The sequence below is a fragment of the Ylistrum balloti genome, unplaced genomic scaffold, assembly GCF_031769215.1.
Source record: "Ylistrum balloti isolate Yb309-2 unplaced genomic scaffold, AGI_CSIRO_Ybal_v1 Utg370448, whole genome shotgun sequence".
Lineage (NCBI taxonomy): Eukaryota > Metazoa > Mollusca > Bivalvia > Pectinida > Pectinidae > Ylistrum > Ylistrum balloti.
The window spans coordinates 1,784,705-1,914,016 of NW_026782298.1; the positions used below are offsets into that span (position 1 = coordinate 1,784,705).

Here is a 129,312-nt window from a genome sequence, read left to right on the forward strand (position 1 = left end):
ACAAAAAAATTCCAGGTGATTCCGGTTCTATCTTTAAACAGTTACACGAATCTATAGATTGTAGACAACTCAGCTCAGATGACTGGGATAATACAATCGGTCCTTATATAAAAGTGTCAATGATTTAAAACTATCGAACCTCTGTTACGTAATATTTGGTGAATATTTCAAATAGCTTGCTTACATAATTTCCAGTAAGACAAATTTTTCCGCTCTCTATTTCATTGAAAATACTTTCTTTCTGGACCCTAAACTTTCATTGTAGCGCATGCATTTTTTAAGTTTGATTTTTATATATTAAATGTTTCTGTATGTACAGTGCTTTGCTTGTTCAGAAAACAATACTATAACAATGTTTTGTTTCATTATTAAGAAAATAATTTTCTAACAATGCTGTTTTTTTTATTCAGAAAACAATGTTATAACAATGTTTTGTATTGATATGATAGTGGTAGCAGTTTTTTTTCGGGGATGTTGGACGGTTTTTAACAACACTTACAGATCTATTTTTGCCGCATTTTAATAAGATTTACACAAATAATAAACTTCCTATATGGTGTTAAATGATTATCTGGCCTGACTGACCACGAAAATAAGGTGAGATCATCCCAGGGCTGTTATTGTTGAGGACTTAATCCCCATAAAGATGTATGTGTTGACTAAGACCAATTGCTTCATTTTATAAATGTATTTAACAAATTAGTCAAACACTCTGTCATGTTTGTATAGGTGATAACTAATACGGGTTACCCCCACTTAAATGACGTCACATACAATCACCAAGGCAACGCAAACATGTGTCCTTCAGTGATTGAATTATGAAGTGATGAAGTTTTTCATTCAATTATCCGTATTGTGTAAAATATGTGTTTTGTTTAAATAGGGGTGCAAACAGGAAAAAAAATGGTGGTAACCGTTCTGTGTTGAAGCATCTTCCTTTATCCATGGGCAAATATAATTTAATCGCCCTCATCATACAACCGCGCCAACGTTTACTTTTTAAAATCATAGTTCAGATACCATTAAAACATTCGAGCGCGGGCTGGTGGTGAAAATGAGTTTGGGGCATCAGTTTCACAAGCTGTCAGAACAATATTTGTTAAATTCACTACGAGTGTTGAAGGTCTTAAATCTGAGTCGCAGTGGTAGTGAAGGGATGTGTGAGGGAAATTAGAAAATCTCGCTATAAACATAAACTTTATTTATTTTACAACAATTGTCAAACAAGTTATATCAACTTATATTAATCACTCTTGTTGACCCGGATGTAAGCGCGTGAGGGGTCTTATTGTGGGAGGAAAGCCGTGGAAAACCCACGTGGTCGGGCAGGTGACCCCTTACCTTTTCACGTCCGTTCCGGTCGGCTAGGTGAAAGGCGAGTGCGTTACCACTGCGCCACCCGACCACCTCGCAATCTCGCTAGTTGCCGTATACTCCGTAAAACATTCTATTGTCCCAATTTTGAAATATTCTATCACCTGATTTCATTTTATTTGCCGTTTTAGAATTTAACAGGAAAACCAATCCGTCCCCTGAAGTATAATCACGTGACAAAGAAGTCGATTAATCACGACCGAGGTTTTATAAGACATGTGTTACAGAATCAGACAAGATATTTCACTCCACTTTGTCGTTCTTGTCCAACAGAAGTTGAATAAGTGTACCGCCGGGTACAAGGATCCTTTTTTTCATTATTACACATACATATAAGAATACTAGAGTTGTCGCCCTTGGTACCATGACAAGAGACACAACTCTAGCATATAAAATAGTTTTCTGTCTGACTTTCCTATAACTATGATCGTTGACGTCAATTTGTTGTGATCTACCATGTAAACTATTAAGACTTTGTTGTGGTCTACCGTGTAAACTATTAAGACTTTGTTGTGATTTAACGTGTAAACTATTAAGACTTTGTTGTAGTCTACCCTGTAAACTATTAAGACTTTGTTGTGGTCTACCGTGTAAACTATTAAGACTTTGTTGTGATCTACCATGTAAACTATTAAGACTTTGTTGTGATCTACTGTGTAAACTATTAAGACTTTGTTGTGGTCTACCGTGTAAACTATTAAGACTTTGTTGTGGTTTACCATGTAAAGTATTTAGACTTTGTTGTGATCTACCGTGTAAACTATTAAGACTTTGTTGTGGTCTACCATGTAAACTATTAAGACTTTGCTGTGGTCTACCGTGTAAACTATTAAGACTTTGTTGTGGTCTACCGTGTAAACTATTAAGACTTTGTTGTGATTTACCGTGTAAACTATTAAGACTTTGTTGTGATTTACCGTGTAAACTATTAAGACTTTGTTGTGGTCTACCGTGTAAACTATTAAGACTTTGTTGTGATTTGACGTGTAAACTATTAAGACTTTGTTGTGATTTACCATGTAAACTATTAAGACTTTGTTGTTATTTGACGTGTAAACTATTAAGACTTTGTTGTGATTTACCATGTAAACTATTAAGACTTTGTTGTGATTTAACGTGTAAACTATTAAGACTTTTAATGTATTTATAATCTTTATCCGGTCTGTAATTTTGAGCATTTAATCTATAACAATATAAGTGTACAGTGGCTACATGCTGACTGGCAATAGTGTTCTCTGCAGGCAATTACAGCCAGATTCTGCATCCTGGTATTAAAAGCTCACTTGACCCAACAGGCCAAGTTGGCTTCAGGGATAGCATGGCCTTGTCTGTCATCTGTAAACTTTTCCTATCAATTGAAACTTGTCGTTAACAATTGAGAGGATTCTAATCAAATTTGATCTGAAGCATTCTTCGGGAAGGTGGAGCAAATTTTCTATAAACAGTAGGTCTGGGCCCCCTGGGACGAAATAGTGGGAAATCTATCAATTTCTTTAAAACCTATCTTGTTGTTTACGAATTTCATGATATTGTCCAAATTTGGTCTGAAGCATGCTTGGGTGAAGGGAAATCAGTTTTGTATAAACGGTGGGTCTTGACCCCTGGGGACAAACTTCCTAAAATTCTTCTCCTCCTGAAAAAATGATTAGAATCTGCATATAGTTGGTCTGATTGGTCCTTTGATGAGGAGGAATTAGTTTTATATAAACTTAATTACAAAATGGACAGGGAACAATAGGGGAAACAGAGCCAATTGTTTAAAATCTTTCTTCTGTAGGAATATTGGATGTTGTCACAATTTGGCGTGAAGCATACTTTGGTAGAGTGGAATCAGTTTTGTATAAACAGTAGATCTCAGCCTCATAGGGCAGGAGGATTTGGGTCCAATTGTGTAAATTCTTCCATATCATTTTTCTTTTGTAGGAATGCCTGGATTCTGTCTCAATTTTTTCTAAGACATGTTTGGATCATAACGATCGATTTTGTATGATCAGTGGGTTCAGGCCCCCTGAGCCAAGAGTGATGACCCAAAAAACTGAAATTGAGCAAATTCTTTTTAAATTTCTTCATTAGTTGAAACTGAAGACACCTTAGTATTTTATAAACAGTGAATCTGAGGGCCTATAATGGGGAAAAAGACACAAGTGTTTTAAATACTTTTCCCTATGTTAAAATATATAAATTTCAGCAAAATAAAAAGATGAGTGATACAGGACCTATGGGCCTCTTGTTTATTTACCTCTATGTATCTATATTATCATCCAGTTATATATATATCTCCACACTTCATTGTTGGCTTTTCATTAAATGGTGTTCAGGAAATTTTCTTGTTTTTCCTATCGCTCGATCATGAAATGGGTTTTAGAGGGAAAAAATCTGCTCTTTTTCGTTGAATATTTTCCGCTATGATTCATCTTATTGAGCTATACATACAAAAGTGTTAAGAAGTGTTAAGCGTGGAAATAACAAAACTTGGGCAATTTTTAACAACATTTGATGTTGAGATGATAGAAAACTTGCTTATATATGGACCCTTGCAGCAACAATAAGGAAACAGAATCCCTACTATATGTAACATGGGAGAAGTATTTCTCAAGAACCAGACTTCAAGAAATTATCCTGAAAACTTTTCAGAACAAATTTAAAGATGTAATACGTAAAGACGATAGAGACAAATACACCTGGGGCTGTGTGTTGTAGTAGATAGTTTATTTACCAAAATATACAGACCCTGTTGGTCTATCACAGTCTCTATTACATACGTAGCTACTCCATAAAATCACATACCAAAATATTTAATGTTCTGATTCCAAAACAGTGATTAAGGCAGGCTATAGGCAAATTTGATAACCAGATTTTTATACCTTAACAATGCTGGTTCAGAAATAGTAAGTAAAACGTCAGTGCAAATACTACAACCTAGAGACAACATCAGACAGAATTATACAAAATTAGGATATATATCGTAATTGATCAAGTTCCACAACGAGTTTCACTTAATCATCATTTCATCCTTAAGACCATCAAATTTAATTTAATTACATCCTCTATATGGCTGATGTTTATAGACAAGCCTGGGTATGAACAGAATAAACGACACAACAAATTCTGTTGTAGATTTCCAGGTTGTCTCCATGGTAACCATCCCAAAGATTCTTGGTTATTTAATCAAAGGCATGATGGAGTTTTAAAATACAAAATAGGTATCTTTGTTTTCAGATATAGCACTTTAAAACAGATAAATAATCAGTGAATGATGACTTTAAAAGATTTGTTAGAGTTATTGCCCTTGTCAGATTTTTGTGATAGATTAAGAAATGTGTCTTTTACAAACTAAAATCAAACTAATGATTTTTGTTAAAATCTGTGTAAGTCATTAATCTGATTAACAAATAGATCAAAAATACCTGTAATTAACACCAGGTAGGCCTCCATATAATCACAAAATTTTCCACTAAAATATCCTTGGAAATTAAGATATCATCTGAGCGTACAGCATTCCTTACATCAATGACAATTTAATAACACTTCGTTTGATAAAACTATACCCTAGTGCAAATAATAACTTAAGAAAAATACAAACCGAAAGCTTCCAAGGGAGACGACTCAAATACATTGTACATGATTATGTCCCTTGAATGTGACTTGAAAATTAAGGGTATATGCCAAAAATAAATAACAACTGTAAATTTAACTCAACATATTGTGAGTAATTAAGTCCTAATGTTATCTTTAAACACAGCAGATATCTCAGTAAGTTATAATACCTATGGCAAACACATATACTGATACACATTACCAACAGTACATATAGGACAGCTTTGTTACACTATTTAGGTCACATAGAACAAATAGCAGATTATTTCGATGTTTTCACCAACATGAATATGGCTGGTGCGCTAAAATTAGAATATGTCTCATCAACAAACAAATCATGTTACATTGGTTTTTTTAAATAAATGTTTCAGATTTTTATCCTCGCTGGTCTTACAATATATAAACACCTCCAGCATCTTGGTAACTAAAGGTTGATTGTTACACCATTACGACAGATAAACTGATCGTTCACCATGGTAACAGATAAACTGATCATTCACCATGACGACAGATAAACTGATCATTCATCATGACGACAGATAAACTGATCGTTCAACTTGGTAACAGATAAACTGATCGTTCACCATGACGACAGATAAACTGATTATTTACCATGGTAACAGATAAACTGATCATTCACCATGATGACAGATAAACTGACCATTTACCAAGATCGACAGATAAACTGATCATTCACCATGACGACAGATAAACTGATCATTCACCATGACGACAGATAAACTGATCATTCATCATGACGACAGATAAACTGATCGTTCACCATGGTAACAGATAAACTGATCGTTCACCATGACGACAGATAAACTGATTATTTACCATGGTAACAGATAAACTGATCATTCACCATGATGACATAAATGACCATTTACCATGACGACAGATAAACTGATCATTCACCATGACAACAGATAAACTGATCATTCACCATGACGACAGATAAACTGATCGTTTACCATGGTAACAGATAAACTGATCGTTCACCAAGACGACAGATAAACTGATTATTTACCATGGTAACAGATAAACTGATCATTTACCATGGTAACAGATATACTGATCATTCACCATGACGACAGATAAACTGATCATTCACCATGATGACAGATAAACTGATCATTCACTACATTGTCTGTTGGTCATTCCTATATATAAAGTTGTCACCAAAATACTCAAACTGACTCAAGAGTTACATACATATACAGGTGTAATACACCTGTATATAAATAATTCCATATCTTCAGATTATCACTGACGACGGTAAGGAAATATTCACTCTAGCTGATTCAGAAACAATTGAGTGTTGTTCCCTGTATATGTATACGTACATTTTGTCATATGACAAGTTTTTCAGCAAAATAAAGGCAATAAATTAGGATTAACAATTTCTATATAAATGTATTAAGAGTGTGAATTTCTGATAAACAGTTAATAGTCCACTGCTGGTAAACCTCCTTAACACTGAGGTACAGATACCAGGTCGGAAGGGAGGTAACTCTGTATATCTGCTGAAAGATTGATTTGTCTCCCGTTGACAGTGCACCCCTGGTGAGTACCATCCCCAGAATATCTGTGTCCTGTATATATGTGTCGATCTCATCAATGTTGGGAGATAGACGTCAATAATGTGACCTATATCAGATTGAGAATCACTATTGGAAGAGCGTGGAACATCCCTTTATTACTTCAAAGGCGATATCACTTCCTGTACATGGGGAGGTGACTGACGCATGGAAGAGCCTGGAGGACTGCGAGGGGGTTCTGAAAGTAGACAAAAATCTCATAATTGCACGTACTATAGGCTGGATTATAAATTTGCCTGTCAGCTTTAAATAATAAAAGTTAAATGGTCTACATAATCGGCAACAAATCTGAATACAGTGAGCCTCTAATATAACTTCAGAATAAGACACTCTAAAATACAAAATACCTGTACGCAAAATTTTGCAATCCAAGTAAAATGGTAACAAGATATGCTGAAAATGGACTAAGCGACAGATAAACTGACAAACAAATCAACAGACAGATGAACAGACAGATGAACGGTCAAATAAACTCACAGACAGATGGACTAACAAACAGATGGACTGAAAAATGAACTTATAGACATGGATTGATAGACAGATGGACAGATGTATGCACAGACTGATAGACAGATGGACAGATGTATGCACAGACTGATAGACAGATGGTCATGTCATTGGTAACTTAATTACCACCAGGTATATCATGGTTATTAGCATTATCTATAGACAGTATAGAGGTGGGGATGTGGGGGTGTGGGGTGGGGGGGTACGTAACTAACCACCAGGTATATCATGGTTATTAGCATTATCTATAGACAGTATAGAGGTGGGGATGTGGGGGTGTGGGAGGTGTGGGGTGGGGGGGTACGTAACTAACCACCAGGTATATCATGGTTATTAGCATTATCTACAGACAGTATAGAGGTGGGGGTGAGGGTGTGGGGGGGGGGCATACGTAACTAACCACCAGGTATATCATGGTAATTAGCATTATCTATAGACAGTAAAGAGGTGGGGGGAGGGCGGGATGGGCGTACGTAACTTACCACCAGGTATATCACGGGTACTAACACTACCAATAGGTGGTATAGGGTTGGTGGGTGGGTAGTGGGGTGTTGGTAACTTACCACCGGGTATATCACGGGTACTAACACTACCTATAGGTGGTACAGGGTGGGTGGGTGGTGGGGTGTTGGTAACTTACCGCCGGGAATATCACGGGTACTGGCACTACCAATAGGTGGTAGAGGAGGCGTGTTAGTCATATTTCGTGACATGTCTCCATCTGACAACCGCACACGCTTTGTATTCTGACTTACAGGTGATGATGGAGGGACAAATTCCTTGGTGGCTGAGCCTAAAATTAAGGTTCAACAAAGTTATACATACAATGTATGGGGTGACAGTTCAAATGTTTATACTATATGTAGTAGTACACAAACACTTTATTCCAAATTTATTTCTGTTAGTCCTGTCATCAAGTGAAACCCGTCTGCCAACCCCGACATCTTGAAAATACCAGTTATTATTTTTTTGTTTTTCCTAAATGTCATCAGCGTTTGATGCTATCATCAAAATAATTGAGTTATCTCCCTTGCCAATATTTTTGATATCATGGGCTTACTTGCAAAGGAGCGAGGTCGAGCATTTCCTGGTAGCGCTGTCGGCCTGTTAACAGTGATGTACGATCGTAAATTGTTCTGTGAGGCGTTCACAAGACGATCTTCTGTCATTCCTGGCTGTGTCATCTTAGAACTGCACATCAAACCAGATTACATCTTAACGGTTGTCTTAACTAACATTTATTTGATAGTTTTAAACCTTAATTTCACGATAGTTAAAACACTTATTTAACTTCACTCAATACAAAAGAGTTAATATTACAAGCAAATAAACTTAAAAATATGCATTTTGTATAAAAAAAAACCCAATCCGATAAAGTGTTACAAACCTGATAGTGTTTTGGCCAATCAGCATCCTGTTTATATCCAGCTCTAAGATACGGGGAGTGTTCATTGCATTTGGATTTTGTGAGCTCAGAAAATTTTCTGGGTCTCCTCTCACTACAGAAGAGTTCATCTGGAAGGGAAGAAACTCAAGATATCATATCATTCATACAATAATATACAAATTCCAAACATTTGAATTATTAAAAATTTCATGTTAAAGAACAAGAAACTGATCTATAATTTTTCAACAACATCACGGCTGTACACGGCTGAGATTTAGTATTAAGACAAGAATACTGAAATGCGTCGTGGTGGTTTCCATATTGCTGACTGAGACAACAGGACTGAGTGATAGTAAGGTACATTGATGTCTAGAATGTCTTATACAGCAACATGAAAATGCATAGGTAAGGTATAGTGGTGTAACTTACACTCCAAGTTTGTTTTTGGGTGGTCCCAACCCAATTAAGTGATGCCCCAGATATACCGCCCTCATCTCCCTCAAGGGGGCGTGGTACTTCTTGTTTAGGTACTGTCGTTTCATGTGTCATAGACTGAAAACAAAATTTGTTTTAAATATCAGGCTACACATATCAGCAGAGGACAGATTGGGCAAAAAAAAAAAAAAATTCTGCTGATATCACACAGCAAGCTCAAGATCTAACAGGTAACAATGTTTAAAGAACAATGTTTGAGTCTCCAGGTCCTACTTTTTTGTAAAAGAACAAATTTACTACCTTTGAGAAAAAAATCTTTTCAATGAATATGAACCACTATACACCACAATCCAGATCTTCAGCTACTTAAGCTGTATTTGAAATTACAGTCACACATGTGTGATGTTTTCTTCTACCTCATTCTTCACTGTGAGATTTTTGTGAAGACCTACCTGCGTTGTTGGAACAGGCTGTCCTCTGATCATGCGCATATTCGACGCAGGGGTAGGCGCAGGTGCAAAGGAAGTGAGATTCTCTCGGTTTGGTGATAAATTTCGCTGAGGCCTGATTGGTCGCGTTAGTTTACCCCCATAACGAGCATCTTTTATATCTCTGTAAACCAAATATATTAGGCTTTGATTAAAGTACGTAAGTGTGTATACCTATGTGATGTTGCGGTATCACTAATTAACCCTTTCGGCATCATAGGCGACTAACGTTGACATGCAGACAGGCCGTCATAGGCGACTAAAGTCGACATGCAGACAGGCCACCATAGGCGACTAAGTCGACATGCTGACAGGCCACCATAGGTGACTAAAGTCGACATGCAGACAGGCCGCCATAGGTGACTTTAGTCGACAATTTTTGCCATTGTTTTCGGATATTTTCAGGAAAATATTTGGCGCTGAGCTGTACATTGTGAGAAATATTTGGTGCTGAGCTGTACATTGTGAGAAATATTTGGCTCGAAAGGGTTAAGATAATTATAAGATACATATGCCAGTATAAGTACTTTTTCAGTGTCATAACTGTGGGTCACATATAAAATATGAAACAACAACAAATTATTTACACGATTCAGAAAGTCAAACTTGAAAACTGTTCCATGGTGTAAGCATTTTACTTACAAGTTTTTACATTGACACTGTAACACCCCTGTAATTAACTTAAACACTACTCGTTCAGAGAGGTGAGTATTGTGATGAAAAACAACCCCACAGATCTGTGAATGGCAGTGAAATATGACGTGCTGCACTGTTAAATTTGATATAGATTATGAAATATTGGAGAATATCAGTATAGTGTCAGCTGTGATGGTGGTTACCTTCCATCAAAACATTTACCACTGCATGTCAATTTCACACCAATAAACTATCAAATCAGTTAAAATTGTATTTTACTTTCAGCCAATTCAAATAGATTTCCTGATTTTTCGAGTACATTTAATTAGCTGTGGATTCGTAACTTACAGGCTAACCTATATTGTGGGGTTACAGATACAAAGGAAAAACACCAGTGTATTATCATCACACCAATAAATCATACATCCTATTATCATGTGCTTTATGATAAAGGTTATCCTGTGTATTGAGGTTAAAATGAAGGACAGTTAAGGTTCACATTTCAAAATGTTTAACAAAAAACTCAATCAGATATGTGACAACATATAGCTTTGTCTCACCGAATAGTCAAAGGAGCATTCAAGTATTTGAACCTAATAAAATAAACAAAAATAACTTCGAGGCTGTTCTCCTGGTACATATGTAGATAACATACTCATTAACAAACAAACATTGATTCTCTACCTGTTTAATAACCCCTTTATACCAGGTATATATGCATAGATTATCTATCTGTAATATACATTATGTACCTTACCTGTAATATAGATAATCTACCTGTAATACAGATAATCTACCTGTAATAACCTACCTGTAATAACCTACCTGTAATACAGATAATCTACCTGTAATACAGATACAGATAATCTACCTGTAATACAGATAATCTACCTGTAATATAGATAATCTACCTGTAATAACCTACCTGTAATAACCTACCTGTAATACAGATAATCTACCTGTAATACAGATAATCTACCTGTAATACAGATAATCTACCTGTAATAACCCACCTGTAATAACCTACCTGTAATACAGATAATCTACCTGTAATACAGATAATCTACCTGTAATATAGATTATCTACCTGTAATACAGATAATCTACCTGTTATATGGATTATCTACCTGTAATACAGATAATCTACCTGTAATACAGATAATCTACCTGTAATACAGATAATCTACCTGTAATAACCTACCTGTAATAACCTACCTGTAATAACCTACCTGTAATAACCTACCTGTAATACAGATAATCTACCTGTAATACAGATAATCTACCTGTAATACAGATAATCTACCTGTAATATAGATTATCTACCTGTAATAACCCACCTGTAATAACCTACCTGTAATACAGATAATCTACCTGTAATATGGATTATCTACCTGTAATCTACAGATAATCTACCTGTAATATAGATTATCTACCTGTAATAATCTACCTGTAATATAGATAATCTACCTGTAATATAGATTATCTACCTGTAATATAGATTATCTACCTGTAATACAGATAATCTACCTGTAATATAGATTATCTACCTGTAATATAGATTATCTACCTGTAATATATATTATCTACCTGTAATATAGATTATCTACCTGTAATACAGATAATCTACCTGTAATACAGATAATCTACCTGATTATCTACCTGTAACATAATAATCTACCTGTAATATTGATTATCTACCTGTAATACAGATATTATCTACCTGTAATATAGATTATCTACCTGTAATACAGATTATCTACCTGTAATATAGATTATCTACCTGTAATATATATTATCTACCTGTAATATGGATTATCTACCTGTATAACAGATTATCTACCTGTAATATATATTATCTACCTGTATTATTGATTATCTACCTGTGATATAGAAAACTACCTATCATGTTATTAAATTCTCAATATAAATATTTGTAAACAAACCATCATCACACCAGTAAACAAACCTTGAGAAGTCTCCTGTAGTCTCAGATCTGTCAACAAACGTGTTTGAATATCTTAGGTCACGTTGGTCTTAATCAAATCTTAATGCTGGAATGTAATGTGTGTAGCCTGCCGTGTAAAACAATGGCTGCCACACTGGACTGATAGCTATCTATTAAATATTCCTAATTCTAAAACCCTACGATAGACAAAGACCTGTGTATGTCAAAGTATTGTGAGTTTTAGTCAAAAGGAAATATGTATGTTGTGTCAGAAATATTTTTCATAGAGTTCAAAATCATCACAAGATCAACATCACATTTTGAAGGTTGTGTTTCTATTCAATAAAATAATTGAAACTTCAAGATACTTTCGTATTGAAATATATATATATGTAAAGTTTAAAGAATTTGCAGACAGAGCATTATCAATATAGCAGATATAGACAATGATCATTATAATGATCTGAAATCATTAAGTTCTCTAATCAACTTATAGAACAGAATTTAATATTGAGAAACTACCTGTCTATTATATTTTAAATTGTAATGTAACGAAAAATTAATTTTTTGATTAAAATTTAAATGTATTACTTAATCAGAATACAAGCTGACTATTCCACTTTTCAGTGTATGATGTCATCAGTACCACATTTATTATGTATAATATATGTCTTACAGAAGATATATTTAAAATACCATACAAGTCTGTTAACATCGAAATCTTTTATTTAACATGATCCAGCTTTATATAAATCTAAAGTGACCAATACATTCAGTAACACTAACACATGATACTGTATCTGTTACCTGTTACCTGGTAATATGATACTCGTTAGGGAGGTAGATAGTGACTAGCTATTTTAAATAGTCTTAATATATTGTATCTTGTTTTTTCTACCTGTAACAATACCTGTAATATTGATTATCTATCTGTAACATATATTATCTACCAGTCATATTGTTATCTACCTGTAATATTGGTTATCTACCTGTAATATAGATTATGTACCTGTAATATATATTATCTACCTGTAATATAGATTATGTACCTGTATAACAGATTATCTACCTGTAATATATATTATCTACCTGTAATATAGATTATCTACCTGTATAACAGATTATCTACCTGTAATATAGATTATGTACCTGTAATATATATTATCTACCTGTAATATGGATTATCTACCTGTATAACAGATTATCTACCTGTAATATATATTATCTACCTGTATTATTGATTATCTACCTGTGATATAGAAAACTACCTATCATGTTATTAAATTCTCAATATAAATATTTGTAAACAAACCATCATCACACCAGTAAACAAACCTTGAGAAGTCTCCTAGTCAGTCTCAGATCTCGTCAACAAACGTGTTTGAATATCTTAGGTCACGTTGGTCTTAATCAAATCTTAATGCTGGAATGTAATGTGTGTAGCCTGCCGTGTAAAACAATGGCTGCCACACTGGACTGATAGCTATCTATTAAATATTCCCAATTCTAAAACCCTACGATAGACAAAGACCTGTGTATGTCAAAGTATTGTGAGTTTTAGTCAAAAGGAAATATGTATGTTGTGTCAGAAATATTTTTCATAGAGTTCAAAATCATCACAAGATCAACATCACATTTTGAAGGTTGTGTTTCTATTCAATAAAATAATTGAAACTTCAAGATACTTTCCGTATTGAAATATATATATATGTAAAGTTTAAAGAATTTGCAGACAGAGCATTATCAATATAGCAGATATAGACAATGATCATTATAATGATCTGAAATCATTAAGTTCTCTAATCAACTTATAGAACAGAATTTAATATTGAGAAACTACCTGTCTATTATATTTTAAATTGTAATGCAACGAAAAATTAATTTTTTGATTAAAATTTAAATGTATTACTTAAGTCAGAATACAAGCTGACTATTCCACTATTCAGTGTATGATGTCATCAGTACCACATTTATTATGTATAATATATGTCTTACAGAAGATATATTTAAAATATCATACAAGTCTATTAACATTGAAATCTTTTATTTAACATGATCCAGCTTTATATAAATCTAAAGTGACCAATACATTCAGTAATACTAACACATCATACTGTATCTGTTACCTGTAACCTGGTAATATGATACTCGTTAGGGAGGTAGATAGTGACTAGCTATTTTAAATAGTCTTTGCTATTGTAGTTTTTTTCCCCTAACAATGCCTGATGAGTGTGGAGGTAGAAAAACAAACACATTTGTCCCACAAACGCACATGTAGGAATATATGTACACAGTCTGTATGGTAACTAACTTGCCCCTGTAGAAGTACATGGTCTGTATGGTAACTTACTTGCCCCTGTAGAAGTACATGGTCTGTATGGTAACTTACTTGCCCCTGTAGAAGTACATGGTCTGTATGGTAACTTACTTGCCCCTGTAGAAGTACATGGTCTGTATGGTAACTTACTTGCCCCTGTAGAAGTACATGGTCTGTATGGTAACTTACTTGCCGCTGTAGAAGTACATGGTTTGTATGGTAACTAACTTGCCCATGTATAAGTACATGGTCTGTATGGTAACTTACTTGCCCCTGTAGAAGTACATGGTTTGTATGGTAACTTACTTGCCCCTGTAGAAGTACATGGTCTGTATGGTAACTTACTTGCCCCTGTAGAAGTACATGGTCTGTATGGTAACTCACTTGCCCCTGTAGAAATACACAGTTTCTATGGTAACTTACCTTCCTCTGTAGAAGTACATAATTTGTATGATAACTTACTTGCCCCTGTAGTAAAACATGGTTTCTATGGTAACTCACCTGCCCCGGTAGGAGTACATGGGTTTGATGAGGAAGATTCCAGACTCCTGTTCTATTGAGTCTAAAGTCTCCATCAGAAGGTTTGCCAATCGTATTCTCTCTGATCCCATCTGGTCCATTTTGTCCGCCCAAGTCTTAGCGCGCTGTAGTATAAAGTAAGAATTGTTACAGTAGACTTATCAAAAGGGTCAACAGGCTAAATATAGACATGTATATGTATATATTTTGATAAAAATTGTAGCAAAAACAGCTTTTTCTGATAGCAGAATTAATCTATTTCTAATCTTCTTATTAAGTGTTTCTGGGTTACACAGATCAATAAGACTTTGGGTTCGTCCTCAGTTACGGGAATCTCTATGTATTTAGATGTAAAAATCGTTCCTTATTAACTTGCCTCATTCTGAAGTGCCTCCATCTTGTCCAGAATTTCAAACACATTCTCATTTAGGCTTTTGCTCTTTTTGACGTTTTCTGAAAAAAAGTGCCAAAGTCTTATTTCACATCTATGTGGAGAATGTGTTCCGTTTAGACAGAACACCTGCATCATTACCGTATTTTACCGCAAATAATTACACCTGGCGATTAAATGTAAGTACTGCTCTATCGTCACACATGTTGTTTGTTTTTTTTTTTTTTTTCAAAAAAATTGTGGGGGGGGGGGCTTAATTGCGAATACCCCCCTATTCCTGGCAAATTGGATAAATTGGTAGGGGGGCTTTTTTGCGGGAGGGGGCTTATTTGCTGTGAAATACGGTATGTATCCACTGCCAGAATTACTGACAGCAGAGGTAGGTGTTACAGTGTTTTGAAAAAAGTGATGTTGATTTAATTTAAAATATGAGATTTTCTTATTTGATAACTACAAAATTTAAGACATTTAAATCCACTTCAGTCAATTTCAAAAATTAATTATTTAATAATTCACAAAACGAAACTAATGTTCTCACCTTCTATTTCCTTCATGCGGCTATGATGGACATATTTACGAACAAGGTGAGCAAACCTCTGGGCTGGTAGTCCCACGTAATCCTCCATCTTTACCAAGGCATCCTGGGAAATATAGATTAGAATCTCCACAAACAGTCAAAAGGAAATAACTACATGAATGAAACCAAGCTTTTCCACACCAGAAATTGACCTATTTTTTCAGTGCTCTCTACTAATATATCATGTGATGTTTTAAGTACACAACATGGAGGAAGGAGTCTCTATTGAACTTCACATAAAATTTGAAAAAAAAACTTCTGCTATGAACTTTTTGTTATTTGCACTTTAGGTTATTTGTTTTCAATTGATACTAATATATGTTATATGAATACCTGATATGTTATTATTCCTAGTCTAGGTAAGATGAGTTGTCTCCCCTTACCTTGTATTTTTCTGTGTTCATTTTCTGATCATTAACGGCCCTCTTCATAATTTTGGCATTCCTCTCGGAGTCAAGCCTTGTAAACATGATGGCAGAATCAGTTGTGCCCTGAAATATACCATACAAACAGGTGTGATATTCATGAAAAGTCAGAAAAATATCATCACAGTAATCAAATTCTTTTTGGTCAGAGTTTCTCTGTGAAAAAGTTTAATGTAGTTTAATGTATCAGAGAAATCTCCATCAATGTCTGTCAAACATTCTTTCTTAACAGATATTATAAATTTCCTCACTAATACGAACTGACCATGTACTGCTATTTCACAAATCTCTCTCAGAATTTTATTTAACCTTATAAGTATTTCATTTGTATGTAAATCCCAGAGACAGCCTGAACAACATTTACAACTCACACTTCTAATTGTTTCTGTATGTCTGTCATACAATTATACTAACATGGGGTGAAGTGGTGTCAGATTGGGGTCGGAGGCGACTGGACGATCGTCCGAGGTTTGACAATTCACGTTGTAAATCATTAATGGTGTCCTGCATCTCCATCATCACCACAGTATTGTGTCTGAAACCATCGTAAAATAGATATATTACTGATTTAATAAAAATATAAAAATAGTCTAGATGTAGCACGGTCAAATAGATATTTACATCACAGTCTCGATAAAAATATAAAAATAGTCTAGATGTAGCACGGTCAAATAGATATTTACATCACAGTCTCGATAAAAATATAAAAATTATTAAGATATAAACAATGTTGAAGTATCAATAACAACATTCTAACAAGAGGCCCATGGGCCTTAACGGTCATCTAACAAAAAGCAAGCCAAACCTAGAAAGTGGGTTGAGGTCATTGAACAAACTTGGTAGCCTCTCCTCCAAGCATCTTACAGGCCCAATATCAGCACTCATGGACTTTTGCTTGTTGAGAAGAAGTAGTTTGTATAACATATTTGACCCCTGTGACCTTGAAAGTGGGTTGATGTAGCTTGGTACGCATGTCATCGGCAATAGATATTGAGATGAAGTCCTTTGTATATTTTCACACCCCTGTGACCTTGAAAGTGGGCCAAGGTCATTCATTTGAATATAAAATGCTATGGGCCAAGTATTAGCCCCCTAGGCCTTCTAGTATTTGAGAAGAAGTTATTTAGCACTTGAAAGTTGTTCAAGGTCATTAGATAAATTGGTAACCTTTCCTCCCAGCATGCTACAGACCCAATATCGGCACTCATAGACTTTTGCTTATTGAGATGAAGTCCTTTGTATATTTTAACATATTTGACCCCTGTGACCTTGAAAGTGGGCCAAGGTCATTCATTTGAACAAACTTTGTAGGGCTCCATGCCAGCATGCTATGGGCCAAGTATTAGCCCCCTAGGCCTTCTAGTATTTGAGAAGTTATTTAAAGATTTTGACATATTTGACCCCTGTGACCTTGAAAGTTGTTCAAGGTCATTCATTTAAACAAACTTGATAGCCCTTCATCCCAGCATGCCACAGGCACAATATCAGCAATCTGAGCCTTTTGGTTATTGAGAAGAAGTTGTTTAAAGATTTTAACATAATTGACCCCTGTGACCTTTAAAGTGGGTCAAGGTCATTCATTTGAACAAACTTGGTAGTCCTTCATCCCAGCATGTCACAGGCCCAATATCTACACTCTGAGCCTTTTGGTTAATGAGAAGAAGTTGTTTAAAGATTTTAACATATTTGACCCCTGTGACCTTTAAAGTGGGTCAAGGTCATTCATTTGAACAAACTTGGTAGAGCTCCATGCCAGTATCCTCTGTGCCAAGTATTAGCCCCCTAGACCTTCTAGTATTTGAGAAGAAGTCGTTTGAATGAAAAGTTTACGGACGGCGCACGGCGCACGGCGGACTGGCGCACGGCGGACGACGACGGACGAAGCATGATGACTATAGGTCATCGGACCCTTCGGGTCCAGATGACCTAAAAATAGAATAGAACCCTTGAAAAGCAAGCTTGATTAAGGAAGTATTGTAATAGATTTTCACTGTTTCGCTCCGTTTTGTGTGGCTCCGTTGTTAAGACACAACATCCAATGTTTTAACAAGATAAACATGAAGAGTTTCCTCGGAAACAGATTACTACAAAGTTAGAATTTTACCTGAGTTGTTCCTCGTGTTTTCTTGTGTCACTTGACAGCTGATGTTGTCTGTAACAACAAAATACCTGGTTATATTTTATATAGTAACATGTTCTACCTTAGATAGTTATCAGACAACAGGACAGTAATCTATATCGTGGTCTGGAAAAAATAGTGAATTTACTACAGTCTTAATGGTCGGAGATAGTAACATGTTTTAACTCTGGTCTTTTCCAGTACAATCTCTGTTTACTCGATCACTTAAAATCTCATCCATTTAAACATTACGGCTGAGACAGAGAAAACCATCAAAAAGTTTGTCAAATAATATCAAATGTAACAGATCCTTATGTATAAAATGTTAAATGTCAGTTAAGTCAGATGCTAGCTTATCTAGGTGTCAGTTAAGTCAGGTGTCATTTAACTTAGGTGTCAGTTAAGTGTCATTTAAGGTGTCTTAGGTGTCAGTTTATTAAGGTGTCAGTTTATTTAGGTGCCAGGTGTTATATTTAGGTGTCAGTTAAGTCAGATGTCAGTTTATTTAGGTGTCAGTATATTTAGGTGTCAGTGGAGTCAGGTGTCAGTTTATTTAGGTGTCAGTGGAGTCAGGTGTCAGTATATTTAGGTGTCAGTTAAGTCAGATGTCAGTTTATTTAGGTGTCAGTATATTTAGGTGTCAGTGGAGTCAGGTGTCAGTTTATTTAGGTGTCAGTGGAGTCAGGTGTCAATATATTTAGGTGTCAGTTAAGTCAGATGTCAGTTTATTTAGGTGTCAGTATATTTAGGTGTCGGTAAAGTCAGGTGTCAGTTTATTAAAGTGTCAGTTAAGTCAGGTGTAATTTTATTCAAGTATAAAATTTGAGTAACCCTTATATACGTACAGTCGGTCATACTGTTCCTGAAGTTCTCGAAGTGCAATGCGATCTGAAACATCACTTTTGGCAGAGAATTGTGAGTGGTGACTGGCACGTGTAACAGTGGGACCCCGCCCAGACTCAGCAGACTTGGGACCAACCACAGCCTGCGTAGTATCTCTGGACATCATCATACCTCCCCCAGTAAGGGACGATACCATTGGCTCCTGAAATAGGTTAAAATATCACATTGAATGTTCTCCATCAAGGAAAGATATACAGGCATACTTCTCATTGATAAGCTGGGTGTATCGGACACAAAGGCCTAGGGGTAGTGCTTAGGTCTCAAAGAGTGGTGGTTAGGCCCTCAGGGTGGTGGCTAGGTCTCCAGGAGTGGTGGTTAATCTCCAGGGTGGTGGCTAGGTCTCCAGGAGTGGTTGTTAAGTCCCCAGGGTGGTGGCTAGGTCTCCAAGGATAATGGTTAGGTCCCCAGGAGTGGTGGTTAAGTCCCCAAGGTGGTGGTTAAGTCCCCAGGGTGGAGGCTAGGTCTCCAAGGGTGGTGGCTAGGTCTCCAGGAGTGGTGGTTAATCTCCAGGGTGGTGGTTAATTCCCCAGGGTGGTGGCTAGATCTCCAAGGGTGATGGTTAGGTCCCCAGGAGTGGTGGTTAGTCCCCAGGAATGGTGGTTAGGTCCCCAGGAGTGGTGGTTAGATCTCCAGGAGTGGTGGTTAGGTCTCCAGGAGTGATGGGTAGGTCCCAAGGAGTGGGTCTCCAGGAGTGGTGGTTAGATCCCCAGGAGTGGTGGTTAGGTCTCCAGGAGTGATGGGTAGGTCCCAAGGAGTGGGTCTCCAGGAGTGGTGGGTAGGTCCCCAGGAGTGGTTGGTAGGCCCACAGGGATAGTGGTTAGGTCCCCAGGAGTGGTCATTTGGTCTCCAGGAAAGGTGGGTAGGTCCCCAGAGATGGTTGGTAGGCCCACAGGGATGGTTGGTAGGCCCACAGGGATGGTGGTTAGGTCCCCAGGAGTGGTCATTTGGTCTCCAGAGATGGTTGGTAGGCCCACAGGGATGGTGGGTAGGCCCACAGGGATGGTGAGTAGGTCTTTGATTTGATATAATCTGAACATTATAACAACAATGTTCAACAATAAGGACAATCACAGTGTACAGCATGTTATTAACCCTGCAGGTTGGAGACTATGGAAAGAAAATGACCATTTGGGTTAGGGCATAACAGAAACCATAAGGACCTGGGAAAGAGAGACCCCTTCAGTAGGGGTAGGGGAAGAGGTACAGAGAGCTTAAGGACAAAGGGGAGAGAGAGACTCCTAGGGTAGGGGTAGGGGAAGAGGTACAGAGAGCTTAAGGACAAAGGGGAGAGAGAGACTCCTAGGGTAGAGGTAGGGGAAGAAGGACAGAGAGCTTAAGGACCAGGGAGAGGGAGAGACTCCTAGGGTAGGGGTAGGGGTAGGGGAAGAAGGACAGAGAGCTTAAGGACCATGGAGAGAGAGATCCCTAGGGTAGAGGTAGGGGACAGTGACACCCCAACAAGCAGGGAGATGGGGAAGAGAAACTAAATTGTCTTTCTCCAAGGTTAGAAAATGAGAAAGACCCTTAATGGTAGGGTCAAGAGAATGATGGTACACATACCCGGTCAGCCAGGAGTATGTTAGATAATACTGCAAGAATCTCCTCGAACACTGAAATATAAAAAAATAATCAACATTATTTAATAGGCTCTTACACGACCTCTAAAATCTGTAAACCAAATCTTACTTTGATAACAAAAACAAACTCCTAAAATCCAATTTTACCACTAAAGAAAAGTAAACACAATTCTATCTTAAAAAAAAACCAAAATCGTCTCGTTTGTAATATGTATCAGATATTTACATACAAGACTGCTTACTAGTAGGGAATACTTCCACAAAAATGACCTAGTACAGTTTTTATTTCACAGGAAAGTAATATTAGTCAACAAGTATTCTTTATACACAGGTAGGTTAACATTGCTGAACGTTTTATCCAGGTTGATGATGACATCAGAATACGACGAGATTTAAGTGTGATGTTTTGAGGATCTTCATCAGAAGAAATCAGTGTGAAGCATACTATCATTGATCATTTGTCGGACAAAGGTGACGGACTTAGTCAATGGACTTAGTCATTACCACATCACATGCTACGTGTTGTGTTGTAAGAACTTCTATAGGTAGGTAATACTTACCATGATAAACATTGTGTGTCATGCCCTCAATCTGAGGCTCCAACTTACTGGAGCTGATGAATTTTTTGGTATCAATATCCTCCAGAATCTGACTAGGCTGGAGCATATCTGAAAAATATAGATCTGTAACTTTATAACCTGATACCCTGTGGATTAACCTGTCTCATCTAACGCCCTTTAGTATATAACATATTGGTCAGATTAACCTGTCTAATCTGACACCCTGTGGTACACTACATATTAGTCTGATTAACCTGTCTAATCTGACACCCTGTGGTACACTACATATTGGTCAGATTAACCTGTCTAATCTGACACCCTGTAGTACACAACATATTGGTCAGATTAACCTGTCTGATCTGACACCCTGTAGTACACTACATATTGGTCGGATTAACCTGTCTAATCTGACACCCTGTGGTACACAACATATTGGTCAGATTAACCTGTCTAATCTGACACCCTATGGTACACTACATATTAGTCAGATTAACCTGTCTAATCGGACACCCTGTGGTACACTACATATTGGTCGGATTAACCTGCCTAATCTGACACCTTGTGGTACACAACATACTGGTCGGATTAACCTGTCTAATTTGACACCCTATGGTACACTACATATTGGTCGGATTAACCTGTCTAATCTGACACCCTATGGTACACTACATATTAGTCGGATTAACCTGTCTAATCTGACACCCTGTGGTACACTACATATTGGTCAGATTAACCTGTCTAATCTGACACCCTGTTGTACACTACATACTGGTCAGATTAACCTGTCTAATCTGACACCCTGTGGTACACTACATATTAGTCGGATTAACCTGTCTTTGTTAACACCTCAATGGAAACACCACTTTGGAAGACTTAAGACACAAGACATTATACAGAGATCATGGCTTACAAACCAAATTATAAAATTATATTTAGCTAAAAAGGCTAGGAAGAAAGTGATGAAAATACAAAACATCTTTAATGTGTTGACAAAAAAAGACCAAAAAAAAATAACCTCTGTCGACCATAAGTTTGCTGAGGGCATTCCTAAATTGGACCACACCCTCGTACAGGCGCAGGTATTCAGTCACGATAGGATGGTCCGCATTTACTGGTGATAGTCTGAAACAAATTTGATAGGAACATAATTTTTATTTCAAGTTTGATTTTTTAGACTGAAACTGAACAATCTTTTACATAAGAAGTTTTTCTCAATTAGATTTATCAAATTTTTTACATGGATAAAAAATGATCCTTGTCACAAATGACATTATACTTACTGCCAGGTAGAGGTTCACAGCAGACCTAAGTTCAGTTTCCTTCAGTTGAATTTTACTGTGTATTTCCTGAACTTTATCATTTGATCCTGACTGACCTTAGTGAACTTTATGATTTGATCTGACTGACCTTAGTGAACTTTTGATTTGATCTGACTGACCTTAGTGAACTTTTAATTTGATCTGACTGACCTTAGTGAACTTTATGATTTGATCTGACTGACCTTAGTGAACTTTTTGATTTGATCTGACTGGCCTTAGTGAACTTTTGATTTGATCTGACTGACCTTAGTGAACTTTATGATTTGATCCTGACTGACCTTAGTGAACTTTTGATTTGATCTGACTGACCTTAGTGAACTTTATGATTTGATCCTGACTGACCTTAGTGAACTTTTGATTTGATGCTGACTGACCTTAGTGAACTTTACAATTTGATCCTGACCTTAGTGAACTTTATGATTTGATCCTGACTGACCTTAGTGAACTTTTGATTTGATGCTGACTGACCTTAGTGAACTTTGACAATTAGTGAACTTGATCCTGACCTTAGTGAACTTTATGATTTGATCCTGACTGACCTTAGTGAACTTTATGATTTAACCCTGACTGACCTTAGTGAACTTTTCATTTGATCCTGACTGACCTTAGTGAACTTTATGATTTCATCCTGACTGACCTTAGTGAACTTTATGATTTGATCCTGACTGACCTTAGTGAACTTTATGATTTGATCCTGACTGACCTTAGTGAACTTTATGATTTGATCCTGACTGACCTTAGTGAACTTTATCATTTGATCCAGACTGACCTTAGTGAACTTTATGATTTGATCCTGACTGACCTTAGTGAACTTTTGATTTGATCTGACTGACCTTAGTGAACTTTATGATTTGATCCTGACTGACCTTAGTGAACTTTTAATTTGATGATTTTTTTTTTGTTCTGACTGACCTTAGTGAACTTTTTATTTGATGCTGACTGACCTTAGTGAACTTTATGATTTCATCCTGACTGACCTAAGTGAACTTTTGATTTGATCCTGACTGACCTTAGTGAACTTTTGATTTGATCCTGACTGACCTTAGTGAACTTTTTATTTGATCCTGACTGACCTTAGTGAACTTTTGATTTGATCTGACTGACCTTAGTGAACTTTATGATTTGATCCTGACTGACCTTAGTGAACTTTATGATTTAACCCTGACTGACCTTAGTGAACTTTTGATTTGATCCTGACTGACCTTAGTGAACTTTATGATTTCATCCTGACTGACCTTAGTGAACTTAATCATTTGATCTGACTGACCTTAGTGAACTTTTAATTTGATTTGACTGACCTTAGTGAACTTTTAATTTGATTTGACTGACCTTAGTGAACTTTATCATTTGATCCTGACTGACCTTAGTGAACTTTATGATTTGATCCTGACTGACCTTAGTGAACTTTATCATTTGATCCAGACTGACCTTAGTGAACTTTATGATTTGATCTGACTGACCTTAGTGAACTTTTAATTTGATTTGACTGACCTTAGTGAACTTTTGATTTGATCCTGACTGACCTTAGTGAACTTTTGATTTGATCCTGACTGACCTTAGTGAACTTTTTATTTGATCCTGCCTGACCTTAGTGAACTTTTGGTTTGATCTGACTGACCTTAGTGAACTTTTGATTTGATCCTGACTGACCTTAGTGAACTTTTTATTTGATCCTGCCTGACCTTAGTGAACTTTTGGTTTGATCTGACTGACCTTAGTGAACTTTTGATTTGATCCTGACTGACCTTAGTGAACTTTATGATTTGATCCTGACTGACCTTAGTGAACTTCCAGAAGTGACTTAGATATCACCGCCATCACTGACATATGTTTTACTTGAGACCTTTACTTACTTTGATGAACTTTTCTGTCCCGGGGGTGGGGATGTTCCCATCTCCATTGTCTGTTCTCTCTTCAGATCTAAAACAAAAACACTGCTGTAAAAACATTTTACAATGACTGTTGATCTCACTAATTATCATCAAATCACCCTGTTACTGAGCCTGGTAGGAACTAACGTCTCTGATCATGTCACAGTAAACGACAATCTAATCAGAATTGAAAATGCTTTATGATAAGATGTTTGCTATTTTTATTTTTTTTTAAGATATATTTCACATTTTCATCACTTGACAACTAACCCAAACCAGAATGTTAACCTGACCTTGTCTATATCACACCTTACTAACCTTCAATGTCATTGTACGGTATCTCATCATCGTCATCTTCATCAATTAGCTGGTCTTCCTCCAATGATCGCTGTGAAGGGATGGATATTGCTGGCGACTTTGTACGACGATCTTCGACTGCTGCACGTACCTCCCCCAACTTGTTACGATATTCCTTCCTTAATGAAGCTCGACTAAGTGCAGACGTTGCTCGAATCTCTTCTTCTGTTTTAGGCACAATCTGGGTCTGGGTCTGTCAAATGTTAGAAATGCAGTGTCAAATAAAGGTAATATTTGAATTTGGGAGTAGTCAGCAAAATGTTTGAAACATTATTCTTAAATACCTAGCATGTTTTGTCAGTCATTTGTTTAAAAACCTCATATTCAACATTTGAATTCAAGATATTTTAATTGCAGATATTTAATATATAACATTTTAATTAGTTACAATAAAAGATTTTAATCCCAATATTCAGAAGCACAAATGTTGTTTAAAATTGAAATAATTTTTTGCATTTAGAAAACTTAAGAAAACCTGCTAGAAAAAACAAAACAATATTATGCTCAAAACAAACACATGTGAATGATTGTTTACAAAACATCATTTTAGATAAGATAATGAAAAGTAAATAATGATGAATGAAATTACTTTTTTCTTGTTTCGTCTTGTAAATTAACAGTGAAACCCTAATAAGCTAATTAACATACACTTTTCTCATAGATCTCATTTTTCTGTGTACACATTCAGACAATCTCTTCATGATCATTAAATAAAATGTTGCTTTCATTTAAAATTGCTCCCTGAAGTAAATTCAGAAATGTGTAAACACCTAAAAACAAGTCTTATGTTACAAATATGCCAAAATTAAAAACTTAAATTCCACTATAAGAAAGGTGTAGATGATATAACAGAAAAATCACTCAAGTCTACAAATATATACATGTATCACTGAGAACAGTCCTATTGATAAACTGACTCTGGTACAGAAATATTTTGATACATGGTCAGATGTTTATTGAATACAACTAGTAAAATTATGGACGCTGAAAGAAGACATGCTACAGGTTTCTTGGTCAGGTGTATGATGTTTGTAATACACAAACCACACCCTACAAATCAATACAGAACTTATTGCCAAATGGAATATTTTTGTTCATGAATATTAAATTAATTCTGAAATACAAATTAATTAAAAATGTTAGGATTTAATGCTTAGTAAAGACAAATTGTTATTCTCTAAAATGTTTTGAACAGAAGCACTAATTTACATTAAACAATTACTTTACTGTTTGACTTAAGTAAATAACTGACTCAGTTACAGTCAATAAAACATCAGAAAACACAATGTAGACTAAGAATGTGATTCAGAATCATATCATTCCAGCTATTCATAAAGTGAATTTCATTTTTAAACCTAAGAAAAAAGAAAGTAAAAAATATTCTGTGAATTAAATTTGATCTTTAACAGGAGTCAAACGTACTAAATCTTTCAAAACCCTTTAACACTTTCTTATAAGTTGAGTTCACGATTCTGGAAGAAATTTTATATCGAAATTTGAAAATAGATTTCTGAAGTAGGATTCAGTAAAAGGAAAGGTGGTACAGTATATGAAGAACTAGCTGATAATTCTGATCTGCGAGAACTGGTAAGAATTTCCGATAAATAAATAAGTTTGTGTGTTTGTGCTCCATCTCAGCCAGAAGACTGAAAGGAATGAGATATACATCATGATATATACAATGCTTAAAGACAGTGCATTTTCTGATATTTCTTAGATGACAGACAGAGGTACAGATAAGGGAAGATAACCATGAATAAGCGCACAAACTCTTCATTACAGTAATAGATTTACTTCTTATGTAGAACTAAAATAGATTATCAACATAAATATAAAATATCTTATATTATGTCAGTGACTTAGAAATAACATTACTTATCAATTTAGAAATAAGTCTGTGCATAGATTATCTCCCCTTGTAATGGAACATATGTCTTTTTTCTTTTTATCTCGTCACCTCTGGGGGAGTGACAAAATCTCCCATGATGCCTTGCATCGTTGTATCAATGTTAAGTATGCTGTTCTCATCTATAGATTCTCTAAGCCACTGTACTGGACGAAACTTCTGAACATTGTCAGTTTTAATTAAATTATCAGAGTTATCTCCCCTTGTTTTTAGATCAGTCATTTGTCTTGTATGTGATTTCAAACTTGTAACTCTATTTACTATTGGATGAACGTCTGTTTTCTTGAAGTGAACTGGATCACTCTCCAGTTTGCTTGGTTCTGGGATAGTGACAAGTTTCTCTGTGACAGGTAAATCTGAACTCTCTGACAACCTAGCTTTCAATGGTTCTCTGCTGGAGAGTCGGCTATCATCACCAAGATCTGTGGAATCATTTTTTTTTAAAGGCAGACCAGTGACCTTTAACTTCTCAAGATCATACAATGAATAGTCAAACTGCTGTGTCATGACCTCTGAAACTTTGACCTTTGACCTTATGACCTTTCTTTGACTTTTAACATCTGGATCATATCTTTCAACTTTCAATCCAATTCTAAGTGCATCATTCCCAATATCTTCAGACGGATTATTTTTAATTTCATTGACAAGAAATGATACTGAGCCTTTGTGCTGAGAGCCATCATCTGACTCCTGACCTTTGACCTCCACTACATCTCCATGGCCCCTATTTGAATTTTTTTCATCATCAATTTCACCAACAAGCTCATCTTTTGGGTAAGAAATATCAACCTTCTTGATAAATTTCGAGTCATTGACCTCTGACCTTGATGTTGCTGATGAACCTTTACTCTCGACCTTTGTGCTAACATCAGAGACTGGTAAAGACACCTTTAGGCCTGACTGACTGATTTTCTCTTCACAGTCTCCACTCTTAGTGTGGTTCACATTTTCAAAATCTACATCATTCTGGTAGAATATACATGCATCATTGATAGCCTGACCTGGTTGGTTGGGGCTCGATGATTCAAATACATCCTTAGACTGGTTTTCATTGGTCCCCTGTGATTGATCAAAATCATCAACAACCTCTGGTGATTGGTCAAAATCATCAACAACCCCTCGTGATTGGTCAAAATCATCTACAACCCCTTGTGATTGGTCAAAATCATCAACAACCTCTGGTGATTGGTCAAAATTATCAACAACCCCTCGTGATTGGTCAAAATCATCAACAACCCCTTGTAATTGTTTAAAATCATCGACAATTTGAATATTTCTTAAATCCTCTACTGTGTGCGAATCCCCTTGCTTTGGCACAACAGCTGTCAGAGTTTCTGGGATTCGTATGTTTTCCAAATCAATGTCATTTCCTTCACTGTCAGACTGATTATTTTCAATAGTTTTAAACATTTCTAAATTTTCTGTTTTGTCAGAATCTTCCAACGGAACAGTTCCAATAGTTGAAAAACAGTCAGAATTGTCTTCATTTTCAAAAATTTCAGAATCATCAGAATTTTTTCCATTTTCAGACTGAGTCGAAACATTGATGTTAGATTGATTAGAATGTTCAGAATTTTCGACAGTTTCAGGTGGAAGAGAAACTACAGCGAAACCAGAAGCCAGTATGCTGCCCTCAGTTCCATCGCTGATCTGAAAACAACATCAATCACAAACAATAGGTCAACCATTTAGAAACATAAATCTTATCAGAATTCCTCAAAACTGACTTTAGCATGGGCAACATCATGTATCGGCTGATCAGGTCATTATATATTTATTTTTGTTGAAATGTTTATTGTTGAATTAGTTGAAAACTCATAACAATTGATGTAAACACAGTCCTAAACCTCCTGAAGTATCTCTAGGTGTAACTTTTTCAACTTTCCTAAAATCTGCAGGTTTATATTTATACATATATTTTTCAGGCCTCAGCAAAATCTATTTATAGATTTCTTTTACACAACCAGAAACAAAAGGATGCATTTTGGCTCTTAATTTCAACAGACTTGATAAATTCATTAATAACAAAGAAATTATTCTGATAAGGTTGTGCATAAATTATACAGTAAAAATTGCAGAATTTTGGAATTTTAGCCCTTGTTAACTAGTCATGTCTGCATGCCCCTGACAATAGCCTGTCATTATGTTTAGTATATAATCTCCTACAGATGGTAATGTAGAACTACATATAAGTCTAGTTCTGATGTGTTACACACATTATATGATACCATAACAGGTAAAAGTGGAGAATTCTGGATTAATTTCACTTATCTACAATAAACTATATGTAAACATTATTTGAATTTTTAAGAGCCTTATTTTTTCTGATTTTTTAAAATAAATTTTTATCTCACAAAATTAGATATAGTTATATTAGAATAATGATGTATAAACAGTGTCACCTACACCATCAAGGTCCAGGGTGACAACAGTCTGACAATATACACCCATAACATGATTCAGAGTGAGTGATCATGAATGTAGGAAGTCAATTATGATTAATTTTGACAAACATTGATGATAACGATCATAAATACTTAATTAACCTTACAAATAATTACCATTATGACCTGATCACACCTGTAAACCTACTGGAACCATACCTGTCAACTTTCCTGATTCAGTCTGGAGTTCCCCAATGTTCATTGAACAGTATAAGGGTATTAATTACCCGGTGATTATCAGTTAATTAATACCTTAACAGTCGTCCACACCGATACATCCCAAACCTGACATATTGTTGACAGTGTTATGTCCAGTCTATGATTTCAGTACTGAGTGAGGCTATGAAAACATGAATGTTTTTAGTAAGTCTATTTTGATTTTAGCTGGGCTGTAGGGCCCTTGTGGTCAGTTCTATTGTTATCACCAGTGGATTAGGGCGTCTGTCCAGTCTGATGAATGGGTCAACACAATGACCTGTTGGTTAACATTGAATAAGTGAATACAGTTAATCATTATATATTGCCGTCCTTATAGAATTAAAAGGTAGGCCAAGTATTAAAAAATATCAGGTGTATATCATATAATGAATACATATCTGTTGTTAGGTAGAACTATTTAAAGTAAAAGGCCAAGCAAAAAAATGTTTTAGATATATATTAATCTAAAAACAAACAATTCTTGAAACAATAAATGAACAGTTGATAGTTAATATATACATACATGTATATATATGTATACAGACCCTTTTTTATTAAAAATATTGATAACCTTGCATCAATTGACTTCAAAAAATGTTGTAAAATATATGATTATCAGTTATATAACTCCATACTAATGCTTGTATCTTACATCAGATTAAAATAATCACCAGAAACAAACATTTGTTTACTTGGCCTGGTTTGTGATAATTGGTTACAGTAGTGGTGGTCTGTTAATCCTTTCCCCATTGACCATCATAAATAAATTACTAATATCCTACCTTTGCTTTTGGGGGCAAAAGTCGTACCATCTGATCGCAGAAAAACATGATGTGTGACAAATATCTACAGTTAACTATACATAACCTACTGTCACCTTAAAATCTCTACCAGTCCCCATCACATCTTAGGTATGAAATAAAATATTGTCCATACAGCTAGATTTTCTAAAAAAAAGTCTGCGCCTGCAATAAAATCTTTATTTTCACGAAATTGTGAGAATGAGTCTGTGTGTATAACAATAAAAAAAAACATACTGTGAATTAGGTATCACCATAGTAACACAGAGGGTATTAGGTCATCACCATAGTAACACAGAGGGTATTAGGTCATCACCATAGTAACACAGAGGGTATTAGGTCATCACCATAGTAACACAGAGGGTATTGGGTCATCACCATAGTAACACAGAGGGTATTAGGAACATGTAAAACAATTTCTTTATCTCAGTGATTAACACTGGCTATGTTTGACAATGGAAATGGAAAACTGACTGATTAGTTGGGGTCAAATTAAAAAAAAATCAGGGAGGAATGAAGGTCAAGGTTGCAACAAAAGTCAAGGTCACCTGATACATTGGACTTGTTCCATTATCATACAAAATGAGTTGGAAAATCGGACTGGTTCCGTGGTCGCAAACTTTGATACCATGATACAGGTATCCCTCTTCATTTCCTGGATATTCAAAATACTCTGGTGACCCGAATGTCAGGCCCATATCCGTCTTCTTTGTCCGTGACAACTGGGACCTCGACAACATCTTTGTCACTGACTTTGGCCTCGGCGTTATAGGACTGCTTTTCCTCGTAGTTCCTCCAGTTGCCATGGTAGCAAAGGTCATGAGTGGACCTTGCAAAGTCATGTTTGAATCTGCACGAGGTCTGTCATGATATTTGGACATATTGTCTAAAGATGCAGAAGACATTTTAAGACTCCTCTGCCGACTTCCTGTCAAACGCCGAGATTGTGAGGAGAGAAGAAAGGACTCGAGAGGAGGGAGTTGTTTCAAACTGCCAGAAGATGTCTCTGTGATTGAAGGCTGATAAAGGTACGAAACAGGGCATTACAAACAAAACAATCCTTACATAAGTAGACCTTTGTTTTTAATTAAAAGTAATAACCATCAACCAGATATTTTTACAGAAATGGGAAATAAATGAATTCCAGAAATATTTCGAGTTAAAAATTGAATTGACAAATTAAAATATTTTAAAAAATTTGTTTGAAATGTCAGTAAGTAAAAGAAATCACAAGCTGTGAATTTAAATCTAAAAATGTTAAAAAAGTGAACCAAACAAGAAACAGGTGATGGTTATAAAGAAGATGCTGTATTACGGTCAGCAGATCAGTGAAGAAAACGGGAAAAGTGGAATGGTTTTTATTAATGTCTTCTAGAAAGTGAAGACACATCATTATGTGGATGTGAGAAGTTTTGTTATATCAAAAGTCATCATGTCGTACCAGATACTGGGAATAGCCGTGGAGTATTACAGGGATGACACATCATTCATTTTGTTCAATTAGGTGCATAAAATTCATCCAATCACAAACCTCTGTGAGGACAGAGCCCTGAGTCATTGGTCGAAGCAGTTCACCCCCTGGGGTATCGTCAATTAGAAATTCTTCTTCCCCATGGCTCATGTTTGACATTGCACGGGAGTTGATCTCGGCAAAAGCATCAAACACACTTTCAGGCAAAACACCGAGTTGGATTGACTCCTCCGTCAACTGACTTGCAAGGGAGATAAGCGTAATTGTTCGTTCCAACTGAAGGTCAGATAACTCTTGATCTTTCTCGTTAAGTGTTTTGAGAGCAGATCGCACCGATTCAAGAGTACGATGTTGCACGCTGGACATATTTTCTTCCTCCATCATACTTTTCATGTTATTTAGAGCCGATGACTGGCATTTAGGAAGATTATCCTCAACGATAAAGGCATCCATTATATCATGGCCGCTGACTGTGCTTCCCTGTCGTGACTGATAGCGGGGTGTGACATGTAGTATCCACTCTTTACAAGACCCTGACCCTGCAGACCGACTCCGACTTTTCCTTGTACATGCAGATCCCACCTCCGATAATTCCTCAATTGGAGTTGTTCCTGTCATTCCACGGGTGACGTACTGAGAAACAACACTCCCTCGCGATCTAGATAGAGGAGGTGAGCGTGGGGCGGACATACTGGACCGGGTCTAATAGCCACAGGGAAAAACAGCCATTACAGATCAATATGTTATTGATATGTTACAAATAATCCCATCATTACATTTAGAGATATATGACACAAGGTAATAAATGTCTATTGCTTCAAAGGACTCTTATTAGATGGTTTTTATCTAAAAATAGAACCTTAGTCATCACCACAAAAGAATTCAGTACAAGGGAAGTAACTCTAACAAACCCAAACCCATGACAGGATAAGTCCACCAGACCCTTGGGTAGAAACTATTTCTATATCTAGGGATGGTAATAAATGTTAAGTTAGGGAATCCTCTGTCTAAAACAGGAGACAAAATACATTAACGAGCTTTGATCCTGTCAATGTCTTTAACAATACACCATTTTTACTGACTGGCAACCATATCAAATCCTTTAGTTCTTTATCAATGCCCACTTGGGGCATTAAAAAGTGAGAATTCTATTGTACCTTCATAAGGAGGAAATAAAAAAATTTTGGGAGATTTTTCAGAGAAGAAAAACATTTGCTAAAAATTGATGTCTCTGTAATTCTCTAGTGTCCTAACACCATCCTACATGATGGGAGGACTTAACATATCAAACAAAACCAAATAACAAAATATAAAAAAAATGTCTCAAATTCAGCAAAAATTAATAAAATCCACAGCCACACAGTCAGAAAACACACAGATAAGAAACCAAACTCCTACAAGACACTCCATCAAATTAGTTTAATGATCAAATCCAGAAAATGTCAGATACAACCATTTGTTCTGTTAACCCTTTAAATCTTTATACATTTTTGTAATTTTTTTTTTCAAACTACGGGACCAGTGAACTCTTCATGGTAAGACTAAATGATATTTGGTTTCTGTTGTATTAAGACAATAGATATTAAAAATCATAGCAATCTTTAATAAATATATATGATAGATATCACCAAGGAGTTTATACAGCAAATGTTCAGGCAAATGGGTTCTGTTATATTGAAAGGGCCAAACCAATCATGTAGTGTTTTGCCGAGAGTAATCAGCCAAATAGGTTGTGTTTCACTGAGAGTGCTCAGCCAATCAGATTGTGTTTTACTGAGAGTGCTCAGCCAATCAGATTGTGTTTCACTGAAAGTACTCAGCCAATCAGATTGTGTTTCACTGAGAGTGCTCAGCCAATCAGATTGTGTTTAACTGAGATTGCTCGGCCAATTAGAGTTTGTTATTCTGTCTCTGACTACCTGGGCTTAAATATCTAATTATCTACACGTATAAGTAACAGTTACCAAGTAAATCTACATTTTGGTGGAGGGGGGAGGTAACATGTGACTAATAAAAGCATTTAAATAAAAGTATGGAAGCCAATAAGATCTCAAGCTTCACATCAACACTCTATAAATCTCTGTCAACCTACCGTTTTGTCGCACTGGGTGAGAAAAACAAAATCAATGTAATTTAGAGGTATCAAAATTGTGTCACGATACTCTTGAGAAAATAACAAAATAATTTGAAATTAAAATTAGAATATGAATTTACTTCACACCAAGCATTTTAAAATTTTAGACAAAAGCGTTTGGTTGTTGTTTGATATCTGTTATAGATACATAACTGGGAAGTAGAAAGAGACTGAGAACCAAAGAACTAAAGTTCAAACTTTCTTGAATTCAAATTTGGTCATTATCTGTTAATTTTAGGTATAACAGTTTCCTAATTGGATACCTGATCCCAGATTTAATTTCCCATCATTCATAGGAGCAAAGAGCTCAAAACAATGGTAACACCTGTATATTTTATTTTATAACACAAACCTTACGACAAACTACAAATGTTGAAGACATACATATTTCATTAAAAGCAATCACATGATGGCCACAAGTTGCCACAAGTTGCCACAATTTGCCACAATTAAGATGCAAGTTGCTAATTCCGACAACAGTATGGGAATATTTACATCAGAAGTGAGTGACAAATCACCTACCTTGTCTCTCGTCTCCGACTCAGGTTCTACCGCTGGAGGAGCTGAAAGCGCTCCAGACGACTTCCTGGCATTCATCACCTGGACCTGAAATGGACAGCATCAACTTGAAAACTGGTAGAGACCAAGGACAAGGAACGTTACAGTCCTGTTACAGTTCAGAATGGATGAACAGACAATATCTTAATAACCAAATTCTCGTCCAGACTTAAATGCAGCCATCTATTTTTAAAGTTAAGATTAAACACAATAATGTACATGCGTGAACCAAAATTATACTTTCATTGTAAGAATACTAACCAGTACTGTCTATATCAGTGGATTATCATTACCAGGTGATGTATAATGGTTAAAGGCAGTTATTTCACTCACATCGAGTCTACACTGAGGTTGTATGAATTTATCTATTCTTGATATCAGAACAAACAACTTATTTTTCTTCAATAAAAAACAGCTACATAAGTTTTTCATTTACTAATATTTAAAGAGTTGTGAAGTAACAAGTATTCTAAGAAACACAAACAACATTTAAAAACCACATACATTGTACAGTTAACCGACACATTGATATCACATGACAGGGGTCAAATGACATTGTAAATATATGCAAATAATCACATGACACAAAAACGTATGGTCACATGATTCCAAAAATCACATTGACAATCTACAAACACTAACATTACAACAGCAAAGTTTTTCATCAAAAATCAAAACGCATGCAAGAGTTAAGGAAACAATGACACTGAAATAGAGAGTTTTAGCACAGGTGGACATTTTGTAAATAATTGACAGGTGGACATTTTGTAAATAATTCACAGGTGGACATTTTGTAAATAATTGACAGGTGGACATTTTGTAAATAATTGACAGGTGGACATTTTGTAAATAATTCACAGGTGGACATTTTGTAAATAATTCACAGGTGGACATTTTGTAAATAATTGACAGGTGGACATTTTGTAAATAATTGACAGGTGGACATTTTGTAAATAATTGACAGGTGGACATTTTGTAAATAATTGACAGGTGGACATTTTGTAAATAATTGACAGGTGGACATTTTGTAAATAATTCACAGGTGGACATTTTGTAAATAATTCACAGGTGGACATTTTGTTAATAATTCCAGATTCTCCTGGTCGTCAATAACAACATCATGTTTTTATATACCGTTAAACAGAATAATATTTCATTCCATCTCTTCATAATATACAGATCTATGAAGGACCTCTTGGTTTTTTTCTGAACAACCTTTTCGAGTATGTGTTGAAACTTTTGTCCTTACAACAGTGAATGTACTGTATAATATTGAGAGCTGTATAAAATGGCTTTAGTCCATACTGACAGCTAACTCTATCACCTTATCTGAACACGATCTAAAATTCGTTGGAGGTCACACATAATTTCAAGATAATTTACAGCAAAAATGATCACATAAAAATATCCACTTGTACAAGAAAAAAAAAATTAAGTTGAAGACTCATAGAGATAACTATTTCTGTGGGACTTATTGAGATAGCTATTTCTGTGGGACTTCTTGAGATAGCTATTTCAGTGGGACTCACTGAGATAACTATTTCTGTGGAAAACTTATTGAGAGAACTATTTCTGTGGGACTCATTGAGATATCTATTTCTGTGGGAGACTTATTGAGATAACTATTTCTGTGGGACTCACTGAGATAAGTATTTCTGTGGGACTCACTGAGATAACTATTTCTGTGGGACTCACTGAGATAACTATTTCTGTGGGAGACTTATTGAGAGAACTATTTCTGTGGGACTCACTGAGATAACTATTTCTGTGGGACTCACTGAGATAACTATTTGTGGAGGACTTATTGAGACAACTATTTCTGTGGGACTCACTGAGATAAGTATTTCTGTGGGACTCACTGAGATAACTATTTCTGTGGAAAACTTATTGAGAGAACTATTTCTGTGGGACTCATTGAGATATCTATTTCTGTGGGAGACTTATTGAGATAACTATTTCTGTGGGACTCACTGAGATAAGTATTTCTGTGGGACTCACTGAGATAACTATTTCTGTGGGACTCACTGAGATAACTATTTCTGTGGGACTCACTGAGATAACTATTTGTGGAGGACTTATTGAGACAACTATTTCTGTGGGACTCACTGAGATAAGTATTTCTGTGGGACTCACTGAGATAACTATTTCTGTGGGACTCATTGAGATAACTATTTCTGTGGGACTCACTGAGATAACTATTTCTGTGGGAGATTTATTGATATTACTGTCTGTGGAAGACTTATTGAGACAACTATTTCTGTGGGACTCATTGAGATAAGTATTTCTGTGGGACTCACTGAGATAACTATTTCTGTGGGACTCACTGAGATAACTATTTCTGTGGGACTCACTGAGATAACTATTTCTGTGGGACTCACTGAGATAACTATTTCTGTGGGAGACTTATTGAGAGAACTATTTCTGTGGGACTCATTGAGATAACTATTTCTGTGGGAGATTTATTGATATTACTGTCTGTGGAGGACTTATTGAGACAACTATTTCTGTGGGACTCACTGAGATAACTATTTGTGGAGGACTTATTGAGATAACTATTTCTGTGGGACTCATTGAGATAACTATTTCTGTGGGAGATTTATTGATATTACTGTCTGTGGAGGACTTATTGAGACAACTATTTCTGTGGGACTCACTGAGATAAGTATTTCTGTGGGACTCACTGAGATAACTATTTCTGTGGGACTCACTGAGATAACTATTTCTGTGGGACTCACTGAGATAACTATTTCTGTGGGAGACTTATTGAGAGAACTATTTCTGTGGGACTCATTGAGATAACTATTTCTGTGGGAGATTTATTGATATTACTGTCTGTGGAAGACTTATTGAGACAACTATTTCTGTGGGACTCACTGAGATAAGTATTTCTGTGGGACTCACTGAGATAACTATTTCTGTGGGACTCACTGAGATAACTATTTCTGTGGGACTCACTGAGATAACTATTTCTGTGGGAGACTTATTGAGAGAACTATTTCTGTGGGACTTACTGAGATAAGTATTTCTGTGGGACTCACTGAGATAACTATTTCTGTGGGACTCACTGAGATAACTATTTCTGTGGGACTCACTGAGATAACTATTTCTGTGGGACTCACTGAGATAACTATTTCTGTGGGAGACTTATTGAGAGAACTATTTCTGTGGGACTCACTGAGATAACTATTTCTGTGGGAGACCTATTGATATTACTGTTTGTGGCAGACTTATGGAGATAACTGTTTGTGGGGGACTTATTGAGATAACTGTTTGTGGGGGACTTATTGAGATAACAGTTTTCAGGGACTTACTGCGATAAATATTGAGGTGGGACTTCTTGAGATAACTATTTCTAGGGGACTCATAGAGATTTCTAGGGGACACACTGAAATTGTTAAAATAGATTTTCTTGAATATTAACAAAACTATACAAAACAATTAAGAAAGTTCACAACAGAAAATTGCATCAAAGGTCAAGGTCAGACAAGTATAAAGTGAAAAAAGATCAGGGTGACAACATCAGAAGGTCGTTTTGTGACAACATCAAGGTCAAGGTGACAACATCTGTGATAACAAATATGTTTAAACCTGGGAGCTAGATCTTGGTGGAGAAGATGGGTCTGGCTGTGTTCCAGATCGAGACGAAGGTTCCAGTGAGTTGCTGACTGACATACGTTGCTGGGATGCTGTTCTCCTGGAATCAGATTTCTCCTGTGTGACCACCTGTACATCAAAGATAGGCTCATACTCTGTCTCCTCACTGTACAATTCAACATCACCGTGGCTACGCTCAGTGAGAACAGAATCTTCAGCAGCATGGCCAATTTCCTCTACAGTCAGGTGTTTGGAGAGTTGTGTGCTCCGCAGTGATAAAACATCACTATTACTTTTCCTGGATTCCAGTTTCCCATCTTCAACAACTGATTCTGTTTCTTCTTCCAGGTCTGAGTCACTTGTTCTCAGAGAATTGTGTACTTCTTCATGCTCGCTTTTCCTGGGAGTGCCTCCAGATTGTTCACTCTTTCGAGACACCACTCCAGATTCGTTACTTTTTCTGGAGGCAGCTCTAGACTGAGTGCTTTTTCTTGAGGTTGTTCCAGATTCAGAAATCTTACTTTTTTGCGATTCATTTCTCTCCAAACTCTTCTGGGATTCATTTCTCTCTATACTTTTCAATGAGCTTCTTCTTTTCATATTACTTCGAGTTTGGCTACGACTTTGACGGGACCCCCTGCGGGACCTGTTGTGGGACCCAGATTGCGACACTAACTCCTCCTCCAATTCTTCTGTCTCTTCTGCCTGCGATGGTGACCTTTGACTTTCCTCCTGTGTAGCAGACATTTTGGACTTTGACCTCTGTTTTTCTTGTGTAACCTTGGATGTTGACCTTTCACTTTCTTCTTGTGATGGAATCTTAGATGACCTTGACTCCTGACCGTCTTGATCAGACTCGACGTGAATATCTCCATCGGGAGTGACCTCCCTTGAATTAAGCACTTCCTGAGTTTCCTCTCTTGTTGTGTGGCGAGACAGAGTTTTCCTTGATCGCTTGGAGGCAACAGATCTTCGCTCCTGAGAACTGTTTTTAGACAAAACAGTGCCTTGTTTGTCTTCATCAGTAACTAACTTAGAATCTGTCTCATCATTCTCCTCATCTTCATCAGCTTCGTCAGGTTCCTCTAATTTTGACATCTCAGAGGCAATGTGTTCACTTTTCGTGCGGAAACTTGTTTTTGAGGCACTTGACCTTACAACTGTTTCTTCATCGTCCTCGTCGTCATTGTCTAATGATTTTTTCTCTGATGCTAATAACCATGGCGCCACATCAGAATTGATTGACGAGGATCGTCGGGATATAGCCTTGCTGTCTGATCTTTGTCGTTCATACTTTAAAACAAAATCACGGTTAGTTATAATATGTTAATATGGTATATTTTGTATAAATAAAAGAGTAAAAAGACTTTCTTAATGCCTGACATGATGTTTCAATACCCTTCCTACCTCTTCTACATCAACTGGATGGATCCTATCTCACACAGACAATAGTACTACTAAACGCTGAAATAAAATTATTTTAACAACTTTTTTGAAAAATATTTTACGGACTTCAAAGTTTTTCCTGGTACTGGTATTGTATTTCTCTGACTGTTTAAAACTGAAATAAAATAGGTTTATGACTTATGTGTAAGCTTCAAGCTATTTAACCTCTAAGGTCAAATATTGTGACCTTTCATTACCTTTGCATCATCTGTTTGTTGCATGAGATTGGTAAGTTCATGTTCTGACTCTTCACTCTGTACAAAGGTTGGAGGCGGTGCTCCTGTCTCTGCTCCAGGTTGTATGGGGGTCAAGGTCTTAGGTGAGCTAGAAGTCACGACCTCTGACTCATCATCATCATTTTGAGTAGGAATACTGACCATGACTGGTTTAGACACACCCTTCACAACTTCCTGTCTCTTCACTTCTTCTTCCTCCTCCTGAAAACAAAGTTCCGAATTTTTACCATCATTACTCATCTCACACAATCATTCTCCAAAGAATATAGTGTTGTAACTAACTTTGTGAGACAAATACACTGAGATACTGAAGCTTGTGAGGATGGACAGATGGATGAACAAACTACAAAGTTTAAGGGGATGGACAGATGGACAAACTACAAAGCTTAAGAGTATGGGCAGATGGTTGAACAAACTACAAAGTTTAAGGGGATGGACAGATGGACAAACTACAAAGTTTAAGGGAATGGACAGATGGACAAATTACAAAGCTTAATTGTGACGATGGACAGATTGACAGATAGACAGATGGACAGATGGACACTGATGGACTGATGGACAGATGGACAGATGGACTGATGGACATCTCTGTCAAACAAGTTTGTGTGGAAGAATTTTTACCAAGAAAGGACTTTTGAGGGGATGGACAGATGAACAACAGAAAAAAAAAATTGAAGGAAAACATATAAATTAAATTAATAAAATTGAATGATAGAGCAATGAGTAGACAGACAAAGTTACACAATGATTAACGTACCTGTCTAAAACTACTCCCAACAACAAGGAAATCCGGTGATTCCTCCATAATTCTCTCACGTTGTTATCAACACGTTTAAACACTAAATTTAACTAAAAATTTTCAGGCACTTCCTCACAACCTCAACACTGAAAAATCACTTTTCCAACTCAGAGCAGTAAACATCTTTAAGTTCTTTGTCTGTACTAATTCTAAATCTTCAGATTTAAAACTTAGTCTAATAAAACATCTAATCAATTGACCTGAAAATGAGGAATTCATTTCTACAAGAAAACTTAACATGTTCCTGTGATTTCAATGTGTGAGTATCCATAGCTCCTGTCCTCACAAGAATTACAGTTAATGTTTTAAGTTTTTCGTACCTGTCTGTCGTCATTGAATTGTTTACTAAATCTTATCTACATTTACCTGAACAGACAGGTCACGCCTCATTGGTGTCTGTATTTCAACACATTGTAACAAATGATTTAAATTTACCAAACCGTAACAGTGTGAAGTAGGTGTTTTATTGAATGTGACGCACTTATCTCCCTTGATCAGTAATACACCTGTATATAATGGAACTGCTTTAAAATCTGTCAACTTCATAAATCTGAACTCTGAACAGTGCATACAGGAGATACAGACATATCACTGTATACAGGAGATACAGACATCACTGTATACAGGAGATACAGACATATCACTGTATACAGGACATATCACAGGACATATCACTGTATACAGGAAATACAGACATCACTGTATACAGGAGATACAGACATCACTGTATACAGGAGATACAGACATATCACTGTATACAGGAGATACAGACATATCACTGTATACAGGAGATACAGACATCACTGTATACAGGAGATACAGACATATCACTCACTGGAGATATAGACATATCACTGTATACAGGAAATACAGACATCACTGTATACAGGAGATACAGACATCTCACTGTATACAGGAAATACAGACATCACTGTATACAGGAGATACAGACATCACTGTATACAGGAGATACAGACATATCACTGTATACAGGAGATACAGACATATCACTGTATACAGGAAATACAGACTTATCACTGTATACTGGAAATACAAACATCACTGTATACAGGAGATACAGACATCACTGTATACAGGAGATACAGACATATCACTGTATACAGGAGATACAGACATATCACTGTATACAGGAGATACAGACATCACTGTATACAGGAGATACAGACATATCACTCACTGTATACAGGAGATACAGACATATCACTATATACAGGAAATACAGACATCACTGTATACAGGAGATACAGACATCTCACTGTATACAGGAAATACAGACATCACTGTATACAGGAGATACAGACATCACTGTATACAGGAGATACAGACATATCAGTGTATACAGAAGATACAGACATCACTGTATACAGGAGATACAGACATATCACTGTATACAGGAGACACAGACATCACTGTATACAGGAGATACAGACATCACTGTATACAGGAGATACAGACATCACTGTATACAGGAGATACAGACATATCACTGTATACAGGAGACACAGACATCACTGTATACAGGAGATACAGACATCACTGTATACTGGAGATACAGACATATCACTGTATACAGGAGATACAGACATCACTGTATACAGGAGATACAGACATCACTGTATACAGGAGACACAGACATCACTGTATACAGGAGACACAGACATCACTGTATACAGGAGATACAGACATCACTGTATACAGGAGATACAGACATATCACTGTATACAGGAGATACAGACATCACTGTATACTGGAGATACAGACATCACTGTATACAGGAGATACAGACATATCACTGTATACAGGAGATACAGACATATCACTGTATACAGGAGATACAGACATATCACTGTATACAGGAGATACAGACATCACTGTATACAGACATATCACTGTATACAGGAGATACAGACATATCACTGTATACAGGAGATACAGACATATCACTGTATACAGGAGATACAGACATATCACTGTATACAGGAGATACAGACATATCACTGTATACAGGAGATACAGACATCACTGTATACAGGAGATACAGATATCACTGTATACAGGAGACATATCACTGTATACAGGAGATACAGACATATCACTGTATACAGGAGATACAGACATATCACTGTATACAGGAGATACAGACATATCACTGTATACAGGAGATACAGACATATCACTGTATACAGGAGATACAGACATATCACTGTATACAGGAGATACAGACATATCACTGTATACAGGAGATACAGACATCACTGTATACAGGAGTAACAGACATCACTGTATACAGACATATCACTGTATACAGGAGATACAGACATATCACTGTATACAGGAGATACAGACATATCACTGTATACAGGAGATACAGACATATCACTGTATACAGGAGATATAGACATATCACTGTATACAGGAAATACAGACACTGTATCACTGTATACAGGAGATACAGACATATCACTGTATACAGGAGATACAGACATATCACTGTATACAGGAGATACAGACATATCACTGTATACAGGAGATACAGACATATCATACAGACATATCACTGTATACAGGAGATACAGACATATCACTGTATACAGGAGATACAGACATATCACTGTATACAGGAGATACAGACATATCACTGTATACAGGAGATACAGACATCACTGTATACAGGAGATACAGACATATCACTGTATACAGGAGATACAGACATATCACTGTATACAGGAGATACAGACATATCACTGTATACACTGTATACAGGAGATACAGACATATCACTGTATACAGGAGATACAGACATATCACTGTATACAGGAGATACAGACATATCACTGTATACAGGAGATACAGACATATCACTGTATACAGGAGATACAGACATATCACTGTATACAGGAGATACAGACATATCACTGTATACAGGAGATACAGACATATCACTGTATACAGGAGATACAGACATATCACTGTATACAGGAGATACAGACATCACTGTATACAGGAGATACAGACATATCACTGTATACAGGAGATACAGACATATCACTGTATACAGGAGATACAGACATATCACTGTATACAGGAGATACAGACATATCACTGTATACAGGAGATCCTATTTATAATTATTTTACTCACCAATCTTTCCTGTTCGTTGATGAATTCTTCCAGCTGCGTCATGGCGACGTCTGCTTCCTTCTCAGCCTCAGTTTGAAGTTTCTGAGCCTGTTCTACTTGTTCTATAAGCACTTTTCTCTCCTGTAACATATATTTCAAACATTCACTTTTTTGGAATTGTTCTATATGTAGAATACCAAACTTTTATCTTTAATGGCTTAATACTTATTTTATCTTGTTATCAACACTTCCTCACCGTTTCCCACTTGCTCTTGTGTTCTTGGAACTGTGACTTCAAGGTCGTGACCTTTCTTTGGGTTTTGGCGACAGTTAGACCTAACTGTTCCTCTAGTTCAGACAGTTTCCTGATGGTCTGTGTATAAAATTTGTCAACAATTGTCAGATTATATAAACATATATTCCAGACAAATTATGACATATTTCAATTACTTTCTAGATTATCAGGTGACTTTAACATTCACATTCAATCAAATCATGTATTTGTAAATTCAGAACTAATATTTCTGATTCTTTTCAGTTCCTGTTTCACTGGTTAATACATTACTTAGAATGTCATGATGCTACTTAAGGAAAAAAATAATATTACTTGGAATAATGTGATATTATTTAGAATAACATTATATTTTTAAGAATAACATGATATTATATTTGGAATAACATTATATCATTTGGAATAATGCGATATTATTTAGAATAACATGATATTATATTTGGAATAACATTATATCATTTGGAATAACATTATATTATTTAGAATAACATTATATTTTTAAGAATAACATGATATTATATTTGGAATAACACGATATTATTTAGAATAACATTATATTTTTTGTAATCACACAATGTTATGATGTTACTTTCAATGTCACAGTCTGATTGGCTATTGTAAACAAATTTGATCCTCTTTACAACAAACACTTTGTATATACTCACCATTTTACGGTATTGTGCAAAACGACCAGGTATGGTTTCCACGGGAACAAGTGCCTGTCAATTACAGGGAAATATTTATAACACAAGAAAAACAAACACCAGGTAAGAGGTTTGTTTGAACAAAGGGGTTGAGACTTCTAAAAACTGACCAATGATTTACAATTTTCTGCTGTCATTTTGTGGGACATAATGAATTCATCTTTTATATATTTAGATATTGGGAGAGCTGAATTGAAATTTGATCAATTTAAGTATAAAATGTAAGAAAGTTATCAGAACTTTGTTTTAATGTCAGACTAACCCATGAATTTTCATCTGCAAGATCATAAGAATCCTCAAATTCAGCACCGTGGTCCGTTTCCTTAACAGTTTCCAGCGTTGATCTCGCCCTCTTACTTTGTCGAGTCTCTGCATGAGCAGACACGGGATCTCCACCCTCATCTTGTATAGAAGCATCAGCTGTTTCTGTGTGGACACAAAGATGTTTAATTATACACATGTTTTACACCTGTCTCATCCTATATACACAGACCATCACTATTGGTCAAATGATTTTACCTGTGTATGGAGACACTCAACAAGTGACCTTATATACAGGTAAACACAAAATGATTTTACCTGTGTATGGAGACACTCAACAAGTGACCTTATATACAGGTAAACACAAAATGATTTTACCTGTGTATGGAGACACTCAACAAGTGACCTTTATATACAGGTAAACACAAAATAATTTTACCTGTGTATGGAGACACTCAACAAGTGACCTTTATATACAGGTAAACACAAAATGATTTTACCTGTGTATGGAGACACTCAACAAGTGACCTTTATATACAGATAAACACAAAATGATTTTACCTGTGTATGGAGACACTCAACAAGTGACCTTTATACACAGATAAACACAAAATGATTTTACCTGTGTATGGAGACACTCAACAAGTGACCTTTATATACAGGTAAACACAAAATGATTTTACCTGTGTATGGAAACACTCAACAAGTGACCTTTATATGCAGGTAAACACAAAATGATTTTACCTGTGTATGGAGACACCCAACAAGTGACCTTTATATACAGGTAAACACAAAATGATTTTACCTGTGTATGAAGACACTCAACAAGTGACCTTTATTTACAGGTAAACACAAAATAATTTTACCTGTGTATGGATACACCTGACACCTGAACTTTATAAACAGGTAAAGAAAATTAACTGTGTATGGATAAACTCAACAAGTGACCTTTATATACAGGTAAACACAAAATGATTTTACCTGTGTATGGAGACACCCAACAAGTGACCTTTATATACAGGTAAACACAAAATGATTTTACCTGTGTATGAAGACACTCAACAAGTGACCTTTATATACCGGTAAACACAAAATGATTTTACCTGTGTATGGATAAACTCAACAAGTGACCTTTATATACAGGTAAACACAAAATAGTTTTACCTGTGGTTACACCTGACAACTGACCATTATATACAGGTAAACACAAACAAAATAATTTTACCTTTAAATTAAGGCAGTATCAAATGGTTTATAACCCTTCTATGAAGGTGAAAATCCGCATATTGAGGAATGTCATATTTCAGACAGCAATAGTTCTATTTATTAGGCACGATACATGTTTGTCCTTTTTCTATTGTAAATTCAGGAAGCTGTAGGATCGACTCTGCGTAGCGTAATTTGTGATTATTGATAAATGCCTACCATCAATTAAGGTTAAATTGACAACAAAAGAATGGGACCTGACACTGAACTTTCATGTTAAATCTTGGTCCAGAATGCGGTCAGTTTTGATGGATGACCCATCAAACTTGACCATTATGAGTGGATAATTTAAGTGGATATAACACAACATCCAAATTGTACAATTACAAATCAAACACTTATCTCCTTGATGAAATGTCAATGTTCACTAACCCAATAGAAAATTAATTATAACCCCCATTATAATGTTAACATTTCAATTACTGTATGTAGGCCGAACTCAATTAGACGATAAATAATTAAATGGATGGAGAGGTCTATTTAATGTAACAATACAAAGATGTTACTAGGTCTCACTACAGTAAATATCTCAGTAACCTAGTTAACTGTGAGGATGTTGTCAGGTCACTTTATACTCACTACAGTAAATATCTCAGTAACCTAGTTAACTGTGAGGATGTTGTCAGGTCACTTTATACTCACTACAGTGAATATCTCAGTTAACTGTGAGGATGTTGTCAGGTCACTTTATACTCACAACAGTAAATATCTCAGTAACCTAGTTAACTGTGAGGATGTTGTCAGGTCACTTTATACTCACAACAGTAAATATCTCAGTAACCTAGTTAATTGTGAGGATGTTATCAGGTCACTTTTTCCAATAAGAGATAGTTGTACTTTTTCAACAAAAACATTAAGAATACATTACTACAGCAACCATGTTACAATATTTTCTGGAAGAATGCTTGAAATATGTATTTTAAGCTCTTCATGACAAATAATAAAAGATATTGAAGTGTGAAAAATCTTCCACCCATCCAACATGGGGCCTGCTCCCCATCCGAGTGCCCCTCTCTAACCTTGCTACCAAGCACAAGTACCTTGTCGCTAGCCCCCAAGCCCCCTAAGACCCCTAGCAAGCTCACCATTTCTGTTTCACTTACCTTTCACTGGTTTCACAGGTGATTTTGACTAAAATGAAAAAAAAATCCACTTTATTTAAAGTGCCAGAACACAATCCATGCTGTGTTACCAAAAGTTCCTTACAGATTACAGATAAACGTTTATATCATCAATCAATTATTTACACTTTTCTGAAAGTAAATGGCGTTTACTGATGTCTATATCATCTGTCTATTCCCTAACACTCCACCAACTGTTTATTAGTAAGCCTCACTGCTGTAACATGTACATACCTCTGGTTTAGAGGGCTTTGTCGCTGTTTTAGCCGCCGGTGTGGTCCGTGTCACGGTTACCTTGGTAGGGGCTCCTTTACTAGATCTAGTGTCTTTCGTGCTTGGCCGACTTTCCTAAAACAAAAAAAATCATTCTGTGAACATTTGATAATTATTTATTTTTTTCTATTATGACAAGAAAACAGTTAGAATATCTGAAAAAATATCAAATGATATGAAGATCAATTTGTGTACGTATAATCTCACTCAGTCAGCACCTGTACCAATGTTTCCTTAAATGACAGCAAAATATCTCAAATCACCGATTCATATATACATGTACATATCATCATCATAATGTTTTGTATTTTACTCATAAATAAGACAGAAAAAAATGGGATAAATTTCTCTGTCTCTCAGATTTCCAAAAATCTGAATTATTATTGTGACAAACATTTAACTTTGTTATACAATATCTGAGTACCTGATAGTAAAAGTTATATAGTGTCTGAAGATATGATTTAAACTTTATAATTGAAAAGTGACTTTGCTATAATTTTGCTATAATTTTGCTATAGTTTTGCTGTAATTCTGAATAGAAAACGTAAACTAAAGGTAGTTATTCTGTAAGTTTAGATCAAATTGTCTGACGGCTAGTAATACCCAAAGACATTTGTTACACCTAGATCTGTTTACTATTGAATCCCTTTTCAACCCAAAAACAGTAATATAACTAGTTTCAAATGACATCAACAGTTTTATCTTACATGAATGGAACATTACCTTGCAAAACAAATTTTGAAAACTACATGTAAGGATAGGCATTGTTGAGCTTTAGTTATGCAACATAAAGTGATCTACACAACATATTAACACAAAGTGTAAACCCGTTATTGACTTTGGCGACTGTCTAACCTCAAATGAGTCAGGATCTGATAGAGCAAAGATAAATCAATTTTATTATTGAGTTTCTGGAAGAATGAAAACATGACTAGTTTTATCAAAGAAATTACTTTCTTAAGTAAAAATAAATCGATTCTAGAACTGCAATAAAGCCCGGAAATTCTGTCATTACTGAAAGCATTGTGATATTGATTACACAAGTAATAGATATACACCAACGTTTTTTCTCAGTATCAATCCTCGTAGGAGATAAAAATATTTTACAGAAATATTTCTCGTTAAAGCAAACTAATAAAAACACAAAATAGGGAGACGTTTTGTATGTTTTGTTCCGTGATGTATTGTCAGTAGACATGTGTGGAAGTTTTTTGTATCGGAGGAGCCCCTAAAAATATTAAAATATTAGATTTGTTGTCTGAAAATATTGTTGTTTTGTTTTTATTCCTGTGTTATATAAACTCTCAGTCTTTGTCATAAACATGCGCTTCACACATCGTAAATGTATTGAAAAGTTTGTAAAATTGAATTGTATTAAGCTTTTCAGAATCAAGGTTTTAAGGGTAATTAAAACCAGCTGTATTATACAGTTATCATAGCTGTACTGTACAGTTATTCCAGCTGTACAGTTATCACAGCTGTGTACAGTTATCACAGCTGTACTGTATAGTTATCATAGCTGTATTGTACAGTTATCACAGCTGTACTGTACAGTTATCACAGCTGTACTGTACAGTTATCACAGCTGTATTGTACAGTTATCACAGCTGTATTGCTCATCACAGCTGTACTGTACATATATCACAGCTGTATACAGTTATCACAGCTGTATTGTACAGTTATCACAGCTGCACTGTACATATATCACAGCTGTATACAGTTATCACAGCTGTATTGTACAGTTATCACAGCTGTACTGTACATATATCACAGCTGTATACAGTTATCACAGCTGTATTGTACAGTTATCACAGCTGTACTGTACATATATCACAGCTGTATACAGTTATCACAGCTGTATTGTACAGTTATCACAGCTGTACTGTACATATATCACAGCTGTATACAGTTATCACAGTTGTATTGTACAGTTATCACAGCTGTACTGTACATATATCACAGCTGTATTGTACAGTTATCACAGCTGCACTGTACATATATCACAGCTGTATACAGTTATCACAGCTGTATTGTACTGTTATCACAGCTGTACTGTACATATATCACTGCTGTATTGTACTGTTATCACAGCTGTATTGTACTGTTATCACAGCTGTACTGTACATATATCACAGCTGTATACAGTTATCACAGCTGTAATGTACAGTTATCACAGCTGTACTGTACATATATCACAGCTGTATACAGTTATCACAGCTGTATTGTACAGTTATCACAGCTGTACTGTACATATATCACAGCTGTATACAGTTATCACAGCTGTATTGTACAGTTATCACAGCTGTACTGTACATATATCACAGCTGTATACAGTTATCACAGCTGTATTGTACTGTTATCACAGCTGTACTGTACAGTTATCACAGCTGTATTGTACAGTTATCACAGCTGTACTGTACATATATCACAGCTGTATACAGTTATCACAGCTGTATTGTACTGTTATCACAGCTGTACTGTACATATATCACAGATGTATTGTACAGTTATCACTGCTGTATTGTACAGTTATCACTGCTGTACTGTATAGTTATCACTGCTGTACTGTATAGTTATCACAGCTGTGCTGTATAGTTATCACTGCTGTACTGTACAGTTATCATAATGATAATAATAACTGATAATACCCAGCTTATGTATGGTAGAATATTATCTTAGGAGATTTTGACAATACCCAGCTTCTGTACAGTACAATATTATTTTGACAATACCCAGCTTCTGTACAGTACAATATTATTTTGACAATACCCAGCTTATGTACAGTACAATATTATTTTGACAATACCCAGCTTCTGTACAGTACAATATTATTTTGACAATACCCAGCTTCTGTACAGTACAATATTATTTTGACAATACCAAGTTTATGTACAGTACAATATTATTTTGACAATACCCAGCTTATGTACAGTACAATATTATTTTGACAATACCCAGCTTATGTACAGTACAATATTATTTTGACAATACCCAGCTTATGTACAGTACAATATTATTTTGACAATACCCAGCTTATGTACGGTAGAATATTATTTTGATAAAACCCACCTTAGGAGGTTTTTGATACAATCTAACTTTGTAAGCCTTTTTGATAATTTTAACAAAAAGAAAATGCCTATAAAATTTTAATCATAAATGTAGATTGATGAAACAAGATAAAAAAGGCAACATTTTGTTGTGGTGAAGACTAAATTAATGGCATGTTTAAAAATATTTTCTTTTGTTTAATTTTCAATCTTGTTTCATCAATTTTTATTTATAATTAAGATTTTCAAGTATTTTCATGACTTAAATTTACGTGGTAACGTACGTACGTAAAGACTTCGTCAATCCAGGACAGTCCGATTAATGTCATGTTGTCAAATAATGACCATATAAGTAACAGTAAACAAACACAATTCCCTAACTAAGTTGACTTCCTTAAGCTTTCGTTGTTTCTTACCTTCGAAGTCTTTTTCGCGACACTGAGCTTCTTCTTTCCGTGGAAGGAAGACATCTTGTTTCACTTTTTCTCACTTATCACACTTAACACTTTACAGTGATGTACAAACAAGTGTTTCCATCTATTTAAGCTTTTTAACATGTTTACAATGTAACTTGTAGGTTCTAAAACAAAAATCCTTCATCTTTGGTGTCTACTTTCATTTTATAAAATACCCTACTAACATTCATATATCATTCTTCAATAATATCTACAAATTTATTAAAACATAATTTTTTATATTACAATATAAAATATCTTATAATTTGATGACAACATTTCACGCCAGTCATTATTTTTTTCTAACAGAATTTTCCTTCATTTTTTGTCATTGAAGATAAACTTTTAACTCATCCAATTGATACAATGCAATGTTTTTGTTTAGAAACCTGTCACAATGTACGATAATCAACTCTTCATGATAATATCCTGTCTTCTATTCTTAAATTCTCCTTAGAAATATAGAATGCAATGACCCGTAGACTATAGAACACGCCCTATAAAAACCGTTATACATATCCACGCTTTGTGTCCATTCCAATCCATGCTTTTCACGTGAAAGGTACAGAGCATGGCATACACGACTCAGTAAACATCGTCATAATATTTTCATTTGACACAAGAGATGATCGTCATGACGACAACGTCAGCAGCGGCCTGGTTACTGACATGTCGGAGTGACAGGTACGGTGAAATGAACAGTGTTGCTGTTACGCTCAATAGTCAGGCCTATTATCCCATCATTTAATATAGCTTTGTTCAATTTTACAGTCAATACTAATAAGGAAGAACACTGGTGGGGAACTACCTGCGAGGTAAGTTTGGTTTCTGTGAGCTGAGGCAAATAATTCTAACCTTATCCAATTTTACCTGTAAACTTCGTGTATTTCATCAGAACAGCATTTACCTGTAAATACCTGACTTAGTGTATTTCATCAGCACAATATTTACCTGTAAAGACATTTACCTGTAAACATCTGACTCAGTGTACTTCATCAGAACAGCATTTACCTGTAAATACATTTACCTGTAAACACATTTACCTGTAAACACCTGACTTAGTGTATTTCATCAGAACAGCATTTACCTGTAAATACCTGACTTAGTGTATTTCATCAGAACAGCATTTACCAGTAAATACATTTACCTGTAAACACATTTACCTGTAAATACCTGACTTAGTGTATTTCATCAGAACAGCATTTACCTGTAAACACATTTACCTGTAAACACATTTATCTGTAAACACATTTACCTGTAAACACATTTACCCAGATAACGTTCTGTTACACAGATGTTACATATAAATCATGACATTTCTGATCACATAATGAACAATTTACAACAAATTTTATTTCACATTTGTGTTGACAATCTTTAATCTTTTAACTTCCAATTCAGTTGTGCTTTATAGAGGTCTTGGATGTTTCAGATCAAATGGAACCAGGCCAATCAGTTTACTAAGCAAACCTTCATAACATCTGTATGTTAAACTTTGTTTGACAATCTCCAAAGTCACCATGATTAAATTGCTATCATATGTTTTTATTTTCTGACAGATGACTCATGGTTTCAGGCAATTATTTGTAAATCCATTGAACAATTTCTCTTCTACTATAGCAATGTCTCCCATGGAGTGGCCACTTTCCAGGTACAGAGGCTGTTATCTATAGTCTGTTTCACAATACTCACAAAAGAGCCCCCTACACACCAACACTGTTCAATCAATACTCTCAAATACCTGGGCTGGCAATGAAACACCGTCACAAAGGGTCGGTAAATACTGGACCCCAGAACAGTAAGTATGGCATGCTTAACACAGGTAATCAAGATCACTAATTAAAAAGGTCAAAAACACTTTCAAAATCAAAATTACCAAATAAGGAGAGAAAATAATTAACGTTTTATGTACTATGTTGATAAAAGGAAACTTTATTCTTTATCGACTGTTAACGATTTTCTGACGAAAAATTACGAAATCGATACGAAATTTACAGTAATTATACTCACAACATCAAAAATTGTGATTATTATAGTTGCATGTATAAACTTTCAATACAGTACACATATACTGATGATGTAATTCACAAGAGTAAAATGTCTAAAACAGTATATACACATACTGATGATGTAAAACACCAAAAACACTTCATAATCTGATTGTATAGTTCAGCAGGGCACAAAAGCATAACAATGATAATAGGAAAGATTTCTGCTACATGACAAGTAAAACTGTGAAAAATATAGAAGTTTTGATAATTTTTGTCACTTTAACCATCAGGGCCTGTATTCATGACACCATTCTCATGCTCAAGCATAGATTTTCTGCTCAAGCAGACTTTTAATAATTCACTTAAATTATATAAAATAATACAAATGTCAAATTTAAACCTTGAATATAGCTTTGACTTGAAGTCCTTTCAAAATGGTTTTTAAATCTTAGGCAAAATCAGCCTTATTTATCAATTTTGAACTTAAACAAGACATAAAACTTGAGCATAAAATTCATGATTGAGCATGAGAACGGTTTCATAAATATGGGCCCAGGACTTTTTTCAACATGCAAATGAAATAGTTCCGATATACTGTGCGAACAGGATTTACCATACACAGAGTACTGCATCCAATGTCTATTCTTAATCAAATAAAGAATATTTAAATCTTTACTTGACTTGTTTCGAAGTATTTTGGACTTAAATCTTACTAGAACACCCAAATATCTGTCAGTTATATAAAGTATTCAAGCTAAGTAAATCAATGATAAGAAAGTCAATGTTATAAACATCTGTAGATTATATGTAGACTAGAATTGTTTTGTAAACATACAATTAATTATGAACTCATTCATCGCTATATTAACCCTCTTAACATAACTGAAATAAACGTCAACAACAAATTTCAATGAATTCTGGAAAATCCTGTAGGAATTAATATTTCATAATTGAATTGTTTAAATTCAAATCAATATTTGAAAATATATTCATTTATTTTCTTTCTCTATTTTTAGGCTAAACGTACTCAGTACACATAGCCTATTGCGACGGCCTTTTAGACAAAATTTACCAATCCTGGCCTTCTCATTGGCTGAAATATCGAAAAGAGTTAGAGCCCTCTAGCGGCAATTTTCTGTGTAAATAATGCTGCGATCTTTCAAATTGCTATTTTAAAAGCATCCACAATTAGTTTATTTTTTTTAATAACAATACGATTACTATATATTTCACTAAAGAAGCACAGTGTGGTTGAACTGTTGATAAATTTTGAACAATATCTTTGATTTCTTTATGTTACAACATAACAACCTGAGTATAGATCAGTAACATATGTAAAGAGTCCAGTGTCCGTTATATTCCTAGCTTTGTGACATGTTTAGTGTTATCGTAAATCATGCACTGCAAGGGCTGTAACTTTTACAATTTCTTTCCTTTTTTTTTTTCTTTCGTTTTTTGAATGAGAGAGAAAAGGGAAAAAAATGACAAAAAAAGGAAATATTGTGTTAGGAATATTATGAATTTGTGAATAATATGTCATTTTTGCTAAAAGGTTTTAGTATAACCAACAAAATCGGAATAATTTTAACCATCATAAAAAATCTATAAAAACAAACAGTGAAAGTCTTTACAATAATTATCTATCTAATATTTGACAGAAACAAAAATAAAAATTACCCTAGAATGTACAACATATGTGACAACGGTACAGTGTAACTAAAGAGAAACATAACCGAATAAAATCAAAAACAGAAAACAAAGTTATAAGACAACCAATGTGTTCTATAGGACTACATGATATATGTAACAATACATAGAGATGGGAAAGGATGAGAAGTGAGGTCACTTATGACAAACCATTTTGATACAAATATCAATGTACAAAAATTGATACATCATTTCTGTACAAATAGCAACAATGGACAAAACGTAAAACTAAAGAAGAATTATTTTAGAAGGGAGACAACTTTTTCTGATGATGAAATGTACAAAAAAATATAGGAGGGAAAATCAAGAGAAAAGGGAGATAATTTGACCTTACCCGGCTACGTGACCGTGACTTAGCACGGTCAAATTGTAGCTTTTTCTTCTGATGCAAGTATGGGAATGAAAGAATGATTATGTAACATATGTATAACAGCATGATATATCTCCACACACTATAAATGTACATATTACATGACATGAAAACAATTCAAATCCTTTGACAAGTCAGTGCATTAGTGGAACTTAAGAAATGAGAACCAGTTAAGAAAAATATAGACAAGAACATGAGATTAATTATAGTACAGATAACAGGTTACATGTCTTCTGAAATAGTTTAAATATATCTAATGAATTTAATTTTGTGCTGAAGATAAATCCAGGTTTTTATTAATACTCATTATATTGTATCATTAGTTATAGAATTGTTTTCTAAATGTGTCTTTATCTCGGAGCCACAAAGTGATAAATCTTTATCTAGACTTGGAGTCACACCTTGTTGAATCTTTATCTAGACTCTGAGTCACACAGTGATGTATCTTTATCTAGACTCAGAGTCTTACAGTGTTGAATCTTTATCTAGACTCAGAGTCACACAGTGTTGTATCTTTATCTAAACTCAGAGTCACACAGTGTTAAATCTTTATCTAGACTCTGAGTCACACAGTGTTAAATCTTTATCTAGATTCAGAGTCACACAGTGATGTATCTTTATCTAGACTCAGAGTCTTACAGTGTTGAATCTTTATCTAGACTCTGAGTCACACAGTGTTAAATCTTTATCTAGATTCAGAGTCACGCAGTGATAAATCTTTATCTAGACTCAGAGTCACACAGTGATAAATCTTTATCTAGACTCAGAGTCATATAGTGTTAAATCTTTATCTAGACTCAGAGTCACACAGTGTTGTATCTTTATCTAAACTCAGAGTCACACAGTGTTAAATCTTTATCTAGACTCTGAGTCACGCAGTGATAAATCTTTATCTAGACTCAGAGTCACACAGTGATAAATCTTTATCTAGACTCAGAGTCACACAGTGATAAATCTTTATCTAGACTCAGAGTCATATAGTGTTAAATCTTTATCTAGACTCAGAGTCACACAATGATAAATCTTTATCTGGACTTGGAGTCACACAGTGAATATTCCCTTTGTTTACTTGGGACAACGGAGAAAAGACGAATACTAACCTGACGAGAACTGTCTCTAGACACACCATCATCCTCAGCCTCCGGGGGTTGTGACTCAATTTCTGTGGTGGGGCGGGAATCTCCAGCAGAACCCTGAGTAAAGCAACAACAAAGTTAGACTTTTTATATATATAAAAAAAAAAAAACACAGAAATATCATATTTTTTATTTAAAACAAAACTTAAGAACATAATGAAATTACGTACATATAACAGAGAACATGAAAGAAAAAAGTTCCATTTAACATCAATTTACTGATGTTTACTTTAAAAATTACAAAATACTAACATTCCATTGTATTTATCAACAAAAACAAAAACATAAATTATCAAATATATGATATATATCAATAGTGGATCAAGGGGCTTAAATGGGTATAAAAACATAAGGACAGGTAAGGGAGATCAGGTAGGTCGTTAGTGGATTCTGTAATTACACTCAGATAATGACAGCCAAAAACAAAACTCATCCTTTTTCAATTTTTTAAAAATCATATGAATATTAAGTTGTTTCCAAAACAGTGATTTTTTTCTACGTTGTATGAGATTAAGTCTTTGGCTGTCATTTTAACATTAATGAAGACGGCAGTTATTATACATCAATTAATGTAAAAAGCAATCAACAGTTACACTAATTAAGATAATAAGTAATTAACAGCAATGACATTAAAATTAGTAAATGTCACACGAGTGTTATATACACAGGAATGTGTTATCAGCACACAAGGAAAGGGGAGGCAACTCCAGCATACCTGTAAGCAGACCTATAAAGCTATCTAAAATTTCTGAAAATAATCTCTTAATTCTGTAAGCAACAAAATATTTGATGACACCTTATCTAAAATTCTAAAACATTTTTGGATACATCTCATTATTTTTTTTTTTTTCTATAAACTATTCGGGAATTCTTTTTTTTTATATAATTTTCCAGTTAATATTTCCAGTTTTTGATTGTACAGGCAGGTACAAGTATTCTCAGAAAATTTCTTAATTTGTTTTCAAGTTTTGTGATTATCTGTATTGCGATTCAGGACCATATTTGTTATTACAGGTGTAGGGTTTGTGTAGATGTATAATTGTCTATATATATATAATAAAATTAGATATCTTAAATTTCTATTTATAACATACACTACCAATAACATCAATCAATAGAACACAGTTGAATGCCACATATTAAACTGTTTAATAATAATTTTGATGCCCATTACTGTACAAAAATTAACATCTTATTCCAACCAATTATTGCATGATAGATAACATTTAAACTTCATAATTTGTCTTGAAATGAACTTTATATGTAAATATGTCTGTGCTATTTTAAAATCTAACACCCCTACCGGGATCAAATGGTTTTAGTTTTATAGTAATATATAATATTTAAACGTTAATGCTAAAATCAAATTATGAAAATTTATAAAAACACTAAAATTTCACAATGAATGACTATCTTAAAGATAATGAAATAAAGGTGACTGGATTATCTACTGGGAATGAAGGTGACTGGATTATCTACTGGGAATGAAGGTGACTGGATCACTACTGGGAATGAAGATGACTGGATTATCTACTGGGAATGAAGGTGACTGGATTATCTACTGGGAATGAAGGTGACTGGATCACTACTGGGAATGAAGGTGACTGGATTATCTACTGGGAATGAAGGTGACAGGATTATCTACTGAGAATGAAGGTGACTGGATTATCTACTGGGAATGAAGGTGACTGGATTATCTACTGGGAATGAAGGTGACTGGATTATCTACTGAGAATGAAGGTGACTGGATTATCTACTGGGAATGAAGGTGACTGGATCACTACTGGGAATGAAGGTGGCTGGATTATCTACTGGGAATGAAGGTGACTGGATTATCTAATGGGAATGAAGGTGACTGGATTATCTACTGGGAATGAAGGTGGCTGGATCACTACTGGGAATGAAGGTGGCTGGATTATCTACTTGGAATGAAGGTGATTGGATTATCTACTGGGAATGAAGGTGACTGGATTATCTACTGGGAATGAAGATGACTGAATTGTCTACTGGGAATGAAGGTGGCTGGATCACTACTGGGAATGAAGGTGACTGGATTATCTACTGGAAATGAAGGTGACTGGATTATCTACTGGGAATGAAGGTGACTGGATCACTACTGTGAATGAAGGTGACAGGATTATCTACTGGGAATGAAGGTGACTGGATCACTACTGGGAATGATGGTGGCTGGATTATCTACTGAGAATGAAGGTGACTGGATTATCTACTGGGAATGAAGGTGACTGGATTATCTAATAATTTTCCATTTTTTATTTCATGTCTTATATAACTTTCAATGATTGGTCAAAGTTTAAATTTGAAAGTTTAAGATAATAAAACATATCTTTGAAAAAATTCATCACGTTACTGATCTCACTCATCATCTATACATCAACCTTACAGCAGACATTTTTATCTATTTGGACCACTTATCTATGATATTCTGTTTCTTTGTTTGAGTTTGAAATCCATTACTGACGACTAATACAGGTCAAATTAGAGTGTTATTTGGATTAAACAACAGACAGGTTAGTTAATAAGTCTGATTAATTAAACTTAAATTTCTCTTTTTTTTTCAAGAAATTAAGGCTAACCACCCCTCTGAAGAATAATGGTTTAGACTTTCTTCTGATCTGAACCAGTTCATACAGATTTATAGGGGTAATAGAAGTTTATCTGCTACTTCAGCTGTTCTTTAAAAGTATTATATTTACAACAAAAGTTTAAAAAATGACATCAAATATTTTTCTAATGTACTTTTTATATCTTATTCAGTAACTTCTCAACTGTTCAGCTGTAACAGCAAATTTTGATGTTTTATTTTCAGTGACCAATACTATCGAGGCGATGTACCTCGATCTTTACTACAGTAAATCATAACGTGACTCATAGATACAGATCATCAAAATTAGAGCTCTTCTTCAGTGGAGGAGCAAAAGACAGATTCATAGGTTAAAGTAAGTTTCTATAAATATTTGAATACTTAGTCAATCCAATTGATAATTTCATAATTTTATTTCAAAGAACAGCTGGTAAACATGATAAACTTGTGAGCACCATCCCTGATTCAGGATATGGTGCCACATACTTCAAGCTGTATTGCTAATAAATCCTGACGGGCTTTGTCAGCCGCGTCCGTAGCATCAGCTACCAGCCTCTCTGTTTCCTCCACTTTCGAGTTAGCCTCCAGTAAATCGTCCTAGGAAAAAAGTGGTGACAATCTTCCGTTCAAAGTTACGCATTACAATATCAAACTATTACAAATTAACATGATACCAAACTTGGTGAAACTGAAATAGAAGTTTGTGAAAGAATCAATTTTTTCCTTATTATACACCATAGAGGCATGAAATCTAATTTGTCCTCAGAGCTTCATTGGTGTACTGTGTGATGGTGAGTGTTGTGTATGGTCAGTGTTTATAGTGTTGTGTATGGTCAGTATTTATAGTGTTGTGTATGGTCAGTGTTGTGTATGGTCAGTGTTTATAATGTTGTGTATGGTCAGTGTTGTGTATGGTCAGTATTTATAGTGTTGTGTATGGTCAGTGTTTATAGTGTTGTGTATGGTCAGTGTTTATAGTGTTGTGTATGGTCAGTATTTATAGTGTTGTGTATGGTCAGTGTTTATAGTGTTGTGTATGGTCAGTGTTTATAGTGTTGTGTATGGTCAGTATTTATAGTGTTGTGTATGGTCAGTGTTGTGTATGGTCAGTGTTTATAGTGTTGTGTATGGTCAGTATTTATAGTGTTGTGTATGGTCAGTGTTGTGTATGGTCAGTGTTTATAGTGTTGTGTATGGTCAGTGTTTATAGTGTTGTGTATGGTCAGTGTTTATAGTGTTGTGTATGGTCAGTGTTTATAGTGTTGTGTATGGACACTGTTGTGTATGGTCAGTGTTTTATAGTTTATAATGTTGTGTATGGTCAGTATCTATAGTGTTGTGTATGGTCAGTGTTTATAATGTTGTGTATGGTCAGTATCTATAGTGTTGTGTATGGTCAGTGTTGTGTATGGTCAGTGTTTATAGTGTTGTGTATGGTCAGTGTTTATAGTGTTGTGTATGGTCAGTGTTTATAGTGTTGTGTATGGTCAGTGTTTATAGTGTTGTGTATGGTGTTGTGTATGGTCAGTATAGTGTTGTGTATGGTCAGTGTTTATAATGTTGTGTATGGTCAGTATCTATAGTGTTGTGTATGGTCAGTGTTGTGTATGGTCAGTGTTTATAGTGTTGTGTATGGTCAGTGTTTATAGTGTTGTGTATGGTCAGTGTTTATAGTGTTGTGTATGGTCAGTGTTGTGTATGGTCAGTGTTTATAGTGTTGTGTATGGTCAGTGTTTATAATGTTGTGTATGGTCAGTATCTATAGTGTTGTGTATGGTCAGTGTTTATAATGTTGTGTATGGTCAGTATCTATAGTGTTGTGTATGGTCAGTGTTGTGTATGGTCAGTGTTTATAGTGTTGTGTATGGTCAGTGTTTATAGTGTTGTGTATGGTCAGTGTTTATAGTGTTGTGTATGGTCAGTGTTTATAATGTTGTGTATGGTCAGTATCTATAGTGTTGTGTATGGTCAGTGTTTATAATGTTGTGTATGGTCAGTATCTATAGTGTTGTGTATGGTCAGTGTTGTGTATGGTCAGTGTTTATAGTGTTGTGTATGGTCAGTGTTTATAGTGTTGTGTATGGTCAGTGTTTATAGTGTTGTGTATGGTCAGTGTTTATAGTGTTGTGTATGGTCAGTGTTTATAGTGTTGTGTATGGTCAGTGTTGTGTATGGTCAGTGTTTATAGTGTTGTGTATGGTCAGTGTTTATAATGTTGTGTATGGTCAGTATCTATAGTGTTGTGTATGGTCAGTGTTTATAATGTTGTGTATGGTCAGTATCTATAGTGTTGTGTATGGTCAGTGTTGTGTATGGTCAGTGTTTATAGTGTTGTGTATGGTCAGTGTTTATAGTGTTGTGTATGGTCAGTGTTTATAGTGTTGTGTATGGTCAGTGTTTATAATGTTGTGTATGGTCAGTATCTATAGTGTTGTGTATGGTCAGTGTTTATAATGTTGTGTATGGTCAGTATCTATAGTGTTGTGTATGGTCAGTGTTGTGTATGGTCAGTGTTTATAGTGTTGTGTATGGTCAGTGTTTATAGTGTTGTGTATGGTCAGTGTTTATAGTGTTGTGTATGGTCAGTGTTGTGTATGGTCAGTGTTTATAGTGTTGTGTATGGTCAGTGTTTATAATGTTGTGTATGGTCAGTATCTATAGTGTTGTGTATGGTCAGTGTTTATAATGTTGTGTATGGTCAGTATCTATAGTGTTGTGTATGGTCAGTGTTGTGTATGGTCAGTGTTTATAGTGTTGTGTATGGTCAGTGTTTATAGTGTTGTGTATGGTCAGTGTTTATAGTGTTGTGTATGGTCAGTGTTTATAATGTTGTGTATGGTCAGTATCTATAGTGTTGTGTATGGTCAGTGTTTATAATGTTGTGTATGGTCAGTATCTATAGTGTTGTGTATGGTCAGTGTTGTGTATGGTCAGTGTTTATAGTGTTGTGTATGGTCAGTGTTTATAGTGTTGTGTATGGTCAGTGTTTATAGTGTTGTGTATGGTCAGTGTTTATAGTGTTGTGTATGGTCAGTGTTTATAGTGTTGTGTATGGTCAGTGTTTATAGTGTTGTGTATGGTCAGTATTTATAGTGTTGTGTCTGGTCAGTGTAACAAGTGTTGTGTATGGTCAGTGTCTATAGTGTTGTGTATGGTCAGTGTTTATAGTGTTGTGTATGGTCAGTATTTATAGTGTTGTGTATGGTCAGTGTTTATAGTGTTGTGTCTGGTCAGTGTTTATAGTGTTGTGTCTGGTCAGTGTTTATAGTGTTGTGTATGGTCAGTGTTTATAGTGTTGTGTATGGTCAGTGTTTATAGTGTTGTGTATGGTCAGTATTTATAGTGTTGTGTATGGTCAGTGTTTATAGTGTTGTGTATGGTCAGTGTTTATAGTGTTGTGTATGGTCAGTGTTTATAGTGTTGTGTATGGTCAGTGTTGTGTATGGTCAGTGTATGTTATGGTCAGTGTTTATAGTGTTGTGTATGGTCAGTGTTGTGTATGGTCAGTGTTTATAGTGTTGTGTATGGTCAGTGTTTATAGTGTTGTGTATGGTCAGTGTTTATAGTGTTGTGTATGGTCAGTGTTTATAGTGTTGTGTATGGTCAGTGTTGTGTATGGTCAGTGTTTATAGTGTTGTGTATGGTCAGTGTTTATAATGTTGTGTATGGTCAGTATCTATAGTGTTGTGTATGGTCAGTGTTTATAATGTTGTGTATGGTCAGTATCTATAGTGTTGTGTATGGTCAGTGTTGTGTATGGTCAGTGTTTATAGTGTTGTGTATGGTCAGTATTTATAGTGTTGTGTATGGTCAGTATTTATAGTGTTGTGTATGGTCAGTGTTTATAGTGTTGTGTATGGTCAGTGTTTATAGTGTTGTGTATGGTCAGTATCTATAGTGTTGTGTATGGTCAGTGTTTATAGTGTTGTGTATGGTCAGTGTTGTGTATGGTCAGTGTTTATAGTGTTGTGTATGGTCAGTGTTTATAGTGTTGTGTATGGTCAGTGTTTATAGTGTTGTGTATGGTCAGTGTTTATAGTGTTGTGTATGGTCAGTGTTGTGTATGGTCAGTGTTTATAGTGTTGTGTATGGTCAGTGTTTATAGTGTTGTGTATGGTCAGTATTTATAGTGTTGTGTATGGTCAGTGTTTATAGTGTTGTGTATGGTCAGTATTGTGTATGGTCAGTGTTTATAGTGTTGTGTATGGTCAGTATTGTGTATGGTCAGTGTTTATAGTGTTGTGTATGGTCAGTATTTATAGTGTTGTGTATGGTCAGTGTTTATAGTGTTGTGTATGGTCAGTGTTTATAGTGTTGTGTATGGTCAGTATTTATAGTGTTGTGTATGGTCAGTATTGTGTATGGTCAGTATTTATAGTGTTGTGTATGGTCAGTATCTATAGTGTTGTGTATGGTCAGTGTTTATAGTGTTGTGTATGGTCAGTGTTTATAGTGTTGTGTATGGTCAGTGTTTATAGTGTTGTGTATGGTCAGTGTTTATAGTGTTGTGTATGGTCAGTGTTGTGTATGGTCAGTGTTTATAGTGTTGTGTATGGTCAGTATTTATAGTGTTGTGTATGGTCAGTATTTATAGTGTTGTGTATGGTCAGTATTTATAGTGTTGTGTATGGTCAGTATTTATAGTGTTGTGTATGGTCAGTGTTTATAGTGTTGTGTATGGTCAGTGTTTATAGTGTTGTGTATGGTCAGTGTTTATAGTGTTGTGTATGGTCAGTGTTTATAGTGTTGTGTATGGTCAGTATTTATAGTGTTGTGTATGGTCAGTATCTATAGTGTTGTGTATGGTCAGTATCTATAGTGTTGTGTATGGTCAGTATTTATAGTGTTGTGTATGGTCAGTGTTTATAGTGTTGTGTATGGTCAGTGTTTATAATGTTGTGTATGGTCAGTGTTTATAGTGTTGTGTATGGTCAGTATTTATAGTGTTGTGTATGGTCAGTATTTATAGTGTTGTGTATGGTCAGTGTTGTGTATGGTCAGTGTTTATAGTGTTGTGTATGGTCAGTGTTTATAGTGTTGTGTATGGTCAGTGTTTATAGTGTTGTGTATGGTCAGTATTTATAGTGTTGTGTATGGTCAGTATCTATAGTGTTGTGTATGGTCAGTGTTGTGTATGGTCAGTATTTATAGTGTTGTGTATGGTCAGTATCTATAGTGTTGTGTATGGTCAGTGTTGTGTATGGTCAGTATTTATAGTGTTGTGTATGGTCAGTATCTATAGTGTTGTGTATGGTCAGTGTTGTGTATGGTCAGTGTTTATAGTGTTGTGTATGGTCAGTGTTTATAGTGTTGTGTATGGTCAGTATTTATAGTGTTGTGTATGGTCAGTATCTATAGTGTTGTGTATGGTCAGTATTTATAGTGTTGTGTATGGTCAGTATCTATAGTGTTGTGTATGGTCAGTGTTTATAGTGTTGTGTATGGTCAGTATTTATAGTGTTGTGTATGGTCAGTATCTATAGTGTTGTGTATGGTCAGTGTTTATAGTGTTGTGTATGGTCAGTGTTTATAGTGTTGTGTATGGTCAGTGTTTATAGTGTTGTGTATGGTCAGTGTTTATAGTGTTGTGTATGGTCAGTGTTTATAGTGTTGTGTATGGTCAGTGTTGTGTATGGTCAGTGTTGTGTATGGTCAGTGTTTATAGTGTTGTGTCTGGTCAGTGTTGTGTATGGTCAGTGTTTATAATGTTGTGTATGGTCAGTGTTTATAGTGTTGTGTATGGTCAGTATTTATAGTGTTGTGTATGGTCAGTATTTATAGTATGGTTGTTGTGTATGGTCAGTGTTTATAGTGTTGTGTATGGTCAGTATTTATAGTGTTGTGTATGGTCAGTATTTATAGTGTTGTGTATGGTCAGTGTTGTGTATGGTCAGTGTTTATAGTGTTGTGTATGGTCAGTGTTTATAGTGTTGTGTATGGTCAGTGTTTATAGTGTTGTGTATGGTCAGTATTTACAGTGTTGTGTATGGTCAGTGTTGTGTATGGTCAGTGTTGTGTATGGTCAGTGTTTATAGTGTTGTGTCTGGTCAGTGTTGTGTATGGTCAGTGTTTATAATGTTGTGTATGGTCAGTGTTTATAGTGTTGTGTATGGTCAGTATTTATAGTGTTGTGTATGGTCAGTATTTATAGTGTTGTGTATGGTCAGTGTTGTGTATGGTCAGTATTTATAGTGTTGTGTATGGTCAGTATTTATAGTGTTGTGTATGGTCAGTGTTGTGTATGGTCAGTGTTTATAGTGTTGTGTATGGTCAGTGTTTATAGTGTTGTGTATGGTCAGTATTTATAGTGTTGTGTATGGTCAGTGTTTATAGTGTTGTGTATGGTCAGTATTTATAGTGTTGTGTATGGTCAGTATTTATAGTGTTGTGTATGGTCAGTGTTTATAGTGTTGTGTATGGTCAGTGTTTATAGTGTTGTGTATGGTCAGTATTTATAGTGTTGTGTATGGTCAGTATTTATAGTGTTGTGTATGGTCAGTATTTATAGTGTTGTGTATGGTCAGTGTTTATAGTGTTGTGTATGGTCAGTGTTTATAGTGTTGTGTATGGTCAGTGTTGTGTATGGTCAGTATTTATAGTGTTGTGTATGGTCAGTGTTTATAGTGTTGTGTATGGTCAGTGTAACAAGTGTTTTCTGGACATATCAATACAGTTCCTCTTCCTTCGGGTCAGGTAACAGTGTAATTGTTATGACTGCTGTGGAATTAACTTGTAACAAAGGTTATCAGACTGAGATTTTTATCAAAGGAGTGTATAGGGACTTCTCCCACCCCCTCACAGACATGGATAGAGCAGCCCCTCCCCCTCACTGACATGGATAGAGCAGCCCCTCCCCCTCTCACTGACATGGATAGAGCAGCCCCTCCCCCTCTTACTGACATGGATAGAGCAGCCCCTCCCCCTCTTACTGACATGGATAGAGCAGCCCCTCCCTCTCACTGACATGGATAGAGCAGCCCCTCCCCCATTTGCTGACATGGATAGAGCAGCCCCTCCCCCTCACTGTCATGGATAGAGCAGCCCCTCCCCCATTTGCTGTCACGGATAGAGCAGCCCCTCCCCCATTTGCTGTCATGGATAGAGCAGCCCCTCCCCCATTTGCTGTCATGGATTGAGCCCTAATCTCAAGTGAGGGTGCTCTATGTATAAAACAGGACAGATGAGATTTCTCATTAAGGTTAGTAAACTCCAACACACATTAAAAAGATTATCACATAAATAGATACAGATGACAAGCATCTACTTAAACACTAGATTAGAAACTGAGGTTAGATAAAGCCTGCCACAAAAATGTCTCCATATGTAATGGAGATTTGGATTATAACTGTAACTCATGGAATACTCATACAGAGGAAGCAGCTGAGAGAAAACTACAGGGACGATAAGTCTGTCAGTCTGACAAACTACAGGGACGATAAGTCTGTCAGTCTGACAAACTACAGGGACAGTAAGTCTGTCAGTCTGACAAACTACAGGGACAGTAAGTCTGACAAACTACAGGGACAATAAGTCTTTCAGTCTGACAAACTACAGGGACAATAAGTCTGTCAGTCTGACAAACTACAGGGACAATAAGTCTGTCATTCTTTACAAAATAAGCAGCACACAGGTCTTACCTCGAACTTTATATAATCATACGTCGGAGGGTTAGAATCAATGGTGAACCGTAAATCCATGTACTGAACAATCTGCACCGCCGCCATCTTGTTGTGTTTTTAAGTTCACAAGATTGTTAATGAAAACATCCACAAAAAAAGTCACAAATAAATCCGGGAATCATTCCTCACCATATCTACATGTAGTAGTGGCTAGAAATTCCGTGAGAAGATTATATCTCGTAACCAAAGTAAACGTTACAACTACACATTACCATAACTCCAGGTTGTTCTGGTTCCAATTCTCAAACTTAAACTCCCTAAAATAAGAAATGGAAAGTTCAGAGAATGCTTGCCTTTGACTAAAAAACATAACTTTGAAAATGTATTCTGACGCTAACTGTTGGATAAAGCTATCTAGAATATGACTAAAGAAATCACTTTGAAGAACCGTCGTGTTATTACATCACATCAAAGATAAACACTCCCACATTCAAAAGGAAACCAACCACCAGCACACCACGAAGCCATGGTGAAAAAAATCCTGACAAGAAATGTCCCCAATAGTCTGCCCTCCTCGGGAGAAATCATTATTTATGTGCCAAACATGTCAAACAAGTTGGGGAGAAATCATTATTTACGTGCCAACTTTGTCCTATAGTGGTATTTGAGATTTCTTCCAGTGTATGAATTAAGCAGTACCAATACTGAAAGAGAGTGCTAAATTTATAGTGACATGAAAAAGTTTGGATAATTTCCTCAAGGCCTTCTGTCTCACTCCAATAGAGCTCCTTTTCACAGGCTTACTTATAAATTTGTCTCCAATCCTAAAGGGACTTTTTATTTTTGCAATATGTTAATGTATTTAGTAATTGTACTTGACAAAGTCACCAAGTTGTTGCTGAAAGTCAGTGTACAGACGCATCAAGCTAACAGTACAAGGTTTGACAGTGGTCGGTAAATAATGGCTAAATATTTGCATTCTAGATCAGAGATTGTGTTTAGAAGAGATTGTATGCAAGATTTAGATTACAAATTGGTTTACAGTTCTTGTGTTATTGTATAATGGTGTTTTTCTAATGTATTTGGAGTAATTACCTGTTTTTGTCCTTATCAATAGAACAGAGAAAAATACAAGCTCCAATATTTTTCTGAGAATTCAAAGGAATATCTTAACGATATATATATATATATATCTGTACTGAAACAGTCATATCAGTAAAAAGTATGTGGCTTTAACCCAACACATCACATATCAACATTTATAAATATTCTAAATTTTCAGGATACATACTTGTCACCATCAATCACTGAATATCTCAATTTTTCAGATTTCCCTTACAGACAAAACAACGATTGATTTTACAAACAAAAAAATATATAAAAAGATCAAAATTACCAACAAAATAAAACTCAACATCAAAACAACACATCCACCAGGTGTTAGAACCCCTAGATCAAGGGTTCCATGAAGCTACAAAACAACACATCTGTATCACTGACCAACAACATACTGTATCACTGACCTACAACACATCTGTATCACTGACCAACAACACATCTGTATCACTGACCAACAACACATTTATATCACTGACCGACAACACATCTGTATCACTGACCAACAACACATTTATATCACTGACCAACAACACATCTGTTTCACTGATCAACAACACATTTATATCACTGCCCTACTTTCTATCCCCCTTGCCAGCTGAATATAGAATTAATTTGTTCTCAAAATGACAGCTCTATTGATGTCCTTTAAAGTCTCACAAATTTCAATCTGTATTTAAGTTAAATGAGCTGTTAAAAATTATTGAGACTTCAGTAATCTACAGGGTTTGTCCATGAATACACCACTTAAAACTTTTCTACAGAACTTCATTATATTCACAATTATATACTTAAGTCTATAGATAACACGCACAGTGTACATTTCCATTAATCGCCCTCATTATGTAGAGACCGAGATAAATTCATCAGGAGTTTACAAAACTCAAAATTCTTCAAGCTTAATAGCAAAACTTACATGTATGCCATTTGTAAATTTTTATCAAATTGACTTCTAGGAAAAATTTTTGTTTTCCGTAATTCTAGCAAATTAAATTGATTATCGTTTTTTCAACTTTGATAATTAAAAAAGAATATTACTGACCCATGTGGTGAAATTGTGCTTGTTATTTAAGCTAGTAAACTAGACATGACTAGATTTCACCACTAGATAACTGATCTGAAAGGTTATATGCAAGGGGACATTAAATTATAAAACCAGTTTCATCGGAACAAAAACTGCAATTAAATGGACATTAAAATAGAAAATCATTGAATGAAGAGAGTAAACGATTAAAAGCTGATATCATCTTGGGGAACATTTAAGGAGATAATGACATATTTAGGATGTCACTTATCCATTCTATTATGTACCTAAAAATAGCAATATTAGTTCCTTTCTGTCATAACTCAGTTTTCTTTACCTAATATCCACAAAACTTGCTTTGTACTGAACAAATTTTTAAATTACGAATGCTAAAACAGAATCTATGATTAAAATTTTATGTTTAAATTTACTGCATATGAACAGGTTGTTAATTTGATCATTAAATTTGAATTAGATTGACGGCACCAAAATTTTTGCTTTGAAAAAAAAAAAAAATTTTCACAAAGTTTTTGAAATTTTCTTAAAGACAACTTGAGAGAAATTATCCTGATAATTAGAACAGCCATCCCAGAAAGTAACGCGATTCTCTTTATAGAATATTGTCTAAAAATAAATCTCACTTCTGAGGGTGAATGAGACTGACCTTAAGTACAACATCAAATAAAGTTACATAAAGTATGTTGTTTTGACATGGATAAGGAATTAAGACATACAGCCAGGAATGCTGTCCATTGCTGGTAATGGAAACATCAGAAGTCTTCTAACTGTCTCTGCAATGTGTTGAATGGTAAATCATTCTATGTGTCATCACATCCACCCACCAATCTTGAACAGAACTTATATCTGGCTACAAACCTACGAAACTGATGTAATGATCCTATTTACTAATAGCAGTGAGAAAAAAAAATTTAAAAAAAAAAAAAAATTACTTGACTTTTATAAGAATGGAACTCTTCTTGAAAGGAGATAAATATTTTAGAATGTAACATACATCTTTAAGGCTGAGGTATATACTTCTTAATCCCTAAGCATGAGGTCGATTTTACAGTATGCATAACGTGTAGCTAGGACAAGTTTATATAGACCACTGTGTACTGACACGTAGATACAATATTTAAATGTATTCTAAGCTATACATGGAACCAGTCCAGTTCTCAAAGAAAAAAAAAGGCTCTGAATAGTGTATATATGAAACTTGTGTAAGGGTAAATAAAGACGGCTTGCATGTTTTTGTTAGCGAATCTCAAGACATGTACAGATGGTTCAAAGACTTAAACAAACTTCATTGTCGGCCATTGTCTGTATGTCTCACATTAATATTTCTTGAACAATGACCGATGAAAATTATACCGGGTGGATCAGGTACGTACCTAGATAACAGATCTCACAGAGAGAATTATCATCAATGGCTTTTCAATTTGGAAGGTCATGTTTGAAGGTAGACTATGAAACCTTATAATGTTTTAAACTGCATAGCAACAATATACAATAGGACCTTAATCGGGATTGTTTCAGGAGCTTCATCTCTTACACATATTCCTTGTCAAGTTTGCTGAGTCTACAACCTTCAAAATATTTCAGACTTTGCCCAATAGTCCCCAGATAAAATCCTTTCTGTTTTTTCCTGCAACACTGTGTTAAATTTTTTATGTTTACATCATCTCATCATCCCCTGTTTAATTATTAAAGTTCAGCATTACAAAATCCAATCCTACTGTGATCTTGACTTAACAAATCTCTACCTATTCCAAAACATTCAAACGACATTTTACAAAGAAGCAGTTAGGAAGTACAGACCACTATGGGTGTACAGTGACATCTGTCACTGGCTCAAAGTCATTGGCAGATTATAAAAGTAGTTATTATTTTGTCATCCATAATATAACATGACAATATCTCTGTAATGACATCCTCTACGATATCAAACACTTCTCTATAGTGACATACTCTATAATATATGACACATAATAAACATATCAAACCCCGTCTCTATTTCTCCCCACATAATAAACATATCAAACCCCATCTCTAATTCTCCCCACATTATAAATATCAAACCCCATCTCTAATTCTCCCCACATAATAAACATCAAACCCCATCTCTAATTCTCCCCACATAATAAACACCTAACCCCATCTCTAATTCTCCCCACATAATAAACATCAAACCCCATCTCTTATTCTCCCCACATAATAAACATCAAACCCTATCTCTAATTCTCCCCACATAATAAACATCAAACCCCATCTCTAATTCTCCCCACATAATAAACATCAAACCCTATCTCTCATTCTCCCCACATAACAAACATCAAACCCCATCTCTAATTCTCCCACATAATAAACATATCAAACCCCATCTCTAATTCTCCCCACATAATAAACATCTCAAACCCCATCTCTAATTCTCCCCCACATAACAAACATCAAACCCCATTTCTATTTCTCCCCACATAACAAACATCAAACCCTGTCTCTAATTCTTCCCACATAATAAACATATCAAACCCCATCTATAATTCTCCCCACATAACAAACATCAAACCCCATCTCTAATTCTCCCCACATAATAAACATCAAACCCCATCTCTAATTCTCCCCACATAATAAACACCAAACCCCATCTCTAATTCTCCCCACATAATAAACATCAAACCCCATCTCTAATTCTCCCCACATAATAAACATATCAAACCCCATCTCTAATTCTCCCCACATAACAAACATCAAACCCCATCTCTAATTCTCCCCACATAATAAACATATCAAACCCCATCTCTAATTCTCCCCACATAATAAACATATCAAACCCCATCTCTAATTCTCCCCACATAAAAAACATCAAACCCCATCTCTAATTCTCCCCACATAATAAACATATCAAACCCCATTTCTATTTCTCCCCACATAACAAACATCAAACCCTGTCTCTAATTCTTCCCACATAATAAACATATCAAACCCCATCTCTAATTCTACCTACATAACAAACATCAAACCCCATCTCTAATTCTCCCCACATAATAAACATATCAAACCCCATCTCTAATTCTCCCCACATAATAAACATCAAACCCCATCTCTAATTCTCCCCACATAATAAACATATCAAACCCCATCTCTAATTCTCCCCACATAATAAACATCAAACCCCATCTCTCATTCTCCCCACATAATAAACATATCAAACCCCATCTCTAATTCTCCCCACATAACAAACATCAAACCCCATCTCTAATTCTCCCCACATAACAAACATCAAACCCCATCTCTAATTCTCCCCACATAACAAACATCAAACCCCATCTCTAATTCTCCCCACATAACAAACATCAAACCCCATCTCTAATTCTCCCCACATAATAAACATATCAAACCCCATCTCTCATTCTCCCCACATAACAAACATCAAACCCCATCTCTAATTCTCCCCACATAACAAACATCAAACCCCATCTCTAATTCTCCCCACATAACAAACATCAAACCCCATCTCTAATTCTCCCCACATAACAAACATCAAACCCCATCTCTAATTCTCCCCACATAACAAACATCAAACCCCATCTCTAATTCTCCCCACATAACAAACATCAAACCCCATCTCTAATTCTCCCCACATAATAAAGAAATGAGATCAAGATGGAAACATTTGATTCAATCTTCTTTCCCTTAGTTTCTTTAAGTAATATTGTAAAATTATAAAAAAAAAAAAAAAACAAAGAAAAAACATTTCTCCAATCAAACCATTACAGCGACAAACAATACTTTCCGAGAACTAGGAACTCCCTCGGGGACGCAAGTTAATTCCAAATCCGTGAACAAGTCGTTAGTTATATACGAAGATTGAAATCAGCACACTTTCAGATTTCATGTCCTCGTCTTTGAAGTACAACAAATGTTTCACTGGATCTTAACATTCTCCTTACAAATTTTAACTTCTGTCTAGTCCTTAATTTTACTTTCAAATGTTTTCAAATGACTCCTACTGACTATTCACAAAGTGTTTCAACATAAACACGAAAGTTCAGTCCAGAAGACAAAAGTAACAGATAAGATTTACTGAGACAACGAATGTTTCAGTGTGTTCTAACACTGAAGGTGTCACAGGTAAAAATGATCACGGCAAAATAACCAGGTAGCTTTCAAGTGTAAAACTGTCAGTGATTTGAATTGTCCTGCAAATTTCCATAAATATATCTAAGGTAAACTGACAGGTGATTCCCAGATACTGTTAGGTAGGTCATTTTTCAGGTACACCGTTTCCAGGTACAGCTCTGTGACTAATTAGCTAAATCAACAAAAGTCCAGGTACAATTTATATCTACCTATGTACACCTGTGTATAACTTAATAAAATCACAGGTACATCCTGATTTACCTATATGCAGTAAAACATGACGACTAAATTTTTTTTTTTTTTCTAAATTAGATTTTTTATGACATAATTCAAAATTTTCTAAATTTCTTTCATCAGTCCATTATGAGTTTTAAATCATACTGTTTCCATTGAAATCAGGACAATATTTACATATCATATTATAAGTCCATCCAAACTAGGTTTTGAATGGGAGATTATCTCAGGTTGACACAGGGAGTCCTTCAGCACAGTTAATCAATACAGCTACAACGGAACCGTCTCTCTGTCACTGTGACACTTAAACCGATCTTAAAAGCATATATGTGTTTATCATATTGATGCAAATTTTGAAAAAACCTTTTTCTGAATGTGGTACTCGGGGTCTTTAAAATTCCAAATACAAATCTTATGGCATACACAAGATCTATAAAATCTATTATGGTAACTAAAACAGCTTGTGTACAGAGCTCCCAAAACATTTCAACTTCATTATAACCGCAATTTGTATGGCGAGATGTTTGTCAGAACGGCTTATCACACCAACCTCCAATCTGATCCAAAATGTAACGATTTTCTAACACTGTTTGTATAAGACCTGAATATACACAAGGCTATCATACAATATACATCCCAGTACATTTTTATCATTTTTCATATAACATCTGTAACACATAATCATTTAACATCCGTAACACACTGATGATAGGAAATCCATAGTTAGATGTTATATACCTAGCTCGTCCTAATGGTCCTGTCACGTCCGTGGTCCGAAAACAAACCAACATGGAGTCATCGGCATGCGATTTATCTTAACCGGGACCCTGTGAGATTCTTTTGATAGCACTGACATGCCTTTTAAAGACCTAACAAGCGTTTAATTATTGAGCCGATATAAATCACTGTTTAATTCAGGTTATGTGTGTAATACACAGGTCTCAAGTAACACTAGTTCCTTAGAATTGTACCGGTGTATAGTTGTGTACTTAGGTCTACAGATATACAGTAGTCTATAAAACAGCACTAACACAGCTATATACCATATACAGCAATATATTTAAATAACATCACATATTAGAATTTTAAACAGGTGAATTCCTTTACTTGTTTGACTTTCAATTAATCACCACACAGAATTGTAGTTATTGTGCCTTGTTTTTACACACAGAAATCTCTTCTAATTAATATTTTTCTACTGAAATATTAAGAGTCTAGATCTACATGTTAAACTAAATATGCACAATAAATAGCGAGAGAGTTATCTCCCTTAAGCATCAAACCCATGTCTTGTAGTAAGCCCTGCTATATCTACTACTGTTAAGTAAAATTGTCCTGTAATAAGCCCACCCCTACTTTGAGTTACAGATTTGACCCCCGAAATTTACAGCGGGAGAAATAGAGTGATTGTGACTAAATGAGTAGAACAGTTGTTCTGTCTCACACCATGAACTGGGTTCATACGCTAGTGTGTTGGAGCTCATCGTTCTTATATGTTAGGACATTTTTTTATTTATTTTCTTCAGGTTAGTAAATTCAAAAGAGTTCTTACAACACATCAATTCGAAGTTCTGAGTATGACGTTTTGAGGATTACACTGTCACCTTAATCAAACAAGACAGGAAATGGTCAGAAACTGACCAAAATTTTCGGCTGTACTATATCCCTTTGTACACTTTGGTCAAAAATAGTGTAGTGGATTCACAATTGGTTATAGATGTGCGAGAGGGTCTGTCCCCCACCCCCCTCCCCCCTCTCCACCTCCACCCCTCCCACCTCCATCCCTCCCACCTCCCATTTATCTCTGTTTACTACTAGTAGGACTGATATTTTGGAATTTTCCGAGTCAATGATATGAATTTGCAGTGTAGATTGATCTGTAAGTGCCGATTTATTGATCCAGTACATCCTCTTTGGGTGTTTTATCCTAAGGATGGACAAGAACATTACGAAAATATTGTGAGGATTCATGGAGGTTGCAGTACTACAACCACATATTAAACTGCCTGGTTAGCAATAAGACAGGATTAAACTGAATTATCTCCCCTTAATAAACATGACCATTAGCAATAAGACAGGATTAAACTGAATTATCTCCCCTTAATAAACATGACCATTAACATTATGACAGGATTAAACTGAATTATCTCCCCTTAATTAACATGACCATTAACAATATGACAGGATTAAACTGAATTATCTCCCCTTAATTAACATGACCATTAACAATATGACAGGATTAAACAGAATGATCTTCCCTTAATTAACATAACCATTAACAATATGACAGGATTACACAGAATGATCTCCCCTTAATTAACATGACCATTAGCAATAAGACGGGATTAAACTGAATTATCTCCCCTTAATTAACATGACCATTAACAATATGACGGGATTAAACTGAATTATCTCCCCTTAATTAACATGACCATTAACAATATGACGGGATTAAACTGAATTATCTCAATGACGCTTTGAGTTACTGTATAGATTTAAAGTATAACATTCATCTGATAAGAAAAGAAACTTCAATAAAAAACCTTTAAATCATTCTAAATATACTATAATAAACATTTGACAGAGAGAAAACAAAGAGAGATATAATCCCAGTGTCTATACAATGGCACCTCTTCCTGAACAGGAATAAAGGGAGCCTTTTAAACATTATTGTGTAGTCAGGCGGAATCAATAGTATTTCAACTCGTCGTTACTAGGTAAGAAGACAACAGGTAAAAATGCATTGATTTTTACCATTCAATACTCAATATGACCAAACCAGCAGACATAAAGGATTAAAATCATACAAGCTGGTTATTATAAAATCACACAAGTTGGTTATTATAGATTAAAGGTGACAGGTTTCTGATGAAAGGAAGGGGAATCAAGGGAAAGAGAGAAAAGATGGACGGAAGTGGAAAATAGGATAAATAGAGAAAAGAAAGTGAGACGGAGAGGAAAAAAACAAACAATATGTAATAGGCAAGAGAGAGTTGATGAAAGGGGGAATGTTATGTTGAAGTACTATGGAATCAGACAGAGTGTTTCACATACTGATAGTCAACAGAGATATCCTACAATTGTCAAAGGGAGGCAACTCCTCTTTCTTTAAAGCAGATTTCAAATTAAAGGACCAAGCTGTTTTGACATATAAAGATGATGAAAAATTCTGGACTTATGAAATTATGAAAGGTCACTCATGGGAAGACAGCAGAATGACCTTTGAATTAGATGAAAAGTCATAATGTGAATACGGTGAACCTAAAACAGTGACTTCTACAGACAGGTCTTTGTTATATACAGATGACCTCTATAGACAGGTATCTGTTATATACAGATGACCTCTATAGACAGGTATTTGTTATATACAGATGACCTCTATAGACAGGTATTTGTTATATACAGATGACCTCTATAGACAGGTATTTGTTATATACAGATGACCTCTATAGACAGGTATTTGTTATATACATGTGGCCTTTATAAACAGGTATTTGTTATATACAGTTGACCTCTATAGGCAGGTATGTGGTATATACATGTGGCCTTTATCAACAGGTATTTGTTACATATATATGACCTCTTTAGACAGGTATTTGTCAATACAGATGATCTCTATAGGCAGGTATTAGTTATATACATGTGACCTTTATCAACAGGTATTTGTCACATACATATGACCTCTTCAGACAGGTTTTGTCATATACAGATGACCTCTATAGGCAAGTATTTGTTATATACATGTGACCTTTATCAACAGGTATTTGTCACATACATATGACCTCTTCAGACAGGTTTTGTCATATACAGATGACCTCAATAGGCAAGTATTTGTTATATACATGTGACCTTTATCAACAGGTATTTGTCACATACATATGACCTCTTTAGTCAGGTATTTGTTATATACATGTGGCCTTTATAAACAGGTACTTGTTATATATATGTGGCCTCTATAAGAGAACACAACATTAAGACATTATCATATACCACACAATCTTACAAAGAGGAACACAATTTTCAGGCTTTATCTTATACTACATAATCTGATAACTTGGCTCAAGTTGCTTAAGATTTCGAAAATATTTCCTTTATAATTCTGGAGAAATAGTATATTCAAATGTCATAATTCAAAATGGCTAACGGTTTTCACCTTGAAGATATAGCCATATATGTACTGTTTGATGGACAGATCGTCGATGACGGATAACAAATTTGGAATATCCATCATTTATTGGTGAGTCAGCCATCTTTTATCTGTGAGAGAGTAAAAATGGTAAGCATATAAAAAAACAAACACTAACTTACCACAATAAGTGTTATATGTTCCACTTTGAGTAGTGAGGCTATATCGTCCCTGGGGTCTCTCTCATCACCCGACTCCATGTTATTTAGTCAGTAGGTTTATTGTCATTGGTACAATCACCACCATTCGATCCTTACTGATTCACACTGTACTGTTTATTATTGTCACATCTCTCAGAAATGAGGCAATGTTTTAAAATATCACAGATAAAATCTACTCCACGCATCCAAAAATAAGTATATCTTTGTATGAAGGTGAACACAGTATATAACACTCCAAACAATAGAAATACACAGTTAGTGTGTCATGCAGACATGACATCCGAAGTTTCCTTCTTGAAAAGGTCTTGTTTCCTGACAGTATGGACTACAATAGCCATATCACTAGTTTTGTCTTTTCTAAATCACATCAAATGAATTTCTCCAATGAATTTCTCTATAATTTCCCTCAAGCACAGTTTCTTCATTGGTACCACAAGTCTAACATAAATAGATTATCTCCCTTGAAAGCAATCTAAATGCACCTATCAACTAGATTATCTCCCTTAAAAGCAATTTAAATGCACCTATCAACTAGATTATCTCCCTTGAAAGTAATCTCAATGAACCTATCAACAAGATTATCTCCCTTGAAGGTAATCTAGATGAACCTATCAACTAGATTATCTCCCTTGAAGGTAATCTAAATAAACCTATCAACTTTTCGTAAAATTTGTGTGTCCTTTGACCTCAAGTAATGTTTATCTAACATTTGTGTTTTCTTCTGTACACCTCCTGATAGTTTTACTCCCTGTATGACTGGTACCAAGTTTTCCCAATGATTATGTTTGGTTAACCATTCTCTCTATAATTAGTGTTACTGTTTCACAGGGAACTTTACCAACTATTCACAAACACCACAATGTCAAGTCTCCGTCATATACCTTTCATCTTTTGAACAATGTTCAGGCAAACCTCAACATCAAAAACCATTTTCACCTTGTACTCAAAAGATAAGAAATTAAAAACATATCATAAAATAAAAGCCCTGACAGTGATGCATCCATTATAATACACTCTTCTGTTAATTTCCTACCAATAATTTCACATTGATTTTTAGTTTTCATCAAGGATGGTGTCAGATGTATTTTTTATTGCCTCCCTTTTCAGAAGTCTTTAGTCACAGGTTTGTGATATGTAACCATGACATTTAACAGTCTAGAACAAGCAATTCAAAATTGACAATATTGTTGCAGAAATCAATTCAAATTATTGACCATAAAAGAACTGTTAAGATCAAAATAGTATTTGTACATGAAGTTTCAAATTAAGAAAAACTTTGTAACAGATTTAGGACATAAAACCAGATTATTACTAACACAAATTAGATAATCACCTGACCAGAAAAATGAATTTAAGAAAGGAAAAGACAGTTCCCATCAACATAGGTATGGAACTTTCCTGTCCCTGGGAATTACATCACACTGTCACACTAACATGTCCTGGTAGTGAAGGTCACAGTGTTTTAAAAACTTGATAGTGACAGAAATTGTGGGCCATAAGCAATGTTCATCTCAATGCTGTACAACCAAATCCTTTTTGACAATGAGTCCTGATTCCATATTACAAATCTATCTCACATTTCCTTATTCTAAGATCCTGTGTCACATTTCCTTATTCTAAGATCCTGTGTCACATTTCCTTATTCTAAGATCCTGTGTCACATTTCCTTATTCTAAGATCCTGTGTCACATTTCCTTATTCTAAGATCCTGTGTCACATTTCCTTATTCTAAGATCCTGTGTCACATTTCCTTATTCTAAGATCCTGTGTCACATTTCCTTATTCTAAGATCCTGTGTCACATTTCCTTATTCTAAGATCCTGTGTCACATTTCCTTATTCTAAGATCCTGTGTCACGTTTCCTTATTCTAAGATCCTGTGTCACATTTTCTGATTCTAATTTAACTTAAGTGTAAACATTTTTAAATCCCAATAAGAATTTGACAAATTAATCCACTTTTAGCTGTACCTTGTGTTTTTTGCTTGTTTTAACTATATGGTACACTGGCCAACGCCATCAGTCTGCTGTCTTCCCTCCTTGGTTTAACTATATAGTACACTGGACAACGCCATCAGTCTGCTGTCTTCCCACCTTGTTTTAACTATATGGTACACAGGACAACGCCATCAGTCTGCTGTCTTCCCTCCTTGTTTTAACTATATGGTACACAGGACAACGCCATCAGCCTGTTGTCTTTCTCCTTGTTTTAACTATATGGTACACAGGACAACGCCATCAGTCTGCTGTCTTCCCTCCTTGTTTTTACTATATAGTACACAGGACAACGTAAACAGTTGCTAGTGCTTTCTCCCTGACAGTTGTATAATAGAGAAAAGTTTTTATCTCCCAGCTCTATTGTGTAGGAGTTGTGACAACACGAAGGACTTCAAAACATCCATGACTCAAAGCTGTACATGGTTAATTTTTAATGAGCATACACATCACTATAATACCACGTGGACATACATCACTGCACAAATAATGCTTCAACAATTTCTCATCATCATTATAAACGGTGCGTACATTCCAGCTCGGAAAAGATGGACAGACTGTAACCAACTACCAAACCAACGCGTCAGACTACGCCGTCTACACCGAAGTCCAGACAACACATGACATCTACACCTAAGTCCAGGTAACAGCACAAAGGTCAGTAGATGTTGAATTTTTAGTTGATATTATGGAAAGCAATGCTAGTCTTTAATAACTTGTTTAAATCTCGTCATAAAATATGTGCTCAATCTTCTCTGTATGAAATAATTCCACATTAATGTACTGCTTTAGAGTGGATAATTTTTTTTCAAATTCTCATTGGAATTTTTAAAAAAGATTAACAGAAACTTATAAAAACAATTACACTTTGTACTACAATTTCTTCAACCTGTAATTAAAATCACAACATCACCTTGCTGCTATATGTACATTTCACATTTACAACTGAAATTCTTCTGTAACCTAAACAAATCATAAAAGTCTGCCATATCCAACCACATCACCAGCTTCTTTAAATCACCCCCATTACAAAAATAGGAAAATAGTGCAACCATTAGAAGCAGCATAATAGCTGTATATTGGATGGACTTAACAGCCATACATAACAATATATAGCAATATGTTACTGTGATAGCATTTGGTTCCTTGTTACAAAACGCCCATTAACAGCAATTACAGGTGTTCTTTACATCTTGTGATGGAACTTATTCATGCTTCAGTTCAATTTTCCAATAACTTGATTAATTATTTATGGAAACTGAAGACTATGAAGGTTGTTCATGAGATGTTTAAATTCATACCTGATGTGACAGAACGATAGCAAGATAGCATATGTATAAACCTGTTATAATGTTAAAATATGGAGCTGATTTCACTCCAATGTCTCAATAAGGGGCCTGATTTCACAAGAATATCTTAATAAGGGGCCTGATTTCACAACAATGTCTTAATAAGAGGCCTGATTTCATAACAATGTCTTAATAAGGGGCCTGACTTCACAACAATGTCCTAATAAGGGGCCTGATTTCACAACAATGTCTTAATAAGGGGCCTGATTTCACAACAATGTCCTAATAAGGGGCCCGATTTCACAACAATGTCTAAATAAGGGGCCTGACTTCACAACAATGTCTTAATAGGGGGCCTGATTTCACAACAATGTCTTAATAAAGGGCCTGATTTCACAAGAATGTCTTAATAAGGGGCCTGATTTTACAACAATGTCTTAATAAGGGGCCTGATTTCACAACAATGTCTTAATGAGGGGCCTGATTTCACAAAAATGTCTTAATAAGGGGCCTGATTTCACAACAATGTCTTAATGTTAATCCTGATTTCACAACAATGTCTTAATAAGGGGCCTGATCTTACAACAATCTCTTAATATGAAGCCTGATTTCACAACAATGTCTTAATAAGGATCCTGATTTCACAACAATGTCTAAATAAGGGGCCTGACTTCACAACAATGTCTTAATAGGGGGCCTGGTTTCACAAGAATGTCTTAATAAGGGGCCTGATTTCACAACAATGTCTTAATAAGAGGCCTGATTTCATAACAATGTCTTAATAAGGGGCCTGACTTCACAACAATGTCCTAATAAGGGGCCTGATTTCACAACAATGTCTTAATAAGGGGCCTGATTTCACAACAATGTCCTAATAAGGGGCCCGATTTCACAACAATGTCTAAATAAGGGGCCTGATTTCACAAAAATGTCTTAAGAAGGGGCCTGATTTCACAAGAATGTCTTGATATGGAGCCTGATTTCACAACAATGCCTTAATATGGAGCCTGATTTCACATGTCTTGATATGGAGCCTGATTTCACAACAATGCCTTAATATGGAGCCTGATTTCACAACAATGTCTTAATAAGGGGCCTGATTTCACAACAATGTCTTGATATGGAGCCTGATTCCACAACAAAGTCTTAATAAGGATCCTGATTTCACAACAATGTCTTAATATGGAGCCTGATTTTACAATGTCTTACTATGGAGCCTGATTTCACAACAACGTCTTAATATGGAGCCTGATTTCACAACAATGTCTTAATAAGGAATCTGATTTCACAACAATGTCTTAATATGGAGCCTGATTTCACAACAATGTCTTTATGTGGAACCTAATTCATCCACTTCTTAATATGATGCATGACCTCACGTGCAAGGTCTTGTAAAAGGTTTTATCTGTAACAACTGACATTGTCAGAACCTTGAATGAAATCTCTGTAGCATGATTTTTCAATACTTTGTTACAACAACATATCCCTGACAAAAGTGTCTTTCGTGTAAAGATCAATGTTGAAACATTTATCAATCTACTTGTCAGTCAGAATCAGTGATAATTACTGCATCGATTATACAGATATTATAGGGAAAACGATTAATTCCCTATTAAAGCTATCATAGTTGTGACGAGTCTCTCTGCTCCAACACCCTCAACACATGGAATATCAATGATGGAGTTAGCAATGCTCTATAGCCAACAGTGTCACACATCTTATACAGTGTTGTATAGCAGCACCCTGAAAGTACTATATCACTCCATTAAAACTAATCATTGGAACAAAGTGTCAGTGTTTGTCATTATTAACTGATACTCAGGCCTTGATACTTGAAACACAATTTAACATTGGGGATGAGTTTATTACAGAAATTTTTTGTAGTTTTACTCAAAAATATAAGCTGACACTCTGTTTTCCATGACACTCTCTGCTTTACATGACACACTCTGTTTTCCATGACACTCTCTGTTTCAATGACACACTCTGTTTTCCATGACACTCTCTGTTTTCCATGACACTCTCTTCATGACACTCTCTGGTTTCCATGACACACTCTGTTTCCATGACACTCTCTGTTTCAATGACACTCTCTGTTTTCCATGACACTCTCTTCATGACACTCTCTGGTTTCCATGACACACTCTGTTTCCATGACACTCTCTGGTTTCCATGACACTCTCTGGTTTCCATGTCACACTCTGTTTCCATGACACACTCTGTTTCCATGACACTCTCTGGTTTCCATGACACTCTCTGTTTTCCATGACACACTCTGTTTCCATGACACTCTCTGTTTTCCATGACACTCTCTTCATGACACTCTCTGGTTTCCATGACACACTCTGTTTCCATGACACTCTCTGGTTTCCATGACACTCTCTGTTTTCCATGACACACTCTGTTTCCATGACACTCTCTGGTTTCCATGTCACACTCTGTTTCCATGACACACTCTGTTTCCATGACACTCTCTGGTTTCCATGACACTCTCTGTTTTCCATGACACTCTCTGTTTTCCATGACACTCTCTGTTTTCCATGTCACACTCTGTTTCCATGACACTCTCTGGTTTCCATGACACTCTCTGTTTTCCATGACACTCTCTGTTTTCCATGACACTCTCTGTTTTCCATGTCACACTCTGTTTCCATGACACTCTCTGGTTTCCATGACACTCTCTGTTTTCCATGACACTCTCTGGTTTCCATGACACTCTCTGTTTTCCATGTCACACTCTGTTTCCATGACACTCTCTGGTTTCCATGACACTCTCTGTTTTCCATGACACTCTCTGTTTCCATGACACTCTCTGGTTTCCATGACACTCTCTGGTTTCCATGACACACTCTGTTTTACATGACACTCTCTGGTTTCCATGACACTCTCTGGTTTCCATGACACACTCTGTTTTACATGACACACTGTGCTTTACATGACACACTCTGTTTTACATGACACACACTGCTTTCCATGAGTTACTTGTAATAAACTTGGGTATACTGCTAAAACTAAACTTTGATAACTTTTTTTAAATACCAATATAACATGTTCTGTAACTGTATGCTTGTAAATAACAGCTGTTTCTGCCAATAAACAGATACAAGATTATAATCAAGTTACCTACAGGTAACATGTATGTGTGGTTGCCTTGTAAACAGGGCTGGACACAATGGTCATCTTAACCTACAGGTAACATGTCATGTGGGCTGGACACAATGCTCATCTTAACCTACAGGTAACATATCATGTGTGGTTACCTTGTAAACAGGGCTGGTCACAATGGTCATCTTAACCTACAGGTAACATATCATGTGTGGTTACCTTGTAAACAGGGCTGGACACAATGGTCATCTTAACCTACAGGTAACATGTCATGTGGGCTGGACACAATGGTCATCTTAACCTACAGGTAACATATCATGTGTGGTTACCTTGTAAACAGGGCTGGTCACAATGGTCATCTTAACCTACAGGTAACATATCATGTGTGGTTACCTTGTAAACAGGGCTGGACACAATGGTCATCTTAACCTACAGGTAACATATCATGTGTGATTACCTTGTAAACAGGGCTGGACACAATGGTCATCTTAACCTACAGGTAACATGTCATGTGTGGTTACCTTGTAAACAGGGCTGGACACAATGGTCATCTTAACCTACAGGTAACATGTCATGTGTGGTTACCTTGTAAACAGGGCTCGACACAATGGTCATCTTAACCTACAGGTAACATGTCTGTGTGATTACCTTGTAAACGGGGCTGGACACAATGGTCATCTTAACCTACAGGTAACATGTCATGTGGGCTGGACACAATGGTCATCTTAACCTACAGGTAACATATCATGTGTGGTTACCTTGTAAACGGGGCTGGACACAATGGTCATCAGCAGCTTTTTTTTCTCCTTCATCTTTTTACACGCCAGAATTTTCAAAATCCACAGTTGATTGAATCATCGTGATGTAGAGTGATCCTTGCAGTGATGTTCCTGGTAAATTTCTACTGTCCAATGCGTATTGACTATGTTAATCCCAGTACACAAAACCTCATGTTGAAAGTTCACTTTTCACGAACATCTCCAAATCACAGAGAGAAAAATAAAACGTTGTCACTGGGATTGTCAAATCTCTTACTGGTCGTCTTGAATCAACGTTTGATAGATATACCCACCACCGAGTGTTAATCCTAAAGACAACACAGGACTTTCTCCTCACATCCAACACAATTCATAAACAGTAAGAAATGCTTTGATAACTGTTTTTTATATTCTGTTTTATCTGAGACGGTTGACACGGACCTTGTCAGATTTTACTATACTACTGAGATTTAAACGTCTTTTCTTTCATATCTCTTGGTAACCAATAGCAGTGATGGACCAAGGAGCTGTGTGGCACCACAATCTCTAGTCAAACTTGTAAACAAGCCATTGAGGGAAAAGTATAGACAGTATTTCGTATCATTTATAACCAAGTCTGCGAAGAAGAAGGAATACCATTCGAGTGTAAGGTGTGTATTTTTTAATTACTTTTGTGAAAGTTTGGACATTGACATATGGCACAGGGACACTCCCTGGGATGTGTACAGCACAAAACACCTTTATCATAGAGAATCATTATCACCATTTACAAATAGTTGTAAGAAATAATCACTGTAACGTTGCCTGATATGTCAATTTCAACTCAATGTATCTCAAAAAATACTTAACGTCAGCAGCACTGAAACGATATACGTAAAAACTAATACCGGAAATCACTACACCATCAAATCCATAACAAATGATGAAATTTTTGGTGAAGTGACATGTAGGTGTAGTTTAATTCATCAAGGGAGATACAAGCTGGTTACCGTAAATATTCGCGTATAGTGCGCACGCGCACTCGCGTATAGTGCGCAGGTACTTTTTGGAGATCAGATTTAAAAAAAAAAAATCTACAGAAAAATTAATTCACTGGTCACTGCGACGAAACAGCTTAAAAAAGTGCGCACTATACGCGAATATTTATGGTACTATTTTTAAAAATTTATTTCAAGAGGAAGAATTTGTTCTTAAATGCTTCATAAACTAGAAAATGTCCATTCTGATCAGGTGTAGGATATATGTAATAATACACACAGTTGTTTGTCCTGAGTCTTTCTGTATCTGCATCATGTATCTCTTCTTCACTTTATTTAACAACCAAATCAAACAGCTCTCCCATTTATTAGAATATCAAAATTGCTCTCACAAAAAAACTGTGTAGTATCTCCCCTGGTGTGATATTTGACAGAATATCAATTGAAGAATAAGCTTGTTTACAAATGATGTCCACATCTAGAGGAGGGAGTTTACATACACCTGCTAATTACTGACCATAATCTCCATGAATAGCCTATACAGATTTTACCTTCAAGTCAGGAGAGCTCTCAATACACTATACAGAAATTACCTCCATGTCTAAAGAGTGCTCATTATTCTCCTCCATGTGTGGCAAGTGTGGATTATAGTAGAAAAGTATTAAGTATATACAAATATATACTACTGAATTTTATCACTGACTATTAAACCTGACAGTTCACTGTAATTCCAATGAGGCTCCAGAATATCTAAGTTAAACATATTAATCTATTCTACCATATAAACCTGCTCAACATCTGGCTCATTATTAACCTCATTAGACTGTCACAGTTCAAACGAGGAAATAAGCTTTTTCTTAATGCCACCATATAGTCTACTTCATCATACCCCTGTGTATTCTCCTCCCTTCCTCCTCTTCCCTCTCCATGAGATGCCCCCCCCCTCCTTCTTTCTCCTCTTCCCTCTTTGTGAACCCTCCATTTTCTCTTCCATCTCACTATTCTACCCCTCTGTATCATCCTCACTTCTTTTTCCTCTTCCCGGTCATATAACCCTCCATGTTTGAATCCTTACTATTTCCTATTCCATCACACTTACCGGTAACATAAAGAGCCTTATACCTGTGATTTACACCAAATCTCATTAACATATACCAAATATGATCTATTTATACCAAATCTCATTAATTTACACTTTACACTTAGCTCCACTGTAAATGTATGAAATTGACATTACACTGTCAATCACAACCACTACATATAATGATTTACCAGGTGAAAGAGACCTTTAGAGATTACTGTAGTCCTTTGAAGGGTAGTAATTCTAAGTTCATGTACTGAGGTAAGGACACAAAGTCTACATCAAGGTAGGTTTTACAGTAGGGTTTGTCTTTATACTCTAGATATTGTAATATCAACATAGATTGCCCTTCCTGGGTTTGTCTTTATACTCTAGATATTGTAATATCAACATAGATTGCCCTTCCTGGGTTCGTCTTTATACTCTAGATATTGTAATATCAACAGAGATAGCCCTTCCTGGGTTCGTTTTTATACTCTAGATATTGTAATATCAACATAGATTGCCCTTCCTGGGTTCGTCTTTATACTCTAGATATTGTAATATCAACAGAGATAGCCCTTTCTGGGTTCGTCTTTATACTCTAGATATTGTAATATCAACATAGATTGCCCTTCCTGAGTTCGTCTTTATACTCTAGATATTGTAATATCAACAGAGATAGCCCTTTCTGGGTTCGTCTTTATACTCTAGATATTGTAATATCAACATAGATTGCCCTTCCTGGGTTCGTCTTTATACTCTAGATATTGTAATATCAACATAGATTGCCCTTCCTGGGTTCGTCTTTATACTCTAGATATTGTAATATCAACATAGATTGCCCTTCCTGGGTTCGTCTTTATACTCTAGATATTGTAATATCAACAGAGATAGCCCTTTCTGGGTTCGTCTTTATACTCTAGATATTGTAATATCAACATAGATTGCCCTTCCTGGGTTCGTCGTTATACTCTAGATATTGTAATATCAACATAGATAGCCCTTCCTGGGTTCGTCTTTATACTCTAGATATTGTAATATCAACATAGATTGCCCTTCAGGGATTCGTCTTTATACTCTAGATATTGTAATATCAACAGAGATAGCCCTTCCTGGGTTCGTCTTTATACTCTAGATATTGTAATATCAACATAGATTGCCCTTCCTGGGTTCGTCTTTATACTCTAGATATTGTAATATCAACATAGATTGCCCTTCCTGGGTTCGTCTTTATACTCTAGATATTGTAATATCAACATAGATTGCCCTTCCTGGGTTCGTCTTTATACTCTAGATATTGTAATATCAACATAGATTGCCCTTCCTGGGTTCGTCTTTATACTCTAGATATTGTAATATCAACATAGATTGCCCTTCCTGGGTTCGTCTTTATACTCTAGATATTGTAATATCAACATAGATTGCCCTTCCTGGGTTCGTCTTTATACTCTAGATATTGTAATATCAACATAGATTGCCCTTCCTGGGTTCGTCTTTATACTCTAGATATTGTAATATCAACATAGATTGCCCTTCCTGGGTTCGTCTTTATACTCTAGATATTGTAATATCAACAGAGATTGCCCTTCCTGGGTTCGTCTTTATACTCTAGATATTGTAATATCAACATAGATTGCCCTTCCTGGGTTCGTCTTTATACTCTAGATATTGTAATATCAACAGAGATAGCCCTTCCTGAGTTCGTCTTTATACTCTAGATATTGTAATATCAACATAGATTGCCCTTCCTGGGTTCGTCTTTATACTCTAGATATTGTAATATCAACATAGATTGCCCTTCAGGGATTCGTCTTTATACTCTAGATATTGTAATATCAACAGAGATAGCCCTTCCTGGGTTCGTCTTTATACTCTAGATATTGTAATATCAACATAGATTGCCCTTCCTGGGTTCGTCTTTATACTCTAGATATTGTAATATCAACATAGATTGCCCTTCCTGGGTTCGTCTTTATACTCTAGATATTGTAATATCAACATAGATTGCCCTTCCTGGGTTCGTCTTTATACTCTAGATATTGTAATATCAACATAGATTGCCCTTCCTGGGTTCGTCTTTATACTCTAGATATTGTAATATCAACATAGATTGCCCTTCCTGGATTCGTCTTTATACTCTAGATATTGTAATATCAACATAGATTGCCCTTCCTGGGTTCGTCTTTATACTCTAGATATTGTAATATCAACATAGATTGCCCTTCCTGGATTCGTCTTTATACTCTAGATATTGTAATATCAACATAGATTGCCCTTCCTGGGTTCGTCTTTCTCTTGTATAGATTTATTATTCATACAATAGTGTACCAAACAGCACCTGAATGTTATTGCTCTCAAAGTCTTATGGAGATGTGTGTTCTGGTAATCTCCATATATACTCAGATGTAACTGACATCGCCAGACTTTGGGAGTATGTCATTATGACATAGCCAGACTTTGGGAGTATGTCATTATGACATAGCCAGACTTTGGGAGTATGTCATTATGACATCGCCAGACTTTGGGAGTATGTCATTATGACATCACCAGACTTTGGGAGTATGTCATTATGACATCGCCAGACTTTCGGAGTATGTCATTATGACATAGCTAGATACACTTTTCGGGAATATGTCATTATGACATAGCTAGACACAAATTTTGGGAGTATGTCATTATGACATAGCTAGACACAGATTTCGGGTGCATGTCATTATGACATAACTAGACACAGATTTCGAAAGTATGTCATTATAACATAGCTAGACACAGATTTTGGGTGTATGTCATTATGACATATCCAGACACAGATTTCAGGAGTGTGTCATTATGACATAGCTAGACACAGATTTTTGGAGTGTGTCATTATGACATAGCCAGACACAGAAAAATGATATTTAGGGGTCAGATATGACAGCAATTCACACAGGGGTCAGATACAACAGCAATTCACACAGGGGTCAGATACGACAGCAATTCACACAGAGGTCAGATACGACAGCAATTCACACAGAGGTCAGATACGACAGCAATTCACACAGGGGTCAGATACGACAGCAATTCCCTCAGGTGTCAGATACAACAGCAATTCACACAGGGGTCAGATACGACAGCAATTCCCTCAGGGGTCAGATACGACAGCAATTCACTCAGGGGTCAGATACGACAGCAATTCACACAGGGGTCAGATACGACAGCAAATCACACAGGGGTTAGATACAACAGCAAATCACTCAGAGGTCAGATACAACAGCGAATCACACAGAGGTCAGATACGACAGCAATTCCCTCAGGGGTAAGATATCACAAAATGTTATAATATTCAAGAGTCAGATAAGCAAAACACACAATAGGCATGTATGGTTTTTCTATTAGTAATCAAGTATCCCGATATTGTTCTTTTATAGGATCTTTCAGGAGAAAAATCTTGGGTGGCCAGGCTATTGAGAAAAAAATTAAGTTTCCCATATTTTTGACACCTGTCATCTTGAAAGCAGGCCAGACAAAGAAGAACATCATGGGTCAGGAAAGAGAGAAACAAGAATACAGTGTCTAGATCTATTCTTTATTTCCCCAGTAGAAATCTGGTCCACAGTTGGAAGGGGATGAGGGATCTCTAGTCTACCTAGCTGTACTAATAAGCATCACAAGAAAACATCACTATGTGTCAAGTGTCGAGTGTATTTATGTTAACAGATTAATAAAAATCTTCAAAAATGAAAAGATTTCATGCCTGAAGGTATAATAAAAAGGAAACTCATGTTGCCTGAAAATCAAATCAATTTCAAGGTTCATTACAGCAGTAAAATATCATTTTCTATTCAAACAAATTTAAAAGTCCAAAGTGTTCTCTTTTTCATTAATTATCCTCACAACAAAGCTGGGCACAGCTGGGCCATGTTGTAAAAAGCTTGCTAAATTAACAGTTAATTTAAATAAAAGGTTTAACCCAAATTCAAAACTATACCTGTTTTTGCTATTTAGCATTTAATTGGCTATACCTATGTAATAACTGAGAATATTAGATTTTTTATATTTATAATTTTAGATATGGATATAGAGGCAATTGTTTTGCCTGCGTCCATTATTTACTTATTAATATACCTGTTGTTCTACACACAATATAATGAATATTCAATCATGTTGCTTAAACTTTATTTTGGCACCAATTGATAAAGTGGAAAATAAAAATCCTAAATTCTTTGTATCCTAACTCAGATAAACTTTCACAAGCTTAGTGCATGATGGCCCAGCCTTATCAAGACATTTATGCAACTTTTCACAGGGGTAATCCAACAGCTATCCTATAATAGGGGAGATAACTCTGTATACCATGTAAAGTCTGTATTACTTTAAGGAAGCTAACATTTTATTACATTTTTACCGGTGAAACATAGAAAAAAACAATCACATTTTTATAAAAGTGTTATTTGCCACTAGTGACAAATAACACTTTTGCTGACTTACACCAATGAAAATAGAGAACACATCTCACATAACTGACCAATCATAAAGTCCTTTACTAAAACACACACACAAACACATATCTGTGGGGGTGGGGGGTTTACTAGTAACCTGACCTTCAGTTCTGAGGTAAACTTCCATTTTCATGGAAGTCAGAAAACAATGCAAGCCAGTAACATAAGTTACCTTATCTGAGGTCCAACCCCATCCCCAACCTAATGTCTTGAAAGTGGACCTAGACATTTCAATAGGAGTTTTGTCACTGACAGCAACAACATAGCAACTTCATGGGTTGCTGTCATATTGTCGGCCATATTTTATTTACTTATTGTTGAACTCTCTCTGAATGCTTTACAGCAAATTTTGATTGTTAGTTACATAAACAAGTAACATTTTCTATATGAAGATAAAAATAAATTCATATTGAATTTTATTTTTTGTGTTTAAACATTTTTACAGAATTTTTGTTGTTGCTAACAGTGAAGTTATAATGAGTGAGTATAGCATCTGCCCAAACACCTGGTCAGCTTCCTTGTTTTATATCTGTCCTAAACATGCCAGTTATTTCATTATTTGATCATAAAAATGTAATTTATAGAATATAAAAGTGTCTCCAGTAATAACAAATATGTTTTACAAGTACGTATAATATTTTTTGTATCTGTCACTCACGCTGAACTCATAAAAGATACTAAAATATTAGACACACTTGTGAAATATAGTTGTTATTATCTTAATTTAGAAGCAAACTTGGCAGTATATAGGGTTTGTGCACACTTCACTAATGCATGGTACTGGATGTTCCTACCTGCAGTTTCTTAATCATATCAGCATACTCTCCGCGCATAGCCTCCAAATCGGCAGCATGGGTTTCGTGAAGAGCTTTGAGCTGATCCTGGTGTAGAACCTCTAACTCTGGAGATAGAAAAAAAAAAAAACTGTCAGTTATTCATTGTTTTCATATAGAATAATGTATTCAGATTTCATTCAAAATATGCTAAATATGCTGACTGACTGATATCTTACATATCTCTCACTGATTGGCTAATATTTTACATATCTCTCACTGATTGGTTAAAATCTTACATATCTCTCACTGATTGGCTAATATCTTACATATCTCTCACTGATTGGTTAATATCTTACATATCTCTCACTGATTGGCTAATATCTTACATACCTCTCACTGATTGGTTAATATCTTACATATCTCTCACTGATTGGCTAATATATTACATATCTCTCACTGATTGGCTAATATCTTACATATCTCTCACTGATTGGTTAATATCTTACATATCTCTCACTGATTGGCTAATATCTTACATATCTCAAACTGATTTGCTAATATCTTACATACCTCTCACTGATTGGTTAATATCTTACATATCTCTCACTGATTGGCTAATATCTTACATATCTCTCACTGATTGGTTAATATCTTACATATATCTCACTAATTGGCTGTTTCCACTGTAAAATGCCTTACTGAGAACGGTAAAATATCTGAGAGGAAATTGCTATAGTCTGTTAAGAACCAGAACAGGTCATGTGTAGGTTGTATCTATACAATAGATTATACTGTATTCAGGTCAGACATACAACATGGCTGACATCACTAAAACAATTATCAGTTACCTCTTTTGGATTCTTGGAGCTCTAGTCTGTGTCTTTCTATGACACTTTGGAGTTCATCAAGTTTGACCTGGTAACAACACAAAATCACTGATCAAGGCAATGTTTGTTTGATATGTACTAGCAGACACAATATGCCCGACACTTCTGTTGAGTTTGATCACAACATATTAATGGAAGGTCATTTTGAAACATTATTTTGTTGGTAAAGATTACATAAATCAATCAAATTTAACAAAATTTAACTTTTTACCAGTTTTACCTCCCTTTATTATGTTATAAACTTACACAGCACACCTCCCTAATAATTACTTCAATAAACCATTCTACAGAGTTATCTCCCATATGACTATATATATATCTTGATACTATCATAATATCAAAATAGCTACCATAAGCTCTCTCTTTCATCAACTTACATCAGTGGTAAGGACCACATTTAAGAAATAAACAATGACAGAATCCATTAATTCTAATGATATCACACTCTTTTACATAGATCACCATTCATTGAGTTAAATGTCTTATCAATATATATAAACAACATATTAATTTTAAGTAATGAAATCATTAATCACATTGTTTGATGAGAAACTAATAAATAAGAAACATCAAGGCAGATATTTTGTAGAAATAACACAGCAGTAAAGATAAAGATCCGAAAACAAAGTAGAAAACTACTACAGGAAAGGGAGACTACTGGTTAAGTATAGGTAGCCTACACTATGTAGGCTGAAAACCTTGTTATCACATAATCTGCTGCTATGAATGATTATCCTTGATCTGACTACCTGTCTTATTAAGTATATATCTCCTTAAGTCTTGAATTTTCATACTTAGAGTTTACCTCTCTTTACTGTGTATTTATCTCCCCTTAATGTGTATTTATCTGCCCTTACTTTGTATTATCTCCCTTACTGTGTATTATCTTCCCTTACTGTGTATTTATCTTCCCTTACTGTTTATTTATCTTCCCTTACTGTGCATTTATCTCCCTTTACTGTGCATTTATCTCCCTTTACTGTGTATTATCTCCCCTTACTGTGTATTTATCTCCCTTACTGTGTATTATCTTCCCTTACTGTGTATTATCTCCTTTACTGTGTATTATCTCCCCTTACTGTGTATTTATCTCCCTTACAGTGTATTATCTCCCTTACTGTGTATTTATCTCTCCTTACTGTGCATTTATCTCCCCTTACTGTGTATTTATCTCCCTTACTGTGTATTATCTCCCTTACTGTGTATTATCTCCCCTTACTGTGTATTATCTCCCTTTACTGTGTATTTATCTCCCTTACTGTGTATTATCTCCCTTACTGGGTATTTATCTCCCCTTACTGTGTATTATCTCCCCTTACTGTGTATTATCTCCCCTTATTGTGCATTTATCTCCCTTTACTGTGTATTTATCTCCCTTACTGTGTATTATCTCCCTTACTGTGTATTTATCTTCCCTTACTGTGTATTTATCTCCACTTACTGTGTATTTATCTCCCCTTAATGTGTATTTATCTCCCTTACTGTGTATTATCTCCCCTTACTGTGTATTTATCTCCCTTTACTGTGTATCATCTCCCCTTACTGTGTATTTATTTCCCTTTGTATCTATAGTAAAGAGAAGTTTTGAGCACCTAATTGCTCACCATACTTAATCATTTTGATGTTTGATAACAAGGTTTTCAGTTACCATGTGTAGTGTTACATATACCTTACTTTTAATCTACTAATCATGCAAATTTATAAAAAATAAATGCAAATGCATGTGTGTTACCAGAACCAACAGCACCCAGGGACTGTGTTGCTACCACTGGTGTATCCATACAACCATCATTAAATCATCAGGATCAAAATTTCAACCAATCAGATCATCAGTATCACAATTTCAACCAATCAGATCATCAGGATCAAAATTTCAACCAATCAGATCATCAGTATTACAATTTCAACCAATTAGATCATCAACTTTAAAATTTCAACCAATCATATCATCAGTATTAAAATTTCAACCAATCTTATTCCATATTAACAGCAAAATACATCTTAGACTGCTGTTTGGAATGTAACAAAGGTTCTGCCTCCACCCAGACAAGATTTTTTTTCTTTCTTTTAGTTTCAGGTGTTGATATGAAGCACTGTATTAAGTTTAATTGAAATCTGGCACCAATTTTTCTCTGCATTTTTTGAGTGCATTTGAATTTGAATTTTGATGTGTTTGGTATGAATACACTAAACCAGAGGGTGTATGGATACTTGACCTTGTAGTAACACATGCTGACCCTGTAACCTCCGACCCCTACAGTGAAAATCTACAGTGAAAGTGTCTGATTATAAGTTAATTTGAAATTGGGTTTTACACATGTCCTGTAGCTCTCCATTTACAATCACTGCAAAAATTAAAACGACAATTCATCAATTATGAATGATATCAGCCACAATTAATGCTAAAATTGATATGTACAGCTTGTTAAATATATATACCATGTAAGTTAACTACTCCCAATACAGTTGTGTTCAATTCTCTAAGTCCATTCCATTTGTAGCTAAACTACAAAGCCTATATTTTTTTACTTTTTAAACTAAACGTTTTGCTGGATATCAAAACATCATCTTAGAGATAGTGTTATAAATATCGCCTTCCTTTAAGTTTCAAATTTTCTGAATCAAATCTGTTTATAATACAGACTTAAAAAGATTTTTTAGCATTTGATATATCCACATATCTAACTGGAAATATATAAACAAGCTGAGATGATTTATCTTCCTTGGTAATCAATATCATAACATCGATGTATTTAAAGTGTTCGAATTTCCTCAATAATACGTAATAAGAACTTTCCCAAAACTTTCGGATCGAAATGATGTAACGATGACTAAGGAACGGTAACATATCAATCTGTACTTCAAACAAACCACGTTAAGATAAATTAGGGACGAAGACAATAATATACATGTATTAACCTTATATGGTAATGTAAATTATATCAAAATTACTGAAGCAGAAATAAATATTAACAGCTGTTCACTCATGCACTACAGGGAAAAACATCTTTTTTTCTTTTAAATTAAACTAGGAAGCAAAATTAACATATAGACACACATTAATAATATTTAGGGATAAACTAGTAAGCAAAATCATAAATTTCAATTCATTATAAAATATATCTGTTTCCATAGTAACGAAATAAATTTAAAATATATTTTCCTTCTTGCTACTAAAACTCACTTCATTAAAATCAAAAACAACATTACTGACTGTCAGCTAAAATATCAAGGTTTGATAAAACAGATAACACCTTTTCCCAGAAAATGAACATGCTTGAATTTACTTTGGATGAAAATTTCATTACAAAAATAGAAATTATAACAAATATATTCTGATTCAATGACAAAAAAATGTTGTTTGTTACAGAAGACTATGGAACTCTATTTCAGCATTCGTTTTATTGACAAGGATGTAATAAGTACTATGTTCTACATATGCAGGGACTAGTTTTTACTCTACAATAAACATTCACATACTTTTTGGGAATATGATATAAAAAGTAGGTTTTTTACGCTGTGCTTTTATCAAAATTTTAATGCAGTGATTAAAAATTCTTAAAAACACCTTTCCTGGTAGCACAGTTCAGCCCAATACATGTAGTATACAAACATCATGTTTTCGGATATTTTTTTATGAGGCTTCAGAGTTGAAAACATTGGATGGAGAGATATTGTGTTCACTTTTCATCAAATAGTGAAGAACGTTTTTTTCAAAATTTCTTTTCATACTTATCCAACCAAATCTCTTCATAATGTAATCATTCGATTATTCATGAGCACTACTATATGTTTTATTTATAAATGACCTAATTAATTAGCCTAGAGAATTGTATATTGTAATGATTTTATACATAAGTCTATATAGCTGTTACTATGGAAGCAGTTTTACACGGATTCTTACCTCCTGAAGTGCTTCATATTCCTTGAAATCAATAAAACCATCTATATAATTCTGTCGAAATAATATCTCATATTTTTCTGAAGAATAAAAATTAATTGCTTGTTCCCTGTAAAGTCATTCCTAACCTTATTCAAAGTGCCCTCTTTGTTTCTCTCTAACTGTTTTCCCCTAACTGTCCCTCCTAAGTGTCCCCCCTAACTGTTTCCCCCTAACTGTCACCCCTAAGGATCCCCCCTAACTGTTTCCCCCTAACTGGGACCCTTCTGTTTCCCCCTAACTGTCACCCCTAAGGGTCCCCCCTAACTGTCCCCCCTAACTGTCACCCCTAAGTGTCCCCCTAACTGCTTCCCCCTCAAAAACTGTGATAAAAAATACCACTGCAATAAAGGTTTTATTTTACTATAACATAATTTAAATTCTGAACCTTGAACTTCAACCTTATGATCATGACCTTGACACATTTCTGCCTCAATAAAACCTATATTCGGTAAATTAAGAGAGAAATTCAACCCAACTGAAATTTGTAACTGTACTACGTGGAATGAGGTCCTTTATTCATTTTTTTTTACATGATGATCTTACATAGACAGTGGGGAGGGAAATACACACACTTCTGAACCAAACTGATACTCACCGCTGTTTCACTGTCTTTATTTTTAAGACGATTTGAGTTTAATTCTGAGAGGAACTTTGACTGGCTGGCATCCATCTGCATTTTACGTAGATCTTCCTGTAGCTGTTTCATAGCACTTGTTCGTTTTTCTAACTCTTCCTGGTAGACCAACTCTTTGGCCTCCAACCCTTGGACGTTTTTCTGTTAGTATATATTGTGGGAGGAGCTAGCTAAATATAGATTTGGCCCCGCCAGTGCATATATAAAGCAGAGAGAGGGCTATATATAGAACCAATCTGTGTGTAGCAATTAAAACACGTCGCCAGAGAATCGACGGACGTCGATTGGACTCTGCCCGGCAACGGCAACAGGCAGAGTCACGAGGACAGAAAACTTTCATCATCATCGTGTAGCAATGATAAGAATATATTAACATACAGACCAACAAACAACATGATCAGAAATAGGTTTCAGACTAAAATAAATCCATGTTTTACAAAAAGGCAATACTAATAATTTTCACATCAATTTTCGAAGAAATCACATTTTCTTTTTTCAGAATAAATCATTTGCTTCACTATACATGAAATATCGATACTGGAGGAAGTTTATACAATTCATTATGATAAGCACACAGAATGGTTCCACATATATTTCATGCATTGGAAAATTGAGGACATGATCAAAATCTTCCCAAGACCAACAAAATACCATGTGTGCTCCTCATCGATATGTATAAACTTTTAAAAATACAACTGTACAACAAACAGAAAAGCAAGGCAGTATGGCTTCACTTTTTTTCCACTTTATGATAAAAAGTGTGGAAATAGCTTTACATAGATGCAGTACTTAAAAAAGTTATTTGAATTATAAAAGTAGTTTGCACACAGCTACTCTGGTCTGACAAAGATTTTACAAAATCTTTCTTAGTGTGGACTTGATAAGAAAATTCAAATTGTTTTTTCGAAAGTCTTAGATGATTGTAAATGAATTCCAACCTTGATTACCCCTGAGATTAATACAGTCCACTCTTACAAGGTTCCTCAATATAATGTTTATAATACAACTCTGCACCAACATGTTATGCTATGTTTCTGCAAATACTTGCTCATCATTTTAAAACTTGTAGCCATTTAGTATTACAGATGATCATCAAATTTAAATTTTTTGGTTTATTTTTCAAATCTTTAACTAATCAAAAGACAACAGGAAAAAACCTGTATCTATGAATGTCGTTAGACTCATGTACAGCCTATAGATAACCACTAAGTGGACATTTCGTACATTTAAAACTTTGCAGTGTCTGGAGAATGAGGTATTCAGGATCAAAACTTACAATATTTTGGAGCTTTTGGAGTATAACTTACGGTACACAAAACCTAGTTTGCCTTCGAACTATTTCTTTATCAGAGCTCTAGATAATGAAGTTTCACTGATCAAAGGGAGCTAACTCTTAACTAATGTAGGGAAGCATGAAGCAACAAGCACCAAGGGTTAGTAAGGTTGTTAATATCACTAGCTAGAATATTCTATCTAATACTTGTCATTATATTCTGTAAATATCTAAAGTCTCCTACAGACCAATAAGTAGATCACATCTGAGATTCGTTAACAATTTTACTAGAAATATGATAAGATTTAATTTCAGTTACAGTAAAACCTCACTTTCTCAAACCTGTATTACTCAAATACGCTCTATAATTTTGTCAAACTGATCACTTGATCCTAATAGTGTTTATTCCTTGTTTTATAACCTTGCATTTCTCCAATACCATGTATTGCTTCATCCCATTTTGATTTCCATCTCTCAGCTGTTCATCGTGTCCAACATCACGCTATTAGTTTGGACTCCTTCTGAATGTCAATACAGGTGTCCGACGGGACAGCAGATAATTACGTGATTAATGGTATACTACAGGCCTGTACTGCTATGTGTTATGTTAGATACTTTTATCAAGACATTTTCTATCACCTTATATTCTAAATTAACGTAGAAATAGAAGTTTCTTTTTAATGTAAAACCAAATTACAAAATAACATATTTAGGGCGAGATCATGGACACTCTAGCCAAAACAATCTGCCATGTAACTTTTTAGCGTTTTTTTTTCTTTCAGCGGATGAGTTTAATAAATAACACACCATAAGGATTCAATATTATATCTAAGTTAATGAAAGAAGACAATGTATTGATCATTCTACTGTCATTTTCAGCCACATTTTCTGCATATTACAGTTAATGATAAATTTTCTACAGTAAAATTTGAGACATTGAAATATAGTTTAGTTAAAACTTTAACACAATCAGAAATTTGACAAATATCAGAATATCTAGAATTTCAAATGTCGTTTGTGGAAACTGTTCATTTAATTGTGATTGTTACCTAGCAACGTATGAACAACCATTGAGTACTCAAATACCATATATTTCCTTTAAGTACTGACAAAATCCAACAGTGTTTGACAAAGTGAGGTTTTACTGTATACAATATGACTTTTACAAGATAACTGAAGCTGTGAATGTTTTAAAGGATGATCAAATCGTTGTATAAAAACTGATTTTGATAAAATCCAATATAAATACCCCTATTTATCAAATTTTAATTTTTTCTCTTTTTGTCACAGATTAATTAAAGAATATCTCCATTTATTCTGCAGAAAAAATATATTGCAATAGAGATAAAGAATTCCTGAAACAAGATTTGTATTCTCAGGTGGTTGCCATGGGAATCATTCCTGTTACCTTGGCTACTTCAGCTGCAGCCTTGAACTTCTGAGCCTCTAGAGTCTTCCCCTCCAGCTGTTTAAGGTAGGTCTGTATCAGGTCATCCTTCTCGTCATTTGCTGAAATAATCACAGTTATCTCCCTTGCATTGAAAAGCTTACAGAGAAATAATTCATTATCACGACTCTTTTGTATTATATACAGAAACAACATTGATATACCAACAAGAGGCCCAATGGATCGGAATCACTCATTTGTTCTGTAGCTTACACCAAAGACTTTGTCAGTGTGTTCAGTCAATCTCTGCAAACTTGAAAGCCTCACATCTCCAAGCATGCTACTACACAAATACCATTAACCAAGTGCCTATTTAATTTCTTAACACATTTGACCCTTTTGACATTAAAACTGAGTCAAGGTCTTTCTTTTGAACAAATCTGGTAGCCCTTCATCCTGCTATGCTATATATACATGTACCCAATATCAGTACCCTGGACTTTTGAATTTTGGTCAAGGTCATTCATTGAAGGTCACAGCCATTCATTTCAACAAGCTTTAGAACTCTTCATCCCAGCATGCTTCAGAAGACAGAAGGAGCCTTGTGCATTTAATACTGATGTTGTTCTTTTATTAGGCCAACTAGAAACAAGGCTTGCCCAGAGGGTAAGTGAGCTTATGCAGTGGTAAAGCATCAATCGTTGGTCCAACATTAATGAAGACCTACCTAACAGTGCTGACTTTAACTGCCCTTTGTCCCACCAGACTTACCTAACAGTGCTGACTTTAACTGGTCTGTGATGGCCTTTGACCCACCAGACTTACCTAACAGTGCTGACTTTAACTGGTCTGTGATGGCCTTTGTCCCACCAGACTTACCTAACAGCGCTGACTTTTACTGGTCTGTGATGGCCTTTGACCCACCAGACTTACCTAACAGTGCTGACTTTAACTGGTCTGTGATGGCCTTTGACCCACCAGACTTACCTAACAGCCCTGACTTTAACTGTCCTTTGTCCCACCAGACTTACCTAACAGTGCTGACTTTAACTGGTCTGTGATGGCCTTTGTCCCACCAGACTTACCTAACAGTGCTGACTTTAACTGCCCTTTGTCCCACCAGACTTACCTAACAGTGCTGGCTTTAACTGGTCTGTGATGGCCTTTGTCCCACCAGACTTACCTAACAGTGCTGACTTTAACTGCCCTTTGTCTTACCCACCAGACTTACCTAACAGTGCTGACTTTCACTGGTCTGTGATGGCCTTTGTCCCACCAGACTTACCTAACAGTGCTGACTTTAACTGGTCTGTGATGGCCTTTGTCCCACCAGACTTACCTAACAGTGCTGACTTTAACTGCCCTTTGTCCCACCAGACTTACCTAACAGTGCTGACTTTAACTGGTCTGTGATGGCCTTGACATCATCCTTGGCCTTTGATAAAGCTGATTCAAGCTTCTTTTTGCTCCTGATAAAAAAATCAACAGAAAGTTTCACAGATGTTACAAAAAATACTCCATCTTCCTTTCTATTTTCAACATTAATTGAGTAAATATAACAATCAAAGACATTTAAGTTTGAAATTCTAAAAACCACAATAAAAATACATTGTTATCATTGAAAGTGGTGAGATAATGAACTTTATATATATTGTAACTGCTCATTAAATATGTAAAAAAAACTGTTATCAAATGGTCAACTAAATGTTATGCACTTCAATAGAACATTTAAATTAGGTATAACAAATTTTATAAATTACTTAGGTACAACAATTTATAAAGTCAGCCTGGATAAGAAAGTCTGACCAGAGCCAATACAGGTACTGGATCTTTGTGGTAATGATCTATATAAAATCTGTTACTTCCAATAGTCACGATATTACATCACGTTCGTTGGTTTTGATTAATTAAAACCAAAATATAATTAGACAACCAATAAAATATTTTAGTTTCTTCTCTTACACAAAAATAAGACAAATATGATTTCTCACTCCAAACCTAAATATCAAAAGTTTTAATGTTATGTAAAATTGATGGCACTTTCAGAGGATATTTCAGCAATATAACACATGAGTTATCTACCCTGAAACAGAAGACTCAACTATACAACATAATTATCTCCCCTTTGACAGAATTATACAGTATTATACTGATAAAAATGTCTCAGACTATAACAAAGTTATCTCCCCTGGAACAGAAATCTCAGCAGTATAACAAAGTTATCTCCCCTTAAACAGACCGAAATGTGTAGTTCATAAAAATATAATTAATACTGTCTCAATCATTGTGTTATGTATAATCCAACAAGGCTTCAAACTACAAGGAAATGAACAAGAAGAAACTTTGAAATCATCAAAACACTTGAATTGATATTCTTGGGTAGCCTAGGGTAGGTGTAAGGAACAAAAAAATTTTATCTATCAGCTCAATTAATTTGAAATTCTGGTGCCTACATCCCACAGATAACAAACAGATGTATATCAACCTAGAGTCTTCATCGTCATTCTAAAATTACACAGTGCTGTGATATACTTCGTGTTTAAAGTATTTCTGTTACAGTACAAGGGGTATATATATCAGATCTGCCACCATGAACACCTATTCACCACTGTTTCAAATGAAACATATTCCACCCAAATCAAGAAAAAGTCAATCCACACAGAAAACAATGGACCCAATCTTACCCAGTCAACACTGTTAAACAAAGTGGTGTAGAATCAGCATTTTACAGACATTATATATGATAGATAGAACATTAGACAGTCAAACAAGAAAAACCACATTTTTACTGTTTGTACAAATAGTACTGAAAAATAGGCACTACAAACAGATAGAATTATATATAGCCTTATGACATCACAAAGCATTATGACATCACAAAGCATTATGACATCATAAAGCTTTATGACATCACAAATTGTTATGACATCAAAAAGCATTATGACATCAAAAAGCATTGACATCACAAAGTGTTATGACATCACAAAGTGTTATGACATCACAAAGCATTATGACATCATAATATGTTATGCCATCACAAAGCATTATGACATCACTCCACACAGAATTGTTTTACGGAATGATACCTTGATTATGACATATTAAAACGAATCTTTAATGACAATAAGAGAATGTCTAGATACTGACAGAAACACTGACAGAGGTATAAATACTCACATCTGAAAAAGAACAGCAACAAGACATATTTATCAACGGTACAGATTCAACATAAAATTTAAAACTCATATTGTTAAATATGAAACTGAAACAAAAATATCAACCAATATCACACAAAAATGGAGTTCAAAGGTCAATGCCAAATTTCTTAACAAATTCCAGGTGATTTTACAAAGTCATATACAAAAGGATGTCAGATCTAAGTTTTTAACAGGACAAAAACATTTCTCAGGGAAAAAAATGGATGAAAATTTTCAGAAATTACACATTGACCTTTGACCTTACAGAATTAAATCTGAAAAAAAGTGAAATACAACAAACAAAATTGTGCTAACAAATAAAAATATTTTGTTTACAAACAAATGAAAATATTTCTGTTTACAAACAAATAAAAATATATTGTTTACAAACAACATTTCAGGCATTACATCCTTGCAAATAGAAATTTGACTTTGAACATTTTTTTTCTTATAATCTAATAAAAAAAACAGAATTATAAAATCTAATGTATCATTAATTTGATTTTTCTATCAAAAAATAAAGTTTCACAATGGATTAAGGCTGATATGATTCTTCATTCTAAGATCAGGTTACTTCTGTTTTTGAAGATAGCACCTAACATTTAACACAATAATGTCTGGATTAAGTCATGCCCCAGTAGTACATATGTATTGGTAGAAGACAGGAAGATTCTGCTTCAGAATTAAAGGTAGGATTACAGTATATCTAAATTTCTCTCAAGAATTTACATTAAATACAAATATGAGAAAATTTTTTTTTTCTAATTTTTTACCTTTCTTCCAATATTTATTCTGCAGATTTCTTTGTATTATAAAAAGTTTGTGTTTTAACTCTGTCTCACAAATAATCTCGTATCCAGTTCATCAGTTACAAAGGATGTGACATTTTCATTATTTTCTCATTCATAGACTTAACTTTACAATTATAAATTGAAATTCTAAAAAATCAGACCACAGAAAATATAATAAACACAGGACTTAAAAATACTTGATATTCACAATAGTTCGCATCCGAGAGTAGTTAATTCTGTAAGTAAGTTAAATAGGATTTTAAAATCAGTGAAAATCTGAAGAGAAATTTAACATCTTTTTGTTAAATTCTTTCTTAAAGATCCAGAAAATAAGACATCTATACAGAACAGTTCACTTGATACATTTGACAAACATGTGCAGAGTAACATCAATCAGGTTCACTTCACACTCCTTGACTTACTTGCTATCAACCATATTCAGAGCTCTTGAGGAAAAAGCAGAACAAGATCAATGTTATTTGGAATCAAAATCATTAATCAACATTATTATTTTTTGTTAATTGTGATGATAGTAATTTTAAATAATGTGATATTAAATAAGATAACCCAGTTTACATCACTACCCATCAAAATATTCACATATCCAAACTTCTTGTAACCCAACATAAGTCCAGTAAGATTTATGTCCCTTAAAATTAATGTATATCTGATTATTATCAAAGTTTCTTTTACTGTCAACATGTCTCTGGTGCTAACGTAAGTAATATATAATACCACAATGAATCACAAGGATTAAACTTTGATGTATATGAAGACCGAACACAATATGACAATAAATGTCACAACACCTGATTTGTTCAGATATATTGTTGTACAGTGGAAACCATTTAATGTCATGCTGGTTAATGTCACTTTCCTGTTAATATCACATTTTTCCCTATATAATCTCTTTAATCCAACATCTTATGTCACTTATTTTTGTGTGTGCAACACTTAATATCACTTCATTTCGACAACTAACCCAAACATCTGTGAAACTGATGAATGCTCCCCAAAAACGACATTATAGAACACAAAATTTTATCACAGAGCAATAATTCTGTAATTATAACAAGCTGCAGGCCATGAATTTGGTATACAGCATATCCTGTTAGTATGACCAACGTATACACCAAGTTTCATAAATCTAAGTTATAATGCAAGCAAAACTATGCTCATGACACAAAAATTTAACAAAGGGCAATAACTCTGTACTAAGGCGTCATGGGCCCTGACTTTGCTACACTGCATCTTGCTTTTGTATTACTGATGTATACATCACCTTTCAATATCCTAGTTTAAATGCAGGCAAAGTGATGCTCCAGACAAAAATTTTAACAAAGGGCAATAACTCTGTAATTAAGGGGTTGTGAGCCCTGCATTTACAATGTGTAGTGCACTGCCCATGCTCTTTATATGATCAATCAATAATCTATAAGTTTTGTTGTCTTAGTCTTAATGCAGGCAAAGTTATGCTCTGGACAAGAAAATTTTACTAAAGGGCAATAACTCTGTAACTGTGGGGTCAAGGGCCCTGAATCTGGTACACTGCATATCCCCTTAGCATAATCAATGTATACAGCAAGTCACATGATCCTTGCTTAATTGTGAAGAAAAGATGGATGTAAAGATGGAGGGACGGACTAATGGACAAAGCAGTGACTATACGCTCCCCTGAAAATTTTTGGTAAGCCTGAAAATTGATTTTAAACCCTTTGTCACTTGGAACTTGTCTTGATGTTTTGGCCAATGTGTGAGTTGGCACCAATCATCTTTCCCAAACAATTTGTTTAGGGTACCTTCATGTAACAAGATGAAGATTGAAAATCCATTTAGTCTTAATATCATAACAATATTGCTTTTATCTTTCTTTAAATCATTAATTGGTTAAATTATCATGAACTCAAACCGGGCTTTTTCTAAGCTGTGTCTCATGACATTTGATTGGCCAACAAAAATAGCAGCAAATGAAACATAGCATTATAAAACTCAACAGTTCACACTTGCTCTGCTCTTTTAAGTTTTGTGGAAAATGCTTGATGAAAGTGATCTTCGGAATACATTTTTTTAAAGTTGCACAGCTACACACTGCTATATCAAATGTGTGATGATGCCTTATTAAGAAATCTACACAATGGCTGATATAAACATGATGTGGACAAACATCAGCTGATGACACGGCAATGTCACACACAAATTTGACCGTGTGTCAATTTTGACATGACATGATCATTCACAATAAGTTTTGATAGCAAGTTTGGTTACTGTTCTTACAGGATAAACAAATCAATTAAAAGTTTTTGTCTTCAAACAATTACTGTAAGAAGCAAGTCAGTTTGGTGCAGCAGAAAGTCTACTTCCATGTTTAAGCAACCGAAAAACGGTGTGAGCTGTTAAGGTCACATTCACCTTATTATCAAATTTCCGCTTGACATATAGAACATAACAGTAAGTGGTTTCCAGTGTGTTGTCATGACTGTTTTCAGTAAAATCACTTATATAACATCCAGATCAACCTGATACTATACAATATTAATATCACAAGTGTTATCTCCTGAAACATTACACACAAGTGTTATCTCCTGAAACATTACACACATACACTATCTCCTGAAACATTACACACAAACACTATCTCCTGAAACATTACACACAAACCCTATCTCTTGAAACATTACACACAAGTGTTATCTCATAAAACATTACACACAAACACTATCTCCTGAAACATTACACACAAACACTATCTCCTGAAACATTACACACAAACACTATCTCCTGAAACATTACACACAAACACTATCTCCTGAAACATTACACACAAACACTATCTCCTGAAACATTACACACAAACACTATCTCCTGAAACATTACACACAAACACTATCTCCTGAAACATTACACACAAGTGTTATCTCCTGAAACATTACACACAAACACTATCTCCTGAAACATTACACACAAGTGTTATCTCCTGAAACATTACACACAAGTGTTATCTCCTGAAACATTACACACAAGTGTTATCTCCTGAAACATTACACACAAACACTATCTCCTGAAACATTACACACAAACACTATCTCCTGAAACATTACACACAAGTGTTATCTCCTGAAACATTACACACAAGTGCTTTCTCCACAGTATTAAGGTACAAATTTCATATACCGCTTCCTGTGTTGATTTGTACAATTAAATAAAATCAAAGACTCTGATATCCTGACATGTCCTACAGCCAAGAAAATACAAGTAATTCAAAGTGACACAAGTGATGTTGTAAAAATTAATACAATATCTTAAATTATCAAATCTTAGATTTTGTGTATTTTCAACATATATAAAATAAATCTACCTTAAATAAAGTTCTACTTTCTACAAACAAAACAGCTATCTATCTAGACCAGCCATGTTCACCAGCTGTCTGTAATTACTAAACTAGATGAACCTTCCTGTAAAATCATATCAGAATCTTAACTCACTTAGTGGATGCCTTATTGATGGCGTATGTCGTCAGCCATTCCACCATATCGGCGTTGATGGTAGATATTTTCTCTGTCAGTTCCTTTGCGGTTGTTAGTGACTCCTCAATCTTACTACTGCAGTCGTCCAGATCAATGTCCGGTGTTTTAGGGTACCAGTCTTCTTCCTCATAACTCTTGGAATTATCCATAAAAAACTACAAACACAAATGGTCAACTTTGATTTTCTTGATAGATCATCACCATTGATGTTGATGATAAAAGGAGAATTTACAGGTTCTAACCTAATACAGATTGTATTAAACTGACAAAATGGTGTGGACTGTTTTTAACCAATATACATCAATATTCCATCTCTAGGAATTAAGTAAGAATAATGACCTAATTAACTGACTGATGATGTCATACCTGAAGTACCTGTACAGTATAACCTAGTTAACCTGCTGATCTTGTCATACCTGTGGTACCTGTACAGTATAACCTTGTTAACTTGCTGATACTGTCATACCTGTAGTACCTGTACAGTATAATTACCTAGTTAACCTGCTGATACTGACATACCTGTGGTACCTGTACAGTATAACCTCGTTAACCTGCTGATACTGTCATACCTGTGGTACCTGTACAGTATAACCTAGTTAACCTGCTGATACTGTCAATGTCATACCTGTGGTACCTGTAGAGTATAACCTTGTTAACCTGCTGATACTGTCATACCTGTGGTACCTGTACAGTATAACCTAGCTAACCTGCTGATACTGTCATACCTGTGGTACCTGTACAGTATAACCTAGCTAACCTGCTGATAATGTCATACCTGTAGTACCTGTAGAGTATAACCTAGCTAACCTGCTGATAATGTCATACCTGTAGTACCTGTAGAGTATAACCTAGCTAACCTGCTGATAATGTCATACCTGTAGTACCTGTACAGTATAACCTAGTTAACTTGCTAATACTGTCATACCTGTAGTACCTGTAGAGTATAACCTAGCTAACCTGCTGCTAATGTCATACCTGTAGTACCTGTACAGTATAACCTAGCTAACCTGCTGATACTGACATACCTGTGGTACCTGTACAGTATAATTACGTAGTTAACCTGCTGATACTGACATACCTGTGGTACCTGTACAGTATAACCTTGTTAACTTGCTGATACTGTCATACCTGTGGTACCTGTACAGTATAATTACCTAGTTAACCTGCTGATACTGTCATACCTGTGGTACCTGTATAGTATAATTACCTCGTTAACCTGCTGTAGTAGTCTTAACTTCTGTCCACAAACATTTTCATATCCAACGATGAAGATTGTCACTTGTTGTTGGTACTGAAATGAAAAATGATATCAATTAAGTATGATGAGGATTTACCATGACCATACCATGAAGATTTAAAACACAAGTAGAAGTATGTTATTTCATGTTCTACAATATCATACATATACCTATCAATACTCTACAGACTATAAATGACTATGGCTCATTGAATCTAGAAATTTTCTTGACACATACCCTGAAAGAGTGCCCACAGACCACCGATAGAAAAGATTCACACAGACCCTGACAGAGTGCCCATAGACCACCGATAGAAAGCTACCCACAGACCCTGACAGAGTGCCCATAGACCACCGATAGAAAGCCTCCCACAGACCCTGAGAGAGTGCCCATAGACCACCGATAGAAAGCTTCCCACAGACCCTGAGAGAGTGCCCATAGACCACTGATAGAAAAGCTTCACACAGACCCTGAGAGAGTGCCCATAGACCACCTATAGAAAAGCTTCACAGACCCTGAGAGAGTGCCCATAGACCACTGATAGAAAAGCTTCAAACAGACCATGAGAGAGTGCCCATAGACCACTGAAAGAAAAGCTTTACACAAACCACTGAAAGATGGATTGCCCACAGACCCCTAACAGAAAGATTGCATACAGACCCTGACAGATAGACTATTCAAAACCCCTGAAACAACGATTCACACAGATTAGTGAAACAGTATACCATGCACTGCCTATAACACCAGTGATCTACCATCAGTGACCCTTCCTGTCACCCTCACCATGTACTGCCTATAACACCAGTGATCTACCATCAGTGACCCTTCCAGTCACCCTCACCATGTACTGCCTATAACACCAGTGACCCTTCCTGTCACCCTCACTATGTACTGCCTATAACACCAGTGACCCTTCCTGTCACCCACACCATGTTCTGCCTATAACACCAGTGACCCTTCCTGTCACCCTCACCATGTACTGCCTATAACACCAGTGACCCTTCCTGTCACCCTCACCATGTACTGCCTATAACACCAGTGACCCTTTCTGTCACCCTCACCATGTACTGCCTATAACACCAGTGATCTACCATCAGTGACCCTTCCTGTCACCCTCACCATGTACTGCCTATAACACCAGTGACCCTTCCTGTCACCCTCACCATGTACTGCCTATAACACCAGTGACCCTTCCTGTCACCCTCACTATGTACTGCCTATAACACCAGTGACCCTTCCTGTCACCCTCACCATGTACTGCCTATAACACCAGTGACCCTTCCTGTCACCCTCACCATGTACTGCCTATAACACCAGTGATCTACCATCAGTGACCCTTCCTGTCACCCTCACCATGTACTGCCTATAACACCAGTGACCCTTCCTGTCACCCTCACCATGTACTGCCTATAACACCAGTGATCTACCATCAGTGACCCTTCCTGTCACCCTCACCATGTACTGCCTATAACACCAGTGACCCTTCCTGTCACCCTCACCATGTACTGCCTATAACACCAGTGACCCTTCCTGTCACCCTCACCATGTACTGCCTATAACACCAGTGACCCTTTCTGTCACCCTCACCATGTACTGCCTATAACACCAGTGACCCTTCCTGTCACCCTCACCATGTACTGCCTATAACACCAGTGACCCTTCCTGTCACCCTCACCATGTACTGCCTATAACACCAGTGACCCTTCCTGTCACCCTCACCATGTACTGCCTATAACACCAGTGACCCTTCCTGTCACCCTCACCATGTACTGCCTATAACACCAGTGACCCTTCCTGTCACCCTCACCATGTACTGCCTATAACACCAGTGACCCTTCCTGTCACCCTCACCATGTACTGCCTATAACACCAGTGACCCTTCCTGTCACCCTCACCATGTACTGCCTATAACACCAGTGACCCTTCCTGTCACCCTCACCATGTACTGCCTATAACACCAGTGACCCTTCCTGTCACACTCACTATGTACTGCCTATAACACCAGTGATCTACCATTCATTTTTCCTCATTACATCCTTTATTCATCCACACCTAATTCCTACCTTCTTCTTTTTGATTTGATCCTTGATAAGGGCCTCCAGTTCAGCCTGAAAAATTAAACAGAATGAGATGTAAATATTTTACAAAATTGATGAGATGAGATAAAGGATGATAAATATTTATCTTTGTATGTCTAACATCAAATGAATTTAAATTATCAACACAGTGAATCAGAACAATCAGAGTGTCAGGTAGATCATACTCTTGCTAAGATAGATGTTAGATTTCTGAAGTTGTGTGGCTAAAAAGAATTAGGGATGGTTGGAGGGAAAAATAAAGATATGAGCTCTTAATTATAGTGGGCAGCTATCCAGAATTAGGGATGGTTAAAGTGGGGCTATTGAGAATTAAGGATAGTTATAGTGGGGGTAGTGAGAATTAGAGATGGTGGAACTGATGGTGATGCTAATGTTGACTTACTATATCCTCCACATACTCAAGTGTAGACTGTGTCTCCATGAGGGCCTGTGTACTTGCTTCATAGGATTCATAAATCTGAAAATATTCCAAAAAATAAAGCTTAAAAAAATTAATAAATTTATCAATAAAGCTTTAAAATTTCTCAAATCTATATCTGTGTGTATTACAGACTCTATATCTGTGTGTATTACAGACTCTATATCTGTGTGTATTACAGACTCTATATCTGTGTGTATTACAGAATCTATATCTGTGTGTACAGACTCTATATCTGTGTGTATTACAGACTCTATATCTGTGTGTATTACAGACTCTATATCTGTGTGTATTACAGACTCTATATCTGTGTGTATTACAGACTCTATATCTGTGTGTATCTCTATATCTGTGTGTATTACAGACTACAGACTCTATATCTGTGTGTATTACAGACTCTATATCTGTGTGTATTACAGACTCTATATCTGTGTGTATTACAGACTCTATATCTGTGTGTATTACAGACTCTATATCTGTGTGTATTACAGACTCTATATCTGTGTGTATTACAGACTCTATATCTGTGTGTATTACAGACTCTATATCTGTGTGTATTACAGACTCTACATCTGTGTGTATTACAGACTCTAAATCTGTGTGTATTACAGACTCTATATCTGTGTGTATTACAGACTCTAAATCTGTGTGTATTACAGACTCTATATCTGTGTGTATTACAGACTCTATATCTGTGTGTATTACAGACTATATCTGTGTGTATTACAGACTCTATATCTGTGTGTGTTACAGACTCTATATCTGTGTGTATTACAGACTGTATATCTGTGTGTATTACAGACTCTATATCTGTGTATTACAGAATCTATATCTGTGTGTATTACAGACTCTATATCTGTGTGTATTACAGACTCTATATCTGTGTGTATTACAGACTCTATATCTGTGTGTATTACAGACTCTATATCTGTGTGTATTACAGACTCTATATCTGTGTGTATTACAGACTCTATATCTGTGTGTATTACAGACTCTATATCTGTGTGTATTACAGACTCTATATCTGTGTGTATTACAGACTCTATATCTGTGTGTATTACAGACTGTATATCTGTGTGTATTACAGACTCTATATCTGTGTGTATTACAGACTCTATATCTGTGTGTATTACAGACTCTATATCTGTGTGTATTACAGACTCTATATCTGTGTGTATTACAGACTGTATATCTGTGTGTATTACAGACTCTATATCTGTGTGTATTACAGACTCTATATCTGTGTGTATTACAGACTATATCTGTGTGTATTACAGACTCTATATCTGTGTGTATTACAGACTCTATATCTGTGTGTATTACAGACTGTATATCTGTGTGTATTACAGACTCTATATCTGTGTGTATTACAGACTCTATATCTGTGTGTATTACAGACTCTATATCTGTGTGTATTACAGACTATATCTGTGTGTATTACAGACTCTACATCTGTGTGTATTACAGACTCTACATCTGTGTGTATTACAGACTCTATATCTGTGTGTATTACAGACTCTATATCTGTGTGTATTACAGACTCTATATCTGTGTGTATTACAGACTCTATATCTGTGTGTATTACAGACTCTATATCTGTGTGTATTACAGACTCTATATCTGTGTGTATTACAGACTCTATATCTGTGTGTATTACAGACTGTATATCTGTGTGTAATACAGACTATATCTGTGTGTATTACAGACTCTATATCTGTGTGTATTACAGACTCTATATCTGTGTGTATTACAGACTATATCTGTGTGTATTACAGAATCTATATCTGTGTGTATTACAGACTCTATATCTGTGTGTATTACAGACTCTATATCTGTGTGTATTACAGACTCTATATCTGTGTGTAAATCTGTGTGTATTACAGACTCTATATCTGTGTGTATTACAGAATCTATATCTGTGTGTATTACAGACTCTATATCTGTGTGTATTACAGACTCTATATCTGTGTGTATTACAGACTCTATATCTGTGTGTATTACAGACTCTATATCTGTGTGTATTACAGACTCTATATCTGTGTGTATTACAGACTCTATATCTGTGTGTATTACAGACTCTATATCTGTGTGTATTACAGACTCTATATCTGTGTGTATTACAGACTCTATATCTGTGTGTATTACAGAATCTATATCTGTGTGTATTACAGACTCTATATCTGTGTGTATTACAGACTCTATATCTGTGTGTATTACAGACTCTATATCTGTGTGTATTACAGACTCTACATCTGTGTGTATTACAGACTCTACATCTGTGTGTATTACAGACTCTATATCTGTGTGTATTACAGACTCTATATCTGTGTGTATTACAGACTCTATATCTGTGTGTATTACAGACTCTATATCTGTGTGTATTACAGACTCTAAATCTGTGTGTATTACAGAATCTATATCTGTGTGTATTACAGAATCTATATCTGTGTGTATTACAGACTCTATATCTGTGTGTATTACAGACTATATCTGTGTGTATTACATACTCTATATCTGTGTGTATTACAGACTCTGTACCAGTGTGTATTACAGACTCTGTACCAGTGTGTATTACAGACTCTGTACCAGTGTGTATTACAGACTCTGTACCAGTGTGTATTACAGACTCTGTACCAGTGTGTATTACAGACTCTGTACCAGTGTGTATTACAGACTCTGTACCAGTGTGTATTACAGACTCTGTACCAGTGTGTATTACAGACTCTGTACCAGTGTGTATTACAGACTCTGTACCAGTGTGTATTACAGACTCTGTACCAGTGTGTATTACAGACTCTATATCTGTGTGTATTACAGACTCTATATCTGTATGTATTACAGACTCTATATCTGTGTGTATTACAGAATCTATATCTGTGTGTATTACAGACTCTATATCTGTGTGTATTACAGACTCTATATCTGTGTGTATTACAGACTCTATATCTGTGTGTATTACAGACTCTATATCTGTGTGTATTACAGACTATATCTGTGTGTATTACAGACTCTATATCTGTGTGTATTACAGACTCTATATCTGTGTGTATTACAGACTCTATATCTGTGTGTATTACAGACTCTATATCTGTGTGTATTACAGAATCTATATCTGTGTGTATTACAGACTCTATATCTGTGTGTATTACAGACTCTATATCTGTGTGTATTACAGACTCTATATCTGTGTGTATTACAGAATCTATATCTGTGTGTATTACAGACTCTATATCTATGTGTATTACAGACTCTATATCTGTGTGTATTACAGACTCTATATCTGTGTGTATTACAGACTATATCTATATCTGTGTGTATTACAGACTCTATATCTGTGTGTATTACAGACTCTATATCTGTGTGTATTACAGACTCTATATCTGTGTGTATTGTGTGTATTACAGACTCTATATCTGTGTGTATTACAGACTCTATATCTGTGTGTATTACAGACTCTATATCTGTGTGTATTACAGACTCTATATCTGTGTGTATTACAGACTCTATATCTGTGTGTATTACAGACTCTATATCTGTGTGTATTACAGACTCTATATCTGTGTGTATTACAGACTCTATATCTGTGTGTATTACAGACTCTATATCTGTGTGTATTACAGACTCTATATCTGTGTGTATTACAGACTCTATATCTGTGTGTATTACAGACTCTATATCTGTGTGTATTACAGACTCTATATCTGTGTGTATTACAGACTGTATATCTGTGTGTATTACAGACTCTATATCTGTGTGTATTACAGACTCTATATCTGTGTGTATTACAGACTCTATATCTGTGTGTATTACAGTTTTATGATTTATTAGCTCTAACATTGTGTATGTGATATTCAACGAACAAACAAACTTTTTTTGAGTGTAATATATTGCTAGGTACACTTAGGTAGAAAATGATGTTACGAGATGATAAAGCAATTATAGTAAAGAGTCAAGAATTTACTGTAGTCATTTCAGCTATGATTGTTTTTAATCGAGATGTGATAAAGTCTGGTTCCTCTTCCTGTCTATCATACTATTTGTTATAGATGTCTTCCTTTTAAAATCAGCTTTCATTCAGTATTTCTCTGTTATCAGTTCGATACTTTTTTTTTTAATTTCCTCTGATATAATCATAACATTTGATTCATTTTTTGTAAAAAATGTTACAATCTTTCCATTTTTTGTGGAATGTATATGAGAGTATAAGATATATAATGTTTTGTTTATATCTTACTGAGAGTGTTGATGACTAGACTTTCTAACAGACGTAAGCTACTTAATCCAAAGTTTACTTATTACAATCAATAATCAGCTGTAGGTATGTAAGTCTATTAAGGATACCCTACCATTCTCTGTGTGTAACGGAGCACGAACACTTAGAATATCAACCTACAGTTCAAATTAAAACACTCATTTAAATATACAACATTAATATAAAAGATTAAGTCCGTTTTAGCCGATTTATTTATTCAGTCAACAAAAATTTTGTCCATTTAAATTTCTTTGTATGTTTACTGTCGACTGTTCACTTCCCCTGCTCCAGTGAAGTGTAGGTCAAATTTACCTACAATAAGATGTTATCTTTGTAAACTTTAGACTGGATTAATAATTATAAACAGTCTAACAGTAGTTTGTTAAACTTAGACATGCCGTGGGGTCAAAGTGAGGCTCTGTTAGAAGTCGTTTCTAATAGTTGTCTTTGTCTTTGAAGAACCAGCCATGATTTCTAGATTTACCACTGTGATCCTGATAGATGGTTAAGGTACATCTTTAAATCTGTTTTATTAATAGATAGTACGTAGTTTAATAAGGATAACTTTCGAGATAAAAATGTGTACCAGTACTTTACAAAGGATAGTGAAACTTTGACCATAAGCATCCTAAGACTAACCCCTTCAGTGATAAATTCACTTAAATAACAAGAATGTCTGTGAAACTAATGAATGCTCCTCACAAAAACAACTTTATAAGACAAAAAAGTATAACATAGGGCAATAATTCTGTATTTAAGGAGATTTAGGCACTGAATTTGATACAACATAACAAAGGGCACGAACTCTGTAAGCATGGAGTTGCAGCCCCTTGATTTGGTATATGAAATATCATCTTAGTTTGATCAATGTAAACACCAAGTTTCATTATCCTAGCTTTTCAACAAAGTCATAAACCAGACAGGGCAGTAATTGTAATCACAAGGTCACAGGCCCTGACTTTGGTATATTGTAACAAAGGGACACTAACTTGTAATTATGAGGTCACAGGCCCTAACTTCGGGACATTGTAACAAAGGGCACTAACTCTGTAATAAAAGGGTCACAGGCCCTGACTTTGGTATATTGTAACAAAGGGCACTAACTCTGTAATCATGTGGTCACAGGCCCTGACTATGGTACATAGCACATTGTCTCTTTATGACTAATATGTACATCATGTTTCATTAATATAGTTTAAATGCAGTCCAAATTATGATTTGTATACAAAATCTTAACAATGGAAAATAACAGCAGACCCTGACTTTAATACACAGCACATTCACTTACTATGATCAATGAATAAACCAAGCTTCATGATCCTATTTCTCATTGCAAGCAATTTAAAGTTGCCCTCTGGACAAAAAATTTTAACAAAAGGCAATAACTCTGTAATTGAGGAGTTGCAGGCCCTGACTTTGGTACACAGCACATGATCTTTGTGTGGTCAATGTATACACCAAGTTTCATTATTCCAGTTTATATGCTAGCAAAGTTATGCTCTGAACACAAAATTTTAAGAAAGGGCAATAACTCTATAATTGAGGAATTGCGAACGCTGAATTTGAATCGCTGCACAACATATTAGTATGACCAATCGACATTGTTTATACCAAATTTCTGTCTAATGTTAATAACCGCAAACAAATTAAACAATCTGATGAGACTAATGTTAATTACCTCAGATAAATTAGACAACCTGACCAGTCTATAGTTATTACCTCAGATAAATTAGACAACCTGACCAGTCTATAGTTATTACCTCAGATAAATTAGACAACCTGACCAGTCTATAGTTATTACCTCAGATAAATTAGACAACCTGACCAGTCTATAGTTATTACCTCAGTAAATTAGACAACCTGACAGTCTATAGTTATTGTGTTTAGACAACCTGACCAGTCTATAGTTATTACCTCAGATAAATTAGACAACCTGACCAGTCTATAGTTATTACCTCAGATAATTCAACAACCTGACCAGTCTACTGTTAATTACCTTATGGGTTTGAGTACAAACATCCCTGATGTGTCATTCCAAGGACTCTAGTTATGTGTTTGAGTACAAACATCCCTGCAGTATTATCCCAAGGACCCCAGTTACGGGTTTAAATACCAGCATCTCTGATGTATTATTCCAAGGACCCTAGTGATATTTTTGAGTACAAGCATCCCGGATGTATGATCTCGAGAACCCTAGTGACCGGTGTGAGTACAAACATCCCTGATGTATTATCCCAAGGACCCTAGTGACCGGTGTGAGTACAAACATCCCTGATGTATTATTCCAAGGACCCCCAGTGATGGGTTTGAGTACAAACATCCCTGATGTATTATCCCAAGGACCCCAGTGATGGGTTTGAGTACAAACATCCCTGATGTATTATTCCAAGGACCCCAGTGATGGATTTGAGTACAAACATCCCTGATGTATTATCCCAAGGACCCCCAGTGATGGGTTTGAGTACCAGCATCCCTGATATGTTACCCAAAGGACCCCAGTGATGGGTTTGAGTACAAACATCCCTGATATGTTACCCCAAGGACCGTAATTATATGTCAACAGCCTGGATCACACTTAAGTGTTGTGGCTGGTCACTAGGGGCTCCTTACAATTCTGGTCACTCCCAAATTCCATCACATATAATAGGGAACATTTCTCCCCCTACTATAGCAATCTATAGGGGCAGCAAGCGGGGTTGTGGGAGAGGCAGGGTGAAGTACAACATCTGTATACGAGGTATATATGTGTTGTCTTTGAAGATAAAAAATATGCTAAAAATGAAACATGGCTGCTACATTCAACAACTATTTCCTAGGAAATAAACACTGATCACTGCTGAAGAATGAAACCAAGGACCTAACACAATTATACTAAGAATATGAGTCAAGCATAACAACCTTTCAAGTGAAATCAGGAGGACAACTTTAAATTATAGACAAAAGAAGACGGTGAAGAAGTTATTATGAAGTTATTTACATGTATCAGAAACATGACACATTGATGTTGAGATTAAATCCAAAAGATAAACAAAGGAGAAGAAATACTTACGTTGTCTACTCGGGTCATGACCTTCTCCAATTCATCCCTTGTCTCATCTGCCACTCGTTGTGCCAGTGAGCGAGCATTTTTGTCGATGATGGCCTGGGCGGGGGCATCACCCCGATCAAGGATTGAAATACTACCCACGTAGTTCATCATAATGGCACCTGGTGTCTGTCAGGATTATGTTCCCTTTTTTGATAGGGCCTAACTCCAGAGGCCTAGTGCTGAGGGCCTAGTTTTTAGGTCGTGTCATGAAGAACTTCACTAGCAGTGTCTCAAGTCAATCTGTTTGTGAAAATGAAAGGTATAAAAAGTGTCATTCTATGTAGTGTAACATAATCACTGGCATATGCTTAACCTCCAGGCCCCACTTGTATAAAACATCTCAACTTGAGATTTCCTCAAGTCGAGATTTTCCTCAGCTAATATCTCCTTGAAAATATCTTGTATGAAAATTACTCAAGGAATTTCAGGACATCCTAGCCGATGACTTCCTCCTGTTCCTTGAGCAAATTTTATACAAGCCGTTTTTGAGGAGATATTAGCTGAGCAAAATCTCGACTTGAGGAAATCTCAAGTTGAGATGTTTTATACAAGTCGTGCCAGGTCAGTTTAAATTGTGCAAATAGTTCAAACCTGTGTTGTTTTCAATTTAAAAAAAAATAACCTGTCCAATAATAGTTTGACTTCAAGTTATACTCCCAGCCATTATGTTGTATAATATGAACAGGATCAACATTTTTTATTTGTTTTTGTTTAGATAACAAAAAGTTTACCATATATATTATATATACATTACTAGGGAGGGGGCGTGGACATCTTCTACTTACTTACTTATAATTAAATCTGTATATTAATGTCAGTATGTGTAATATCATGTAAATATTATATATGTGATTAATTACTGACATATAATTGCTTGAAAAGTGAGAGAAAAGTTGATATAATCTACAAAATAATTTGATGTTTGACGTTCTCTAGCTAAACGACAGGTCTTTACATTTCGATTGCTATTTATTATCAATATGTTTTGAATGTCTATATATATAATATAAAGACAACTCGAAAAACAAGTTTTAGTTATAGGACTTGTTTAAAAGTTAAATATACTTCCATCGTGAAAACAGCTATAATATACTACATCACATTCATAATACAAGTTACATATCTACACTTATCGCAACACTACATATACAGATTATAAGATTAACTGATCAATAGGTCACGTTTGATGAACTTTCACGAGCGAAATTATACTGAAATGTAATACACTGTCATCTATCAATATCCGTACAATCCTCGGATTCATGTATTCTTCCGTGTATCGAGTTAGCATCCCTCTACTGATCACACACTACTGGTAGCCGTTCAATGTTTACCTGTTGTTTAACTTTCCTCTATCGATGAAAGTCGCCATCTTGGAAAAGTAGCTGTATCACGTGATCTTGTTGCCAAACAACATACACGCGATTTTCAGCAGGTGCTTGTCAGAAGTGTTTCTAGTTTCGCTTTGATCGATAGCATCTCATCAATGAGGCACCCGTGAAATTGTGTATATTATTTGAGAGATAAAAATCTCGGCATTGTCTTTCCTGACTGCGATTACTGAAGCGGTCAATGAGCATTGATAATAGTCAGTCCCGAACGCGAGCAAATCGCTTTGTGCAAAGAAGAGTTATTCCCCCTCTTAACATAAATCACATTGAAACATTCGGGCAGATATATCAAATACTAACAGAAATGATTTTGTTTTCAAAATAAAAGTGTATTCTGCATTATGTGCTTTTTAATGTCATGTAATTTTGTGGAACAAAAAACGTTGAAGATTTTATGTAAATCATTTAAATTCATATCTTCCTGTAGTAGTAATAGTAGTAGGTAGTAAGTAGTAGTAGTAGTACTTAGGGGCCGTCAATTCTGACGATTAGTCCCAAGGTTTTGGTTAAAAGGATGAAATATTCATATTTCAAAGTTTAAAAGAATTGGGATTTTAGTGATAAGATAGGTAAGACATTGCGACAAGTGATTTGAAGGTGTCAACAGTGCCATCAGAAACAAAGAGAGTGGGAGAGTGAGTTCCATTTTATGATAGATTTTGGATAGGAGTGTTTATAGCAGTCTGTCAAATGTACATCATTCGATTCATTTCCACAGAAACGTGTAACATATTTGTATAATATCTCCTCATTGGACATTTTAAAACCATTTGAAATTAATATTGGGGATTATAAAATGTGTTTAAAACAAAAGTTCACATTAACTTCACATTGAATGTACCTGATGTCATCGAATATAATGTGTTGCTCCACAGTAAAGTAAAACCACGGTGTTAGGTAACAACAACCAAAACATATTTCTCATTATACAACGCAAATATCTAATTGACAGGACAATACAGTTACGTAATTTACAAATGTGACGAATGAATAAAAGCAACAGTACGGACAAGCGGATTGTCAAGCTTCCGAGGCAACCTGCCCCTTTATCAAGACAAAGATATTGCATAAATTACATCTTATACATAGACCATGAAATAAATACAAAGTTGTAAATCTAAATCGAGAGCGATTTTATATATAACATCTCTGAGAGAGAGAGAGAGAGAGAGAGAGAGAGAGAGAGAGAGAGAGAGAGAGAGAGAGAGAGAGAGAGAGAGAGAGAGAGAGAGAGAGAGAGAGAGAGAGACAGACAGACAGACAGACAGTCATACAGACAGTCATACAGACAGACAGATTAAACTTGTCATGTCTACTGTCATCAGGTTCATTGGCTGTTAAAATAATGTAGATGGTACGTTCAAGTCAGACACAATAGATCACGGCATTGCTCCACATAACGGCCATCATACATGTATAGTCATAACACATTCATAGATCATACATGTATATCTCTCATTGCTCCACATAACGGCCATCATACATGTATATCTCTGTCCCTGCTCCACATAACATCATCATTCATGTATATCTCTGTCCCTGCTCCACATAACATCATCATTCATATATCTCTCTGTCCCTGCTCCACATAACGGCCATCATACATGTATATCTCTGTCCCTGCTCCACATAACATCATCATTCATATATCTCTCTGTCCCTGCTCCACATAACGACCATCATACATGTATATCTCTGCCCCTGCTGTTTTAAGATGTTCAAACTCGTTTTTAATGTGACACAGTGCTAAAAGAGCAAAACTACATTATAAAGAAAAATGGTAAACGTACTTTGTGTAATTTTGGCTTCTTTAATACTTTTTGGATCTCATAAAAGTACGAAAAAAATACAAAAAAAGTACTCTTTTATTTTCTTATATGAGCACAAGTTAGATAAAATCTGGTTTATTTTTGTTCTTTTATGGAATTTTAAGGTACTTTTTGTGACATATTTACATACCTTTTGCATACTTTTTTGATATTGTTGTAAAAGTACTTTTTTCCTACTTTATACCATATCCCTGCTTTTTACTATTTTTGTACTTTTTTCCCTTTTTAAAATTACCTGTAAGTACTATAAAAGTATATACAAGGACAAAATAAGTACTTATTTTTTGTCTTCTATGTTTGTTTAATACTTTGTATTATATTTCTACTTTTATGATACTATTTCTGTACTATTTATGAACTAGGTCTGTACTTGTGAAAATCATCTAATGTGCCAAAAGTATACTTTTATTAGCCTTTTTTGTACTAGTCTATTTTTTCTGACTCAATCTGGAACTGTGCTGAACCTTTGGTTCCAAATTAAGTGGAAAAGGTATACTTTTTAGTACTTTTTTTTCTCCTTACTGTTGTTTTTGTACTTTACTTTGGTATGGGTAAAATCTTGAAACCAACCCTCCAACAGTTTTACACCATTATTATTTTTTTTTTTTCTGACATCAGAATGTCATTCCTGTTCAGATGATGATTTTATGCAATATATAATGTACTTCCTGGTCACTGTAAGTTATCTGGAGTGTCTCCGGGATTTAGTAATGCCATCAGAAACGGAAGTGCAATCATATATGACTGATACACATTTCGATAATTTTAGGTGAGAAAATTTGAGGTCAGATCTGAAGATATTTTAGTTTTGAAAAATACTGGTGTTTCACTGTTCAGTTTTTTTTAAAATAAATATTATAATATGAAAATATTTAAATTCATTTATATATTTGTTTGGTGGTGATTTGTTGACAAAGGGTAGCTAGCATAAAATGGTCCTTAAGATGTCCAAAACTAATGCACCTAGGATGCATGGTCAGAAAGACAAAAGTGACTCACCAGAGACTCGCCCCTTTTGTCTTTCTTCACCCTCACCAAGATACAGCTTATATTTTAAGACACTGACTACGTATTCTTTTTACCCTTCAACATTGACTGCGAATCAGACCATCAAGGCTTCTAAAATTTCATGTTCAGTCTTTGTATGGAATTTCGTGCTAAAATACAGCTGTTTTCTGTCGCTGCCAAATACAGCAAAATGTTTGTGGCAGGTGTATTCCGACAATGACACTGCTGGTTGCAGGATAAAAATGATTAGTATGGTTTTAATCAAGTACATTTGCATTTTATTTATGATAACTTCGACCTAACCTCAAACTGGTTATTCTGAGCATTGATTTATAAGACAACGTATAACTTCAGACCTAATGACACTTTTTAAAGTTTTCTTGTGATCAACTGAATGAATGGATGAAGATTTGTAATGTAGTTCTGTTCTACAGATAGAAATGTTAATGGTTATAAATAGCCTCAATCCTGATGATATGTAACAACAGTAAATTCGGAGAAGAAAACAATTCATTTCTGATGGAGGAGGAAGGAGGGGGCAACAAATTCATTTACTTTATCTGTTTCTCAACTTTCACAGAAAACAGTCGTTTATTTGTCTGTAAATGAACTTAAAGGTTAAAGGTCAGGACAATTTCAGTCACGTCACTGAGAGTCAACTAGTCTAGAGGGTCAGGACAATTTCAGTCACGCCACTAAGAGTCAACTAGTCTAGAGGGTAAGGACAATTTCAGTCATGCCACTGAGAGTCAACTAGTCTAGAGGGTAAGGACAATTTCAGTCACGCCACTGAGAGTCAACTAGTCTAGAGGGTAAGGACAATTTCAGTCACGCCACTGAGAGTCAACTAGTCTAGAGGGTAGGACAATTTCAGTCACGCCACTGAGAGTCAACTAGTCTAGAGGGTAAGGGCAATTTCTGTCATGCCACTGAGAATCAACTGGTCTAGAGGGTAAGGACAATTTCTGTCATGCCACTGAGAATCAACTGGTCTAGTATATATTTCAATATAACCGCAATGAGGAGTCTGGTAAGTTTATTTTTAACAGTCAAAGTTTTCTATAACAGTTGTGGAGGTGTAATGAGAATGTACCAGGTATATCCAATTATGACTAGGCCTATTTATAGAATTTTCATTCCAAAAATATGGAATAAAAAATTGAAATATGTGTAATCATGTCATGGTATAGTATACGGAATGTTGTGGAGAACCAATACCAATTTGCTAGTTTATTTTCTACTAATCTACACTCTTTATTTACTATTATTCTTTTCAGATTTTGAAGAATGGAAATAAGGACAGTCATGAAGTATGGTTCTGCTAAGCGCTGCAGAAATCTTTGGCCAAACCTGTTGATTATTCCAAGGATGCTTAGCTAAAATCAATGCTTGATTGCAGGTTCAATCATCAAAATTACTGGAAATCATCTCACTAAAGGTGGTTAAGGTTCAAGGTGAAAGGTCAAGGTCAGTTTCAATAAAACTTTATACATATCCTTCTGACGTTGCACATATGGAAATGTGTTTTTTTTCTGTTTTGTTTTATTTTTCTACCCTTTCTTGGAAGAGTTATGCCCCTTGAAAAGCACATTGCTTCTTCTTAATTCTTGAACCTTACACATATGCATCAGAACTACACTCTGAGGATTCATGCTGGCCCCTTTGTACTCGGTTATGTCTCTTTGTTGAAAAAAAAGTGTGTCTGAATTATTTCTCTACTCCTTGATGAATTAAGAAAAAAATTTTACACTTTGATTTTCATATACATCCCTTGAATTTCCCCATCTAATTTTTAAATATATATTTATTTCATTTTAAAAGTTTTTTGACACAAATAAAATTTCTTTTTTTAGCTCACCTGGCCAAAGTTTGCAAAGGAAATGACCCTGACCCATATTCAAGGTCACAGAGGTCAAACGTGTTAAAAGCTTTTAACAACTTTTTCTGACTAACCATATATCTAGGATAGTGATATTAAACCAAATTAGGTTCTCTACGATGCCCGGTAATATTTGAGAAAAAAATGACTTTGACCCATATTCAAGGTCACAACGGTCAAATGTGTTAAACATTTGAACAACTTCTGATTAAGCTAAAGGCTTAGGATCATAATATTTGACCAAAAGGTTCCCTTAATGGTGCCCACATAGTGTGTGAAAAATAGCTTGATCCATAATGATATTTAAGGTCATTGGGGTTAAATTTGGTAAAATAGTTAAACAACTTATTAACCAAAAAGCCATCATATTTGGCCAGTAAAGGCTTATATACAAATATGTAGAACCTCCCTGACTTAATGAATGGGACAATTTGGCTGGGAGTTTTTTTGGCATGATTTGGACAAAATTAGAAAGACCTCTAGATTAGACCACGCCCACTGGAGGTCTGGAGGGCTTGGGATAAGTATTGTTACACATTGAAAAAATTCATGTGAGCCAATTACTTATGTTCTATTCACAGCATTTAACTAAAGAAAAGAGGATCGGAAAGGGAATTGCAAGAGCTTCATTTTGATGTAAGATTCTTCATCATTATAGTATAAATAAATAAGAAATTCTAAGTTGAAGCCATTTGCTATGCAGTGTTTATAGGTCTACAATAAACTATTATCAGTATATCTCCAGTGGGCGGGGCTTAACTGACCATGGTGACATCACTAATCCTATGCATGAAACGTTTTATTATTGGTTTTGAGTTAGGATTATGGTTTATAATTACATGTACCTTAATTTTTCCTCTCTTTATTTTAATTGTTGCTATATATTGATGACAAGTCTCAAATATGTTGTATCTGTGTTTGTAAGCAATGATCTAAAGGGCAAGTAAGCTTCTGCTGTCCTGGGTCATCCGTCCAGCTAACTAAGAGTTTTTCCACTTTATTGTTTGACCATCTTCTTTCCTTGATTTAAAAGAAAGTTGTCAAATATATTTAACTGGAAACATCATAAGAAAGTCTCCATTCAACATTGTACAGATGAGGGGGCTGACTACTAAGGGACAGAACCCATATGGAGTAATTTGTCATATTGCTTTAAGCATCTACTGTGGAACATATGAACAGATGTAGTGCTGTTGTTCATAAAGACCCAGGTGAGCGATACAGGCCCTCTGGGCATCTTGTATTTATATTGCAATGCCAATAGGACTGATAGCTCAGCGATAGAATTGAAAGCGTATGAAGGTAGTGGAGTTGTTATGTTTATTAGTCTATCTAAATTTTGCTCTTATGTGGATAACAGTAATGACAATATCATCTTGATAAAGCTAGCAAGATCATTATCTAATGATGGCATTAGTACTTATTTATTTCTTGTTACTTTCCTCCAATCAACAGCACTTTCTATGAGAAATGTGATAATGATCTTCTCGCTTCATTTGAAGACAGATTTCTATGTATAGAGGTATTGGGAAAGTATTTGTCTTTGGTGATTTAAATAGTCAGATAACCAGTAATGATGATTTTATCCAAGACGACACTGTTGGTTATGATGCTGCCAACTTTTTGTCAAATACATCAAGATATGTTCCTGATGTTAATAACACTAAACGTATCATATGGATATCAGTTCTTGACTGTTATGTATTTTGGAATGGCCATTCACGTGCACTATTGACCTCTGTGATAATTCTGGTTGCTGTAACATGTCATGCTTCCGCTAAGAATAAAAATTAGTGATTTAAACCAAGGATACCAGTACACATGCACAAGAGGTCGGTTCCAATTTTTTTTACGATCATCTAGAACTGTCATTTGCAACCATATACAGGGGGATTTTATGATTGAATTAAAAATAGCATTTTTGTGGATTTACTTAATTAACTGTATGCTTTAATATGAATGGCAATAATATCTTCTGAACTTTCATGGTTGCTTTAGAAGCCATAGAGGAAGTTTACAATAGCCTGTTGCATTCTGGGATCAAAAGATCATCAGGTCAAATTCTCGAATGGCCGCCATGCTTGTTAACGATAAGAATGGCTTCATGTAACTTACAAGAAATATTATGGGACTATAAGAATTTTGTTAGCATGCAGTGGCCTTCACTTATATTTAACAGCACAGACACCAATGGAGATATTGTTAAGTAAACCGTATGTAATGTCAGGCCCTTTATCTGTGCGTAGACAATCTTTGATGGCTCCCAAGCCAAATCAGTTCGGTAATTGCAATTTTTAAAATTTTGAAAAACATCAATAAAATAAAGGATTGTCTGTGTATAATTAATTTGCAGACTTTATTAAATGTTTCAAAGGCAATCTTGATAAATTGCCTTCCGTTGTCTCTCATATCAAAAAGCTTTGGTCAACATAATGGTTACCACATCATGGACTAATTAAACAAAATTGCTAAAAACCAGCCCTGCAGCTTATACTCGGGTGCAGTTTATTGCCTAGAAAACATAGTAATTCTCGTAATTCACATTGTAATTTAGATGAGCAAGCTTTCCTCAATCATTTTCATGGATAATCATCCAGATTTACGAGAAAACAAAATGGTTTGGAATTTTTGAATGCTTACATAGATGGAAATGTACCTGACTCTATATTTCCAAGAATTAGATATAAATATAAACTTTATTTATTTTACAACAATTGCGAAACAAGTTATGTCAACTTATACTAATCACTCTTGTTGGCCCGGATGTAAGCGCGCGAGGGGTCTTATTGTTGGAGGAAACCGGAGTACCTGTGGAAAACCCATGTGGTCAGGCAGGTGACCCCTTACCTTTTCACGTCCGAATCGAACCCCGATCGGCTAGATTAGAGGCGAGTACGTTACCACTGCGCCACCCGACCACCCAGTTATAGGATGACATTACTGAAGAAGAAACTGTTACAAATAACATACTTCCAAAGCTGGTGGTTACAACTTACGAATAAATGAATATTTCATTAAGGATAAAGATATACTCCTACCACATCTAGTATTATTATCTAATAATATTTCTAAGTCTGGAAACTATCCAAAATCTTGGTCTGTTGTTAACATAGTACCTGTTTTTAAACAGGGCAATAGAAATGATACAATTAACTATTGTGATATCACATTACTATGTTGTTTAGGAAAAACTTTTACTTCAATTTTGAATTAACAGCTTATTGATATTTGTTCTGCAGATGTTAACTAGTAAAGTGCTATAAGAATATATTGTATTGCTGCTTTATTGATTATTAGAAAACATTTGACTTCCTTAACAGGCAAAACCTATGATATAAACTTATCTCAGAGGGCGAGGCAGGAAAAATATTTAATATTGTACCCATGGTTCTGTTAGCTGAAAACACCTGAGGGTTTACAAAATGTGTTAGATGCTTTGTTGATATATATCAGTGAATTGGGGTTGACTATAAATACAGAAAAAAAGAAAGTGATGGTTTTTACAAACGGGGGTAAATCAAGGAAAGTGATAAATGGAATTATAACAGATGCAAATCAGAAAATATCAGTGAGTTTAATTACGTAGGTGTTTTGTTAAATTTCAAAGGAACATTCAGGAAAACCCGGAAAAAAAATTGCAGTACAAAGAAAAAAGGCGCTTTTTTTACTGTAATCAATGTGTGCAAGCAAAATGATTTTAATGTTGAAACACAACTTCATGTCTTTGATACATATGTTGCTAGTATTTTGAATTATAGTTGTGAGGTCTGGGGAATACACGAAGCGTTCAATATCGAAAAATTACATTTAAGTTTTTGTTAAAAATTATTACGGGGCTAAGAAGAGCTGTACTTGTAGGGCCTCTCTTGTTGATACAACAGCCAGTAAAGCTATGGAGAAAATAGTCATATACTTATTCGGATCCTTTCCCAAGCAGAGAGAAACTACAAATAAATATTTGTAGCAGTAGTAGTAAGTGAAAAAAGGCACCCCCCTTACCCAATTAGAAAGCAAAAACCGTAGCACAGATTCTTATCGGTAAGTCCTTTTCTAGGTGTGGCATTCTTAACTCGAACCAGGGTCCAGATTTTGAATCCAAGCCGTTTCAAGAAAATTTGTAAAATCTTAGGGATGAGAAATACTAGGACCTCTCTGTATCGCCCCAGATGTGACTGGTTGGTGGAAAGGTTTAATTGTACCTTAATTGGGATACTAAGTACTGACCAATCTGATTTGGACCTCCATTTGCCTGTGGTAACTATTGTTAGGGAACATGTTAAACAATAGCTGAGAGAACAGAAGTTTTGATATAATTCTAAAATCCATGGGTTTTCATTAGGGGTGATGATAATGTTTTGCTTTATACCGCGAGATATAGGAGAGATGAGATTCAAAATTTTGAAATATTGGAAGGGGCCTTTTCTGATTGAAGCAACATTGTCAGATATTAATTATATCCTTTGTAGGTCTGGGAGCAGGAATCAACAGGCTGTACACTTTAATGGATTGAAACTTTACTTATGATGAAAGAATAGAGGCGACAGTGTCTTAGGATTACCTCCCTTTGGATGAGAAAGAGGAGGAGGCACTTGGGGGTCGAATGGAAGCACAGGTTCCTGATCGGGACAAGACTTGGGAACCAGCATGTGATGATGTCTGGGAGGAACTCTTAGAGGACACTCTGGCTCTTTTGCATGA

At 35.3% G+C, this 129,312-nt stretch overlaps 1 protein-coding gene across 1 annotated transcript; it reads right to left on the reverse strand.

Annotated features, from left to right (window-relative positions):
- Window positions 1-6,125: 6,125 nt before the first annotated feature.
- LOC132554861 (uncharacterized) lies at window positions 6,126-118,618 on the reverse strand. The gene is made up of 45 exons (XM_060219183.1): window positions 118,469-118,618; window positions 111,132-111,206; window positions 110,714-110,758; window positions 108,620-108,703; window positions 107,371-107,567; window positions 104,311-104,334; window positions 101,284-101,369; window positions 99,922-100,022; window positions 97,202-97,381; window positions 96,568-96,588; window positions 92,625-92,691; window positions 91,795-91,901; window positions 59,344-59,454; window positions 56,220-56,312; window positions 55,084-55,131; window positions 47,511-47,624; window positions 47,259-47,286; window positions 44,891-45,054; window positions 44,590-44,643; window positions 43,889-44,005; window positions 43,654-43,773; window positions 39,654-39,893; window positions 34,381-34,464; window positions 31,785-32,426; window positions 30,802-31,272; window positions 26,863-28,461; window positions 24,867-25,098; window positions 24,531-24,597; window positions 22,374-22,480; window positions 21,359-21,466; window positions 20,782-20,831; window positions 19,164-19,363; window positions 18,304-18,351; window positions 16,614-16,734; window positions 16,158-16,265; window positions 15,736-15,838; window positions 15,183-15,259; window positions 14,789-14,931; window positions 10,586-10,618; window positions 9,354-9,513; window positions 8,896-9,018; window positions 8,467-8,594; window positions 8,140-8,270; window positions 7,720-7,872; window positions 6,126-6,750 (listed from the first exon to the last, which is right to left on the reverse strand). Exons 1-45 carry the CDS (start codon window positions 118,616-118,618, stop codon window positions 6,671-6,673), a joined length of 7,194 nt encoding a protein of 2,397 aa, XP_060075166.1. The 3' UTR covers window positions 6,126-6,670.
- Between the last annotated feature and the right edge of the window lie 10,694 nt (window positions 118,619-129,312).

Excerpts from the sequence above, each read along its gene's own strand:
- LOC132554861 (XM_060219183.1), bottom strand. The coding sequence starts at position 118,618 with ATGATGAACTACGTGGGTAGTATTTCAATCCTTGATCGGGGTGATGCC. Across the intron at positions 15,260-15,735 it reads CCGCATGAAGGAAATAGAAG|AAAACGTCAAAAAGAGCAAA; the intron begins GTGAGAACATTA and ends ACTTTTTTTCAG. Across the intron at positions 9,514-10,585 it reads AATGCTCCTTTGACTATTCG|AGATATAAAAGATGCTCGTT; the intron begins GTGAGACAAAGC and ends TTTGGTTTACAG.